The sequence below is a fragment of the Xyrauchen texanus genome, chromosome 39, assembly GCF_025860055.1.
Source record: "Xyrauchen texanus isolate HMW12.3.18 chromosome 39, RBS_HiC_50CHRs, whole genome shotgun sequence".
NCBI lineage: Eukaryota > Metazoa > Chordata > Actinopteri > Cypriniformes > Catostomidae > Xyrauchen > Xyrauchen texanus.
The window spans coordinates 8,664,049-8,785,944 of NC_068314.1; the positions used below are offsets into that span (position 1 = coordinate 8,664,049).

The 121,896-nt window shown below is 41.8% G+C and overlaps 1 protein-coding gene and 1 pseudogene across 1 annotated transcript; one reads left to right on the forward strand and one right to left on the reverse strand.

Annotated features, from left to right (window-relative positions):
* The window catches only part of LOC127632458 (parapinopsin-like), a 74,370-nt pseudogene extending 65,617 nt beyond the window's left edge, over positions 1-8,753 (reverse strand).
* Positions 8,754-28,355: 19,602 nt separating this feature from the next.
* Positions 28,356-120,665, forward strand: LOC127632459 (voltage-dependent calcium channel subunit alpha-2/delta-3-like). The gene is made up of 38 exons (XM_052111037.1): positions 28,356-28,483; positions 29,270-29,351; positions 35,971-36,087; positions 37,812-37,871; positions 40,720-40,882; positions 44,318-44,449; positions 44,879-44,939; positions 45,348-45,498; positions 46,296-46,370; positions 46,491-46,580; positions 54,553-54,666; positions 65,615-65,693; positions 69,167-69,300; positions 77,528-77,545; positions 81,198-81,272; positions 81,701-81,781; positions 81,915-81,989; positions 94,915-94,998; positions 95,396-95,467; positions 95,659-95,720; positions 96,010-96,077; positions 102,508-102,553; positions 102,674-102,771; positions 103,097-103,190; positions 107,825-107,920; positions 108,066-108,187; positions 109,308-109,385; positions 109,933-109,994; positions 111,589-111,633; positions 112,201-112,263; positions 112,399-112,469; positions 112,560-112,635; positions 112,720-112,760; positions 112,849-112,904; positions 113,205-113,319; positions 117,431-117,543; positions 117,676-117,758; positions 120,207-120,665. Exons 1-38 carry the CDS (start codon positions 28,356-28,358, stop codon positions 120,297-120,299), a joined length of 3,273 nt encoding a protein of 1,090 aa, XP_051966997.1. The 3' UTR covers positions 120,300-120,665.
* The last annotated feature ends 1,231 nt before the right edge of the window (positions 120,666-121,896 follow it).

The window sequence follows — 121,896 nt, forward strand, 5'->3', positions numbered from 1 at the left end:
TGATATACTGGACAAGTGTTTGAATCCCATTCCAGGGGCGCTGTCGAGCCCCCTGCCACGCCCGGGTACCATCTTCGGCCCGGCCCTGATGGCCGCGGGTTCCGACCCGTGTGCAAAGTTTCAAGAGTTTTCGAGCATGTTAAGGGCCCCAAAACCTTGAAAAACCAAAATAAAAGCATTCTCATTCAACAGCCAAATCACCCCCCTCCCCCCAGACACAGAGAGACGTAGGGTCAGTGAGAGAGGCAGAGAAAATTCTCCAAAACATCCACATTCAAACCAAAATATCTGACTTTCTGTTGGTCTGAGCTAATGACTGTAAATTAGAAAGTTGTCCGGCTCGATGAGAACAATATAATTGCTGAGTTTTGTGACTGTGGGTCAAAGTGTAAAGCAACCCCCCCACTTTTGTCAAAAGGTGGCGCTACTGAGCCCCTGCACCACGCCCGTTTCTGAAACTTTGCACATGTCTACTGGCTAATAAATGTGATGTGTCTGTCGAGTTTCATGCAATTTCAAGTATGCTAAGAGTCTCAAAAGCATCAAAAAGAATATTCGAGTTTGAAGCGTTGCCGCGGCAACAGTATCAAAGATATCAATAATCCTTTCACATGTCTACATCTGCCGTGTGTTTACATTATACACCTAAAGTTTTAAGTAAATCGGGTAAAAATAAGAGGGTGATTTCAAAGCATTGTGAACGTGACACACTTCCTTCTGCCAGTTGGTGGCGCTATAACTTTGACTCACAATAGTCACATCCATGCGATCGGCCTCTTACAGCGAACACACTGCTGAAGTTTCATCGACATCAATTAATGTATGCAGAAGTTATAACACACTTCCTGTTTCTCTTTTCGCGCCATCATTTCGTTTCCTCGCCACGGCGAAACCGTTCGACATATCAAAAATCCGCCGGCAATTTTTCATCCTCAATGTCTTGACTTCATGCTGACCGAGTTTTGTGGTGATAGGTGGAATTCTCTAGGAGGAGTATTTCAAATTCCATTGCATGCGTTTTCCAAAAAACCCTAAATAGACGATTTCCTGTTGGGCTGAGGTAAAAAGTAAAAGTATGAAGGATATATGAAACGATGAGATCTATATGTGTACCGAGTTTCATATTATTACATGCAAGCGTGTTTGATTTATGGACCAAGTTTTCGCACCCCGTTCCAGGGGGCGCCGTCGAGCCCCCCTGCCACGCCCGGGTACCAGCTTCAGCCCGGCCCTAATGGCCGCGGGTTCTGACCCGCGTGCAAAGTTTCAAGAGTTTTCGAGCACGTTAAGAGCCCCAAAAGTGCCCCAATATTCGTAAAAAAAATAATAATATTAATCCTAACGAAAACAATAGGGCCTTGCCTTTTCAAGGCTTGGGCCCTAATAATAATAATAATCCTAACGAAAACAATAGGGTCCTACGCACTTTGTGCTTGGGCCCTAATAATAATAATCCTAACGAAAACAATAGGGTCCTACGCACTTTGTGCTTGGGCCCTAATAATCCTAACGAAAACAATAGGGTCCTACGCACTTTGTGCTTGGGCCCTAATAATAATAATAATAATAATAATAATCCTAACGAAAACAATAGGGTCCTACGCACTTTGTGCTTGGGCCCTAATAAGTATGTGAGATTACAATAGTGATGCTTTGCAAGCACCACTAATAATAAGTATGTGAGATTACAATAGTGATGCTTTGCAAGCACCACTAATAATAAGTATGTGAGATTACAATAGTGATGCTTTGCAAGCACCACTAATAAGTATGTGAGATTACAATAGTGATGCTTTGCAAGCACCACTAATAATAATAAGTATGTGAGATTACAATAGTGATGCTTTGCAAGCACCACTAATAATAAGTATGTGAGATTACAATAGTGATGCTTTGCAAGCACCACTAATAAGTATGTGAGATTACAATAGTGATGCTTTGCAAGCACCACTAATAAAAAGAAGAATAATAAGTATGTGAGATTACAATAGTGATGCTTTGCAAGCACCACTAACTACTAGTTTGCCGTTTTACTCGTGATTTGTGTAAAAGGGAATAAAAAATTTGTTTTTGCGGCACCAGGAATGTGTATATTTCAACAGGATATACAACAATATATCCATACAACAAGCCACATAGCCACACATTTAGCAAAAATGTAGGTAAAGTAACGTGATTCCATAAGACCCAGGTTGACATTGTGTGGCTTCAGAAGACTCTCTCTATATAGAACACAAGTCACATAGACTACTTTTATGGTGGTTTATATTGATTTTGTTATGTTCTTTGACATGGTTACTATGAACTGGCTTTGTATGGAAAAGAACTGCATTGATTCTTCAGAAATTCTCCTTTTTTTCCCTCAGACAAATTAACAGCATACACTGTAGGTTTGGAATGACATAAGAATACGTAAATAGTGCCAAAATAGATTTTTTTTGGGTCAAACTATTCCTTTAAACAAAATGAATAAGCATAAAATTGTCAAACATAAGTCAACAGCAAACTAGACTTTACACCTTATCTAAATAACATAAATATTTCAAAAAGGACAATGTCATACTTGTCTCAGTGTATAGAGCAGCCATGAATATGAGACCACAATGATGGCAAACGGCACAGTGAAACACAGTGAGAAGTAACAGATTATGTAAGATGTGTTTTTGAGGTCTCTGCTTTGCCAGTCAGGTCCGCAGGATGTGCCAACCCCTTCCAGCTAGTAAATGCCCCAGCCAAAAAGAGATGGCATATTCCAGATTAGAAACCACAGCCAACACAATGCCACACCGCCTGCAGCATGCTTGGTCTGGAATTTGATAGTGCCCAGAGGCTTGCACACTACAAACAGCAATTCCACAGCAATCATGGCCACTGTGCATAATGCTGTTATACCTGTAGGGGTCAAGAGAGAATCAGAGTCACTTGAGGCAACAGAGTAAATTGGATAACGAAAATTGTATATATGTTAATGTGTATATATGTCCGCTTTTTTCAGGGAACAAGGGTTACACATGTAACCCGAGACGTGAGGTGACTCGGGGAGAAGTAGAGGAGACATTGCACTATCAACAGAGGTGAAGAGGTCCTCTTCTGCCCTGTAAAATCTACCCAGATCAGTTCCAAGTGGAGGGAGCCCTAGCACTTGCAATGGTCTCGATAACTTAATGAGAAAGCCCTGTGAACCTCAGTTGGTACCCTACAGGGGCCAAGCATGAAAGGTTTCACAATTCGGGCCGGGGATGAATATGTCCCCTGAGCCTGAGAAAGAAGGTCCTCCCTGTTCGGAATCGCCCAAGGCGAGCCATCGAGGAGAGATATTAACTCCAAGAACCATATCCTGTTCGGCCAGCGCAGCGCCATTAGTAGGAGGCAAGACCCTTGCTGGTGAACATTAGCCAAGACTCCTGGGAGCAGAGAAACCGGGGAAAGAACCGCATACAGATGCATTCTGGGTCATGTGTGTGTCTTAACGTCCAGACCCAAGGGGGACAAAGTGGTCCTCTTCTTGGTAAGCCTGTAATATAGCCATTGTATGCAGAGCAGCACCAGCCTGACACGCTGCTTGATAAGCCCTCCCCACTAGCATGGAGGTAGTCCTGCATGGCTTTGTGGGGAGAGTGGGTCTCTTAGTGATGATGTCGAGCCAGGCGAGAGATAACCCACAAGTGTCTCTTCTAACGGCGGCATCAAAGAATAGCCCCGTATCTCAGCACCTACGATAGTTGAACATCGAAGGCATGAAGACACAGGAAGTAAAAAGATTCCTCCATGAACGAAAAAGACTAGTCATGGAGGTCATCAAAGAAAGGAAGGGACTAAAATAGCTTTCCTTTCCCCTTTTTTTTTGTTTTTTTTGGCCACCAGACAGAAATCTGTCCTTATAATTTGGGCGTTTTTGGGGTGGGTGCGGGTCTCTTATTCGCGTGGCCAGTCTAGCTGTAGTCTGGCCACAGCCTGAGTAACCACCTCGTAATTTCTCAACTTTATTATTGTGGAATGTAGAGAGGTTGAGCGCCCCCCCCTCACGAAATGAAGAGACGCCGAGGTGCGCTTCAGGCTCACGAGAAGGATCAGCTGGATCTGGGGAGAGAGCGAACGAAAGGGGCGGACCCGTCTCTCGCTCCTCAGCCAGATACATGCGAGAGAAACACGATGAAAGTGTGGGCACTGACTCCCGGAAGTAAGCGAGGCGAGCGCGAAGCATTTCGCCCGAAAGCAGATCGAAATGCCCGCACCCACCCCAGCGCGAGAGCAGCATGCTCGTCCCCCAAACAAACAAAACAAAACTGATGCTTGTCCGTCTCAGTCATAGAGCGGAGACAGGTAAACACGCATCGTTTGCCTTGATTTTCAGTCATTTTTCTTTTCAGAGGAAACAGAAAGGAGAAAAGGTTCACTGCACACTGCCTAACAGAATCTAACTCCTAACAGAGGAAAGAAAGTTTGACAGTTTGTGATAGCACACAGCACAGAATGGCTCTTCAGACGAAATGTGTGATGATACACTGATGACGCATCTATTTATAGCCACTGCGCCAGGTGTGTCCAATGATTACATCGGCAGAGGCTATAAATTCCAGTCAATGTTCATTGACGTGTTGCATACATATTCACAGCTGGTCACACTGAGTCGTGTTCCCAAAAGCGCTTAGCAAAAGCGCAGCATCATAGTGAAGCTTTTTGTAAAGGGAACTTGAAATTGTTTAGCCATGACTTCCTGTTTCACAGGGGTATAAATATGAGGAAACACACAGGCTTAGACAAAAAAATCTAGTGCTGATGTGCGGCAAAAATTTGTTGAGCTTCACAAAATGGGAAGTGACTATAAGAAAATAGCCAAAGCATTGAAAATACCCATTTCCACCATCAGGGCAATAATTAACAAGTTCCAATTAACTGGAGATCTTTTAGAATTCCACACACAGTGATGAGGAGGGTTCAAGTGGATAAAGAATCTCCTAGGATCACAGCTAGAGAATTGCACAGATTAGTTGGGTCCTGGGATTAGAAAGTCATCACCACAAGTTGTTTGGGAGGGTTTCAAGAAAAAAAAGCCTCTGCTCTCATTCAACAACAAACTCGAGTGTATTCAGTTTGCCAGATACTACTGCAACTTCAAATGCAACCGGGTTCTATGGTCAAATAAAACAAAACAGAGCATTTTAGCTGCAAACACCAGAGATGGTTTTGGCACACACAGAGATGAAGAAGTACCTAATGCCCATGGTTAACCCTCTGGTGTCTGAGGATGTTTTGGGCCCTGGAGAAGGTTTGACATGCCTTGACATTTGTGCTTTTTTGAGTTGCTTAAAAACACATTAATGGCAAACAGTACTCCCACTTCTTCTCCTACGTGGCCGGCCACACCGGTTGGGATGACAACCTCCTGAAGGATGTCTATAGGATCGGTGTACCTAAACACCGATGTTACGATTTGCCGGAGATCGGAGATTACACCTGGCAGAAGTATGTGGAGCTCATTATGGAGACATTTGCGACAGAGGAACCACCTCTCTCAATCCCGGGTGCAGCTTCAGAACTTGCCATGCCCTTCACGGTCAGCGAGCCAGCACCTGTAGCCTCGCTCGTCCAAGAATCAGCGTAATCAGCCTCGTCTGCCCGGAGGAGGAGGAGAAGAAAGGCTTCTGCTCCCCAGTCTCCGCCTGCCACGGTCAGCGAGCCAGAGCCCACGCCTGCCACGGTCAGTGAGCCAGTGCCTGCAGCCTCGACCGTCCCAGATCCAGTGCCTGTAGCCTCAACCGTCCCAGATCCAGCGCCTGTAGCCTCGACCGTCCCAGAGCCAGCGCCTGTAGCCTCGACCGTCCCAGAGCCAGCGCCTGTAGCCTCGACCGTCCCAGAGCCAGCGCCTGTAGCCTCGACCGTCCCAGAGCCAGCGCCTGTAGCCTCGACCTGTACCCCACCGGGTACCACTCATCTCCACTACAAATAGGAAAAAGAGGCTACAATGTTGAAAAATGTTGCCTGGTCTGATGAGTCTCAATTTCTGTTGAGACATTCAGATGGTAGAGTCAGAATTTGGTGTAAACAGAATGAGAACATGGATCCATCATGCCTTGTTACCACTGTGCAGGCTGGTGGTGGTGGTGTAATGGTGTGGGGGATGTTTTCTTGGCACACTTTAGGCCCCTTAGTGCCAATTGGGCATCGTTTAAATGCCACGGCCTACCTGAGCATTGTTTCTGACCATGTCCATCCCTTTATGGCCACCATGTACCCATCCTCTGATGGCTACTTCCAGCAGGATAATGCACCATGTCACAAAGCTTGAATCATTTCAAATTAGTTTCTTGAACATGACAATGAGTTCACTGTACTAAAATGGCCCCCACAGTCACCAGATCTCAACCCAATAGAGCATCTTTGGGATGTGGTGGAACAGGAGCTTCGTGCCCTGGATGTGCATCCCACAAATCTCCATCAACTGCAAGGTGCTATCCTATCAATATGGGCCAACATTTCTATAGAATGCTTTCAGCACCTTGTTGAATCAATGCCACGTAGAATTAAGGCAGTTCTGAAGGCGAAAGGGGGTCAAACACAGTATTAGTATGGTGTTCCTAATAATCCTTTAGGTGAGTGTAGAGGGTATTTACATACGACTGTGTTCCTACACTTTCCAATAACATTATTGTTAAGTTTATGGATGATACAACAGTGATTGGGCTGATTTCTAACAATTATGAATCAGCCTACAGAGTGGAGGTACAGAACTTGGTAAGCTGGTGCTCAGAGAACAATCTGACCCTCAACACAGGAAAGACCAAGGAGTTAATTATCAACTTTGGAAGATCACAGAAGCCTGAATATGCGCCAGTCGTTATCAATGGAAATAGTGTGGAAAGAGTGTCCAGTTTCAAGTTTCTGTGCACATATCTCTCAGAGGACCTTACATGGTCGATAAATACTACTGCACTGTTTAAGAAAGCACAGAAATGACTGTTTTTCCTAAGGATGTTGAGGAAAGCTAGTCTGCCCAAACAGATGCTGACGACTTTCTATCGGTGCACCATAGAGGGCATTCTAACATGCTGCATTTCTGTGTGATTGTTCAGCTGTACAGCCAATGATAGGATAGCGCTCCAGAGTGTTGTCCTGCGAGCACAGAAAATAATCGGAGTTGAACTGCCATCACTGGAAGACATCTACAGAACACATTGTCTGAAGAAAGCTATCAGCATCTACAAGGACAACACACAAACCCATGCCATCACATGTTTGAACTACTTCCGTCTGGCAGGTGTTATAAGACATTTTATGCCTGTACTTCAAGACTAAGGAATAGCTTTATTCCCAGAGCTATAAATGCTCTGAACCAAGCCACCAAGAACTCTCTGCCTTTTTAACTGTTTGTAGTCTTTTAAAACTTTTGGCATAATCAATGGAATTCACAGAGACTGTTACCCTGTCCAGAATGGTGTGGAATTGCCAAAACAGTTTCAGGGGTACTGTCTGAAAAATTAGCATTGACATCGTTATATATTGTACGATTGTGTATACTGGGTATATTACTGTTACTTTTGTCATTATCATTTTCCATATTGGATTGATTGCACATGTTTAAATATTTATATACAATCTTACTATTTCTTATTTTTATTTTTATTGTGCTACAGCGTCTAGTAAGGAAGCTAGAAGTGTAATTTCGTTGTACATGTGCAATGAGAGTTGTACATATACAATGACAATAAAGATTCACTTAAATTCTAAGAGCTGGGGTGACAATGGCGAGACGGAGGGGTGGATCATTCTGCCACATTTAATATTGAGATTTCCCCATTTCAATTGAAGGTTCGATTTATGTGAATTTTTTAATTGGAAGATCAAAAGGACAAACAATGCAGATTTGTTTTCACAGCCATCTTTGCACATATTTACCAAGGGTGCCAATATTTTTGGCAACAACTGCAAAAAATTGGTCTGTAAGCAGACAGTATGCACATCCTTTGCTGATGGCAAAATCTGTGTAATGTGCAAGGTGTGCTAGATATAGTGGCATGCAGAAAACCAAAATATACTTTGGCATTTATTTTGACTAATGTATACTTACCTGCTAATTTAAAATGTGTCCATGTTACAATCATCATAGTGTATTTACATTTACATTTATTAATGTAATATTCAATAATAAATATTCAATATTTATTATTGATAATATTCAAGTTAAACAAACAGTGTGAGATAGGTTTGCAAAGTTTTAATAATTGCAGTTACATAAATATATAATATATACAGTTGTGTAAAATTATTCTATTTAGGGTTATAGTTTCTTTCAGTCAGATTAAAGTAAAATTAATTCATAAATCTGAAAAAGCCATATTGTTTTAAGTCTTGTTTGTGAGAGTTCTAGAAGCCCAGCAGGGGTGCACATTCTATAATACAGTCTAAAATTAATATTTAGTGTTAGAATGAACCCAACACAGACTTACCAAATAAAGCAACACAGAATACCTCCAGAACACATCCGACCCATCCCATGATGTAATAGCCTACAGCATTGGTCACCACAGACGTAGACTTCCTGTAAAAGTAGTGCCCATATCGGCAACGGCAAGGTTTACCAGGGCAAAATTCAGAGGCTGCCGCAGCTGTTTATGCTGGAGAGTGACAACGATAACTGTAGCATTGAGCATAACAGCTGTCATGGAGAACACAGCCATGAGGACAGATAGTGTGATAAATCCTGCCCGTGGCAGGGGCATTTTTGCATCATGGTTGTGGAGGGACGAGCCATTTGGAAATTCAGGGAAAGAGTTTTAAAATCAGTTAGACAAAAAAAATAATCTGGATGAAAATAAAAGAAGTTCCTTTACAATTTAGCTTTGTCTTATTATTAAAGACCTCAAGAATTTAAAATTTGAATTTTGTGGCTTTTAGTGCAAGCACTGAGGCCATCATTATGCTAGTGTACTCCTAAAGGTTGACCTAAACTTCAAGCAGTAAGACAAATGTAATTTTTAAAAATTGGATTAAAAATATAGATGATTCATCCACACTTACATTACCCACTGCTGATGTGAAGACCCACAACGTATTTTAACTGCTTGATTAGAACATCTTAGTGGAAAGATTGGTTGTCAGCAAGGTTCTGTGGTCTATCTGGTCTGGACTGCATTTTGTTAGTGTAACTACTATGGGCTACATCTGTATGTAAGTATTTTATGTTTTTTTTTTTTTTTTCTTCTTTTAAAAAGCCTTAATTATTCACTACCCTCATTACAATTATCATGATTTGCAGCAATATTTATAGCAAGAAATGTAATAAAAAATTGCATAAGGGAAATCACAAATTGCATACTTCTGAACTATTTCACGTAATATTGTAGTGTAAGCAGTGTGCGTATTGTGAAAATGCAACAAACAAAAGAGTACTAGGATATACTTATTCATCCGAAATAACGGTGTGTGGAATGTTGGACAGTTCATGCACTCAGCGGTCGCAGCTTGCACTACGTAGCGAAAGGGGTGGCAGCCATCTGTATCTAAATACAGACACTTGAGCCAGATGTCATCAATATGATGCACAGATATTTGCCTTAAAAAAATCTGAGCTCTTCTTCATTTCTAGTGGTCACTGTCTAAAATTGAATATAATGTCCATTCACATAGATTAGATGTGTTTGTGTTCCGGCAAATGTGTACTGTAACAGATTTTATAAGGGATTCGTTGATTAGCAGTTAAGTGTGGCCTCTTAACACCTTGAGTGCCAGATGTCATATCGCCTATATTTGACCTCCTAAGAGTTTTACCATCCATTAAGGTGAGACTGAAATTACTGTGTTTGGTGCCCTGATTAAAATAGACATGTGAGAATTCCAGCAGACTAAACAGCTTTGCTTCAGGAGCTGTTAAAACTATTTTTCTGTCCCTGAAAGACCTTTAATTTCTTAATCTTGTTGTTGACTTTATAATTCTTATTAAAGGAGCACCCTGTAGCACCATGCATTTACTGTAACAAAGGCATCTATTTCTGGTTGTGTATCTCCATTACATACTGTCTACAGTTCAGTGGCCTCAAACAGGATTTGGGCACTTAAGCCACACTTTTAAAAAAAATTATCAAACCACACAAATTTTATATAACAATACATATACTGTTCAAATTAATATGAAAATATTTTTGTTGTCAAGTAGTAGTGGAACATACTCATAGTTAATGTGCAGAACTACACCTGTAGTTATTCTGGACATCTGTATAAACATAAGGGGAACTGACTTCAAACACCACTAAAAATCACTTTTGGAGCAGTTGGTGAAAAGTCATTACACAAATGGCTAAGTGAAATTAGGTCTAGCATAATTTGTTTGCAGTTGCAACGTGGTTTGAGATGATGTTATATAATGAATGATATTCTGACATTTTTAAGTGTGACTTGAGTGTCCGAATACTTATGGAGCCAATTGATTTTTGTTATGTTAACATTTTGTTTATATTTAGTTACATATATTTTCTTTTCACTGTAAAACTTTGATTGTCACAAGTGACTTTACCTTTTCATTTAATGAAAGTCACTATTTTGCCCCTATTTTGTGGAACGCAAAATGAGAAATCCTCCATGGTTTGGGTTTTGATCCCATGAAAACCAAGAAGTAATCATGTTTACATACAGCAATGGTAAGCGTGATTCAGAGGTCACATTTTTGCTCTAAAATAACATTTTTACTCCACTGACAGTTAAGTTTAGGGTTTAGCTTTTGGTTAAGTGTATGGTTAATAAAATATGCATTCCTTTTTCGACTGCATAATTTACCCCAAAAAAACAATATCACTTTTTGTGCCATACTGTGGACATTTCACCCTGAAACTGGAGCTCCTTACATATATTCCATACATGACCATACATTCAACAACACTTGGCTTAGACCTCCGGGGGTAGCGATTTAAATTTTGGTCAGTGCAGAACTTTCGACTTACGGTCCCCAAATTCTGAGGAACCCCAAATTGTGTATCAAATATCAGTGTATTCTATTCTTCTATAGGAATTCCTTCTAAATTATAAAATAGAAAAAAAGAGATGAACAGAGAGAGTGCTGTTCTCTATGCAGCAGTGTTAAGACAGATCCATCACACTCTATGCCACACACACACACACTCACCTCATAATTTATGTGCTCATTGAGTAATTAGAGGAACACAAAAAGGGAAAGAATGGTAAACTCCTGGATGCTATTGTTAAGCGCCAGCGATCAAGAGGTCAACACTACATTAGTGACGATCTCTTATTCACTTACTCTGAATATTTTCCACTCTTTTATGGCATCTATTGAAGAACAGTTGTGAGAGTGTCAATAATACATCTGGGGGCTGTTCCATAAAAGCCGCTTAGAAAAGCGGGGATTAAAAAGTCCAAAACCTGACTTGAATGAGTGTAACGGTGATATATTTTCACCAAGGGACTTTTATTTTGGTGGGTGGCGCTGTCTACGGCGTGTGTGCGAAAGAGAAGAGGAAGAAGTGAGTCGCACCTTTGGCTTTGAAGAAGACATACGCGCTGTGCTCGTGAAGAAGAGTAACGCTGTAATAGCTGTGCGAGAGATCGACATTTTCTCAGCTGAAGATGTAAAGGACGATGGAGGCACACAGTCAGTTTAAGTTACATGAGTTAAATGTACTTTGACGTGAACGTGTGAAGCTGAAGACGTAGATAAAGCGGAAATTCAGTTTATTACGCTTTTGACGGAGAACGGTGTTAAGAGACTGGCCGAGAGCATGAAAGAGAGTTGCTGAAGCCGTGAGTTTCATTCAGAACATTGTTGTTTCTGGCGTAATACGGAATTTTAGTTTTTTATCAAACTGCATTTTTGTAGTCTTCTGTGAACCGCGTCATAGTGATACGCTGTTTTCCGCGCATACGCTTAGTGCACTTGTAAGTGCGCTAGACGGAGTGTTAGTTTTGCACGAGTGATTTTTCCCCAGAGTATTTTTTGGCACTTAGAAGAGTCTGACAATAGTCAACGATCAAGTATCGCTTTCAATAAGCCTTTATCATATTTTTGTGGATCGACCCTATTTAAGTGGGCCTCGCGTGCTGTGACTGAGGCGCGCCATTTTTTCCAGAAAGTTCCAGAGTTTTCCTCGAACTGCGCTGAGCTTCTCTGGTGTTTTTGTGTTTGTTACCCTGCCAACCAGACGACATCTCTTCACTGTCCTGTCTCAGATGTTTTGTTTTGTTATGTTTCATTGTTACAAGTCATTACAAGTTCTCACATAACATAATCAGTCATCGCAAGTCAACGCATCGAGAGTCTTCGTGGAATCAGTCTGGTACAAATGTTCTTTACACACATCTATACGAACATTTTACTGAGTTAGATGGAACTGAACAGAGTGATTATTTGAACTGCACTTGAACTGTGATTTGAACTATTTGATGTGAAGCTGAAAGAGTCATCCGAGTTAATTGAAGTGCTTAGTGTGAATTGTACTTTAAGTGTCTTCAACTTTATTCAGTATTTTGTTAAGTACCATCCAGTGTTATTGGTGAATTAATTTATGTCTATACATTGGAAATCATTTAGAAAATATACCTCTGAAGAGTGTTATATAGAGTGTTTGAAATTGATGTCTTGAAGTTTCATAAAGTCTATAAGACTAATTCAGAGAATCTTTTATTCTCAGTTTTATTATTTTATTTCAGTAAACTGTGAAAATTATTTTCAGAAGAATTAATAGTTTCTTAAAAAAGAGGAAATAAATGATTAATTGTTAAAAGTAATACAGCTGAAGATTATTTCTGGAACTTACCTTGGAGTAGAGGCGTCTCACTTTCACTATTAGGTTTAGGTGGGTGGGAACGTGAGCTGGAGTTATCACTTTGCATCACCTTTTATTCTTCAGGAAGCCACCGTGTTGACATTTAATTAAACAATTCTTAAAACGTATCATCATTGTAAAAAAAACCTGAAGCCCACACTTCTTATTCCTGCAGTATATCAGACAATAGGAAAGCTAAAAAATATACACACTAACTGTGTATCCTGAGACTCAAAGCACCGGGGTGGGGACTAAGATCCTGTCATTTCTAGGTCTTCCAAGGTAACATTGTAATATTCCCCTACGAGGCGAGACTTACAGTCCCGTTACATTTGGCGTCCACGAACAGGATGGAATAAGACTGTATTTACTTTTTTTGTGTGTCACAAGTCCCAGGCCTACAAGCTTAAGAATGGCAGAGTTTGAAGAACTGAAGAGGGAGATGGCGGAGATGCAGAGGCGGTTTGCCGAGCAGGCGGGAGCACTCGACCAAGCAAGAACCGAGCAAAGAGAAGCCCTGTCACTAGCAAGAGCTGTTGTCGAGCATCAAGCCACTGTTCAAGCACCCCCAGCTACCATTTATATTCCCAGGGACAGGAAGCTTCCAGAGTTCAGTGGCCGTTCGACCAACACTGGAGAGTTAAGCGTCGAAGAATGGGTTGCGTCAATGAAATCTGCCTTCCAAGTGATGAGAGTACCTGCAGAAGATCGTGTAGAGTTGGCGAAACAGCATCTCAAAGATGAAGCCAAAGCGACTGTGAGGTTCATGTTGGGTGATGGCGAAAAATCTACCGATGATATCTTTCAAGTCCTGCTAGACACCTATGGAGACAAAGTGCCAACTGGAACCAGACTGAAAGATTTCTATGAACGCAAGCAAATGCAAGGAGAGACGATCCGCTCATACGCATATGACCTTCAAGAGAGACTCAGCCGAGTTCAGCGCAGAGAGCCAAACAGGGTTCCAGAGGCCGAAAGTGTGTTAAAAGAACAACTTGTCCTGGGCTTTCGAGATGATTTTCTGAGGCGTGAAATGAAAAGGCGAAGTTAAAGAGGATGCAAGTTTGACTTTTGTTCAGGTAATGCAAGCTGCAATCACCTGGTCTGAAGAAGAGGAGACACAAATGCAAAACTATCCAAAACCCAGTACCCGTGTTAGAGTAGTTAATGCTGATGCAGAGCAAACTTCCTCTACATTAACACTGGAAAAACTGCATGAAGCTATACAGAAGATCGCCACCGTCAAGATGAGCTTTACCAAGCAGTACACAGTAATAGCAGGGTACAACTTCAGCAGAGCCGTCCAAAAGACAACCCCTGAAGGACAGTGATGGCCGATACATCTGCTATTCATGTGGTGAACCTGGGCACACTAGCAGGCGCTGTTCACTAGGTGTTGAAGCAGCTAAAGTGACTGATCAGTCTCGACGTTCCACAGGGATGGCTGGAACTAACATAGGAAATGTTCCATCAAGTACTGCACAAACCAGCCCTGGGCCATCTATGATAAGAAGTCATACAGCTGCATGGACTGACGAAGTGACAGAGAAGTTGAAAAGGGGTGCATTTGGAGATTGCCTGACTGTTGAAGTTAGAATAGCTGGTGTCAAGACCAACTGCTTGCTGGATACAGGCTCAGAAGTGTCCACTATTACCGAGTCACACTTTAGGAAGCACTTTGATGAGCAAGATCTGAAATTGTCATCTGCTCACTGGGTTAGACTCACTGCAGCTAACGGACTAGACATTCCTGTGCTAGGATGTTTGTACGCTGATGTAGAGTGCTTGGGAAAGGTCCTCCCAGGGAAGTGTATCTTTGTGCTGACCGATATCAGCCCTGAAGCAAAGGAAATAAAAGGACTCTCTGGAATCATTGGAATGAATATTATCAGTGAGTTTAAGTCGCTGTTTGTGACAGGAAAGGGCTGAAAAGACAGCCAACAAATGTGGACAACCCACAGAAGCAAAGATAAGAAGGGTGCTAGCAAGTGTCGAAAATACTGAATCTCTGAGCCCTGATGGTAAAATTGGATTCGTTAAAGTTGGGGAAAGCAGACTATCATCATCCCTCCACTAAGTGAAAAGGTGTTTGAAGGCCGTTGCAGAGTGTCACCTAAGGTGAAATGCCAGGTATTAATTGAGCCCACCACCGGTGTGAGTCTACCAAAGGGACTCCTGGTAGCCAACATGCTAACAAAAACTGAAGGAGGTAAAGTTCCTGTACGTGTAATGAATTCAAGTGAGCGAACCATTAGACTTAGCCCAAGATGCAGAGTAGCAGTAGTGTCCAAGCCACGGGAAGTGTTAACTGAGAATACACTGGAGTTTGAGGAAAAGGAAGGGGCGCTTCATGTTAGACAAGTGGCACATGTTCAAGCAGTCAAGATTCCTGACAATCTTCCAGTACCAGTTCAAGTGAATTATGAAAAGCTCACACCCACACAGAGAGAGGAACTAAACCAGTTGTTGGTAAAGTACAGGGACATATTCTCTAAAAGTGACAGTGATTACGGGTACACACAGGCGGTGACGCATGATATTCACACTGGTGATGCTCTGCCAATAAAACAAAGGCACCGTCGAGTACCGCCACATGTTTTCCAAGAATTTAAAAAGCATGTGCAAGATCTAGTGTCGCAAGGCATCCTTAGGGAGAGTGCGAGTCCCTGGGCGTCCCCAGCAGTTATAGTGGTAAAAAAGAAGGCAGTGTGCGCTTCTGTTGTGATTACAGAAGGTTAAACCAAGTCACCTGCAAAGATGCATTTCCGCTTCCTAGGGTGGAAGAATCTCTGGGCCAGCTGGGAAATGCTCAGTTGTTCTCTACTCTAGATCTGACGGCCGGCTATTTCCAGGTAGCTGTGAGCGAGTGTGATCGTGAAAAGACAGCCGCCACTACCCCGCTCGGTCTATTTGAGTGGACGCGGATGCCGCTCGGACTGTGCAATGCGCCAGCCACCTTCCAGCGCCTTATGGGCGTAGTGCTTGGGGACTTGACCTTCGATGTTCTATTGATCTATCTGGATGATATTATTGTATTTTCCAAAGACTTTAAAAGTCACTGTAAAAGATTAGAGCTTGTCTTTGATCGATTGAAGAGCCATGGCCTTAAGTTGAAACCAAGCAAATGCTTTCTCTTCAGAGCTGAAGTGAAATTCTTGGGTCATGTGATTTCCTCTGAAGGAATCAAGGTTGACAGTGAAAAGTTGAGAGCCTTGGATACTTGGCCTATCCCAAAGAGTGTGAAGGAAGTTAGACAATTGATCGGATTTATGAGCTATTACCGGCGGTTCGTGCCAAAGTTTGCTCAAACAGCAAAACCGTTGCATGCGCTAATGGGCAGCAAAGACAAAAGGAAAGTCTCTGAACAGTTCAGGTGGAGTAGCGAATGCCAGACTGCATTTGACAAATTGAAGCAATGCTTGATGTCGCCACCTATTCTCGCTACCCTGATTTTAGCCTTCCCTTTATCCTCACTACGGATGGGAGCCAACAGGGTCTTGGAGCTGTATTAAGTCAAAAGCAAGGGGAGCTGAGCGAGTCATTGCATTTATGCAGCAGAGGCCTGAGAGGGTCAGAGAGAAATGACAAATATTACAGTGCGTTCAAATTGGAACTGTTGGCACTTAAGTGGGCTGCAACAGAAAAATTTAAAGAGTACCTGATGTTTTCCAAATTCACTGTACTCACCGACCATAATCCACTGCGTTATTTAGAGACCGCTAATCTTGGAGCAGTTGAGCAACGCTGGGTGGCGCAGTTAGCGGAGCTTAATTTCGAGGTTCTGTATAAGCCTGGACGATTGAACACTAATGCTGATGCATTGTCGAGGATTCCCTCCAAGGAAGATCCTGAACAAGAGGACACAGAGAAGGATTTCATCCGACTGGACACTGAGGAAGTGCGTGCATGCCTGTGGCCTGCGCAAGGGTCCAAACGGGAAGAAACTGATGTTCAAGTGGCTGTACAAGCATCTATTAAGAAAGTAGTGAACGGGTACAGCTGGGATGAAATTAAAGAGTTGCAAAGAAGTGATCCTTTGATAGTTCCCCTATACAATGCTGTGTTTAAAAATAAAAGACCAAGCCGAGCGGAACAACAGAGTATGTCACCAGTGTTGAAAAAGATTTTCAGAGAGTTTGACCGTTTCCAGTTGCATCATGGAGTGATGTTTAGATGTATTCTCGACCCAAGGGATGGGGAGAAAATTAAGCAGCTAGTTGTACCGACTCCCTTACAGCGTTCAGTGTACGACAGTCAACATGAGCATGGAGGTCATTTTGGAGAAAGGAGTACTCTGACATTGATGAGACGGAGCTACTATTGGCCTAACATGTCTAAAGACATTCAAGAGTGGATAGAACAGTGTAAAAGATGCACCCTTGCAAAGGATGTCTTTCCAAGAATCCGTGCTCCAATGACTTGCAGCAATGTCACTGCTCCTTTAGAAGTCCTGGCAATGGACTATACTCAGCTGGAAATGTCCTCAGGAGGGTATGAAAATGTACTAGTTCTAACGGACATGTTTACTCGGTTTACAGTTGCCATCCCAACTAAGAACCAAACAGCGAGTACTACTGCAAAGGCCCTCATAAGGCATTGGTTTGTGTACTATGGATGTCCAGCACGTCTACACTCAGACCAGGGAAGATGTTTCGAAGCGCAAGTGATCAAAGAACTCTGTAAATTGTATGGTATCGGGAAGAGTCGCACAAGTCCCTACCATCCCCAAGGAAACTCTCAATGCGAAAGATTCAACCGCACAATGCATGATATGCTGAGAACGTTGACATCAGAAAAAAGAAAGACTGGAAGACTCACTTGCCCGAGCTGGTGTTAGCATACAACAATCATGTTCACTCATCCACTGGCTATGCTCCTTTCTACTTGATGTTTGGAAGGGATGGCCGCCTTCCATTAGATGTCCTGGGTGGAAAGGATTTGGAGGAGAGTGATGCAGAAAACTTGGATGACTGGGTGAAGAATCATCACAGCCGACTAAAGACTGCCGTAGAAGTTGCTGAATACGGTCGCACAGGAAGCCTCCAAAAGACGGAAGAGAGTGTATGACCGCAAGTCCTCTGGAGCGCTTGTAAGGCCTGGTGACCGTGTGTTGCTACGTAATCACAAACATAGGGGCAGAAATAAGATTCAAGACAAGTGGGAACATACACCCTACATTGTAGTAAAGCAGAATCATTCAGACATACCTGTATTTACTGTCAAACCTGAAAAGGGGGTTCGGTCCAGAGTAGTACACAGAGACCAACTTCGTCACTGCACATTTCCTTTGTCGTCACCTACTACGCCACGTATAACCAGACCTAGATCCGTAAATCGATCAGATTCTGAAACAGAATTCCAAGGTCTTATGTGTTTTCCAGCCGTCGCACATGGACAGAGTAGAGAAGAAAGGGTGGTACAGATGGAAGCAAATGGTGTAGAACAAAGAGAGAGTGTAATACAAGAACAGGGGAATGTAGCACAAGATAAGATTCCAGAAATTGACTTAGTAGTACAAGAAGTTTCAGATGATGCTGATATTTCAGACTCTGAATGTGAAAGTGTTCCAGAGCTCAGACGCTCTCAAAGACAAAACCGTGGTAAATTACCTTTGAAGTATAGGGATGATTATCTGATGAAATAAGGTGAAAATGTAACTAAGATTGTAATGAGAAATATGTATGAACCTGTGAGTTTGAAAATGATGTGTATTTTGTATAATGTTGCATTTAAATGTGTTTTGTTTATGTTTCAGGAGCAGACTGTCTGGAGATGTCGATGGTATGGCAGGGTTTAGCAGGGGAAATGTAACGGTGATATATTTTCACCAAGGGACTTTTATTTTGGTGGGTGGCGCTGTCTCACGGCGTGTGTGCGAAAGAGAAGAGGAAGAAGTGAGTCGCACCTTTGGCTTTGAAGAAGACATACGCGCTGTGCTCGTGAAGAAGAGTAACGCTGTAATAGCTGTGCGAGAGATCGACATTTTCTCAGCTGAAGATGTAAAGGGCGATGGAGGCACACAGTCAGTTTAAGTTACATGAGTTAAATGTACTTTGACGTGAACGTGTGAAGCTGAAGACGTAGATAAAGCGGAAATTCAGTTTATTACGCTTTTGACGGAGAACGGTGTTAAGAGACTGGCCGAGAGCATGAAAGAGAGTTGCTGAAGCCGTGAGTTTCATTCAGAACATTGTTGTTTCTGGCGTAATACGGAATTTTAGTTTTTTTATCAAACTGCGTTTTTGTAGTCTTCTGTGAACCGCGTCATAGTGATACGCTGTTTTCCGCGCAAGACGCTTAGTGCACTTGTAAGTGCGCTAGACGGAGTGTTAGTTTTGCACGCAGTGATTTTTCCCCAGAGTATTTTTTGGCACTTAGAAGAGTCTGACAATAGTCAACGATCAAGTATCGCTTTCAATAAGCCTTTATCATATTTTTGTGGATCGACCCTATTTAAGTGGGCCTCGGCGTGCTGTGACTGAGGCGCCATTTTTTCCAGAAAGTTCCAGAGTTTTCCTCGAACTGCGCTGAGCTTCTCTGGTGTTTTTGTGTTTGTTACCCTGCCAACCAGACGACATCTCTTCACTGTCCTGTCTCAGATGTTTTGTTTTGTTATGTTTCATTGTTACAAGTCATTACAAGTTCTCACATAACATAATCAGTCATCGCAAGTCAACGCATCGAGAGTCTTCGTGGAATCAGTCTGGTACAAATGTTCTTTACACACATCTATACGAACATTTTACTGAGTTAGATGGAACTGAACAGAGTGATTATTTGAACTGCACTTGAACTGTGATTTGAACTATTTGATGTGAAGCTGAAAGAGTCATCCGAGTTAATTGAAGTGCTTAGTGTGAATTGTACTTTAAGTGTCTTCAACTTTATTCAGTATTTTGTTAAGTACCATCCAGTGTTATTGGTGAATTAATTTATGTCTATACATTGGAAATCATTTAGAAAATATACCTCTGAAGAGTGTTATATAGAGTGTTTGAAATTGATGTCTTGAAGTTTCATAAAGTCTATAAGACTAATTCAGAGAATCTTTTATTCTCAGTTTTATTATTTTATTTCAGTAAACTGTGAAAATTATTTTCAGAAGAATTAATAGTTTCTTAAAAAAGAGGAAATAAATGATTAATTGTTAAAAGTAATACAGCTGAAGATTATTTCTGGAACTTACCTTGGAGTAGGGGCGTCTCACTTTCACTATTAGGTTTAGGTGGGTGGGAACGTGAGCTGGAGTTATCACTTTGCATCACCTTTTATTCTTCAGGAAGCCACCGTGTTGACATTTAATTAAACAATTCTTAAAACGTATCATCATTGTAAAAAAAAACCTGAAGCCCACACTTCTTATTCCTGCAGTATATCAGACAATAGGAAAGCTAAAAAATATACACACTAACTGTGTATCCTGAGACTCAAAGCACCGGGGGTGGGGACTAAGATCCTGTCATTTCTAGGTCTTCCAAGGTAACATTGTAATATTCCCCTACGAGGCGAGACTTACAGTCCCGTTACATGAGCAGAGCTAAACATCCGCGCTTAAATTGGTTCCATAACAGTAAGTTGAGGATCATGTGATCTTACTAATTTGAGTCAGGTTTAAATAGTCTAGATAATTGCGCGTGCACGCCATTGTTTAAAAGTCCTGAAAAGTCGAGCATGTGTCAATCGATTTACTGTGGGCTACCATGGCAACAAAAGGAAAAGATAGAGCAGCGATGTTCACGGCAACAGAACAGCGTTTGCTATTGGAAACATATGAAGAATTTAAAGATGTCATCACCAAAAAAGGCAATACAGCGGCAATAAATAAAGCAAGAGAGAAAGGTTGGCAGGAAGTTGCTGATCGTCTCAATGCGTAAGTAGCGGTGTAAACTATCTAAAATACTTTATCAACATTGAACGTGTGTCACAATACATTGCAAGTATGTGTGTGAATAACAGTAACGTTAATTGCTTTCACGCAGCAGCAACTTAAGTGAAGGAAAAAGAACCTGGCAACAGGTGAAAATAAAATATAAAAATATAGTTCAGAATGGTAAGTAAATCTAATGGTATGTACATATGTAATCAATGCCAGCTTTAAGTTACAACTATTCAGGTTTTTTTTTTTTTTTTTTTTAATTGCAGCGACCAAAAAGAAGACTGAGGTTGCTGGCACTAGGGGAGGGCCACCACCAGCCAGCTTCACTCTTGCAGAGGAGCTGGCTTTGGAAATTAATAAAGGGAGGCCCGTCCTTGAGGGAATAGAGGGGGGGACATCATCTAAAATGATATCACGTAGTATAAGGAGTGAGTATATAAAAGGTGTGTGTGTGTGTGTGTGTGTGTGTGTGTGTGTGTGTGTGTGTGTGTGTTTTATTATCATTATTCCTTCTTATCATTATTCCTTATTATAGCAGTAGTGTCACGTAGAGGTACTTGTGCTACTGTAATGGTGCATTTTGGTAAAAAAAAAATATTTTTTCTATCAAGATTCTGTATGCATTATGGATCCACCAGACATCATGTTGCCTGTGAGTATGAGACCTTTTAAATCAGTCATGTAAGCTAATGAGTTTAACTGAGTTTAATCAGTGGTCACAGGGAGAAGGCCCATCAGTTGAGGAGGATGAGGAGACTGTGTCTGTATGTTCAAGGAGGCCTGAGGTACTCACAGGTTCCATGCTATACTGTATTGAATATTAAAAAGTGTACTTGTGTGATAAAATGATCATAATGTGTTTTCAGGATGCTGACACTGTTCTAGAGCCCTCTCAGTCTGGGACCACATGTGACAAAGTGAGTATTAAGAAATGAAAACAATGTGAGAAGAGTATTCAATGAAATAACTTAAATCTATGTTGCTACAGAACCCAGAAAACATAAAAGGAGTGTATAAACGCTACCTCCTTAAACAAATGGAAGCGATTGATATCGACATCCAGTATAAAAAACTGAAGATGAGGAAGTTGGAGCTGGAAATTCAACAGCTACAGAAAAATGCAAGTAGAACTACCATTTTTAAAAAAGGAAAAGGAAAAAAAAAATTACCTTTTTGATCACTTTCCACAACATTTATTTGTGTGTTTTCACCCCTAACAGGCAGATTCACTCTGAATAAAGACAAATCACATTAAATACTTTGACATCTGTGTGTTTGTTCAACTAAGGAGAAAGTTGAGGGGCCAGTGGAAAATTTTAAAGGCTACACATGGTTTAGACCATATTAAGCAAAATAATTATTTGCATATGTGTCTCAGTATAAGTCTGCCTGTTTCGTTTTCTTCCAATACTGCTTCATTGCCCCAGTCTTCCTCTTCAACAATCCTTGGTTGCCTCTCTCTCCTCAGACAAGCAATGTTATGGAGCACTACACAAGCAACTACAATGTCACATGCCCTAGGTGGAGTCACTCTGAGGTGCTTCAGGCACTGAAACCTTGACTTTATCAGCCCAAATGCCATCTCTATACAACCTCTTGTGCGTGCATGGGCAATGTTGTAGCGGTGCTGTGCCTCTGTCTGGGGCTCCTGATGGGGAGTCAAGAGGTAAGGCAGGCATGGGTATCCCTTGTCTCCCAGCAAAACTCCTGAGAATTCTCCTGCATAGACAGAATGAATATAGATATAGAATGTAGTTTTTTTTTTTTTTTTTTTTAAGACTTTTTGCGATTTAAGTGATTACTAGGATACCTCTTGCTAGTTGCTGGTAGAGAGATGAGGCTCTAAAGATTCTGGAGTCGTGCACAGAGCCTGGCCATTTGGCCTCTACATTTGTGATGATGCAATCTGCATCACTAATCATCTAAAATAAATTAAACCTGTAGGTCACTACATTTTAATTGCAATGAACTAAACACTGGTGCCCAGCTTAGTACAGAACACTCAGTGCTAGAGCATAGCCTTCGATATCATCTCAGTGGGACCGTACCTGTACATTGATGCTGTGTACTGATTTCCTATTCACAAAGTCCGCTTCATGTGGACCAGACGGACACTTAATACGCACATGGGTGCAGTCCAATGCACCGATAACATTTGGGAAACCTAGGAATATTATTTGTTTGTTTTAAATATGTCCCATGTAAAATCAACAGTCAAGAAATATTTCCATGTTTTATAGTTATTTGAACTTACCAGCTATTCCATAAAAGGCATGTTTAATGGTACGAATAGCTTTGTGGCCAGGGAATGTGATGAACACATTGAGTAGTCTTTTTAAAGAAAGGTACACAGTTCGTACAGAGCGGCAAACTGATGCTTTGCTGATATTCTCTGCATCTCCAACTGTGTTCAAAAATGTTCCACTGGCAAAAAAGCGAAGTGCAATGCACACCGTCTGTGGGACTGTGAGCGCTCTGTTGCAGCGTGTATTAATTGCAATGTGTGGGCTTAGTAATCTACAAATATATGCAATGCCATCTCTTGAGAACCTATATCGCTCATACAGGTAGCTGTCATTAAAAGCCAACGGGTCTGACCTGTCTCTGAAAGTTCTCTCTCTTTGAAATGCCCTCCGCAAGACTATAGCTCCCTCATCCACCACCTCATCTATGAAAGGACACGCCATGGTTAAGTTTGGAAACGAGTTCAGCTCCCTATTTATATACTTTTAATTAATTACCAAACTCATTAACCAAACTCACCAATTAAACACACAAGTTTTGAACATTTCTTAGTGTATTTATACCTTATAATTTCTTACATTTATTAGTAAAGTACATTTCCTGATTTATTCCCAGCAAACATGCCAGTGCGGGCCCACTGTGGGTAAGTGTGGGTTTTCTGTGGGACAGTGTGGGCAAGGGCAAACCCTTTGGGGCCCCATGTGGGCATTCTGTGGGCAAGCCCACAGTGGGCTTGCCCACAGAAAACCCACACAGGCCCCCAGTGGGTTAGTCCATGCGGGGCCCATAGTCGTTTTGCCCATTTGGGCCCACATGAGGATTTACTGTGGGCAACCCACAGTGGGCTTGCCTACAGAAAACCCACACAGGCCCCCAGTGGGTTAGCCCATTAGGGGCCCATAGCAGTTTTGCCCATTTGGACCCACATGAGGATTTACTGTGGGCAACCCACATTTAGCATATAGTTAAAAATAGTTACATTTTTTGTTAAAAAATTGTTAAAAAGTTAAATATTTTATGTGGGTCTTTTTTAATTGGTTGCCAGATTTTGTCACAAACCCAACTAATCTCATATGGTATAGCCTACAATTTTTTGGGTGGGAGATATAGTCCCATCCAATGATCATTAAGCTGTAAAATAGATAAAATCAATTCATGATATTTTTTTTATTATTATTATTTTACTAAAATAAATGTTATTGTATCTGTTGTTATTAAAATATACAATTATAAACTCAATTATGCTCAAGAAACATTTCAGTTGTGCTGCTTAACATTTTTGTGGAACAATGATGTGGTAAGATTAAAAAAGACAGATATTAATATTTTTATTCATCAAGGATGCATTCAATTGAACAAAAGTGACAGAAGACATTTATGAAGTTACAAAAGATTTCTATTCAATAAATGCTTTAATAAAATTAATAAATGCTGTTTATTAAACTGAAAAAGTATACATTTCTACAAAAATGTTAAGCAGCAAAAACAGTTTTCAACATTGATCAATTGTAATAATATTTTACAATTTTTACTTTACTGTTTGATGAAATAAATGCAGCCTTGGTGAGCACAAGACTTCTTATAAAATCTTAACTTCATACATGTTTAGTAAAACTTATGTTAGGTAATTGACTTCTTTGTCACAGGACAAAAATAGCCTTGACTGCTGTCATGAATGGGCCTACATATGTAGTATGAGAACTTAATATTAAAAGCCTAGTTTATGGGAGACAAAGAAGCAAATACAATTTACAAATACAAGTGTGGGGTGGGGGTGGGGCACCACCACCACCACCACCACCACCACCACGAGTTTACCATTTAAAGAATTAACATGGATTATGGCAGTTAAAAAACACTAGACACTTGCAGGCTGGATAATTTAAATACATTCATTTAATTTTTTTTATTATTTTTCCTTGCATGCCAGGTAGACATAAAAGGTAGGTATATATATATATATATATATATATATATATATATATATATATAAAATACATTAATATTGTAATATTATAATAAATTAATTTTTTAAAAATGATAAAAATATACTTTACAACTTTACACCTCGCGTGCAAGGCCCGCGAAAGAACCTGGAAGCCGGTATAAAAGCTCTGATCAACGGCAATCAAGTGCACAGCACGTCGACGACTCCATCTGTGGACATCCTGACTGTACTGAAGACATCCTGAAGAAAGAGGTTTCCTGAGGTAAAATACTTTTTAAACTATTGTATTCAAATAACTTAAAACTTATAACTCCAATACAAATATCAATGACAATTTTAAGAAAACGTATATCAATGAAAAAAGGACACAGGCGGTCTGAGGGAATTTGTTTTTCTTAGGCTATTGCAGTTTCAAACACATTAATAATAATAATATAACCCGTCTTCATATTTTATATAAAACCCAATTAATTATCAATTGACGGACTACCTTTTACCAACTCTAATGTTCACGTAAACGGGTTTTGCTACCGTCTACACCGTCAATAACCGTTAATGTCGTTATATCTGTGTGACGTCATTTGGGCATTTGCGCTAATGGAGAATATCTGGTCAAATTGAAAATATCATATTTCCAAATTTCACTAAATTAAATGTCAGTCATTTTTAAATACCAAGGAGTTGTTTTCATGGTGAAACCTCCAAACATTTATTGCGGTCAAGCCAGCCGCCACTTCGAAATGAGCGGCCGCACCTATATTTCGTGGTGCGCGTATACACTGGTTATTGCGGTATGACCGTCAGAACTAAAACAGGTTAAATTCCTGCTAAGGCAATTTCACATGCATTCATTTATTCTGTCTGTCTGTCTGTCAGAAAGACAGAACGAAAGAAAAGAAAGATTTTAGCACACCTCACAACCTGTCACTGCATGATATATTGAATTCCAAAATAAGAGCCCCCCCAAAACTCATATATTACCTTTTTTGTCCATACATTCAGAAAATCATAAAAATAAAAGTCCTAGCTTCCACAGACCAATTTCACCTCAGGTGGGGAGGACACCTTCTCAAGGTGTGAACTACAATGTTTCAGGACATTCTGATGTTGTATTCCAAAATAAGAGCCCCCAAAACTCGAATATTAGATGTTTTGTTTAATAGTTCCAAAATAACGCCACAGCCAAACGGTTATGCGCCTGCGTCTCCAGACAATAGAGTGGTGCTGAAGAGTTTGAATTTGAACGATTCAGTGAGTCACTCCTTAACACACATATTTGGTATTTAACACCTCTTTAAAAGCCTGCTAAATTAATAAATGCATTTAAATAAATAAAGTTTTGTACTTTTTCACTACAGTTTCAGTATAGCTGTACTGTGAATATACTAATGTGTTACTGCTTTAATTTAGGCAAGTATCTGGCAACAGTTGGGGGTACAAGCCCAACCTCCAACACCAGACGTATTCTGGTCTGCATGCTGACCACCTCACTTGCCCAGCAACTGTGCTGGAAGGGCTCTGGCCAGAAGATGGCCTTTGGGCAGATGTTGGTCTGCAAAGCAGTTATAGGTACAGTATATAATGTTTATATGTGATAAGCCCGTATAACAGGAATAAAAATATAATAAATGGGAAGGAAAAATCAGTAGTCAGGTGTAAATGTACAGTAAATGAACAATGTTTGATCTGTCTCCATGTTTCCTGTAGCCAGTAATCCTCGTCAAAGTGCAAAGGAGGTTGAAATGGCGTAACAGTACTTGAACAACCCTTATTTTGTTTTTAACATTTGTATTTCAATTGATCCTTTCTCACTTAGATGCTGTGACAAAAAGCAGCCAAGCCACTGCATGCGAGGTGGAAGCGTCCATAAAAGCGTGGCTCCGTAATGCAAGGGACAGAGATGGGGGAAGGCAAGGAAGGGCCAGAACTGCAGTGAGGGAAATACCTACTGAGGGGATTGGTTTTTAATTTACTTTCATATGTGTTTTAAATATTCTGTGGTTCTGTTTTTGTGTGTTTATTGCTGTTTTAAACTGCTCTATTGCTTTTTTATTGCTGGTTAAAAATAAATCTCAATGTATTATTATTAATTATAATTATTATTAATGTCTGTAAATAAATTATTTAAAAAAAAACATGACCCTCGATTTATTGCTGCTACCTTTAACAAGTGCAATTGTTCTGTATATAGTAAAGTACCCACACTCCGTGTGCTCAAACTTTGCACCTACACCCACAGTGTGCCCACATCCAGCCCACATGAGGGCCCACTCTAATTTGGGCTGTCCCACTAGGGCCCCACCTGGACCCCATAGTGTGGGGCCCACGCGTGCCCCACATTTCACACCGGTATTGGGCCCACATGGGCCCCTAAGGGGTTTGCTGTGGGCCCACAACTGGCCCCAATGGGGGCCCACTCTACTTACTGTGGGCCTGCCCACAGTCAGCCCACACTTTGGGGTGTACCACTGGGGCCCCACCTGGGTCCCATAGTGTGGTGCCCACACGTGCCCCGCATTTCGCGCCGGTATCTGGGCCCACAGTGGGCTGCCCGCAATGGCCCCAAACGGGCCCCAATGGAGCATGTTTGCTGGGTTTGTTTATTTAAAAAACAAATTTTATTAATAGTGGTTAAGTAAAATAAAATGACATCGAAATACCAGCAGGTGAGTATAAATGGTATGCACATTAAGCCTGAACTCAGACTTAGCCTGATAGTTAGCCTGCCCCGGACCAGGTTAATTTGCCAGCATAAGTTGCCGGGGTAACTGAGTTTGAACTTTTTTAAGTTTGATTTATGAAACCGAATCTACCAAAAATAAGCCTGACTAACCGAAATAAGCCTGGCTTATACTCTAATCTTGGTTTATGGAACAGCCCCCTGGTTGAGTTAATATTCCTGTATATCTACGGAAACAGCAATATTCCTTATTCACGCTAGCGCCATCTTTGATTTTTAATGGGAACGACAAGGAGGCTGTGAAGGACAGACTTATCATCTCTTCAATGGCACGAACGGTATAAAGCTGTAAAAATCTCCTTGACCACATCTTATTTTCCTCCACTCATGTTGTCAGTAGTTCTTTGTATGCTGAATGTTATTGGAAATATATTTTATCTATGTTTTGTCTGCGGAACGATCCAAAAACTCTTTAAACTGCAGTACAGCCCAGTGAAGAGACTACAAGTCTATCCCTTACAGCCTTGTTGTTATTGATGGTGCTAGCGTGAATAAGGTCTATGCAGAATTATGTAACGTAAGACAGGAAAAATACTTGAAATGGAAAGTCTGGTTAAGAAGTCTTGGTTGTGTTTATTTGGGGGGAGGGGACACGAGGTCGCGGCTTGTGTGACAGCTAGGCGGAGAGACTGAAACTCCGGAGGCAGCACACGCATTGGGGTGGGCAGATCTGATGATGAATCGGCGCTCGGTGCTGTTTTTTTTAACCGACTGGAAAGAGAGAGGGAGAGACAGCCGGTTCCGTTGCAGCGGGAGAAATTTTGGGGGGCAAACATGCAGCGGAACCGGAGGATTCCACTGATGCACGCGCGCTCCGCGAGCTGCCTGCTCTTCTGTGTGCTGAACGCGTGCTGGACGGCGGCGGAGGTGCGGGGGTCCCAATCAGAGATACCCTTATCAGCGTGAGTAGCATGCAATATACGTAGAACATATAAAAGAGGCCCTAACAGTTGCATTTAATAATAATAATAATTATATATGTATATATATATATATATATATAATTCAGACATTTATGTGTAGAGAGGATAAAACTATCCTTGTTGATGGCTTTGGTAGTTTTTTGTTTGTTTGATCTACAGTGCAAATATATAGTAATAGTTTTTTATAATAGTTATTTATATAATATATATGGCATAATGTATGACATGTAGGCCTAGTCTAAATAAGCAGAATATAGAGCAAAAGCCTTGATTATTGTATTCAATATACACTTCTAAATAATGATTTGGTGGTCTTTTTAGGATCTAGTTATTTCTAGAGTGCAAATATGAAAGGCTTCTGCAGTTCACATTTCATTATATAAATATCTGCAAATAGAGAAGAAGCCTTATGCATAGTGTAAAATAATTGCATTTAATGTCTATTTATAAAAAGAGAGTAAAACGATCATTTATGGTGGCTTCAGTGGTATGTTAAAGATCTAGTTATTACTATAAGAACTAATTTTTTTCTTAAGTTGGCATAAATGAGAAACATTTATGAAAAAAAACCTGTATCATATGGATAATTTAACATAAACACCCTAATTCTTGTCTATATAAAGGAAACAATTCTCATTTATTACATTAGCTTTTGCCAACTGTTTTATTCCTAATTTGTCATTATAATATTGCTCAAACTTTCTGGCATATGGTGGCATAATTTGTTGTGATTTTGTGTGATTAAAAGAGTTCTTCCCCCAACAGGGTTAAACTATGGGCTTCAGCGTTTGGTGGTGAAATAAAATCAATAGCGTCAAAATACTCAGGATCTCAACTCTTACAAAAGGTATTTCCCCTCACACACACACATACGCTGACACACATCTCTCCTTGGCTTACATGAATACAGCGGGTTTGCTGTACAACATTCAGGTGTATAATCAGAGACTCGAGTGAGTAAGTGTGTATGAGGGGGGTGTTTTGGATAAGGCTCATTTCATTCAGTTTCTCTCCCCCAATCTGTCTCTTGTGCCTTCCAACACCTGGAGAGCTGGAAGAGATAAATAGAATAATTGAATGTGTGAATAAATGACAAAGGAGCATCTAATGATGCAGAACACACTTTGGCCACACCGTGTCAGCAGAGAGACTTAAATTATGAACTGAGCGTTTCAAATCTTTGTAAGTTTTAGAGGCTTCTGATTTTGAGGCTTACGTTTTGATTTTAGGCATTTACAGGCATAAAATGTTGTACTTTTCTTAAGATTGAATACATTATTATGCTCTTTCATTTTGGACTGTAAAAGCTGTAAAAAGGGGAAATTACAAGCTGACATATGGTATAAATCAGGTTTCCATTAGCATAAAACAACTCTTGTGTTTATTAAATTGTATGCATTTTTCCAGCTCTTTATTTTGAAGTGTAGACTAAAAATAATATGGTCACTATAGTTTTGTTTACATTGTGGTGTCTTTTTGGTATAATCAATCATTTTTATTTTCGATATGGCAACGATTCCCTACTGATTACACAATACCAGATAAGCCTACAACAGAAAAATTGGACAAAAAATACTAATATTAATATTTTCATAGTAAAATTCACATATATTGACTGCTGTTGTGTGACATACAGTAGTGCTGATGTTTGCAGATAAAGGTACACCTAGACAGTGTTGTAGATATTAGTGTTATTTGAATGCACAATGCACTGCCATTATATACTACAGAACATATTTCATTTCCTGTCAGTTTCTGTTGTAGGAAAAACAGTGATGTATGTTTGGAGATCTCTCTAAAGTATTAATAAGTCTCTCAGTGTTGTTGTGAGATAAGAGCAGAGCTCTCACCATCAACACACATATTATCATTGTAATTACCTTCTCACAGAATGTGCATACGTGACTCCTCAACTGAACTACCTTGGGTTTGTTTATAAAACAGCAAAAATTAATGAAACTGAGGTTTGTAGAATAACAGCTTAGAATTATGGCAGTGTTCATGTGTGATTTCGTTGTGAGTGCGAGGTATATAAAGATTCTCTAAATTACTGTATCTGTCTCTCTCTCTCTCCCTTTGTGTATGTGAGTTTGTGTACAGTAGAAATAGTACATATAATAGTCAGTTACCTAAAACAAATGAATTTTTATTTAATGACTGATCTGAGACCAGTGTTGTCTTAAATTCTCTCGTAATAAAGAAAAAGTTCACCCAGAAAATTTTATTCTGTCATTATTATATATATTTACCATTATGTCATTCCAAACCTGTATGCATTTATTTGTTCTGTGGAGAATTTGTAATTTTTTTTTTGAAGAATCTTAACAGCTCTTTTGCAAACAACAAAAACCCGTAGTGACCACATCCATGAAGCATCTAAATGGACAAAAAAATAGAAGTACCTTAAAAGTAGTCCAAATCAATTGTGCGCTATATTCTTTAGTCTTCTAAAACTATATGATAGCTTTGTGTAAGGAACAGACCATGTTTGACCAAGTTCAGAATATCGCAAATCGGAATCGCAAAAACAATTCTAGAATAAAGCAGCATTTGCATCCATGTTTTTAAGAAAGAAAAAAATCGGCACTTCTCTGCGCGCAGGTATTTGTGTGTGTAGGCGCTTTGTATTTTCCCCCTCTGGGCTTGTCGTAGGTAAGATGCGTCAGCTTCGCTTATTGTCAGTGTTTAGTTTCAGTTTCTTCAGTGATCTGCATAAAAAAAAGTTGTGTCTCCAAACGTGCATCCTTTTCTTCCTTTGTTTTTATTTATTGCACGGCGCGAGCTCTGTCCAAATACCCTTGACTGAGTTTTGTCTGAAATGCTTCTGAAATCACGTCCAGAGGTGGTTTGAGGGATCAGATTTATATCTGTTTGCAATTTGTCTTGAAGGGCATTTACACTTGGTCTTTTCTAGTGTGTAAAATACCCCCATATAGGAATATATTGTTTAAATGTATTTTCATCGTGCACATGTCTTCTTATTGAATAAAAAGTTTATCCACTTTAAATGAGTGTATACGATTTTAATGGAATTTGGGAGATTTTATTTACATCTTGGTGTTTCCATTCAGCATTGCTATTGCAATATCCCATAAAATTTGCATAAAAATATGTGGACGGAAACCCAGCTAATGACATTAAATCTGGTAGTGCAACACACTATTTTTGATTTGCGGACATTAATGAGATTTCAGAGCTTCGGCACAGGAATAGATTGAATTATGACTTTAGAACAATTTCGGTCTGTTTCTAATATAATACTATTGTATAACTTCAGAAGACATGTAATATAGAGCAAATGTCCTGTGGACAATATTTTAGCATGCTTTTGTGGTTTATCATGCTTTTTTTTTGTCCAATTTGTTACAAATTTAATTTTTATTTGGAATCTGTTGTTCAGTTCTTAGGTAGCCTAAATCTTCAACCTTAAGGTCATGTCCACACTAATCCGTTAAAGTTTTAAAACTCTGTTTTCAGTTTTCTAAAGGCATCGATTTCCAAAGTACACAGTTATGGAGAGCGTTTTCTAAAGTCTCACTTTTTTCAGAGCTGTTCCAGTGTGAATGAGAGCCATATACATCATGAAATTAATGCGTTTTCTAAGTGTGGACGTGGCCTAAGTGTTAATAATGAACTTGTTCCATCATCCAACCAAGAATTCCTCTTACATTTACACATTGTAAAATGTCCCAACCAGTTGTGTTCTCTCATCATTGCTGTTTCTGCCTATGTTTGCACTTTTCCCCCATCATCTTGCTCAGTGGGCGTGACCGATGGGTGGGGCACATGGCCAATAAACTGTCTTTCCGAGGAGGTGGAAGCAGAATGGGAGGGATGAGGCAGCAGGCCGGTTCATTAAGGAGGATCGTTAAGGGTGATCATTAAGCTTGTTATGCAAAATTACCTGATTTTTACACAGACGAAAAACAGCCATACAAATGTCACCCTTTGTTGCTTCTAATTGTGTTTTATTGCTGAAGTTTCAACATCGTAGCAACAAAATAACAGATTGTTCAAATACATTACCATTAAGCACCATTACAGTGAACAATTTTGCAGCATCTTGAGAATATTATTGCAAAAACCTTGTTAATGTTTGCAATGTCTTGTCCAAATGCTGTGTAGGAACATACGGAAGAGTCGGGTACACTCCCCGGGACTGGTGTTTATGAATCAGTGGGACGATCATCACTATTGATGAGTGCAGTATTAATGGCTTTGATTATGGCTTTTTGGACTGGGGAGGGTGCCGGGAAAGAGGGTGAGGGGTGGGGAGGCAGGACAAGCGTGAAATGAACTGTTCTGCCTCAATAACTCTCCATGGTCTCTCTCTCTTAAAGGGGTAATTTGCTGTATGGTGTCGAGATGTGTGTGTGCGAAGGGGGTGGTGGTGTAGGAAACATGTTTGGAGCGCGATGTGTGAAAGTGTTTTCATGGAATTTGATGTCCTATATTGTCTAAAAAAGTGTATTTGTAAGGTCCTGTAACTGGTCACCTTTAATTTTTAAGCAGTTTCCCCCATTTTTAATTAGATATTTTCTATTTATTTGAATATTGTTTTTTCAATAACGGGTCTACTGATCATTTATTTTTATAACATTATATTATTATTGATTATTAATTATTGTAATGTTATTATTGTAAATATTTGTATATTCATAATGGAAATTATATTTTTTATTTTTTGTAAAATTATATCTTATTGTATTAAAAACAGAAATACATCACCAATTCAAAATTAGTTCTAGAGATAGAAACTTAAACTTAAAAATAATCTGTACTATCAGTCGTGAAAAATAGTATTTATTTTTTATAATCTATCAATATTTTAAATCAAATTTTTACTTTACTAGCTCCTTTTAAATGGTCTTGATGTGACAATGCATTTTAAATGCATTTTAAAAAGTGAACATACAGGTATTCCATGTAGTCTCAATTAATATAATCATAAAAGCTACATGCACAATTATTATAAAAAAATAAATAAATAAAAAAAAATAGCAAAATGCTGTTTAAAATAGTTTTAGATGAGATAGTTGCAGATCGAGTATAGCATGTTACATAGGACATGTCAAGTTTCCAAAAGTAGTTCATAACAACAAGACATATGGCTACCTTCCTAAAATAATAGGATCCTAAGTCATTTTTTTAAGAAAACACAAAAAACTTTTTTTTATTATTATTATTATTATTTTTATTTATTTTTATCAGAAAGGCTTTTTTGTAAGTAGGTGTTTCCATTGAATTCCATGTAGTCTTGAAATAAAGAAAAAAAGATAGAGAGACATGTACGTTTGAATATCTGTTTTGCTTACTTAGTCCTTTTTTTAACGGCTGTGTTGTAAAGCCTGTGTTGTTTGACGCTGTACCTGTGTGTGTTAAAATCACAATGCCCGTTGAGTGGTTTTGCTTCAGGTGTCGCTTGTACTGCAGACTCAGCGTTGTCAGTGGTGTAGTTCATTATCCTGACTCGCCCAAGCTTGATACCTTACTATCTTCCTCCTCAATTCTGACTCCATTTCAATAACCTTCCAACAATGAGAGGCCCTTTCGACAAGCCACGCCCAGCTTCCCCAAAGCAGCCCACCCACAACACCTGCCACCGACCAATAACAGACACTGCAGCAGCAGCTCCAACAATGACGGACACGAGATTGAGCGGGAGAGAATTTGTCTTATCAGCCAATCAGACCGCGGCTGTGGTACTGAACTCGAGGAGAACGATCGCTGTAAACAAAGACTATGCTGCTGACTGCAGGTCATAGAGACTCGTGGAGCCCTGCGCTTCCAGCCCCCGTCTGTCCATCACTGTCTTGCGTAATTTTTCGATTTGTCTTGTCACTCCCTCCATCTTTCACTACAACACGCGACTGCCTCCGGCAGATTTACATACGTCTACATGTCCACCATCCCAGTTTACTATTTTCTGATCATTGACAAATTGTCATGCAGGTTATTGATTTCTGAAACACATGTCTGTTTGCAGCGTATGGTTTTTGTCTATAATATGGCAAAAAGAAAAGATCATATTGGGTCATCCACCTCTATCTAAATTGCCATCTATGGGGATTTTACATTGAGTATTGTAGAAATAAAAAATATTACAATATTTTTAGAAACAGTAGATTTTTTTATTGATGGATTTATTGGTGGAGCTTCCTAAATTATCTATGTGAGATATTATGTGAGAAATTCTAAACCTCAACGCGAAATACACAGCATAAATAGAAATGTCTGTTTCGAGAAGCGATCGCTTTATTCACCATCAGAATAAATGAGCAGTATTTAAAAAGGAGCTCAAAAATATAGCTCACGGTTAATATTAGTGCAAATAATTTAGTTTTCATTTATTTTAATATGTGGAATATCGTTGTTCTCTTAATATTATAATGTTTCCAATGTGTTTATTTAGATTTTAAAATACAATACACTGTAAAAAACACGATTAACAAATATTAACTGTAAAATATAGGCCTACAGTAAAATGTTTTAATATATTTTAAAAGACAATACAGTAGTTTTTACCAAAAAAAAATGATGTAAATTTAAATGTAAAAAGTAAGATTTTCCTGTATAATTAATGGTAAAAAGAACAAGAGACTACATGTACCTTTTTACAGTAAATTATTGTTAAAATTACAGTAAAAAAAACGGTAATCGGGCATTGCCACAGTTCCCTGCATGACCCATTACATTTCATTATATTTTATGGGAATAGTTATGTTTCATCATATTTTTAATATCAGTTACACTGGGGTGTTCTGTGTTATATTTGATGTAATTTAGTTCATGTTTACTGCATTATTTAACTCTCATATGTGTTACCATGATGGTGTTTAGTGTTTGTGTGATTGACATTGAGCACTGTCTCTATATGTTTATTAATTCTTAATTGAGGAAGAGCCAATATTGATGAACTTCATGTCATCATGTGCCCTTCTGCACTCACTACGGTGATTAACGAAATACCTTATAAAGTAAACAACAGATTTGTACAGTTTCAGAATATGTTTATGATTTTTTTTTACTGTAAAAGTAACAGTATTTTTATTTTGTTATTTGTTTTTACAGTGCCATGTAAATTACAACCATTTTAATCTGTAAAATGTACAGGTTGTTCTGTAAAGTGGTTTACATTTTAACTGTATTTTTAACATAATTATTCTGGCAACCACAGCTGAGATTTGTTTTGTAAAAACAACAGAATATTTTTTTTGACAGTGTATTAATTTAATTGCCAGATAAGCTGCATTAAAACACGTCATGAGTTTTTACAAGTGTTAATGGACTTATAGAGAACTTTGTGTGCATTTGTGATTTTAAAGGTAGGCCTATTTGTGTTTTTTAGATCGTTTTTTTATTCTTTTATCGTTCACTGGATCTAATCCAGCCTTGAGCACACGTATCGCGCACAAATAACATTTCCCACTGTTCTTCTTCTTTTTAATTCATTTGTTTATCTTTAGAAATACAAGGAATATGAGAAGTCGGTGCGAATAGAGGACATTAACGGTGCAAAACTTGTGAAGAACCTTGCGCAGAATATGGAGGAAATGTTTCGAAGGAAAGCGGAGGCCACAAGAGTAAGTCTAAACTTTGATTGTAGACTGATTTTTTATTCATTAAAAGTAAGAGGAAAATAAGTTCTTAAATCTATTTCGGGTTTTCAGCAATTTTCCAACAAATATTAGAGCCTTAATAAAAAAAAAATATATCTATCCTTTAATAAATAGGCTACAATGTAATAAGTAGGCCTAAAATAGTATACCTAAAATAATAGGCAAAAATAAGTAGGCCTAATGATTATTATTAGCCTTTTAGGGTATAGACTTATTGTTGTTGCCGCTGATGTTTTGTAGCTATATAGCCTATTGTGTAAGAATTCTGCACGAATTGTGTAAAGGTTTCATTCAGAATTTTTCATCTCTCATTTATTGTCTTTGATGCAGCACTTTACGACTAAGATGTTTATTACCAACGTATAAACGCATCTCGATTAAAGCGTGTCCCTTCTATGGTATACCGTAGAAGACCATATTTCCCACCCAGTCTATAATTGCCTGTGTGTGCGTGTGTGGAGGAGATAGTCTTATCTAACTCCTGCAGATACACATTGTCATTCTCCCTCTAAGTTTATGGTGCAATGGAGTCGGTTTACCATGAAAGGTTAAAATAATCCTAAAATACACCTCATCCATGTGTACTGATTTGATAAAACGAATGCACGTGTATTTGTGGAAAACACACAAATCTGCACTTTTGCCGGATTTGAAAGAAAGCTGATGCATTTAAACCACAGAAACGTTGACCCGGAGTATTTTACCTAATTTTTTTAATTTTCTTTTTATTAATTTTTTGCATTTTTTGGTTTTCTATTTAGGCTACTCTTCTGTCATTTTCGGGGAACATTCGTCTCGCGCAAGACTCCGAAAATGTAAATAAATAAATGAATAAAAGGGCTCCCTTCTCTAAACAGTTGCTAACCTCATTTTCATTTTACTACCGAGCAACTTTGTGTAGGCCTATTTTCAGAGGGCGTTTATAAAGTTGCAAGCCTTGTTTTTGTTTATGTTGCTATGATTTCCTCGAAACACGACAGATATACATTTTTTCTAAAGCGCTTTGCGGATTGGAAGCAATTATAGCACTAGTAACTAAACATACACGCCAGCACTTTTCAATGACGACAAAGCATACGCTGTCCTAGCGTGTCAGCGTCTCTCTCTCTCTCTCTCTCTCTCTCTCTCTCTCTCTCTCTCTCTCTCTCTCTCTCTCTCTCTCTCTCTCTCTCTCTCTCTCTCTCTCTCTCTCTCTCATATACGTAGCTTGTGTGAGTTCAGATTGAGCGCAAGGAAACAACACAAGAAAGAATAAAATAATCTTTTTTTTTTTTTGCCCTGTTTTTCTCTACATTTAAACATTTAAAATAACTTTAATGAATGAATCATTTACTAAATAAAAATAAAAAAACAGTCCTTGTCCATTCTATAGGCCTACTACAATAGCCCATGAATCAAAGTATCATTACTTTTCTAACTAGCTGTTTTGAATGTCTAATACTTAAAGATAGCTATATAAATAGTGACTATAAATATAGATACTGTACATGGATGTAACAAAAGTTATTATAAAGTTTTTAAAGAGAGTCTTTGAGATATTTAAAGAGTAAAAACATATATGCATGTTTAAAATCTGCTGCATAAACCCATGTGATTTGTCAGGAACAAATCTGGATATGCTGCCAATTATGTTAAAACCTGCTACATGGGCCTTTTATTGTTCTCTGTGTCACGTCACTCATGTATAGAGGCTTGTAGAAGCAGCAGAAGAGGCTCATCTTCAGCATGAGGAAAACCCTGACCTACAGGTGAGAGAGTGTCAGTTATGTATTTGCTGCATTATAAGAGGAAATTTCAGGACCATGGACAGATCTCATTCACATGGAACATAAATACAGTATAAAAAGTATACACATAATATGGTATATTTATATGAATGTTCCATGTTTTGATTAAAATTTAACAGAATGTAATCGAATCGAATATAACAGAATAGAATCTTATGTGATTTTTTTCTTCTCTTTCTTTAATAAAGCCCCTGCACGTTTTGCTATAACATTGTGGCCTTGCTCTATATGCAAATATCCTGTACATGACCTCCAGCTTAGATATATATATATATATTCATGTGTTGGAAAGCCCTCCCCTCTCCGGACTCCACACTCTGATTAAGATAAATGACTCCATGTTGGCTGTGCTATTCAGGGACAAATGGAAAATTCACTGAATTCACTGAAGCAAAATACGTGTATATAAATATATAATATATAAAATAATGGTTTCCCCCCTCAAATAATGAATGAATGAATGAATTATGCACTCACATGTAGGAAACATTTCCAGCATTCCATATAAACGTAAAAGTTTTTACAAGCTGTGTCCGGATGGTTTTAAAATACCAACAAATCCTTGGCAATATTTAAGGTTTAAGTCTGTCTAGGTGACTAAACGGAACATTACACCCAAGGATGTTTATTTTAGAACTTCAAACTCTCTATTCTTACACACTCGTTTTTACAAACTTATAGCCTACTTTTGCTCATGCTCATGTGACACACAGATCAGTCCTGTTGATTAATAATAATAGTGTATTTATGAGTAATCTGATAGATAGATAGACAGACAGACAGAGAAAGATGATAGATAGATAGATAGATAGATAGATAGATAGATAGATAGATAGATAGATAGATAGATAGATAGATAGATAGATAGATAGATAGATAGATAGATAGATAACAAAATGTAAAACAGTTAAAGAATGGGCAAGGAGGAGGCGAGAACCGGCTTGTCAACATAAATAAATATTTAATGAAAACTCAAAAACACATAAACAAACACACAAGCGGACATGCCCGTAATTCTCTCTCTCTCTCGAACAATCGTCACCGGCCGCCTTTATCCCTCGCGCGCCTCATCAGGCCGATTGGGGACCGGGCGCGCGATATTCCGACCCGGCCCCGCCCTCCTCCGCTCCACACAAAACTTAATTACACCAAATATAAAATAAAATAAAAAAGTGAGAAAAGTATTCTTTTATTGTTATATTATTTAAAAAAAAATCCTCACATGTGTTTATATAAAAACACACCTTTCAGTGAATGCTCTGAGATCGGGTTGAAATAGTTCTGACCATGATGAGAACCAACTGACTCCTGCTCTCGGTCGGGTGTACAGCACCTGCTCCTGGTGTTTGTTGATAACCCTCAAAAGCTTGTCGCAGTACTGTCAGAAATGCTGAGTGTGGAGCGTTTTTCCTCTGCCTCGCTCTGCTCCCCCCCGCCCTCCCCCCAGGGGTGTATCACCAGAGCACCCAGCCATGGTATGAGCTGTCATTGCTGGGCTTTGTAGTAATACCCCCCAAACATGAACGTTTAGCCAAGTGGTGCAATGTGCACACACACACACACACATTGGTGAGGATATCCTTATGAGGACTCTCCACAGACATGATTTTAAACTGTACGAACTATAGGTTCTATCCCCTAACCCTAAACCTAACCCTCACAAAAATCTTTCTGTATTTTTACATTTAAATTTTTTTTTTTTAAATTACGTTTTTTAAGCGATTTCAACACTAGAAATATCATTATAGCCACTTTTATAGCATAATACCCTTGTAATTACCAGATTGTAACCTAAAATACAGGTGAACCACCCAAACCCGCACACACACACACACACACACACACACACACACACACACACATCACTTAATGGTAAACACAAAGGTTTAACCAAGTACACTCACCCTACCGATAGATAGCCTCTTTTCTCAAAATGACTTCTGGTTCAGTAAAGTGAGAGGTAGTGTAATCATGCCGTGCCTCTGGACATGAACTAAATGTTCTTTGTGAGTTATCCTTTATAGTTCGGCCATAGAGTGAGGTGCCAGCATACAAGTTTGTAGCTGTAGAGTTCATACACTGCAATTTTGTTTTAATGGTTTAATTCAAACTGTTTATATTATAAAAAAAAACCCACAGGTAACACTATACAATTAGGTTGTATTCATATATAAGTTATCTTGGTTAATGTTAATTTCAAAATTTTTATAATTAAAATTTGTATGCATTAGCATTGTTTAATGGATTCTGAATTAATATGAACTAACAACGAACAATTGCGTTTTCATAAATTAATATAACCAAGTTAAATACATTCTATAAAATAATAGTGTTCATCGTTAAGGCATTAGATATTATGAACTTATGTTAACAAATAGAACCTTATTGTAAAGATTTACCAAAACAGAAATGAGATCCCTTATGTTTTCTCAGTTGTTTCTCTTAGACAGCAATTGTATTAAATGGAGAGAAAATAGAGTGCTCCTGATTCACATATTTTTATCCTGAGAAAAAGCTTAGTAATTTAAATTATTCCGAGACTAATCTTTTTGAGCTTAAACATAAACATTCATTTTACATCTCTATACCATTAATGGTTTATTAAGTTTAGTAATTCTAAGTAGGTTACATTTTTTTTTTTTTGATAAAAATGAGGTATGATTGTGCATACCACAACCCCAATGAATGAATGTTTGTAATATACACTACTAATATAAAACACTACTAATATAAAACATTCCTTTTTCATTCACTCTTTTTGTGACATGTTCCATAGTTAGTTTATTTGAACTATATTTGTTTCGTACAGTATGAGTATTTCAACGCGGTTCTGATAAACGAAGTGGATGAAGATGGGAACAGTGTGGAGTTGGGAGGAGAGTTCATCCTGGAACCTAACGATCATTTCAATAACCTGTCTGTCAACCTCAGCCTCAGTGTGGTGCAGGTGCCAACCAACATGTACAATAAAGGTATGCATCCTGTTTTTAACTGAGCACACAGAACTTGAAGTTCAATGCTGCCTGCTAAAATCAGAATATGTTTTTTTTTTGTTATTTGGGGCAAATTGTGGAATAATTGTGGTCATTTATATGCAGATTACTGTAGCAGAGAGAGAGAGTGATAAAACAATATGTACCTTCCCTAACAATTTTAAGGTGTTATGTTTTCGATGTTAGAAGTGTGTGACTTTTTGGGATGTTAAAATACCCTCTCTTAATCCACCTTAATATGCAGAAAAAACATAAAGCCATTTATTGACTGATTTTTCAAAAAAGTGTAAACATTGTGGTTGTGTAGTGCTTTCAAACCTTTGGCCTCCAATGGCGTTAGTTTGGGGTAGGACTATGTGTTTGGCTGACCAAATGCAGATTGAAAATATACAATATACATTCTGATATATGTCTTTTACGTATATGCACATAAATATACATAATACACAGGCAGCCAAAAGTTTGGAATTATGTACAGACTTTGATTTTATGGAAAGAAATGTATACTTTTATTCACCAAAGTGGCATTCAACAGATCACAATGTATAGTCAGGACATTATAACGTGAAAAATTACTATAACAATTTGAAAAAAAAAAATTCAGAACTTCTTAAACTACTTCAAAGAGTTCTGATAAAAAAAATCATCCACATTCAGCAATGACAGCTTTGCTGATCCTTGGCATTCTAGCTGTCAGTTTGTTCATAGACTCAGGTAACATTTCACCCCACATTTCCTGTAGCACTTTCCATGGATGGGGCTGTCTTGTCGGGCACTTCTCACTCACCTCAATGTCTAGCTGATCCCACAAAAGCTCAATGGGTTAAGATCCATAACACTCTTTTCCAATTATCTCATCCAATGTCTGTTTCTTTGCCCACTCTAACCTTTTCTTTTTGTTTTTCCGTTTCAAAAGTGGCTTTTTCTTTTCAATTCTTCCCATAAGGCCTGCAACCCTGAGTCTTCTCTTTACTGTTGTACATGAAACTGGTGTTGAGCTGGTAGAATTCAATTAAGCTGTCAGATGAGGACATGTGAGGTGTGTATTTCTCAAACTAGAGACTCTGATGTACTTATCCTCTTGTTTAGTTGTACATCTGGCCTTCCACATCTCTTTCTGTCCTTGTTAGAGCCAGTTGTCCTTTGTCTTTGAAGACTGTAGTGTACGCATTTGTATGAAATCTTCATACAAGCATTGTATAGCTTTCATTCTTCAGAACAATGATTGACTGACAAGTTTCTTGAGAAAGCTGTTTCTTTTTTGCAATTTTTTGACATATCAGTCTATTTTATACTGTGGCATTTCAACAAACAAACACAAAGACAATGTTAAGCTTCATTTAATGAACCAGCTTGTTCAACTGTGATATAATGGCAAGTGATTTTCTAGTACCAAATTAGCAATTTAGCACGATTACTGAAGGATAAGGTGTTGGAGTGATGGCTTCTGGAAATGGAGCCTGTCTAGATTTGATCAAAAATGACTTCTTTCAAATAGTGATGGTGCTGTTTTTAACATCAGTAATATCCTGACTATACTTTGTGATCAGTTGTATGCCACTTTAGTGAATTAAAATTCCAAAACAGCAAAATCTGTACATTATTCCAAACATTTGGCTCACAGTGTATATCATAATAAGATGTGTAACAAATGTGCAATGTACTGTATATAAATGATAAAATAAATTATTTTGCAATTCCATTTGGGAATGACAATGAAATTACCCACTTCACCTTTAAAATGCTTTGTCCTACGCCAGTTTAATATGCTAAATAATAATGCATTCGTAGGTTGATTACCCTAAAAAGTGTAAAAACTGTGGCTCTGTGGCGCTTTTAAATGTTGCTTTGTATGTTTGAGCATCCCGACCTGGGGTACATTTCCTGTACAATGATGTTACTCACATAACCTCCATAGTATGATGCATCGTTGGAAAAATCAACCAGCTCAAGTTACTGTCGCACATCCATTGTTCGAACTACGTTCAAAAACATAGAGCTGTCATTAATGACTTTTGTTAATGATGGAGTAATAACTTCCGCAAATATTAATTTATTATGACTCATTTATACGTACACCAGAAAGCCGTTTAATGCGAGAAAGCTGCTGAATACACTAAAGCAGTGTGCACTTTGTAATGCGACAGATTGATACGCTGCAATAGTGGAGTTTCCCTCTACACCAGACCTAGGTGTTTCCCTTTTTTACTTGAGCATACACGTACATGTGCACTCTTCAGAAATATATTAACGGCACTTATGTGTGAACAAAAACACATAAAATCTGTGTTCTCTTATTGCAACCATGTGTGATAAAGTGCTTTCTCTTAACATTTCATGATGATTATTGATCTATATCAGCATTTTTTTCATTGCACAATAGTCTTTGTCTCTTAATACATATTTCTTCTAATCAATGTATCAAGATTTTATGACGTTCTAGTCTAAGATAGCTCCTCTGTTTCCCAATGGAAAGTGACCCTTAATGCAGAGACAAATATATAGAGAGAGAAAGGTAAGTGTCATAGAACAGCGAGAATAGCCAAGCACTTCAGGTAATTCCGAAGTTATTGATCTGAGAACGAACTTCTCAGTGTCACGGAAGCACTATGAGTCAATAACTACCTGGGGACGATGCAATGAACAAAGCCAAGGGCTCAATTCCCCAGTGAAGTGTGTACTGAGAACAGAGTAATCACTCTTAAAGTAGCTGCTCTTTTGTTATCTGTGGTGGCTGCAGTGGGTGTTCAAACATGCTGTGTGCACCTTGTCCCTTTGTGTTCACCCGTAATAGCCTTTCATTGGCATCGCTTTGTATGCTGGAGGACAAAGGAGAGAGTTTTTTTTATAGACTCAGTTTGGACTGCAAGCAAAAGGAGGGGTGGAACTATGGTGTGATTTAACTGCTCTGCTTGTGTCTTGTAATAACACGAATGGAATTAGGGTTAAAGGTCAAATTAGATCTGTGTTTTAGCAGTTATTGCAAATGATTTTTCAAATAAATGTTGTATTCTTTAGCTCTATCTATCTGTAAACCACACTTAGATAAGGACACTTTAGAGCAAAACATATGAGAAAAAGCTTTTTTTTATGTTTTAAATACTAAAACAATAGATATAATTTTCAAAATGAAGACAAAAAGTACTTTGGCACTTATAGTTAATGTTCTAAAATATATCTGTATTTACTTTGCTAGGGCACCTGTGTGAACTTGGTAGGAACTCCATACATCCACTAAAAATCCCTTTGACACCAGATGATTAAAAGTCATTACAAAAATGATTTGTCAAAGGTTGACTTGGTTTGACATTCATATATTTTTGTGGCTTAAGATGTGTGGCTTCTAAATACTATTTAGGGTGAATGTACTGTATATCCTATCCTGTCTTTTTCACACTCTCTTCATCCTTTTAGACACTGATATAGTTAATGGAGTCTATTGGTCGGAAGCCTTGAACAAAGTTTTTGTGGATAACTACAAAAGAGACCCATCCCTTATTTGGCAATACTTTGGAAGTGCTAAAGGTTTCTTCCGACAATACCCAGGTACGTAATGTGTGTGGAATGTCAGCGCTAGAAATTGATGAAGATCAAACTGGCTGATTTCGCTAATGTTTTAATTTTACAGACCATCAGAGAGGACATAAAGAAAATTAATTCCATTAATCAAAGCCTTTGCCGGAGTTATATAAATAAATCACATCTTATGTCTTGTAGCATTATTGTAGAAAGTTTACATCTATAAGCTATTTGTGCTAAATGGATGACAGTGTGGTTGTTGAACTCGTCTGTGGAGATGTACTTCCACAAACTATAAATATGTAAACTATAGAACTGTAAACGGTAAAACATTAAATGACAAGACTTAAACAGAATGATATACACACTGTAAATATGAGAAAAATAAAACATTTGAGTTAAAGATTTAAACAGCTTAAACATGATAAAAAGATCTTCATGCATGTTTGTTTTAAGGTGTAAAGTGGCATCCAGATGAATATGGAGTCATCGCATTTGACTGCAGAAACAGAAAATGGTATGATTTAGAATTACAGCTTGTCTGATTTTAGATTTTGGGTTGTTGATTTTAGTTTTACATATGTTTTGTTCTAAAGAATAGTTCATACAAACAATTTACTTACCTCCATGTTGTTCTAAACCTGTAAGAATTTTTGTTTCTCTTTGGAACACAAAAGGAGATGTCAGGGAGGATGTAACTTTCATGTTTATTTGCAAAAGTTTTTATTTTTCATGAAACACATTATTGTAATTATTCATCATAAGGTAACAGTAATAATCTGGGCATATTACCTGAATTATTATATTATATTATATTATATTATATTGTATTGTATTGTATTGTATTGTATTGTATTATATTATAATGTTATATTCTAGATTTCATTTTACAGATGAACACCTTTTCCAATGTTTGTTTTCTCAGGTATATCCAGGCAGCCACGTCTCCTAAAGATGTGGTGATTCTGGTGGACGTCAGTGGCAGTATGAAGGGTTTAAGGTTGACTATAGCTAGACAGACAGTCGCTTCCATACTGGACACGCTGGGAGATGACGATTTCTTTAACATTATCGCAGTGAGTTTAACTAATAAATGTGCTTATATGACTTTAAATTTGTTTGATGCTTGAGATTTATGTGTTAAAATTGTAGTGACACACTCAGTACATGTACATGCATTTAATTTTTTTTTATTCCAGTCAGACTAAAGCAATAATTTGTCTTTTTTATGTAGTCATGTAAATGTATTAGTCCGATTGAAATTGAACCAGTCCGAATTCTGAGAAGTCGGACTAACAGACCGAGATAATGCGAATGTAGCTCCAGCATGCATACACATTAATCGTATCATAATTGTCCTATGCGTTGTGCACATACATTCTCCAAAAGACAGAAGTGACATGCAACATGAATTAAATACTTCCTCAGATGACCTGTAACTCGATTTTGACTTAGCATGTAAACATACTGACTGTGTGTGTGTGTCTTTTGTTTTATCTAAAGTGTTTTAAATATGTCATAGGATATTTTAGATTGATTTTATTTTATTCCTTGGGTTTTTATGTCCATTTTCCACCCTCTCTGAGCCTTTAATGTAAACAAGCCATTTTTTGTTGCTGTTGACTTGTAAATGTAAATGCCCTCTTTGCATTCGAAATTAGTAGCATATTTTACTCATTTATTCATTTATACAGAACATATATCATATAACATGACAATTAATAATTTTTTTGTGTGTGTGCAAAATATCAAGATGAATTTTCCATTTCATCACATGTCTCCTTGTAATACCTATGAGTGGAGAATTTGTTAACTTTTTTCAACATATTTTCACTTGAAAAGCTTTAGTAGTGTTCACTGTGTGTGTTCCCAGTACAACCAAGAGATCCATTATGTGGAACCCTGTCTAAACGGCACGCTCGTTCAAGCTGACAGTACTAATAAGGATGTATGTCTTTCTTTTATTAAACAATAGTGCAAACATTCTGTCTGTAATTACCTCATTTTCATTGAAATTATGGCTATAAAAACATATCTGAAAGCAATTCTTCATGTTCTTTTTCTTCAGCACTTTAAAGAGCATCTAGACAAGTTATTCGCCAAAGGAATCGGGCTCCTGGGCAATGCCCTGAGTGAAGCTTTCACAATCTTAAATGAGGTGAGTGAAGATTACCATAGTAGTGAGATTACAGGGGTCTCCTTTCATTAGTAGTTTTGGCCTTTGTAGTTTTGGTGCATGCCGTTCGCGTGTCTGTATGTTTGTGTGTGTTGTGAGCATGTATTTTATCTGCTGGTTTTACCATGCTGCAACGATCTTTCTTTTCCACTCCCTCTGCATGACACCTCTATCTCTCCCTTTGATTAATTGCGGTAATTCGCAGAGCTGATTAATAAGCTGATGAAAGAAGGCAATTGCGGACGAGATAGTGCTCAAAGTCAGTCTGGTTGCACCCTTTATCTCTCTTTTCTCAGGCTGCTACTCTTGCATAGAGAGGGAGGAGGGGAGATGCAAAGAGACAGAAAGGAGGATGGGGTTATATCTGTATTTGTCACATTCATTAGAGTCAGGCCATTAATATGGTCATAGTAAAACCCAGTGTCCTGGCCCCTTTAAATGATTGCATGCATTGCTAGTGTCTTGCTTGGTTGAAAGTGAAAAACAAATCAGATGCAGCAGTCTTAAAAGTTTTAGAATGATGTCATGCACTGTATCACAGTAAAGATTGCTTGGTGTAACAGATAGTAATGGAAAATACTCAAGCCTGATTATAATTGTAATGCAGGTTGGTCTGAGAGTGAAACAGCGTCTTCGAAGAAATATTTTCATCCTATTTTAATTAGCCCCTAATTTTATACACAATAATAACCGTTAAAGTGATTTTGTATGCTATGCATGTCAAAAAGATTTCATTGCTAATCAAATATGTGATTGAGCAACTTACTGCTAGCACATGTAGAACATATTGTGCATAAACAACATAATCAGAAGGCATAAAACCAGATTTGCATTTCATGAAAGAAATTTGCTTGTAAGGCATCAATAGAATAATGTCAGTTAGTATTTTTGCAAAATGACTGTAAAGGAAAACCAAATAGTGGGAGAAAGGGGAAAAGGGAGACAGATATAAAACAGATGTATATAAATGTAGCCCATTTAAAAGAGTAATATACAAAATAGATGGATAAATAGATGTTAGAAAGAAATAACCAATCACTAAGAGGACAAAACACAGGGTGCGTTCCATTCCGAAGGGCTCATCCCTATACCCTAATCCCTTCGGAGGATTTGCCCTTCTGAGTGAGAGCTTCATAGGGTTGAACACACTACAATATCATTTATCCAAGCCAAAGGAGCTGCTGCTAGCACAAATGTTGATGCTAATGACCATCATCTGCACCTATTCAGAAGTATTTATACATTACTTTGCCTCACTATTAACTATTTTTAGAATGCAAACCGAAAATAAATGCTTCAAAACTTTTAGACTTTATGAAGAAATGTAAGCATTATGTTTAAATATTTGTTTTATTTATATAAAAATTATAAACCAAAAAATGAACCGCTATACAAATGTACAGTAATGTTAAATTATTAAACAACTTAAATGCCACTGTGTATATTTATTTTATTTCAACGACTTTATTAGTGAACAAGTGAAGGGAATTTACAGGAAAATTACACAACAGAAAGCCTGGGGGTGAAATGTTTAAAAAAATTCTTCATAATAATTAAAAGCCTTTATAAATCAAATACTTTTTGTTCCCCTTCTGTCACTCACTCGACGTTGGGTCGATTGTAGTGACACAAGGGGTCTCTTCTGAGAGCCTCGCATTTCTCTGAACTTGAAAAAAGGCCAATGTCAAGTTGACAGACAGAATTTGCATGCCCCGCCCCGGGACATACGGGTATAAAGTGGAGCGGGCGAGCGAATGTCAGACATGTTTTTTCTTCGGAGTCAAGTGGTTGTGCAACAGCAAAGCTGAGTTCACCACTGTTCCACTCACTTCTACTGGCGATGAGCACTGCTGTTGGATCTACGGCGCATTCCAGCGGCTTTCTCCTCTCTGCATGCTGTGCAGTCGACAACCTTGGGCACTTCGACAGTGCTTTCATTGCCTGAAAGAGTGTTTCTCCTCGTAAAAGAGTTTATTTCCTCTTAAAGAGTTTGAGTTTCCACTCATAAAAGAGCAATACACTGCAGGCGTTGAACGTCCTTTTCAGAATGCATCTTTTTCAAGATGCCCTTCCGCCTCTGTGTAGTTCCTGGATGCGGTCAATTTCTCTCCACTTCTGACGGTCATAATAGCTGCCTCGTGGGCCTGGGCTGCGAACACACGCAGGCAATGTTTTATGAATGATTTATGTTCTCAGTGCCATGGCAACATTGCTGTCACGGCTTTCTTTTCTCACGAGAGAAAGCCACTTCAGCCGCACCCCGCGTTGTTCCTTCTTCCTACTGGATTGAGGACGACCCGGCTGGCATTGAAGGCGATTCAAGGATGACAACGGGCTCGGTTTCGCCGGGTAAAACCCCACTAACCACCCACCCCTGGCACGCTTGCTTGCTTCCGTCCGAGCTCGGGATGAGTGCGGCTCGCCGGCATTCTCCTTCGAGCCCCCGGATGATGATGTCTGATGCTGATGACTCGTCTGGGCTGCCACCTTCAGGTCTGCTCGCCCAGTTTGAGCCTGATGCACTGATGTCCGCAATGCTTTCCTGGGCCACCGTTAGTGCAAGGTGGACTGGAAAATTCCGCCCCCCCACGGCTACTCGATCGGTTCCCCCGGTACCTTTCTTCCCTGAAGTGCATGATGAGCCGACGAGTTTGTGGAGGGAACCTTTTACTGCATGGAACTGATATCCTCGCTCGTCCGCTCTCACTACCCTGGATGGATACACGGAGGTCCCTCAGGTGGACAAGGTGGTTGTTATCCACTTGTGTCCTGAGAACAATGCCACCTGGTGGGACTGCCCGGTATACCCTCCAAGGCCTGTAGGACAATGTCGTCACTGACTGCAAAAGCCTACAGCGCCACTGGACAGGCCGCCTCCGCCCTGCATGCCATGGCTCTCTCTGCAAGAACAGTGCCCTGTTTCCAACTTCACTCTCAGAGCTACGAGGGTCACAGCGCAAGCACTCGGGTGGGCGATGGCCACCCTCGTGGTGCAGGAACGCCATTTGTGGCTGAATTGGTCGAGATGTGCGACATTGACAAGGTATGCTTTCTCAACGCCCCTGTCTCCCAGTTCGGCCTTTTCGGCGACACCGTCTACGACTTCGCCCAGCAGTTTTTGGCGGTGAATAGGCAGACGGAAGCTATATCTCACATCATGCCACGCCGCCCCCTGCGACTAAACCAGGCAGCTCACTTTAAACTGGCCCAGCTCTCAGCCCCAGCGTCGAGCACCCCGCAGGCGGTGTATGCTCCCCGTCTTCAGGACCCCCTCTAGAACTCATGAAGCTCCTAGGCACCCCTGAGACAGAAGACCCGGGCAGTCAGATGTTCGCTTCGGAGCTGGTACCAAGACCACTCAGTCCGCCGGGAGGAAACCCCTTGTTTTCCTTATTCTTCGTTGCCACAGCCCGACCCACATTGTTAATAAAAGAGCGATTTCCTCACTTCCTGAGGTCATCTAGCTGACGCGCGCCATTCCACGGCACCCCGGCAGTCTTACAGTCCCGGCTCCCCGGACGCAGTCATCTCGCCTCCGGACCCGCGACTGTCCAGCCCCGGCAGGCCAGCACTGACGAGTTCTGAAGAGGACCCTATAGGACCTCCTCCCACGTCTCTAACCAGCCCCCTGCCGGGTATGCGGAGGTCGCGGTAAGTGCTTTGAGTTTTCTCAGAGCGGAGGTCTCTCCCGCTGATTAGGGGCAAGCACGTCTTGATCCATTCAGACAGCACCGCCACGGTAGCGTACATAAATCGCCAAGGCGGCGTACTCTCCCGTCACATATCACAACTCGCCCAGCATCTCTTCCTTTGGAGTCAGCCATGACTCAGGTCGCTGCTCGCCACTCACATCCCGGGCGACCACAACAGGACAGCGGACACGCTGTCGTGACAGGTCTTGCTCAGCGGAGAGTAGAGGCTCCACCCCTGGTCCAGCTGATTTAGGGCCGCTTCGGCAGGGCACAGATAGATCTCTTTGCCTCCCAAGGCAACTCCCTCTGCCCGCTCTGGTACTACCTAATGGAGGCCCCTCTCGGTACAGATGTGCTGGCTCACAGCTGGCCCTGGGGGCAGCGCAAGTACGCTTTCCCCCAGTGAGACTTCTTGCACTGGTGCTGTGTGAGGTCAGGGAGGATGAGGAATGGGTCACCTTAGTGGCTCCTTACTGGCCCACTCGGACCTGGCTCTCGGATCTCACTCTCCTCGAGACAGTATCTCCCTGGCAAATTCCCCTGAGGAAGGACCTCCATTCCATCCTCAAGTGGCGTCTGTTCGCAAATTGGTGCTGTTCCATATCTGAAGACCCGCAGAGATACACAGTCCGGTCAGTGCTTTCATTCCTGCAGGAGAGGTTGGAGGGGAGGCTCTCCCCCTCCATATTGAAGGTGTATGTTGCTGCTATCACAGCCCACCATGACGCATTGGACGGCAAGTCCCTTGGTAAGCACAACTTGATTATCAGTTTCCTTAAGAGGTGCCCAGAGGTTGAACCCTTCCTAGCTAAGCCTGTTCCCCTCTCAGTGGTCCTCACTGAGCCGCTTGATTCAGTCAAGCTCTAGACCGCTGGGATCTAGATGCTCTGAGCAGCTCTTTGTCTGCTTTGACGGACAGCGGAAAGGGAATGCCGTTTCCTAACAGAGGTTAGCTCATTGGGTTGTTGATGCTATCCCCTAGCCTATCACACCCAGGCCGTGCGCCCCCCCCCCCCCTTGCGGGTTCAAGCACACTCTATGAGAAGTGTGACATCCTTGTGGGCACTGGGCCATGACTCCTCCCTAGCAGACAGCGGGCTGGGCAACACCCAACACCTTTGCTAGATTCTACAACCTCAGGGTTGGTCAGTCTCGTCCCATGTTTTGTCAGGTCCGAGCAGGTAGAACTCGGTTATACGGAAAAGCCGACCGGGTGTTCCGCTTGCACCTTGCGCCCTTCACCAAGTTGATCCAGTGCGCCTTCTTTCCCAGGTTAGCCACTAAGCTCTCGCTTCCTGGATGCTCTTCCTCCCTAGCCCATTCCTCTGATGAATTCACCACCAGACCCACCACGAGTCGAGTGCATGCATGTTGGGCTTGGGCTCCACAGGCATAGTTCCTGCTTCAAGTAACTCCCTGTGATGTATTTTCCGTGATATGGTCCCCCTGCTGGTAGGATCCTCATCTCCCTTGGGCAGTTCTCTCTGCCCCCAGTCGCTGTGTCTGTAGCAACTCCTCCCTTGTCAGGCAGGATCTACCACCACACCATGTCCATGGGTGGCTTGACAACCCCCGTGTATATTAGCCACAAGTTACCTCCCCCCAATCTTGGCAGGTTATGGTCTCCGCAGGGCCTTTTCCCCCTGAAAGAATAGGAATGGAAAAGGAAGCCTTCCCCGACACGTCTATATTGTTAAGATAGCCCCAGCCACTTTTAACTCTATGACAAGAAACATAGAGAGAGAAAAGGCATGGCTGGCCGGCTGGCTCTTATAAAAGTCATGTTGCCTGTTCCCGTACGGATGCTGGTAACCTAAGAGCGGTATATGACCCCTTTTATTGGGGGCGTTGGGGAAGGTTATATGCAGCTGACCAAGCTGCTTCTAGCACGCAGCAGCCTGCTTGCACCTGGCTCGTAACACGGGTAGTGCATGACGTTTTGAAGTGGAACCCCTTCTGTCACTACAATCGACACAAGGTCGAGTGAGTGACAGAAGAGGAACGTCATGGTTACTGTTGTAACCTCCGTTCCCCAATGGAAGGAACGAGACGTTGTGTTCACCTTGCCACGTCACTATTCCTACCACTGTAATGCGCTGTAACCTTATTCTCAGCTCCTCAGTGAAAACCTGTCTGACATTCCCTCGCCAGCTCCCCTTTATACCCGTATGTCCGGGGGTGGGGCATGCAAATTCTTTCTGCCAACTAGACATTGTCCTTTTCTCAAGTTTAGAGGTATGCAAGGCTCTCAGAACAGACCCCTTATGTCATTACAATCGACACAACGTCTCGTTCCTTCCATCGGGGAACGGAGGTTACAACAGTAATCATGACGTTTATGGAACCAGTGTAACCTACAGATTTATGACGTTTGGTCTTATTCTGGTTCGCTTGGCAACGAAGTGTCCATCAGTTGAACCCTACAGAAACACCCATTTTGAAGGACCTCTCTCAACATGGCAGCCAAAATAATTTCCCCTTCGAAGTGCCTTTTGGAGGTGTATTTATCCCCTTTGGAACGTAGAGTGCCCGCCCACTTTTTCAGCCTTCTTGGATCTGGAAGTATTTTTCCCAGTAGGGATTTCATGAAATCCTTCATAAATGAATTATAAAACATGAACCAAAACCAGCCTTATAACATTAAAACATTGAATTGGACAAAAATACAAAGCTACAAGACATGAACTACAATTCAATGAAGCGTTGCAAATGACGTAATTGAACTAAAAAACATGGGGGAAAAATATTGATTAAAAGTTGTTGATTATAGTATAGAGACACACAACAATTATTTATTTACTGCAATATATGCAGGTATTTTTGCGTTTTTGATAAATATAAGTAGTTTGAGAGTGTAGGGAGACCGATTTGATTGCTTCATTCACAGACATGCTTTGTTTGCTGCGATTCTCTGATTGGTGGATCCTTTCCATTTAGGATCATGGGTAGTGTAGTTCTTCACCAGAAATTTGCTATTAAGCTCTTTTATTTTATGAAGATGAAATAACGCAGACTGATGGCTTCGTCAGAAGTATATACCAGCAGTTCTGTTTTTAAAGGTATATAAGTTATTGTTAAAAATAAATTCCCCTATTGAAAAAATTTATGGGATTTATTACTTCTGGAACCCATCTATTGTGCCCTATTCAGTATGCAAATATTACAATGACTCCACTACTGCTTTCAAATGTAGTCTATTTAAGGTTCAAGGTTTTGGACAAACCCTAACCAGAATTTTTGAGGAATATTAATACAGTGCTGGTGCCTTGAAAATACTGTAATCAAACCATAATCAAATGCAATATAAATACACAGTTATTTTCACAAGTATTAAAGGAATAGTTCACCTGAAAATTTGAATTCTCTCATCATTTAACTTACTCTTAGGCTGTCTCAAACTCATATGATTTTCTTTCTTCTATGAAACGCAAAAAAATATTTGTTTTGAAGGAGATATAATGTGTGTTTGTCCATACAACTCAAGTCAATGGAGCCTAAAACTTTCAAGCTCTTAAAGGAACATAACTGCAGCCTAAAGTTTCTCCATACATACTGAGTGGTTTAATCCATGTCTTCCAAAGCGATAAAGTAGGTTTTAGGTGAAAAACAGACTAAAATATCACTCCTTTTTCATTATAAATCTAGAAATCTGCAGTTTCCTTGACACGTTCATGAGAGAAGCTCATTCACACACTTCCTCATGCTTGATGCATATGCAGAACACTGTACACGAGCTATGCTGATGCATCGAGCTTCAAATCATGATCACACCAAGGAGACTGCAGATGTCAAGATTTTTTGTGAAAAAGTAGTTACATTTTTGTCTCTCATCCAAAACTGATCATATTGCTTCCGATGATATGGATTAAACTCCTGGCACAAATGGATAACTTTTATGCTGTCTTTATGTCCTTTTGGAAGTTTGAAAGTTTTGAACATTTCAAATGAACTCTTACAGGCTGATAATATACTGCACACATCACTCTAAAGATAATTTCCTTTTTGCTTTCATGTTTTAGTCTTTTGTCCTTATAAAAACGGATCATATTGTTAGATGCTAGGTTTATGTGTTATTGAATATCACTAAGGTTAAGTAATATTTTTAGTTTTTCAATGTGTGTCTCTCTATTCTGAATGTGCACTAAATTCTGGCAATAACTTTGTGTTCCTGTATCGCTCATGTACCTTTATCTCCATATCTCTCTCTCTCTCTCTCTCTCTCTCTCTCTCTCTCTATCCCTCCCTTCTCATTCTCTCTGTAGATTAATCAGACAGGCCGTGGTAGTTCGTGTAGTCAGGCGATTATGCTGGTGACAGACGGAGCCACTGAAATGTATGATGATGTTTTTGCCAAATATAACTGGCCTGAGCGAAAGGTAAGCTCAAAACTGTAAAAAAAAAAAAATAATTCTGCAAAGCATCCAACATGCAAACCTAAATGATAATCATTAAAACCTAAATAACAAGCATTATCAAATAAAAAAAGCATTATTACTATTATTATATTATTATTATAAAGTAATAAAAAGTATTATTAAAATGAATGTACAAAACTACCTATTTTCATATGACTAGTCAGTGGGTTGCCTGAACGACTAGTTGATTAAAAGGGAATTCTTCATTTTTACATGTACCGTTATGTCTCGTGAACAGTCGAATGCTCAGCCTTTCAAATTATATTCTAATGACCACATGCCCATACGGATGCATTCAATGCATGCCCACAACAACTTTGGTATATGTTTTGGTATATGTACAGTCAACAGCAGGTGGACACATAGACGACAAGCACAAACGCAAACTGTTCACAGGTCAAGAAAAGCTTCACATGACTTAGTGGCACACAGAAAACCAAAGTATACTTTGGCCTTACATACTTTAACGCACCTGTGTGTCATCTGCACAAGCGCCTGGGGTTGAGAGTACTACAGAGATTCATAAACATTAGTAGTCGTAGACTGCTTTGTAGTTAATAAGAGTATACTTTGAAAGGCTGGAACGGCACAACGAGACATAACGCGTGCATAAATAAGGATACCCTAGTCTTAATGGGTCTTAAGGATGCCCTGTATAATTAGGCCGGTTTTCGGTTCACCTGACCCAAAGTAGGAAGGGTATTATCATTCAAATTGTCTAACAGCTAAAGCACAGCAAGCTGTCAGCACATTAATTAAACTGCTTTACAAAAATATCAAAACTTAAAACAAATGTTATAAACTAGGTGACCTCATTAATGGACTGGTAGGTTGTCAACGACGAGTTAACTTGTTGACAATAATGATACATCTCTAATGTACTGTAGTATTTCTTCCTAGAATGTCTTGCATATCTACTAATTTTCAAATTTTCCTGACTAAGGAAAATATGTTTTCCATGACTTCATATATTCTGTTATCATTGCATTTTTCCACCCCTACGCGAATGCATAATTCCCTTTTGAGAACATGTTGAAATTTTGAGGAATTGTGCTCAGTTCTTCAGGCAATTTCCCCATTGGTGGTTGTTTCAAAATGTGTGTTAATGTGTATTGAATTGCTGACAGCACCAGCGTATTTGACACGCTCTTCAAACATGGGGAAAAATAGTGTTAAATAAACTGATTTGGAGAGCTTGAACATGTATCTGCCTTTGGCAGTGCTGAATCACTCACCTGATTGACCTCTGAAACCAGTGTTGGCCAACAGCGCTGCAGTTTGAACCACCAGATGTGTTCATAAAGGACTCTGCATTCACGTGAGCATGTTAAGCAAACATTCCTGGCCTGTATTTGCTGCGCGTATAAGTGTGCTTCTCATGTCCTAATCAGTGGGGGGTGAAATGCATTTTTACAATGTGCAGAAGTTGTGTGTGTGTGAATGTATTGTCGCTGGACACTGCGGTGTAACCGCTCAGTATTGGTTGGAATCAAAAAACATTTATACATGGGAGACAGGAAGAATGTACTGAGAAATAGAGGTATGGAGAGAAAAAGGATGGAGGGATTGACGGTGATTAAATGAGTGAGAAGGATAACGGACAAATGAAAACACAAGGCTGAGAATATGACGTAAATATACGATTTTTAAAAATACATGTCCGTCTGCACATTATCAAAAGCACGAATTTAAACAATAATAACATTTTTTTTTTTTTATTGTTTTATTATCCTTTATTAGTGGGTGCATATGCAAATGCAAAATTGGTGTTTGGCATGAGTAGTTGCACCCTGACTTTCATGTCAACAACTGAATGAATGAATGAATGCATAATGCATAAAATAATTAATGTATAAAAGTGTAAAAGTAAATTTATAGTAAAAGTGAATTTTAAAACATATGGTGAACAAATTTACTGGCTAATTATGTTTTTACACCAATTGTGTAATTAAATAAATGCGCTAAGGCAGTTGTTTTCCAACGAGTAGTCAAGTAATCAGGTTTTATACTGACGTTTGTAAATTGTATGCTGGAAAATGAACATATTTTGTTGTTTAAATGCAGAAAAACTGCTTTGTGAGTGTTTTCACTCTGTTAGATACCACAAACAGTCTGGAGAGACAAAGGCACTGTTCCCAAATCAATTGATCTGCATTGCTGTCTTCAGCCTATATAGGCAGCTGCCTTATAAAGCAGCATCCTCACTGAAATGGAAATGTATACAGTATATCACTGGTTTTGGATACTCTACATGGGCAGCTGTGTTGGGGAAGCTACTTTGAAACTGTAGCTTCCCAAGCTACAAGTTATTTAAAACTTAAATAGTTAAACTACAGTTAAGCTACTCTTTTAAAACGTAGTTAGCTATATTACAAGTTACCTGGCAATTGGATGATAATATTAAATTCTGCAGTCTTCTGATTGACAAATAAATCAACAAGCATTAAATTGAACATACATTCACATTCATACTTAATATAAACTATACATTTTATATTTTATGTAACTGAATCAAAATATAGTGTTAAACAGCAACAATTAACTAAATATTTCACTTTAAAAAAAGGCAAAGTCCCTTTAAGTTTGCGTGAGGCTGCTCGTAGAAGAACGTACTCACTAAAGTTCTATTGACTCATTTACGTGAACTGTCTGAAAGAACAGCACTGAGCAATGTATAAGAGTAAGCACTGTTTAGATGAGCGCGTTTGATTACTGCCTCGGCCTCATTGCGAAGATCACAATACAATGTAATAAACACTGATGGTCAGTGTCATAATGTGTCAGTATATGGGTCAAATTATATTTATATTATATTTGAGCAGCTTTCTCTATTCAAAATGCATAGAAGACTTACAATTTATTTCAAACTTTGGTGTTAGTATCCTGCTTAGCAATTGATGTAAACTAACAAGCATAAACATACAGTACATGGCACACATAAATATTGGGTGAAATTGTCTTTATTTAAACAAATTCAACTCTTTTATTAATATTTGTGGGTATTAATGTAAGGAGAGAGAGAGAGAGAGAGAGAGAGAGAGAGAGAGAGAGAGAGAGATGAAATTGGCAATAAAAGAACAGAATTTTTCACTCAAGGGCGAGGAGTGTGACAGGGCTGCAGTTTGAGTCCAACTCTGTTTAACATTTACATTAACGAGTTAGCAGTGCTACTGGAACAATCTGCAACACCCGGTCTTACTCTAAATCATTCTGAAGTTAAATTTCTTCTCTATGCAGATGATGTGGTGCTGCTGTCAGCTACTTCACAAGGGCTACAGCAGCACCTGGACCTGCTGGAGAACTACTGTCAGAACTGGGCCCTGACAGTCAATCTGAAAAAAACTAAAATTGTGATTTTCCAGAAAAAAGCCAGATTACAGGACACCAGATACACATTCACTCTGGGGAACACTGCAATAGAACACACACAGCACTACGACTACCTTGGTCTAAAAATTAGTGCTTCAGGGGGTTTTGGTCTGGCAGTGAATGCACTAAAAGAGAAAGCTAGAAGAGCATTCTATGCTATTAAGGGCAAATTTACCTGTAATGTTGGAGTAACGAGGCAGACGAGGAGTTACGGATCCAAACGCAGCTGAGGCTTTATTTGAATAAACAGAAGAGAAACACAAACAAACAACCCACGATGGGGAAATAAAGCATAAAACAGTTAACTAAAACACGAAGGATCAAACGGAGAACTTGGGCAGGGAACACATACCGGGTTTACACCAAACAACGATCGACAAAGACAGAACAAAGACACGGGGTATAAATACACAAACATAGGATAGGTGGCCAATGAAAGAACAGAACTCAAACAGGATAACAAGGTGATTAACAGAAACCAAAGGCAAATTAACAAGTGCAGGTGTAAACAATGAACAGTGAGCACGAACGCTAACAGAGGGTTATGGAATCAAATACGGGACTAAAGTGACAACTAAAAGAGATAAGGAAAACAAGAGGGCAACAGTGAAACAAGACAGGGTGGACTATGGAGTTAAATAAGGGAACAAAGTGAAAACTAAGTGAAAAAGTGACAAGATGGAAAACAAGAGGGTAACAGAGAGACAAGACAGGGTAATCATTACATAGCCCCCTTAAGGATAGGATTCCAGGCGATCAAAACAACAAAAGACGAAAAAGACCCACAAAGAAAAACCCAAATGAGGGCACCAGGGGCAAACAGACAGAGACAAGTGGGCACATGGGCGGACCAGGGGGGTACACTGGGCAGGCAGGAAGTCCATGGGGCCATTAGGCAGTCCAGGGAGGTGGAGAGGGTAGATAGATAGACCATGGAGGCCGAGAGGGAAGGCAAGCAGTCTATGGGGGTGTGTCAAGGGACCAGGGTCAGGTGGCCGCAGAACAGAGGCCGGTTTAGATGGCCCGGGAGCTGGCCACTTGGCAAGGACAGGGACCGGGTCGGGGGCCTGGGAGGAGGCCACTGGGCAGGGACTGGGTCAGGAGGCCAGGGAAGAGGACTCAGGACAGGAACAGGGGCAGGAAGCCTGGGTGGAGGCCACAGGACGGGAACAGGGTCAGAAGCCCTGGGAGGAGGCCACAAGACAGGGACCGGGTCAGGAGGCCTGGGAGGAGGCCACAGGACAGAGGCCAGCTTCGGTGGCCTGGGAGGTGGTCGTGGGCCAATGGCCGGTTCAGGGGACCTGGGAGGTGTGGCCACTGGGGAGCTGGCGGAGCAGCGTGGCGGAGCCAAGGAGGACCTCTGAGGCGGGGCAGTCGAAGACTTGGGTGGCGGCGCCGCAGGAGGCATAGGCAGGGCCGCAGGAGACCCTGGGGGCGGAGCAGAGGCAGGCAGAGCCATGGTGTACCCTGTGGGCAGAGCCGTAGAAGGCTTGGGAGGCGGCCGTGGAAGGCTGGAGGCGGAGCCGAGGGAGGCTCGGGAGGTGGAGCCGGGGAGGCGATGGCGTAGAAGGCTCAGAAGGCGGAGCTGAGGGAGGCTCAGGAGGCGGAGCCGAAGGAGGTTCTAGAGGCGGAGCCCTAGAAGGCTCTGGAGGCTCTGGAGGCTCTGGAGGCGGAGCCGTAGGAGGCTCAGGGGGGCGTAGCCCAGGAAAGCTCAGGAGGCGGAGCAGAGGGAGGCTCTGGAGGCTCAGGAGGCGGAGCTGAGGGCGGTGGCGCCGTAGACAGTTCTTGAGGCGGAGGTCTGGAAGGCTCGGGGGCCGGAGCTGAGGAAGGCACAGGAGACGGAGCCAAGGAAGGCTCAGGAGGCGGAGCAGCTGGAGGCTCTGGAGGCGGAGCCGTAGGGAGGCTCTGGAGGAGGCTCGGAAGGCAGAGCCGTGGATGGCTCGAGAGGCTTGAAGGGTAGAGCCCTGGGAAGCTCGAGGGGCTTGAGAGGCGGAGCCCTGGAAGGCTCGAGAGGCTTGAGGGGCGGAGCCCTGGAAGGCTCGAGAGGCTTGAGGGCGGAGCCCTGGGAGGCTCGAGAGGCTTGAGGGGCGGAGCCCTGGGAGGCTCGAGAGGCTTGAGAGGCGGAGCCCTGGGAGGCTCGAGAGGCTTGAGGCGGAACCCTGGGAGGCTCGAGAGGCGGAGCTCCGGAAGGCCCGAGAGGCTTGAGAGGCGGAGCTCCGGAAGGCCCGAGAGGCTTGAGAGGCGGAGCCCTGGAAGGCTCGAGAGGCTTGAGGGGTGGAGCCCTGGAAGGCTCGAGAGGCGGAGCCGTAGGAGGCTCAAGAGGCTCTGGGGGCGGAACCGTCAGAGGCTTGAGTGGATCGAGAGGCGGAGCAATTGGAGGCTCTGGAGGCGGAGCCGTAGGAGGCCCCGTAGGCGGAGTTGCAGGAGGCTCGAGAGGCTCTGGGGGTGGAGCCGTAGGAGGCTTAGGGGGCGGAGCCCTGGTAGGCTCGAGAGGTTCAGGAGGTGGAGCCCTGGGAGGCTCGAGAGGCTTGAGGGGCGGACCCCTGGTAGGTTCGAGAGGCGGAGTCCTGGAAGACTCAAGAGGCTCGAGAGGCGGAGCTCTGGAAGGCTCAGGAGGCGGAGCTCAGGAAACTCGGATGGCTGAGCTCTGGAAAGCTCGGGAAACTCGGATGGCAGAGCTCTGGAAAGCTCGGGAAACTCGGATGGCTGAGCTCTGGAAAGCTCGGGAAACTTCGGATGGCTGAGCTCTGGAAAGCTCGGGAAACTTCGGATGGCTGAGCTCTGGAAAGCTCGGGAGGAGGAGCCCTGGAAGGCTCGAGAGGCGCTGGCTCTTGGACGGTCCACGGCCATTGGCACTGGCACTGGCTCTTGGGCGGTCATGGCTACTGGCACTGGCTCTTGGACGGTCAAGGCTTCTGGCACTGGCTCTTGGACGGTCGTGGCTACTGGCACCTGCTCAGGGACGGTCGTGGCTTTGGGCACTGGCTCTTGGACGATCGGGCCACAGGCTGGCTCAGGGACGGTCGAGGCTACAGGCGCTGGCTCAGGGACGGTCGAGGCTACAGGCGCTGGCTCAGGGACGGTCGAGGCTACAGGCGCTGGCTCAGGGACGGTCGAGGCTACAGGCTGGCTCAGGGACGGTCGAGGCTACAGGCTGGCTCAGGGACGGTCGAGGCTACAGGCGCTGGCTCAGGGGCGGTCGAGGCTACAGGCGCTGGCTCAGGGTTACCGTGGGTTGGCGAGGATCTGGGCTCAGCTCACAGTGACATGCGTGGTGCTCTAGCTCAGCTCACCGTGACATGCGTGGGCTCTAGCTCGCTCACCGTGACATCGCGGGGCTCTAGCTCGCTCACCGTGACATCGCGGGGCTCTAGCTCAGCTCACCGTGACATCGCGGGGGCTCTAGCTCAGCTCACCGTGACATCGCGGGGGCTCAGACTGCAGACCGGGGCTGGCGCGGGCGGAGGCGGAAGCCCGTCTTCTTTCCCTCCTCGGGCAGGCGCAGTGGGCGCGCTGGCTCATGGAAGGCGACTGGCGTGGGGGCAGGCTCGCTGACAGGTGGGGCTGGTGTGACAGGGTGCGGTGAGCTGCACGCTAGTAGGGTCATCTCCAGGTAGTCGTGGAGAGTGCTGCCGGGCGTTGCCTGTGGCACCTGCTCCCTCAGCGAGGGATTTAAGCTATCCCTGAAGAAGACCATCAGCGCAGAGTCCGGGAAGTCAGTAGCGTTGGCCAGGAGGAGGAAGTAGCAGCGTGGTCTCGGCGGGTAGTGCTCTTGCTGCAAATTGAGCAGCCGACATTTGGCTCGGATAGCTGCTGGATCCATGTGCGGTCGATCATTCTGTAATGTTGGAGTAACGAGGAGTTACGGATCCAAACGCAGCTGAGGCTTTATTTGAATAAACAGAAGAGAAACACAAACAAACAACCCACGATGGGGAAATAAAGCATAAAACAGTTAACTAAAACACGAAGGATCAAACGGAGAACTTGGGCAGGGAACACATACCGGGTTTACACCAAACAACGATCGACAAAGACAGAACAAAGACACGGGGTATAAATACACAAACATAGGATAGGTGGCCAATGAAAGAACAGAACTCAAACAGGATAACAAGGTGATTAACAGAAACCAAAGGCAAATTAACAAGTGCAGGTGTAAACAATGAACAGTGAGCACGAACGCTAACAGAGGGTTATGGAATCAAATACGGGACTAAAGTGACAACTAAAAGAGATAAGGAAAACAACAGGGCAACAGTGAAACAAGACAGGGTGGACTATGGAGTTAAATAAGGGAACAAAGTGAAAACTAAGTGAAAAAGTGACAAGATGGAAAACAAGAGGGTAACAGAGAGACAAGACAGGGTAATCATTACATTACCCAAGTTGACATTCCTGTAACAATCTGGTATAAGATCTTTGATAGTATTATATTGCCTATTGCTCTGTACGGACGTGAGGTTTGGGGTCCACTCTGTCTGGCAGATTACTCGAGATGGGACAAAAACCCCACAGAATCCCTGCATGCAGAATTCTGTAGAAACATTCTAAGAGTTCAGAGAAGAACACCTACTAATGCATGGCGGGCCGAACTAGGCAGATACCCACTTATTATAGATATTGAAAAATGATCCCTCAAATTTTGGACACACCGAAATTCAAGTTCCCCTAACACACTGCAACATGAAGCCCTTAGAACCCAAGAGCTGAAGCCTAAAACCAGTCCCCTTTGTCAACTGGCTCTGGAACTCACAAACCCACTAACAACCAACAAACACCAGTTTCAGACCAGCACTGCTGAACAAAACCAAATCAGAATAAACCAAATCATAAAAGAAAGCAAAAATTCATATTTGGATCATTGGGAAAATTAAAGTAAAAACCAAAGCAAATTGGAATCTTATCAGGACCTAAAAAGGACATATAATCTGACTGAATATCTGCACACTGTAAGAGATCCAATACAGAGACGGATCCTCACCAAATACAGACTCAGTGATCATAGTCTGGCCATGGAAAATGGCCGACACAGACAAACATGGCTTCCAAAGGAAGAACGAGTCTGTGCTCACTGTGACACGGGTGAGGTCGAGACAGAGACACACTTTCTCCTTCAGTGTGAGAAATTTACAGAGTTGAGAGAGAGATACATCCACAAACTCTCAAACCTCATGCCAGTTTTCCAGTTTGGCAGAAACCGATCAGATGCTGGTGTTACTGGGGGAGGACCATCATGCATCAGTTGCAGCTAAATTCATTTTTGAGCTGCACACCCTTAGAAACCAATTACTGCCTTAATGTACTTCATTCACAGTACTTTTATTCTCTTATGTTCATAATGTCCTGTTAAATGCATATTTTATTTTATATTGTATAGTGTATATTGTTATTATAGTTTTATATTTTATTTGATTCATTACCTGGCACCTTACTTTAATTCTATCTTATCATTATTATTTGTCTTGTCATTATCTGTTTTGTGTATTAATGCTTTGGCAATATTGTATGTAAACACAATCATGCCAATAAAGTACTTTTAAATTGAAAAATTGAGAGAGAGAGAGAGAGAGAGAGTACTGTGCAAAAGTCTTAGGTGCATAAGATGCTTTACAAAAACTTTAGTTTTAAGATGATGTAAAGTAGTTCAAGGGAAAGGAGGAGGCGAGAACCGGCTTGACAATATAAATAATAGTTTTAATGACAAACTTAAAAGACAAACACACACATGACGGACATGTCCATAAACTATCGCTCTCTGGTCGCACCACCGTCTGTCATCGGCCTTTATCCCTCTCGGAGGCTCAATTTGCCTGATAAGGGACCGGGTGTGTATGATCACGACCTGGCCCTGCCCTCCACCCAGCCACATTCCTCCCTCGTTCTCTCAGGCTGGGGAGCCCCCGGCCTGACGTACCCCCCTCCCCCCTCTTTCCTTGGGGGATGGCGTGCTTTAAGCCTAGTCTGCCGGCAGGTCATCCCCATCTTCCTGGACGAGGGAGGGGACAAGGGGAGGGAAACAGAAATAATTTAAATGGGGGGGTACTTCCTGTAACAGTGTAGTCCAAAAACACTACAATTTAAACGAGAGGGAAAAGGCCAAAGCAGAGCAGCAGTGAGAGAGAGAGAGAGAGAGGAGAGAGAGATGAAAAAAAAAAAAAAAAACTACTCGCCAGTTCTCCGATACACCGTCGCATGGTCCTCGAGCACTCCTCCACCCTCTCAGGTGGATGACAGCCGCTTCTCCCAGGGCAGACCGGAGTCAGACTCGCGATCCCCGGCGGTCAGAATGCCCCTCCGCGTTCTCGGCGACTCGTGGGGACACTCCTCCGCCCCTGGCAGCGGCCCTACCACTCCAGGCGGTCGGGGAACACTTCCCTCCTCCCCTCGCGGACGGCGGTCTTGCTCTGGTCGGTCTACTCGCTCCCCCGGTGGATGGCAGCGGCGCTCGCCTGGGTGGACGGCAGTGTCGAGGACTCCGCGACAGGCATCCCTCCTCCTTCCCGGGCTTCGGCACCAGTGTAAAGTAGTTCAAGGTAAAGGAGGAGGCGAGAACCGGCTTGACAATATAAATAATAGTTTTAATGACAAACTTAAAAGACAAACACACACATGATGGACATGTCCGTAAACTATTTCTCTCTCATCGCACCACTGTCTGTCATCGGCCTTAATCCCTCTCGGAGGCTCAGTTTGCTTGATAAGGGACCGGGTGTGTATGATCACGAACCGGCCCCGCCCTCCACCCTGCCACAGATGGTTATTTATATTTTTAGCTATAGTGTTTCATTAGGAAATATAAAGTTTAGACTCCCAAACATTTCTTTTGCAAATAGAATAGAATAGAAGAACAGGGAACCCTTCAACAGATGACATGGTCCCCACAAAGCCCCCCACTGAATATTGAGTCAGTCTGGGATTACAAAAAGAGACAGAAGCAATTGAGAAGCCAAAATAGATAGGAGTACTGTGGCAAATTCTCCACAAAGCTTGGAACATCCTATCTGCCAACAACAAAGAAAAACTGTTTCCAGGTGTACCTAAAATTTTTGCTGTTTTAAATGCAATTCTCAGTTGCCTCCGCTTCTGAGACAGTCAATCCGCACATCTTATCACATGGCTTGCTGTGCATGACACCGCAGACTCACAGCATATGGAGGCTCATGCTACTCTCCGTGATCCTCACACAACTTACCACATGCCTCATTGAGAGCGAGAACACATATTCGCAACCATAAGGAGGTTACCCCAACCGGACCAATTTGGTTGCTTAGGACCTGGCTGGAGTCACTCAACATGCCCTGGATTCGAACTCACGACTCCAGGGTTGGTAGTCAGTGTCAATACTCGCTGAGCTACCAGGCCCCCTTCATTTAAGTATATTTATTGTAAGCGTCCTTCTTTGTTGGATTTTTTTCACAAAATTTCACATAATGCATCATGGATTTGCTCTCTCCACAAAGATGATGGGTGAGAAAATCCAAAATAGCAAAGATGGAGTGGGAACGACATAAATAAATATTTTTCTTTCTCTGCACAGGTTCGAATATTCCCCTACCTGATTGGCCGAGAATCTGCATTCGCTGATAACCTAAAATGGATGGCGTGTGCCAATAAAGGTTTGTTATTTACTTTCAGAGAGTTTTTAAATGATGAGTTGAATTTGATTTACATTAAATGTAAATTTTTGCTTATTAGTTAATTAATTAGCATGCAGAGTATAGAAGCTTCAGTTCAAAATCCGAACAAGATGGCGAGTTAGCGTGCCAGCCCAGCACTGTGGGTTTATTGGTTTGATGGCCAGAGGAAATCATGCGGGTGTTGAGCACTTGATGGGAGTGTAACGGGAACTGGCTCAGCTCACAGACATGCAGAGGTCAAGGGTCAACTCAGCCTAAATCACTCTTCCTGTCACCTTGACTCCTGTGGCTGCGCAGCGTTGATCACTTCTATGTGCCCGTGCCACGGATGAGTTGACGCGGGATGAGGAACACTCTCTCACACGCACACAAAAACTCACGAACATATGCTGAGAATTCCTAGCTGTACACCTGGAGCCACTGCGGTAGTAATTGCACATTTTCAACACAGCCAAATGTATGAAAATATAAAACTTTGGTAACACAAGCCTGTCTATATAAGGGTTTTCAGAATGCATTACAATTTTACAAAACATACGTAATGCCTCATAATACACAATAAGATATATCTTTTCATACATCATTTTAACCATATTCATAGTACATTATCATGCTTTAACTATTCATGATCAACTCTTCAGAACTATATATATATATATATATATATATATATATATATATATATATATATATATATATATATATATATATATATATATATATATATATTGATAGAAGTCAGAATGTACTGTGTTTATGTGTCATTAGCATTATTTATGAAAAAATATAATTGATTAAAAAATCTATTATATCAGTGGTTCTCAACCTTTTTTACTCTGAGGCTCCCCCATTGTCCAAGACAATTTTAAAGCCCCAGAATCTGAAAGCCAATAGATTAAAATACTTACCATGATTAATTCCAGATATTTCAGGAACTAACAGTATACATGTTGTAGACCTACATCAAGATTTTATCTAATTTCAGCATTTAAATGAAGTTATCATATTTCAATGTAGCTGATTTTAAATAATTTTAAGATATCTTGAGGCCCCCTTGGACGTTTGCTGAGACACTAGTGGGTCACATTCCCCTGGTTGAGAAACAATTTAGAGGAAACAATTATATCGGTTGACTACTAATCAGAATATAAGTGGTTATGGCACCAACAATAATAATTTACCATATGGTACATCATAAAGAGTTGAGTTACACTGTGTCCGAACCAGGCGCGACGCCGCAACACGCTATAAAAAGCATATTTCCATGTTAATCAGAGTTTTTGTCCTAAAAAGCCGCGACACACGACGAGCAACAGTAACAGGGTGATCTATTTTTGAAATGGTTTCAATTTTTGCGACGTCGCGCCGACTAGCTCAGTCACCAAATGGGTCTAAAATTATTCTTATTGCAGTATATTAAAGCCGGCGGCGCACTAGCCGCTTCACTAGTACTTGATTTCGGCGGGGGTGTCACCAGGGACGGACTGGGGCTAAAAAACAGCCCTGGACTTTCTCCCAAATAGGCCCATCATCCGGCCATTCGCCACTAGCCGCGCAACAGACACTAGCCAGGATGTCCTGATAATATGCCACAATACTGTATCAGGCAAGGTATTCACAGCAAGTAACATCTCAAAACCAATGATGATAATAATTGGGGTTGTTTATTAATGAAGCCTCAGCCTTCAAATAAAAACAAAAAATGTACAATACCATCACATCTGCATTGAAAATAAAATACAAGTAATTAAATGTCACTGGCTACAGAAACCTCAAATTACACAAACTTGTAATTATAAAACATATAGTTACTATATACTATAACTTATAACTATTCAAATATAATGTAAGCAAATTTAAAAGTGTAAAAATCTGTCTCCTCTGGTACTACCTGCAGCCTAGTGTGATTTGCAGAAATACACAGCTCCCTGTTCAGATGCACCCATCAGGGCCATAAGGGGTGTCTAACTGCGTGTCAATCACTGCTCATGCACATGCATTCATTCTCCCTGTGGGGGAGGGCCTTAGGAGACCGTTTTGGGCTTTAGTGGAAAGGGGTGAGGGACTGAGAATTTGTCGGTGTTCAAGTTTTTTGGCTAAGTCTTGGATCTTCACAATACAGCACCTTTAATGTTGGGGAAGTAAAAGTTCACAATTTCACAATGTGTATCTGATTGATATGAATAAAACGTGTCTAATTATTATGGAAAGGAATATTATTGCCGTTTCCATAGACATCAGTGTGTATTTTACAAACTCTATGTCTCTCTAAATGTATTGTATTGTTTGTTTAGTACCTACGTATGTGAAATGAAATTATATGTCTGAAACCTAAAACCTAAAAGAAACATTATGTGGTTGAAAACACTGAAAACTAAGTTGTGATATGACAGCGCTGAGCGCGTCCGTCTCTGGCTCAGCGCCAGCCAACGCGCGAAAGCACATTTAATATTAGCAGCTAATCACGGTGCACTGACCGTTCTAATCACACTGGTGTGTGTGTGTGTGTGTGTGTGTGTGTGTGTGTGTGTGTGTGTGTGTGTGCGTGTGTGTGTGTGTGTGTGTGTGTGTGATCGTACGTGCGAAAGGGTTAATTTAGTCCTGGCTGCAGCTCATGTACAAAACTGTACATTTTTCTAAACTGACCTGCTTCCATTACAAATCTGACTGCGGCCGGGGACGAATCACAAACTGGCTAGTAGGCCGACTCTTCTTCCTCAGTTTTTTTTTTACACGTTGCATATAAGTGATCGTATTAGTGTCCCTACTGTTGGCTGTTCATATTGCTTTATTATACTTTTTTTTGTGCCGACGGACGGCCCTCGGTTGGACGGCCGTTCTGGACTTTTCCCGAACGCACAGATTGTCAGTCCGTCCCTGGGTGTCACACACCAACCAAATGTTATGAGGTCTCGCTCGCCTCAGCCGGAGATCTGTCACACACACATGCGCACGCACGCGCACACACTCACACACCGGCTCAGAATGGCAGAGGGGAGACATGCCGGCTCATTCGGACTTTCTCTCCGCTTCCCTGTTACGTGGAGATCTGTGAAAACAGGAGTACCGTGTTAAACATAAACAACCGTTACAGACTGAATTGGGATGCGATTCATTATGTAACGTTGCCTTGTATGTGTGATTGTGTATTATACCCTCGGGGTTTGCCATAGAAAGAGAATGCCCATACAAAGCTTCAGTGAGAAAATGAGTTGCATTCAATAAACAGACTGTTTTGTAGCTGTAATTTTAATCTGTTTTCTACATTTTATTGTCAATTATCCTCATTTTAGTGTATTAATATCACGGTGTGGCGTCGCGCCTGGACAGACTGACTGCGTGTCGTTGGAATCTTATTGCGTCGCGTCTGGTTAGGACAAAGTGTTATGTGTGTTTGTCTGTTACATCTTTGGTTCATTTGCAGTGATGCTGTAATCGTGTATTTTATGCAGGTTATTTTAGTCAGATTTCTACGTTGGCTGACGTACAAGAGAATGTGATGCAATATTTGCATGTGATGAGCAGACCAAAAGTTATCGACCACGAACATGACACAGTGTGGACTGAAGCCTATGTGGACAGCGCAGTAAGTATATAATATAAAGATAATCCCGTAATGTGTATATGAATTTGTTTTTGTATAGCAACACTTTAAAAATTCCCTTACAAAAAGCAAAACAAAAAACTACCTTGCTAACCATACTCTACCACAAAATACTGTATTTAACTCAGTTATTGTACAGTCAACTGTGGTTTTTATTAACCATCACTATAAATTTCATACACTGTTTGAAGGAGATCCCATATTAAGTTATTATGATTTTACTGTAACACTAACTGTACAATGTACAAATAGCTTTGTTAAACCTAAAACCCTATAAATGTACTTCATGTGGATACATTTATATCAACCTGACTACATTAGGTTGCACCAACTAAATACATTTTTTGAGAGTCAGTTTAGGTAGAAATAGCTGTGTGAAGAGATAGCTCACCCAACAACAACAACAAAAGTAAGAATTTACTCACCCTCATGTGTTCCACATATTTTAACTTTCTTCTGTGGAGCACAAAAGGATACGTGAGGCAAAATGTCAGAGACTGACAGCATCAAACACCTTTCACTAGTATGGAAAAAAAGAACTGCATCAGCATGAACAGCTTCTCTCTTTGTGTTCCACGGTAGAAAGTAAGTTATACAGTACAGGTATGAAACAATATGACAGTGAGAACATGATTACAGAATTATTATTTTTTTGGGTGAAGTAACCCTAAAGTTAAATATTTTTTTTAAACTTTTAACAGTATAGTAACGTAAGTTATGTCTATAATTACGGATCTATGAGACCGAACGATGTTTGTCACCACGGTCTTACACTGTATGATGCCATTCTACTACCTATCCTCGAGACACAAATGACAACAAAGTCAGGTGACTGACCTTAAAGGGTTGCCTTAATAAAAACATCAGGGTCAGCTGACCTCATCCTCCTGCCTGGAATGTCACAGTCCATCCCAAGAGGCAAGAGATGGTGATGGTCATCGTTCGGTCTCATATATCCATAGTTACAGACATAACAATCAATTTTATTTCAACCTCACTCAGATCGTCACCACGGTCTTACACTGGATGACTAATACCTTCAGGGTCACATGTAACTCGCTCACTGTCTTTGCTGAGGTTTGAAACTGGAGGTCTGCCTTCACCAGAGGTTCAAAAGGAACTTTGGTCAGTGACTGTAAGACTACAGTGAGGTCCCAGGATAGCGATTTCAAGGTCTTCCTTGGGCTGAGATGGATAGCACCTATGAGGCACTAAGACAACAAGGATTGTTTTCCAACTTTTATACCATCTACCACCTAATGAAATTTGTGGAATATATACAATGTAGACCTTAATTGTGTTAGCTTTCCTTCTTAAGTTTAAGAGTGTAAATTGATGGAAGATTACAATAAATTGACCAAACATATGGCAGGGACAAACCGCCTGTCTTGGCACCAGGTTGAAAACACTTTCCACTTATGTAGGTAGTTTTCCAATGTAGAAGATACTTTGGCATTAATAATGGTTCTTAACACTGCCTCATCTAATCCTTGAGTGAGGGACCCCCTGCTTCATTACATCTGTTTGGCACCCCGTGGTTAGCAAATACATGATATGGCCCAAGATGGGTTGGCAATACAGTTTCACACACTGCTGTTGTCCCCATACCAGTCTCCAGTTCATACTCTACCTTTACGTGTTTTCTACTCCCAGCATTGAACTTGGGTGCATCTTTGGGATAATTCCATGCTTTTCATATCATTTGAGTGTAATCTTCAGCCATAGGGATGGAAAAGGAGGGCTGAATATGGGGACTACCAGATCATACTCCCTGTGTTGATGCTGATATTGTAGCTTCTGAGTCTCAAGGCCAGGGTTAGGGTTAGGGTTAGGGTTAGGGTTTAGGGTTAGGGTTAGGGTTAGGGTTAGGGTTAGGGGTTAGGGTTAGGTAAGGGTTAGGTTAGGGTTAGGGTTAGGGTAGGGTTAGGGTTAGGTTAGGGTTAGGGTTAGGGTTAGTTTGATATTCCTAGAAAGAATATCAAACTGTGAACTCACATCCTCAGAGGTGCAAGACCTGGATTCATCCTCTCGATCATCCTCTGACTCTGCCTGGTCATCACTTCCATATAGCAAGTTATTTGCATGAAGCAAAATAACACCCACAGCTTCACCATCCTGCCCCTTATATGAGGGTAACTCACTAGAAGAGACTGCAAATGGAGATAAGCTCTGCTGTGATCCAACAGTACCACTTCGGTGATCAAGCTGGTTCACTCTGTCAGCTAGATCATGTAGTGCTGTTAGAATCTGTAACCAAGTCTCATCCTGTGTATCTTGGACAACTGAGGCAGTTGCCTGCTTATTCTGAGTCTCATCGTAATGCTGCAGGTCTCTAAGGGACATATGTGATCCGTCCTTCATTTTCGGAAATGCCCCTCAAGCAATGGTCTACTGACATGGCTTTATTACTAAGCGTGGTTCTTTGTAATAACAGTTGACAAAAGCAACACAGGGGTGAACTCATACTAAAGATCAAAGCAGACCAGTTACAGAAATAAGATGTCTGTAGATAATTTTTTTTTTAAAGATAATAATATACACTGGCTGCCAAACGTTTGGAATAATGATACAGATTTTGCTCTTCTGGAAATAAATTGGTACCTTTATTCACCAAAGTGGCATTCAACTGCTCACAATATAAATTCAGGACATTATGTCTGTGTTTCTTAGCCCACTCTAACCTTTTCTTTATGTTTTTCTGTTTCAAAAGTGGTTTTTTCTTTGCAATTCTTCCCATAAGTCCTGCACCCCTGAGTCTTCTCTTTATTGTTGTACATGAAACTGGTGTTGAGCTGGAAGAATTCAATGAAGCTGTCAGCTGAGAACATTTGCGGTGTCTATTACACAAACGTAATAGACATGAAGCAAGCCGCTCTCAGGCATTGAGGGGCGTGGCAGGACGACGCAGTGTCTCGTTCCCTTCTCAGGGAACAAGGGTTATAGTCATAACCCGAGACGTTCCCTTCCGAGGGAACTCGCACTGCGTCGTTGAAAACGACTCTTTGGGGAACGAATGCCCACTAGGCCACGCGCCGAAGAAGGCCTGCCCTAGAGTGAAACTGAACTCAGGCACTCAGCTAGGACGAGAGCACACGTGCAGGCGTACTAGGGAGGTGCAGAAAACCTGATAAAGTGTGCGGGGTAGCCCAACCGGCTGCCTCACAGATCTCCTGGAGGGGCACTCCCGATAAGAGAGCCCTAGAGGACGCCATGCCTCTAGTTGAATGAGCCCTTATGGCCAAAGGTGAAGGCAAATTGCGCACCTTATAGGCCGAGATAATAGCCTGAACAATCCAATTACTAATGGTTTGTTTCGAAGCAGGGAGCCCCTTCTTAGGTGACCCAAAACACACTAACAGTTGGTCCGACCTCCTCCAAGAAGAGGACCTCTCGAGGTAACGCTCAAAGCTCTGACAGGGCAGAGCAAATGGAGCCTCTCTTCTTCTGCCGACACATGAGGTGGAGGATGAATGCCTGCAGGACCGTGAGACCGTGCCGTGTTAGAAGGCACCTTAGGCACAAAGCCAGGTCTCGGGTGCAGAATGGCTTTAACTCCGCCAGGGGCAAACTCCAAGCAAGCTGGTGTTACTACCAGGGCTTGAAGATCTCCCACCTTCTTTAGAGAGGTAATAGCTAAGAGAAGAGCCATCTTGAACGCCAGGTCCTTGGGCGAGGCCGACTGAAGGGGTTCAAGGGGGCCAGGGATAACCCTTCGAGAACCACCGCCAGGTCCCAGGCAGGAACCCTGGACCTGGTTGTCGGTCTCATCCTCTATGTACCACAGAGAAAACGAATGACCAGCTGGTGCCTCCCCAGAGGCCCAGCACTCAATGGTGCATGGAAAGCCGCAATGGCAGCCACGCACACCTTAAGTGTGGAAGGGAGAGACCACGAGAGAAACGATCTTGAAGAAACTCCAGAACTGAAGCCACCGGGCAGTTAACTGGATCTACTTCATGTTCTCTACACCAAGTGGAGAACACATTCCACTTGAGGCCATATAATCTCCTAGTAGACGGAGCCCTAGAGTTAAGTATGGTTTCAACCACCCCGCTGATAGACCAGCATTTAGGTACTGAACCCCCTCAGGGGCCAGACCCACAGTTTCCACAGCTCTGGACGAGGGTGGAAAACTGTGCCCCCTGCCTGAGACAACAGATCCCTCCTCAGAGGAATCTGCCATGGCGGAGCTATCAGGAGTGAGATTATGTCTGAGAACCCTACTCGGGCCGGCCACATCGGGGCAACCAGAAGTAGACTGATGCCCTCTTGGCGGACCCTTTCCAGGACTCCCGGAGCAGAGCGATCGGGGAAATGCGTACAGGCGAAGCCTCGGCCAGGCCTGTACCATGGCATCCAACCCCAGTGGGGCTGGATGTGAGAGGGAGAACCAAAATGGACAGTGGGACGCTCTCGAGACGCGAATAGATCCACTTTCGATGGTCCAAATTTGTCCCATATCAACTTCACCACCTCTGGATGAAGTCTCCATTCCCCGGCCTCAGCCCCTGCCTCGACAGGATGTCTGCTCCCTGATTCTGAACCCCGGAACATACATGCTCTGATAGACAGTATTTTCCCTTGGGACCAAAGAAATTATCTGATGCTCCGGTCTGCACAGAGGGCGCGATCTGAGTCCCCTTGTCGGTTCAGATAAGCTACCACTGATGTATTGTCCGAACGTACTAGGACATGGTAACCTTAGATGTCTGGAAGGAAGCTCCTCAGAGCCCTGAACACAGCCAACATCTCTAGACAGTTTATGTGCCAAGAATGATGATGGTCCTGCCACAGACCCCTGGCAAAGCGGCCGTCCATGACCGCGCCCCAGCCAGTGAGGGAGGCGTCTGTCGAAACGGTTTCCCGGCGACATGACGCTCCCAACACTGGCCCTTGGGACAGGAACCAAGGTTTCTTCCATATTAGCAGAGAACGAAATGCGCGTTAATCAGCGCGTTACTCTGATTTTACGAAATGGATTCCCCTTGGGGGAAAAAAACCCTTGGCTTTCAGCCACCACTGGAGGGGCCTCATGTGTAGAAGGCCCAAAGGTATAAAGTTGGATGCCACTGCCATGAGGCCCAGCAGTCTTAGAAACTGCTTTACAGTGATGGCCTGGCCTAGCTTTAACCCGGACACCATCGCCAGAACGGACTCGATACGTGCAGGAGACATGCGTGCCTGCATCGTAACCGAGTTCCACACAACACCCAGAAACGTTGTGCACTGGGATGGTTGTAACACACTCTTTTTGTGTTGAGTCTCAACCCCAAACTTCGAATGTGGCCAAGGATCTACATCTCGATGCCTAACCGCCATTTCTCGAGACTGGGTCAGAATGAGCCAATCGTCGATATAATTCAGTATGCGGATGCCCTGAAGTCTCAGAGGAGCAGGAGCTGCATCCATACATTTGGTGAATGTGCGGGAGAGAGTGCTAGGCCGAACGGAAGAACCCGATATTGGTAAGCTTCACCCGAAGCTGAACCTCAGGAACCTCCTGTGACATGGAAGGATGGATACATGAAAATAGGCGTCTTTTAGATCTATCGTGACAAACCAGTCCTCGGATCTGATCTGGCTCACGATGGCAGGAATAGTAAGCATTTTGAACCTGAACCTCCTCAAAGGCCGGTTCAAAACTCTGAGATCTAAAATCGGCCTCAACCCCCATCCTTTTTGGAACTATAAAGTACCGGCTGTAAAATCCGGACTCCCTGTCTGCATGAGGAACACGTTCTATGGCCTCCTTTAGCAGCAGAGATTGCACTTCTTGTTCCATCACCTGAGTCTGCTCCGGAACCACTGTAGTCTGCACCACCCCAGAGAATTTTGGGGGAGCGGTGCCCGAACTGCAGTCTGTACCCTGATTTTATTATATGCAGGACCCATGCAGATATGTTGGGAAGATGATTCCATGCCTCTACAAAATCTACTAAGGGAACCAGCCTCTCGAGGCTGGTCTCGGGTGTTTTTCGAGCACCGTTCTCGACTTCCTGAAGTGAGAGACCGGCAGGATTTAGTCGATACATTTCTTGTGACCACAATTGATGCTTGTTTTTTTTTTTTATATATTTTTGACACGAACGGCACGGTGTGCATCCGCTGGAAATTGATGTGGCCCGAGGCGTCAGAGACGGCGGGAACCGACACCGATTTCCTGAGGACGCCGCTGCGAGAACAACCTCGGTTGCTCTGCAGCGGGGGGGAACTCTGTGGTGCGAGGAGCTGACTGATGGCTGGGGCTGATCTGCTTGCCCTACTCGATTTAGACTTACCTTACGGGGGAAGCATCAAGCAGAAAAGATCTAACCTTTTCCTTTATCCCCGATAAATTCAGCCACAGATGCCTCTCTGTGGCCACCATAGCTGCCATTGAGTGCAGGCAAGAACCAGCCCGACCTGCCGCCATGTAAGCCCTACTTATTAAAGCAGATGTATCCCTGCAGGGCTTACTAGGCAGCGCCGGGGTTTTAGCCCATATCCCGTGCCCCCAAAACATCGTCTGTAATCACCACACTGGGGCTGGAGACACGGGACGAATGCGGTTTACCCCATGATCTCGAGATATATATTTATATATTTTTTTGTGGAGATCAGGGAAAAACAGCAAACCCCGGCGCTGAGGTTGTGATCTGTGCCGCAGGAAACGCTCGTCTAATTTGTCTTTCAACTTGCGTTTCCTGCTCATTTTGTGGCCAGCTGATATCAAGTCTGGCCACGGCATGTGTCACAACCTCAATCAGCTCCTCATAAGCTTGGCCGAAAACTGGCGTGCTTGACTCACGGTCGTCCGCATCAATGCTGAGCATATCCACTTCCTCGGAAGCAGAGAGCTCAGCATCAATGCTGAGCATATCCACTTCCTCGGAAGCAGAGAGCTCAAGCATTGGGACCTGATCGTGGGCAGAAGAAGCCGCGACGCGGGCTTCTGCACCACTCACAGTAGGCTCGGGATCCTCAAACGAAGAATGAGAAAGTGCCGCAGCAGTCTCATTCTCATCTGCAAGATCCCGCTGCGAACCCCACGATCTCAACCGCCGCGCTGCCTCAACAGACGCGGGACCAGATCCATGGGGAACGCGAGCCTGACCGTGATCATCAAAGCACGCCAACCGGGAGCGCAGCACTCTCATGGGTAGTGCTTCACAACTTTCACAGGCAGATCCCTCAAAAGCTGCCTGTGCGTGCTGCGCTTCCAAACAATTCACACATAAAGCGTGCGTGTCCCTACCCGTAATGAAACGAGGGCAGAGGTGCACGCACTTCATGAACTGTTGGGTGGCCATAATATTTTTAAATCAGACAAACAACACCAAATAAGACAAACAATACACATAGAGCGCTTGCTGAAGAGCGAAAGCTAATGTGTTTGTGTGCCGGCGTCACTTTTATGCATCCGGTTATGCCGTCACATGTTACGTCATGACGCAACACCAATCAAGATTGGAATAGTTTCATTCATAATTCAGAGGCGCACGCTAAGGAGCGTTCCCCAAAGAGTCGTTTTCAACGACGCAGTGCGAGTTCCCTCGGAAGGGAACAGTTAGAAATTACAATTAAAATCCACTTGTTTAACTTATTAATACGCATCAGAAATAATCAATATAGTTACTATAAATACTAATAGTGAAAAATGACAAGGGTACTCACCAATCTCATTGCAATCAGATTAAATAAATATATGGAGAAATCCACCGCAATCCTCAGGGACACAAGGCCACAATGGTGAAATTTCTGCCAGAACAGTGTACAAATGCAAGCTACCAAACTGGTCTCAGATGAGGTGAGAAAGGCAAGAGGTAGAGGTCGTCTTACCCAGATGTTTTTATAATGAAGCCAACCCCTTAATGTCAGTCACCTGACTTTGTTATCATTTGGGTCTCAATGATATGTTGGCGTCATTCAGTGTATGACTATGGCATCAGTGCTGAGTGAAGTCGAAATAGATCTGGTATTTTGGTGGAAACCATGATTGTCATTGTACATTTTGGGGGCATGTCTGAAAAAAAATCTAAAATGTTTTCTTTAGTAAATGTGTGTGTTCTACAACAACCCTTCAACAACAACCCCCATTTCACATTTCACCATTCATGAAACACTATGAACAATAACGGGCCACACACTGTAGGTCAAGTGTCTCTTGTAAGTGTGTTGACATAAGCACATGTCAATGACGTATTATTTTTTTCCCCCTGTGACCCTATAGCTTGCACAGGCACACAAGGTAACAGTCCTAACCGGTATCTCTTGAGGCTGTATTCTGAAATCTAGTGAGCTGCCTACGGAAACAGCATTTTAAAATTATCATAGGTGTGCTCCCAACACTAAGGCAGTTCTAAAATGCTTAGATTAAGGCTAAGGCCTTCTAAGATACCTTGTTTTGGACAAATTCTAAAGCAGCATCACATATATAATTTGGAGAATGAATTGCGATGTAAAAAAAAGAAGAAAAAAAAGAAGAGTTTTTTAATATTGATGAAGCAACAAAGTTTGTGTGAAATTAAATATATAAAAATAAATATTATATAATTATAAATATTAAAGTTATATAGTGTATTATAAGGGCAATAGTTTATGATCAAATTTGTCAACTTATACAAACAATTTTAAAACATCAAGATGGTTTTTGGAATAACAAAGTAAGATAATGCCTGTTCAGAATAACCACTTTAGAAAAGGGGGAACAATTTCCTGTTAATTTTAATCACATTTGGTAATTCATACAATTTCAAGCATTCTATAAACAAATGAACTTCCATTGTGATTGGATTGGTCAATGTGAGTCCACTTTGAAAGTTCTTCTTTACAAATCAATTTATTTTGTCTTAAAATGTGATCATTTCAGGAATTCTCTTTAGCTACATAAATTTAATTTATTAATTTTCATAAATAAATGCTAGCCCTTTTTAGGTATTACTATGTTAGCTTAGCAACATGCTAACATGAAATTGTGAGTCGAGATTTCCATGTGCTTCACATGAGCAGCGCTATTTTTATAACACATAGAGTTGCTGCCCATTTAGAATGTTCCAAATCAGTTACTTTTAGAGGTTCCATTGCCATTAAGATACCTATGTAGACAGTAGACAGCAAGGCAGCTCACTAGGTTTTGGAAATGGTGCCTGTGTCCATTCTTTCACTCAAAACCTGGTGTCTTGCTGCATTTCTTCATCGTGATTTGCTTTCAGTATTCCTTTTCTGGAATCTGAAATGTTTTATTAGTTGCTGAACATTAATGTGGTGCAAAGTGCCACGGTGACACACCGAAAGGAGAGAGAGAGAGAGAGAGAGAGAGAGAGAGAGAGAGCGAGAGAGAGAGAGTTTGAGTGAGATATGGTCAGAGATAGGACTTGGCTTCACTACTGCTGGGTATGTTGAGAATTGCAATACCGACTGCTAGGCTAATTTCATTGCCGATAAGTCCAACCCATACACACACAAATGCATGTGTTCTCACCCATCCAATGCCTTTGACACACTCTCTCTCTCTCATATACACACAGACGGTGTTGGGAATTGTTCTCTTGAGTGTGTGTTGCTGTATTTTGGCCACTGAGACATCCCATTCATCATTTTGAAGATCATTGCCTTTTATCTCCTAAAGCTGTAATAAAACTGACATTGAAGCATAGGGGGTGAGAGAGAGAGACACACAGAGAGAAAGAAAGAAGGGCAGAAAGAAAGGAAAAGGGAATCACAAGGTTAATTCACAGATTTAATTGTGGCTCCTGCAGGATACACCTCCAGTGTTCTGCACAAAGCCAACCAGACTGAACAACTCAAACTGAGCTAGAGGAATTTTTGTAGCTATTGAATGGAAGACAGAACAAGAACAGCCTCGTAACCATCTTCAGTGGGACTGAGGGAGAGTTTTTCACATGTTCTGGAAATAAAACTTAGTACATTTTGTGAAGCAAGACAAAACATGCCATAAGTCTTCTAAAGTCATACAATAGCTTTGTGTGAGGAATAGAACAAAATGTCAGAAAAGGGCAATATCATGAAAATGTTAACCATACCATGGTCATTAACTTTTTTAATGGTTCAGTTACGCCTATATTTACTGTATTATAGTGCTATATTGTTTTTTTGTTTTTTTGTTTTCAAATGAGCCCAATTTCCAAAACAAAATGTTCATCTCTATTGTATGGTCGCAAAAGAGGGCTCAAAGGACACTTTACATTTACTTCATATTAGCGAGAATCATGTTCAAGAAAGTCAAGCACTTGTCTAAGAAATGTATACACTGACTTTGTCATAACAGTGCGGCTTTTTGTACTTAGAAGATCCAAATGTATGAGGTTGCTGCATTTCAGTGCTGTGTAATGTCCATAACATTTTAGACGTTTATATTAGAAGTTAAGATCACTCAAACAACTTTCAATGCAAAAAAGTTGATAATTTCTGTGCAAATTAACTTACATTAATATTAAGGATGATGAAAAAATTGTCTTTCTTCTTTATATACTCATAATAAATCAATACGGACTTGACAGTTATGAACGCTTCATATCAAATCATGTGGATATCAATGGGAAAACCAAAAACCTCCACTACTCGTACTTTTACCATGGTGATTGCGATAGATTGCTGACTATCAATTTGATTTGTGATATTTGTGGTATATTGAAATTTGTTTTAAACTTACTCTATTTATAGCCAACATTTGGAAAGCGATCATTTTGACATAAATGTCCCAAGCTTTGCAATTTAAAATGTAATATGATAGCTAAACATTTATCATGTGAGATTGCAGCTGCTTAGTCTGTGCCACACACACCCGCTAGAGAGCGCCGCTTCTTCACTCCGTCTCAAGTGGTGAATGCAGACTATATTTTAAAAGTAGACTTTGCCGTTTAGTAATCAATCCATCATGCAGCTTTCTGGATATCATGCCAATGTGTCGGAGGTCAAAGTCTACAGGTTTCAAAGCATTTTGTATGGTGTTCCCTTATTATGTAAGTGCTGCTTTCACAACTGTCATGTCCGTAATGGAGAGATGTCATGTCCATAACGCCCCCATTAAAGTGAAAATGACAAAAACTAAGAAATAATGTTCTTCGGAGTGCCAGCCCTTCTGCATTCTGTGACTATTGTTATTTCTGGATTTATAACAAAGTGTGCTGTCTCCCAAAAACTCATGTCAATTTTTTAATGTCCATTAATTTACCAATCTAAACTGGAAAAAAATAAAACTTGTCTAGACTGAAAATTGACTGATGTCAGGATTCTATTTGCAGTGGTTTATGATTATACATACAAGTGGTTTTATACCATTAGTTTTCGGGTAAACAATACCTTTAATATCTGATGCATTTCTGCTTCTCTGGCACATATATTTTGTTTTAAGAGTGTTTTAGTGTCTGTACTGAAAAGAAGTGGACAAAAATACCATTTAAAGATAGGAAACACCATTATTTTCTTTCATTTTTTCTTTTCAGAAACACAAACAACCGCATAAACAAATCATAAACAAAGGGCCACTGTAAAACACATGTGTTGTGGACATAAGCACACAAACACACACACATAAGGGTTAGGTAGGGGAATAGCAGACCTACTTTCAGCGAGCCCATGCGTTAAATCATGTCAGCTCTCATCGTGTTCACAGCTGAGCTTACAGTTCAGCTACAGGAATGAACCATCCTCACCAGATCACCCTTCACTTGTCTACACCACGCACGGCCATTAATCAAAATGTCGGTCTGAATATTTCATATTCGCAGTAACTTCTTTGATATAAAGAAGGCCTGTAGGTCAAAAAAATAAAGATTGTTTGAAATGGCCATGGTGTTTAATGTATATCCAAATTATGTATTTTGTGTATTTTACTATTTTACTCTTTAAATCGGAAAGTCTTTTTTTCGATCTGTCAGCAGCTTGGTGAAAACAAAAGTCCAAATCCGATGACTACTGTGGCCATGCCTGTGTTTAGCACCAAGAATGAAACGGTGAGGAGAGTTTCTCTGTGTTTGTGTGTGCAAAAGCAAATGTGATCTTATTAGCATTCCTGGGCAAGTGTAGTTAATGGTTTCACCTACTGTCTATTTCATACATATTGAGCTTTGATGATAATAAATATTCAGGATTGAAAAAATGCAAATGAATTTACTTTTGTTAAATGTCCCATCTAGGTTTGATTCATATTTAAAAATTATTTTTATAATTTAAAGGTGAAGTGTGAAATTTCTGTGCCACTAGCATCACCAAACAGAAATGCAAATTGAGTGTTTTTCTGAATACTCTTTTCTGTCTGCAGATGGTCAGTGTTGCTACATCTGGCTGTATTTCTGTCCAAATAAATAAAAAAAAGTCCAATCTCTGTACAAAAGCATACATGAGAAAGTAAAATGGTTTCACAGTATGTGTCTATCCGCAGAAAAACCAAGGCATTCTGCTAGGTGTCGCAGGCACTGACATCCCCATTCAAGAGTTAATGAAAACCATTCCAAAACACAAGGTAGGAAATTAATAGGACTAAATAACTGGCAGGAATTAAAAATCAATGTTAATCTCTTCAAGTTTACACGTTCTGTACCTTAAAAGGTGTTGAAGAGTAGTAATTCTTTTTAATCTTATCTTTTTTTCTCCAGCTTGGAATACATGGATATGTGTTTGCCATTACCAATAACGGATATATCCTGACACATCCTGACCTGAGGCCCCTGGTAAGGAGTGAAATCTTGTTTTGTGTCAACAAACGCACACATCCAACCTCATTCCAGGACTATATATTGCTGCATTCCATTCATAGTCGGAAATGGTATATTCCTATTTGATATCGATTTCCGACCATAAAGGCGTTCTATTGCCCAACACTCGAAGATGATGTATAAAGAAACAAAACGGTATTGGTACCATAAGCTTTAGAGTTAAAGTGTCCTAGCAACCAAGGAGTGGAGGATAGATAATGCTTCGCAAAGTGTCCCAGGTGTATGTTCAACAGAGAGAATCATTTACCTCCAAGAGCAAATCAAATTTAAGAAACTATTAACTTAAATATAATTTTTTTTTTACAATAAATTGTGAACAGCTGATCATTCTGAAATTTGCCATATACATACAGGAAGTCTAGATAAGGCTGTGTACCGCATGTTATGAGAATAGGCCACAAGGTGGCACTTTATATAAAATGCTAATTATAATTTGTTTTGCTAAACACTCCTGAATGGTACAACATTTTTAAAAAAAACTAAACAACAACAATAATAACTCTAAAACCATTTTATCAAGGAAGTTGAAATTTCACATGCATCTTCTTTGGATAATTTGCTAACATTTGATTGGCTACCAAAAGCTTATCAAATCTCAGCAGCTAATAAATTGCGCTGTGAATGGTTCATTAGGAAATTTGGCATCCACCTACAGATTAAGATGAGAATCGTTCACTATAGGTGGCACTATAATAAGCTAATTATGTTCCCTTTCAAGAAGGTAACTTTGATGCTGCATCAGTAGCCAGGGGAGGTGGCCATGAAACCCTATGCCATTATGCCAACTCGATTGCTGGTGATGCTTGGTGTTCCACCACATGCCCACTTCTTTGCAGGTATAGGGCATTTTTGCAAATATTTCCATAAACAAAAAAGCAATATATCCCTGATGTCCCAAGTGCTGTTCCTGACAGAGCTCATTGAAACTCATGACACTTCACTCTAGTGGCTCGCTTTTGTTCTGAAAGCAGAGGCCACTCCCCTCTCCTCCAGCTTGCTCCTCTGTGGCTCCTGAGGGATCAGATGAGAGAGAGGATGAGATATAGAGCCTGGAGATTTTTGGAGGGTTTGTCACAGACTCAAGCCTTGCATGCCACCTTTTCACTGTATTAGGCAGCTCACCCGTTGAGGATGAGCGCTGTATGTAGCCTGGGCTGAGCCCTCGCTGAGACAGCCCTTGCTGTGATGCTCGCTAAGATTGTGTTCATGAGGAAACATGAAATTCAACACATTTCACTCTCAGCTCGCTTTCATTCTGAAGGATGAAGCTGATCCCCTCTCCTCCTACTTGCTCTTGCTTGTGCCTGGGATGCTATATTGCTGGTTCTCTGAGTTGGTTAAATTTCTCATTTGAGCCTTAAAAAAGGGGGAAGGTGTTCACCACATCGGCGCACCTTCAAGCATCAGAGCCGGTCTTGATTTTCTCCCTGTTCAGTGAGAATTCAGGTCTCTGGTTGAGCCACCTTTGTGGTGCTTGTTAAAAGCACCTTGCCACAAATTGGCATTCCAGCCACTAAGATCTCTGACCAGGAAATTGGGAGGTCAATGACATGCCTGGCTAAAAATTTTCAGGGATTTACTTTTCATTTTCTCCACTGTATGGTGAACAAGCAGATTTTACGCTCAGAGGTATGATACCTCTTTACCAGAGATAGAGATAGAAGAAGTACAGCATGTGAGGCATAGCATGGAATCTACAGATGCTAATTTTCTTCTCAAGCAGGATGGTGGGCTGTGGCCTATACTGGACTTAAGCTACTTTCATTGGACACTTAAGTCTCTGTAACATGGGTTAAAATGGGCAAGGAGGAAGCTGGAATCGGATGAAGCATCAAAGCCTTATCCCTCTTCTCGGCTGATTAGCCCAATTTGGGGCCAGTGTTGCACACTCCTGGCCCCACCCTCCTCCTCAATACACGTCTCCCTCCTTTGCCTCAGGCTGGGGAACCCCCGGCATGACATACATCCACCCCTCCTTTCCGAGGGGGCATTGCCTTTCTGGCTCCGCCTGCCGGTAGGCTTTCCCTGCCTTTTGAGACCTGGGAGGGAGACAAGATGAGGGAAAGAGGAGAGGGAAAGGGCAAGGTGGTGCAACAGTGAGAGAAAAAAAATAACACACCGTCACCTGGTCCTTGACCACTCCTCCACCCTCAACAGCCGCTCCTCCGACCCATAAATAAGTGGCATATATAATTGCAAGAAACCTGAACAGCTTAAGTGTAAACCACATATTGTTGACCTCGTGTCCTCCATGACAACGAGCTTCACTAATGGCTCAACAGCCACTGGTTCCCAAAGGTGGTAGAGCTGTTGGATACTGCCCCTGGAAACTTTGAGTATGGATCTGCTCTCGCAAGCTCGAGACACTATTTGAATCCTCACCCAGAGCTGTGGAGACTACATGTCTGCCCTCTCAGCTGGTGCTAGACACCATACTACAGGCCACGGCCCCCTCAACGAGGTATCTGTATGCTTTGAAATGTAATTTTTTTGCTGATTAGTGTTCATCCTCAATTGAGAACCCAACACATTCATGAAGTCTGCCTGTTGTAGCAGGCTACATGGCCCTGCTGCCATGGAAACAGGCAATGAGGCTAGGTTACTGCTAGCTAGCTATCTGACTCATTTTATCTCATTGTGTACCGAAAAAGACAGCACTGACAATGAAATGTACAGCTATCGACTGAGCAGAACAGTAACTCCAACATCAACACCGTTTCTGTTTATTTATGTAATATTTAGGTAAACATTTTTTCATGATCCATAGCGCTGTCACAGACAAGAAAGTGTCTGTTACGATCCCTGGTTGTCTGCCCCATGTTTTCCGTGTCACCGTCACCATGTTTCCCGGTCTTCATCACTATGTCATTGTTCATTTACATTTACATTTACACATTTATGCATTTGGCAGAGGCTTTTATCCAAAGCGACTTACAGAGCCCTTATTACAGGGACAATCCCCCCGGAGCAACCTGGAGTTAAGTGCCTTGCTCAAGGACACAATGGTGGTGGCTGTGGGGTTTGAACCAATGACCTTCTGATTACCAGTTTACCATTTATGTGGTTTAGACCACTACACCACCACCACTCCCACCTGTCTGTCATTTGTATCATCATGTGTCTGTGTATTTAAACCCTGTTGTTCCTCCCTTACCTTGTCATTCGTTGTCTCAACTGTTGTGATGTCGCTGTTGTTCCCACTGTTTTGATGTTTTTGGAAGGTCTATTCTGTCTCCTGTCTCAGCCGTGTTCATCCTGCCGTGTTTTCCCAGTTCGTGTGCCCTTGAATGTTTTCGTTTCTGTTTGCCCATCGTGGTAGTTTAATTTGTTCCTGTCTGTTTATTTTCACTCTGTTCAATAAACCCGCACATAGATCCAAACTCCCCGTCTGCCTCCGCCTTCTTTCCATAACAGAATGAACAACCCACCATGGATCTAGCGGTTCTAGAAGCCAACTGTCAGCTGCTCAGTTTAATGCAGGAAAACCGTCCGGTAGAGGACCACGTTCGCGATTTCCTGGAACTAGCGAGTGCCATGGACTTTCTGGACTCCTGCTTGGTGGGTTTCTTCCGGGCCAATCTGAACAGTACGCTCAAGGAGCGGTTGCCACCGGCGACGCGCGGCTGGACGCTCCGTGAATTTGTGGAGGAGACTCTGCTGGCCTGTGGTTCGTCGTTCACTGTGGGCGTCGTCGAGGAGGACCCCGTTGCTCCTCCCACAGTGGTAACCCTCCATTCGCCCATGGTTCGTCCCTTCACGCCTGCCTTGGTCAAAGAGCCAGTGCTGCCAGCTTCGTCTGCCCAGAGGAGGAGAAGAAAGGCTTCCGTTCCCCAGTTCACGCCTGCCACAGTCAGCGAGCCAGCGCCTACACCAGCCACGGTCAGCGAGCCAGCGCCTACGCCTGCCACGGTCAGCGAGCCAGCGCCTGCAGCCCCTACCGTCAGCGAGCCAGCGCCTGCAGCCCCGACCATCAGCGAGCCAGCGCCTGTAGCCTCGACCGTCCCAGAGCCAGCGCCAGCAGCCATGACCGTCCAAGAGCCAGCGTGTCCCGAGGCTCCCAGGGCTCCACCTCTCGAGCCTCCCAGGGCTCCGCCCCTCGAGCCTCCCATGGCTTCAATTCCTGAGCCTTCCATGGCTCAGCCTCCCAGGGCTCTGCCTCCCGAGCCTCCTACGGCTCCGCCTCTTGAGCCTCCCAGGGCTCCGCCAATCGAGCCTCCCAGGGCTCTGCCTCTCGTGCCTCCCAGGGCTCCGCCACTCGAGCCTCCCAGGGCTCCGCCTCTCGCGCCTCCCAGGGCTCCGCTTCTAGAGCCTCCTACGGCGCCACCTCCCTCGGCTCCGCCTCCAGAGCCTTCCAGGCCTCCGCCTCCTGTGCCTTCCTCGGCTCCACCTCCTGAGCCTCCAGAGCCTCCCTCAGCTCCGTCTCCAGAGCCTCCCTCAGCTCTGCCTCCTGAGCCTCCCATGGCTGTCCTGTGGCTGCCTCCCAGGCCTCCTGAACCTGTCCCTGCCCCTTGGACTGCCTTCTTGCCCTCTGTGCCCCCTTGGACTGTCTCTGTGCCCCCTTGGACTGTTTGGTTTCCCCGTGTGTTCTCTGTGGTCTGCCAGTCCCCCCCTCATTCCTTGGACGATTTTGTTTTTTGTTTTTTTTACAAAAAGGGGGGGGTATGTTACGATCCCTGGTTGTCTGCCCCATGTTTTCCGTGTCACCGTCACCATGTTTCCCGGTCTTCATCACTATGTCATTGTTCACACCTGTCTGTCATTTGTATCATCATGTGTCTGTGCATTTAAACCCTGCTGTTCCTCCCTTACCTTGTCGTTCGTGTCTCAACTGTTGTGATGTCGCTGTTGTTCCCACTGTTTTGATGTTTCTGGAAGGTCTACTTTGTCTCCTGTCTCAGCCGTGTTCATCCTGCCGTGTTTTCCCAGTTCGTATGCCCTTGAATGTTTTCGTGTTTTAGTTTCTGTTTGCCCATCGTGGTAGTTTCATTTGTTCCTGTCTGTTTATTTTCACTCTGTTCAATAAACCCGCACATAGATCCAATCTCCCCGTCTGCCTCCGCCTTCTTTCCGTAACAGTGTCTCTTCCTCTTGTGATGTTTATTGGTGGTTGGCAATTTGCCACCTACTGAGCTGGAGAGTGACACGTCACAATAAAGTCTTTCAGTGGAGTCAAACGTCTGTTGAAATTTATGAAAGGTCTCACACCTTAAGTAGGATCAAATCCTAAACTGAGTATACTTGAAAGGTAGTTTACCCTCTGGAGTTTACTTGTAAACAAATATGTTATGTTTACATTCATCCTTGAGGTCTAACAAACATGTGGAATGCATTTCCTCCCTCATTAATGGTATGAAATGTATATTGTGTGTGGCTTGGTGAGCAAGAGACAGATACAGTGGGTGTAGCATCAAGCCTTAGAGAGGCATTTATTGAAAATAATAATAAACATAATATGTTCATAAAATGGCAAAAATACTGTCCAGGGGTATGGAGATCAAAATAAAAGGGGATTTGGCGTCATTGCGGTGCAACGGGGCTCTGTGAAGATTTGGATAAGTGTCCATGGAATGGCCCCGGCGTGAGCGGGATCCGACAGCTGCACGCGCTCTCCTCCTGGGTCTGAGGCACTTGGGGAGGTGGCATCCTTGGCGGCCTATCTTCCCAGGCCCGTGGAAGGTGAGAGTTGAAGGCGGCCCGGCCTCTTCACCTGAACACCTAAACATGTGCTGTCCTCCCTGTTGATGCATCTAATTTGCACCGGGAGTCCAAGGAGTGGTTCTGGCAAGGCATCTAACTTGGCCAAAACCTCCTTCTCTCTGCTCCTGGGCCAACGAGGATGTCAGTGTGTGCACATATGGAGAATAGAAGGCGGCTCCTCGAGAAGAGGTGCACTCTGCGTTTATTTGGCAGCTGTTATGAGGCTAAATACACATTCACGTGTGCTTCATTCCCACACTGCCCAAACAAGGCTTATTAATTATGTGCCTTTTCTCTCTCCTGCCCACTGCCATCGTGAGCCTTGCTAAAGAATGGCCCTCAGAGGCGGGGCAATGATGTCGAGAGGGAGGAGCGGGTCTTTCTGCCACATGTGATAAATATCAATATCGAATGATATGAAAGATATATCATGATAAAAGTTTTTGTCATATTGCTCAGCCCTACTAAGAACACCCCATTCTGGTCTGTGATATAGAGCTGGTGTTAAATATGCATTTTGGTTCTCTGTTTAAGCCAATAGAGCATAATCTTTGAAGACTGTTCTGCTACCTGCTTTGGCATCAGTCAGACATTTTGGAGTCCTTCAGGCCTTTCGGTCAGCAACATTTATTAGAGTTTGAATCGGGCATGTCAAAGGCCAATCTCAAGCCCAGAGGGGGTTTTGTGCCCATAGTGCTGGCAACCCCTTTTAGGGCTCAGGTTGTTACACTGGAAGCATTCATTTCTTGACCCCCCTTAGTTACAAGGCTAAGAGACTGCACATGCTCTGCCCTGTGAGGGCATTACCCTTGTACATTGACCTAACGAGTCAATTCAGGGGGTCTGAACAACTCTGTGTTTGCTTTGGAGGCAGCTCACAGTGGCCATCTCCAAGCAAATTTCCTGCTAGGTCGTGGATACCATTTTGCTCAATTATGATTTGCAAGGCATACAATGCCCCATGGGTATTAAAGCTCATTCCACCAGGAATATTGCCTCCTGGGAATGGGAAAGGGCGTGTCACAAAATACATACTTTATGTCTGGGTGCAGGTTGGGCTTACCAAACAACTTTGCCAGGTTTTATAACCTGTATGTATCTTACCTGTCTTCACAGATTTTCATAGAAAAATAGGGTTGATTTTCCAGTGACCACTGGCCAGTTAGTTAGTGTCATTGTATTTAGTGTTAAAACTGTGTAAAGTCTCTATTTCCATTAATGTGGATGAGAACATGCAAACAATGTTTCCCTACACTGTTGGCTAGTGTCATTGTACCAGAGCCCTTGGCCAGGCAACAGCCCTGCTGTTTTGCAATATGAAGGGATGGTTATAGTAATGTATTTTACTAACCTGTTGGCTAGTGGGCATTTCCCTATCACTAGCATGACGTTATGTAATATGGCTCCCACATGGTCAGCCACTGGTATTTCCTCTGAATCATTCAGTGCCCCCAAATCATTGATTATGTGGATTTCCATTTCCACAAGAAATTCTTTCTATCAATTTATTTTTTTTACTCATCCTAGGCCCTTTGTCTGATTCATTCTCAATTTGGTATGTATGATCTAAAGATTTAAAAAAAAAGTTATCAAAAGAAATTATATTAATTTTAGCGTTAAAAAATATGAGCCAACACATTTTTGGTGTGGTCTATAATGACCAATTGGCCTGTATCTTTAGAGCACAGTTTCCAAAACTAAAACTTGGTACACATGGACAATAAGACATTCTGGGGGGACATGCCAAATTTAAATTTCAGATGCTAGGGGGTACTATGCTTTAAGAAAATTATTGTGTAACTGAGATCCAAGAAATTTTAATTTTACACCAAAACAACTATAACCACAAGATCTATTCTTTCAAATTTGGCTATTTTAGTCATGTCCTCTTCACATGTGCTTGGGCCTCAATAATATTTATTTGTATTTTGCTTACAAACATTTTTAATATAGGTTTGTCACACCAATCTCACCTGAATCTCTGCAGAATCTGAGTTTTTCTGAGTTTCCAAGTTGGAAGTGTGTTGCATTTTCCAAGTAGAAAGTTGGAATCTCCAAGTTGAATGGAATGCAGCGCACGTTTTTTAACATTGCCTAAAATAGATATAAAATGATGATAGTTCAACAACACTAGCTACTAAAGAAACTAAGAACTCAATACATCCATACCCAAACAAGCTGGCTCAGGTAAAATGTATCCACACATGCAGTGTGTGCTTGTGAGAGCACTGGTGGGATGCTGAGGTCATTGTAATCCCAATCCTTTTCCTCTGATATATTGCATGCAGGAGTAAAAGCCCATTCATGTGCTTGCCAGGGCTGATCAGAGCACCGAGGTAACTCACCCTTCACAGGGACACCCCTCACCCTGCTCTCAGTCACCACCCTTGACTATGTGTGTGTGTGTGCGCGTGTGTGTGTGCGCGTCTCTGTGTATTTGTGTTGGTGTTTTCGTCGTAATGTGACTCAGTGCTGCTGTGTATTAGCTTGTGATTCCGTAGAGGTTGGTGTGCATCAGTCAAGGCTTCAATAAACCATTCTGAATGTATGTAAAGTGTGTTTGTTCAACAATCTAGAGTGTATTTACAGAGCACACAGACTATCTGTTGTTGTACACTGCTACACACAGACAGTGTTTACTATTATTAAATGTAATTAATGCCAAGATGAGTATTATTAGCATTGTTCACAACCGTTTAAAATGAACTGGACTGAACTCAAGGATAATATCTTCTAAATTTATTCAACTTCATATTCTTATTAAATTTTACATGCATAATTAGACTCTGTTCCAAACCCTAATGAGCTGTCTACTCTAATTGCATTTTTAGGCATTGGTTGTGCACTTCTGACACAAAGAACATATGCGTTTCATGTGTCCTTCATAGATAATCTGTCAAGAATTCAGAAGAACATCATTCAAGAAGCTGTAATATACAGGTGAAACTCGAAAAATTAGAATATCGTGCAAAAGTTCATTAATTTCAGTAAATCAACTTAAAAGGTGAAACTAATATATTATATAGACTCATTACAAGCAAAGTAAGATATTTCAAGCCTTTATTTGATATAATTTTGATGATTATGGCTTACAGCTTATGAAAACCCCAAATTCAGAATCTCAGAAAATTAGAATATTACATGAAATCAATAAAAAAAAGGATTTTAAATACAGAAATGTCAGCCCTCTGAAAAGTATAATCATGCATATGTACTCAGTACTTGTTTTGGGCCCCTTTTGCATTAATTACTGCCTCAATGCGGCGTGGCATGGATGCTATCAGCCTGTGGCACTGCTGAGGTGTTATGGAAGACCAAGATGCTTCAATAGCGGCCTTCAGCTCTTCTGCATTGTTTGGTCTCATGTCTCTCATCTTTCTCTTGGCAATGCCCCATGGATTCTCTATGGGGTTCAGGTCAGGCAAGTTTGCTGGCCAATCAAGCACAGTAATACCATGGTCATTGAACCAGGTTTTGGTACTTTTGGCAGTGTGGGCAGGTGCCAAGTCCTGCTGGAAAATGAAGTCAGCATCTCCATAAAGCTTGTCTGCTGAAGGAAGCATGAAGTGCTCTAAAATGTCCCGGTAGACGGCTGCGTTGACTCTGGACTTAATAAAGCACAGTGGACCAACACCAGCCAATGACATGGCTCCCCAAACCAACACAGACTGTGGAAACTTCACACTAGACTTCAAGCATCTTGGATTGTGTGCCTCTCCATTCTTCCTCCAGACTCTGGGACCTTGGTTTCCAAATGAGATGCAAAATTTGCTCTCATCAGAAAAGAGGACTTTGGACCACTGAGCAACAGACCAGTTATTTTTTTCTTTAGCCCAGGTAAGACATTTGACATTTGAAGTCCATGTCTAGGACCCGTCTGTGTGTGGTGTCTCTTGATGCAGTAACTCCAGCCTCAGTCCACTCCTTGTGAAGCTCCCCCACACATTTGAATGGCCTTTTCCTGACAATCCTCTCCAGGCTACGGTCATCCCTGCTGCTTGTGCACCTTTTTCTTCCACACTTTTCCCTTCCACTTAACTTTCTATTAATGTGCTTTGATACAGCACTTTGAGAACATCCAACTTCTTTTGCAATTACCTTTTGAGGCTTTCCCTCCTTGTGGAGGGTGTCAATGATGGTTTTCTGCACAACTGTCAGGTCAGCAGTCTTCCCCATGATTGTGAATTCAACTGAACCAGACTGAGAGACCATTTAAAGGCTCAGGAACCCTTTGCAGGTGTTTAGCTGATTAGAGTGTGACACTTTGAGCCTACAATACTGAACCTTTTCACAATATTCTAATTTTCTGAGATTCTGAATTTGGGGTTTTCATAAGAATCAAATAAAGGCTTGAAATATCTTACTTTGCTTGTAATGAGTCTATATAACATATTAGTTTCACCTTTTAAGTTGAATTACTGAAATTAATGAACTTTTGCACGATATTCTAATTTTTCGAGTTTCACCTGTAAGCATATTTAGTTCTGTACTAATTAAATATTCCATCCAATATTTGTAGTTGCTATGTATACTTTGTGTTTATTTGAGTATTGAGCTTAGTAACATGCTAACATAGAATCTATAGACTCTCAAGTCTCTCGCCTCCCGAGCCTCCCAGGGCTCCGCTTCTCAAGTCTCTCTAGTCTTCCAGGGCTCCTCCTCCCGAGCCTCCCAGGGCTCCGCCTCTCAAGTCTCTCGAGCCTCCCAGGGCTCCGCCTCTCAAGTCTCTCGAGCCACCCAGGGCTCCGCCTCCCGAGCCTCCTGCGGCTCCGCCTCCCGAGCCTCCTACAGCTCCGCCTCCCGAGCATCCTGAGCCTTCCACTGCTCCGCCCTTCGAGCCATCCAGGGCTCCGCCCCTCGAGCCTTCCTCGGCTCCGCCTCCCGAGCTTCCTACGGCTCTGCCCCCAGAGACTCCAGAGCCTTCTAGGGCTCCGCCTCTAGAGCATCCCACGGCGCCTCCTCCCTCGGCTCTGCCTTCAGAGCCTTCCAGGTCTCTGCCTCTGAAACCTCCTACGGCGTCACCTCCAGAGCCTTCCAGGCCTCCGCCTCTAGAGCCGCCTATGGCGCCACCTCCTATGGCTCCACCTCCCGAGCCTACAGAGCCTTCCAGGGCTTCGCCTCTAGAGCCTCCTACGGCGCCACCTTCCTTGGCTCCATCTCCTGAGCCTTCCTCAGCTCCACCTCCCGAGCCTTCCTCGGCTCTACCTCCTGAGCCTCCCATGGCTCTGCCTCCTGAGCCTCCCACGGCTCTGCCTCCTGAGCCTCCCACAGCTCCGCCTCCTGAGCCCCCCGAACCTTCCTCGGCTCCGCCTCCTGAGCCTCCCTCTGCTCTGCCTCTTGAGCCTCCCACGGCTCCGCCCCCTGATCCTCCAGAGCTTTCCATGGTTCCGCCTCCCTCGGCTCCGCCTCCTGAGCCTCACAAGCCTTCCTCGGCTCCGCCTCCTGAGCCTCCCACAGCTCCGCCTCCTGAGCCTCCTGAGCCTCCCACAGCTCCGCCTCTTGAGCCTCCAGAGCCTCCCACGACTCCGAATCCAGAGCCTTCTACGGTTCAACCTCCTGAGCCACCCATGTCTCTGCCACCTGGGTCTTCCATGGCTCCACACTCGGAGTTCCACATGGCTGTCCTGTGTCCTCCCCCCAGGCCTCCTGAACCTGTCCCTGTCCTATGGCCACCTCCCAGGCCTCCTGAACCTGTCCCTGCCCCTTGGACTTCCCGCCTGCCCCCTGTGCCCCCCTGGACTTCCTGCCTGCCCCCTGTGCCCCCTTGGACTGCCTTCTTGCCCCTTGTGCCCCCTTGGTCTGCCTGTCTGCCCCTTGTACCCCCTTGGACTGTCTGTTTGCCCCTGGTGCCCTCATTTTGTTTTTTGTCATTTATTTTTTTGCTAAAGGATCGTCTGGAATCCGATCCTTTGGGGGGGGATTCTGTCATGTTCACTGTTGTCTTTTATTTTTGTGCTTTTATGTTGAAGTTTAGTTTAGTTCCTGTATCCTGTTTGGGTTTTGTAGTCCTTTGTAGTTTCTTTTTATGATTGGTTCTCCATCCCTGATTGTTGCCCAAGGTGTCCCTCATACCCTTGTTTGTTCCTTTGTGTATTTAAACCCTACTGTTTCTCCATTCCCCTGTCGGTCGTTGAATGTTGATGTTTGTGCATATTTTTATAGTCTGTGTGTTTAAATCCTGTCGGTATTCCATTCCCCTGTCCCGTACTCTCCGTTGATGGTTTTTTCATGTTTATGTTGTTTTTTCCCATCGTGGATGTTTTATTTGTTCCAGTCTTGTTTGTCCTATTATTTTCAATTAAAGAACTGCACGTAGATCCGCACTCCTCGTCTGCCTTCACCTGCCTTCGTCTCTACGTTCATAACAGTAGGTGCCCTAAGTCAAGTCTCTTGTGTGCTTCATGCTAGGAACTTTATTAACATCTCTAAGTTACTGTTAACAGAGTTGCAGAATATGTTTTGCATTTCAATTCAGTCACTTTGGTTACAATTCAGCCTCAGAAGGGAGCTGCCATTTTCATTTATGTTCATGATAGGATATTTTTGCACTTCCTGAACAAATTTGTCATCTGTCACCTTGTTAGGGAAGGACAAACTGGAATATTTTTCCTGAGTTCAGCCATATAGTTTGAAATATTAAGTCGGTTTTATATTTTTTTTGTAGATAGCAAGACACCTCAGATTTGGAACAGAGCAATCAAATAACTGACCTTACTAAACCAATCTGGGCAATTACAAGAAAAAAAAGATGAATCTGACTAAAACGGTTACGGTAGTCAGATTAATTGAAACTACTCTCTATTTGTCTAAAATTGGCTGCTTAGAGACATTGTAAACTGTAACTAACATTAAACCATTGTTTGCAATCCTGCAACCCTGAAGTCCCCCAGCACTGCATATTTTTGATGTTCTCCTTATTTAACACACCTATAGTTTATATAATCAGCTCAAAAGTAGATGTTCCAATACCTTGTATGTATTTGATTATTGAGACACCTAAAATAAATGCAGTACAAGACAGGGGCCCCAAGTAGCAGGATTAAGAGACATTCTCTTCTACAAAACTCAGCCTAATGGCCTATATCACCATGTTTGTTTCTGTCTACATCATGTAACTCGTATCATCCCAGTTCCTAACTGACCTATTAAACACTTCTTTTCTTCTTTTTGTCTCTTCCTGCAGTACCAGGAGGGCCAGAAGAGGAAGAAGCCCAGTTACAGCAGTGTTGACCTCTCTGAGGTTGAATGGGAAGACACAGAGGATGTTGTATGGACCAGTTTATGCGTTTATTTGTACTGCACACAGCACAAGGGGCTGTTCACACTGAAGCGATTTTTGTGTTTGATATGTTTTTTTAATAGATTTTCTATGTAAAGATGCACTAGATATACTGTACGTCTTTGACTATTGATTCGAGTTTCATTGTTTTTTGTTGTTGTTTTTTTTCAGTGCAGGAGTGTTGATGTTTCAGACACTCTGTCAAGCTAAAAATAAAATTTAAAAACCTTTTGAGACACCTGCCCTTTTTTCTATTTCTAATCTGTTTAATCCTTTTCTAAGCACAAGGACATGATCAATGCGAACAGCCCCTTAGAGGTGTTTACTTACATCCTTTAAGTGAATGCATACTGCTTACCCTTTTCATCAATGTGTTTATTTGTAGTTGCGCACAGCAATGGTGAACAGACGAACTGGCACTTTTTCAATGGAAGTGAAAAGAACTGTGGACAAAGGGGTAAATCTAAAAAGATGAAATAAAGAATAAATGTTATCATTGTTTGCAAGAACAATCACAGTAGTAAATAAAATAACATAATAAAAACAGATTGACTAAGCAATGCATGATGTTTAGGTTTATAGCAACATTTTGAAAATACACCTCATACAGTACGAAGGCTAAATTTTACTTGATCTGTCCCCCACCAGAAACGTGTCCTGACAATGCACAATGATTATTACTACACTGATATTAAAGGAACTCCATTTAGGTAGGAGATGTCTGTTAATGACTTGTTTTTTTAATGGCAGTTTTTCATAACCATGGTAAGCTTTGGCTTGCTTATTTTAATTTAATTTAATTTAATTTAATTTAATTTAATTTAATTTAATTTAATACAATTCAAGTAAGCAAGCCAAAGGTGACTGGTAAAGAAAAACTTTTCATTTCATTGATCTCTGGACCCTAAATGTGATATTCTACATACAATGTATTTGTTTTTTAAGATTTAGGATATAAAATTGAGTAATTTGTTAACTTATTTTTTTTACGTTTTTCAGTGTAGGTGTGGCCCTCTCTCGAGGACATGGCAAATACTTCTTCAAGGGAAATGTTTCACTAGAAGCAGGTGAGAATTTTATTAGTTAACTTTATTAGTAGAAATAAATGAAGTATGGTCATTGCAAATAAAGTATTGTCATAGTAAAGTAAGTTATGAACATATCTTCAGAAGAACATAAATACAAATATAATAGAAAAATGTTTTATAATTTATTTGACATCTTACTTATTTTTGAAATTCAGTATAGGCAGATTAACAGGTCTGTAATAGTAAATCAGAGTTATATGTTCACCTAAAAGGAATTTGGGTAATTACAATTTATTTATTTGATCTTTCTGTTTTTCTGCTTCAACCTACCGGGACAGGGTCCTGGCCATTTCAACGGGTAGTACAGCGTTGTGGCAAGAGGGACACAACGTCTCGTTCCCTCCATCAGGGAATGGAGGTTACAACAGTAACCAAGATGTTCCCTATCTGTCACTCACTCAACGTTGTGTCGATGTAGTGACACTAGGGATCGCTATATGAAACGCCACAACTAGCTGAACTGTGTTACATGGACTGCCGGTGCAGGTGCAAGCAAGCCGCTGTGTGCCTAAGAGCAGGTGCATCAGGTCTGCACATTGCCTACCCCAACGCTCGAATAATGTCGCACGGTCGCCCTGGGCCAGCAGCAGCCTTTTTTCAGATTTTTTCTCCCCACAGAGTGAAACCTTTTTCGGCTGGGGACAGATGTCTTCACATCAGGCAAGGTGTTCTTTCCCAGGAGGGAAAGACACTGCAGAGACCATATCCTGCCTGAAGGGGAGGTTAATATTTGGCAAATACTCACATGGGCTTGCCAGCCGCACGTGGAAGAGGAGGAGCTCTACAAACACGGCGACCAGTGACATGGGAGCTCTGCCCCAAGGGAGATGCGGATTTATGAACAGGGAAACCGTACCGTGGAAAATATATCACAAGGGGTTACCACAGGTAACCAGCACCTACCCCAGTACAGGGCATCCTAGCACGTGTACTGGGCCCGGCTGCGAATTCCTCTGCCGAAATTGCCAGCCACAGGGATAGGTCATGAACTTGTGAATTCGCATGGGGGATAAAACGCACATCTTCCCCTCCAGGAGGTGAAAGGCGCTGTACGCAAGCGGTACACCTGGCCAGCAGCCCTGCATACTTACCTGTTTGTACATGACAACACACAGGACGAAACCAGCTAACTCTGAGATTATAAAATCTTGCGAAGGTTTTGGGTGTTGCCCAGCCTACTACTCTGCAGATATCTGCTAGAGAGGCGCCATTGGCTAGTGCTCAGGAGGACGCCACACTCCTCATGAAGTGTGCTCGTAATCACAAAGGGGAGGGCACGCCCTGGGCCTGGTATGCCAAAGTGATGGCATCCATGATCCAGTGGACAGCCTCTGTTTGGAGACAGCGTTCCCTTTCCGCTGTCCGCCAAAGCAGACAAAGAGCTGCTCAAAGCATCTAAAGCTCTGCGTGTGATCCAAGTAGATGCGCAAAGCATGCACTGGACACAGCAACGACACGGCTGGGTCTGCCTCCTCCCGGGGCAGAGCTTGCAGGCTCACCACCTGATCCCTAAAAGGGGTAGTGGGAACCTTGGGCACATAGCCCCGGTCAGGTCTCAAGACCACTTGAGAGCATTGTTGACAGAGAATGCCTGCAGTTCCCGAACCCTCTTGATGGACGTGAGCATAGTCAGGAGGGCAGTCTTCAATCAGAATCAGAATCAGAATCAGAATCTGAATCAGCTTTATTGCCAAATATGCTTACACATACAAGGAATTTGTCTAGGTGACAGGAGCTTCCAGTCAACAACAATACAAACAATACCAAAAACAGCAGCAAGACATAGGTAATTAAAACAAAAAAGAACACAAAATAAATAATTATACATATACGTACATACACTCACCTTCATACATACCCACATACACACGTAGTGCAAATCTAATACAATCAGTTATATAAAGAACAAAAACCTGTATATTATGTACAGAGCAATGTAAGTAATGGCAGAAGTGGATAAGTAAATTTAAATTAAAAATAAACTGTGTATTGCACATAATTATTGCTCAATGGGGCAATTTAATTGTTCATTAGATGGATGGCCTGAGGGAAAAAACTGTTCCTGTGTCTGACGGTTCTGGTGCTCAGTGCTCTGAAGCGCCGGCCAGAAGGCAACAGTTCAAAAAGTTAGTGGGCAGGGTGAGTGGGGTCCAGAGTGATTTTACCAGCCTTTTTCCTCATTCTGGAAGTGTATAGTTCTTGAAGGGGGGGCAGGGGGCAACCAATAATCCTCTCAGCAGACCGAACTGTCCTTTGTAGTCTTCTGATGTCTGATTTTGTAGCTGCACCAAACCAGACAGTTATTGAAGTGCAGAGGACAGACTCAATGACTGCTGAGTAGAACTGTTTCAGCAGCACTGGTGGCAGGTTGAACTTCCTCAGCTGGCGAAGGAAGTACAACCTCTGCTGGGCCTTTTTCACAATGGAGTCGATGTGTATCTCCCACTTCAGGTCCTGTGAGATGGTAGTGCCCAGGAACCTGAATGACTCCACTGCTGCCACAGTGCTGTTTAGAATGGTGAGGGGGGACAATGTTGGGGTGTTCCTCCTAAAGTCCACAAACTGTTTTGAGCGTGTTCAGCTCCAGGTTGTTTTGACTGCACCAGACAGCCAGCCGTTCAACCTCCTTTCTATATGCAGACTCATCATCATCTCGGATGAGGCCGATTACAGTGGTGTCGTCTGCAAACTTCAGGAGCTTGACAGAGGGGTCCTTGGTGGTGCAGTCATTGGTGTACAGGGAGAGGAGTAGTGGGGAGAGCACACATCCCTGGGGGGCACCAGTGCTGATGGTACAGGTGGTGGAAGTGAATTTTCCCTGCCTCACAAGCTGCTGCCTGTCCGTCAGAAAGCTGGTAATCCACTGACAGGTAGAGGTGGGAACAGGGAGTTGGTTTAACTTATTCCGGAGTATATCTGGTATAATTGTGTTGAAAGCCGAGCTGAAGTCCACAAAAAGCATCCTTACGTATGTCCCCGGTCTGTCCAGATGTTGCAGGATATGATGCAAACCCATGTTGACTGCATCATCCACAGACCTGTTTGCTCGATAAGCAAATTGAAGGGGGTCCAGAAAGGGTCCAGTGATGTCCTTCAGGTGGGCCAACACCAGTCTCTCAAATGACTTCATGACCACAGATGTCAGGGCGACAGGTCTGTAGTCATTAAGTCCTGTGATTTTAGGTTTCTTAGGGACGGGGATAATGACTGAGCTTTTGAAGCAGCATGGGACTTCACACTGCTCCAGTGATCTATTGAAGATCTGAGTGAAGATGGGGGCCAGTTGGTTAGCACAGGAACGAAGGCAAGCTGGTGAGATGCCATCTGGTCCTGGAGCCTTCCTTGTCCTTTGCTTCCGAAAGACACGGCACACATCGTCCTCACAGATCTTGAGTGCAGGTAGTGTAGCAGGAGGGGGAGGAGGGGGGTTGCAGAAGGTGTTAATGGTTGTGTGAAATGAAGGTCCGAGTGCATGTGGGGTGTGAAATCGGGCCTTTCAAATCTGCAGTAAAACACATTCAGGTCGTCAGCCAGTCGTTGGTCCGCCACAGGGTCGGGGGTAGGAGTCCTGTAATTAGTAAATTGTTTCAGGCCACTCCACACTGATGCAGGGTCGTTAAGTGAAAACTTGCTTTTCAGCTTCTCAGAGTAGCTTCTTTTAGCCACTCTGATTTCCTTATTCAGTGTGTTCCTGGCCTGATTATACAAGACGCTATCCCCACCCCTGTAAGCCGCCTCTTTGGCATGACGAAGCTGTCTGAGTTTTCCTGTGAACCATGGTTTATCATTGTTGAATGACAAAAATGTCCTAGTAGGGATGCACATATCCTCACAGAAACTGATGTATGATGTAACAGTATCTGTGAGCTCGTCCAGGTCTGTAGCTGCAGCTTCAAAAACACTCCAATCAGTGCAGTCAAAGCAGGCTTGTAGTTCCAGCTCTGCTTCAATAGTCCATCTCCTTATAGTCCTTACAACTGGCTTTGTTGATTTTAATTTCTGCCTGTAGGTCGGGAGAAGATGAACCAGACAGTGATCAGAGAGTCCCAAAGCTGCACGTGGGACAGAGCGATATGCATCCTTTATAGCAGTGATCCAATATATTCCTGTCTCTGGTGGGGCATGTAATGTGCTGTCTGTATTTGGGCAGTTCGCGTGTGAGATTTGTTTTGTTAAAGTCCCAATAATAATGACTGAGTCCGGGTATTGTTGTTCTGTGTCTGAGATTTGATCAGCCAGCTGTTGCAGCGCTAAGTTACCAGACGCGTTAGGAGGAATGTAAACACTCACCAGAATAAACGAAGAAAACTCCCGCGGCAAGTAGAACGGCTTACAGTTAATAAAGAGCGCTTTCAGATTAGGACAGCACATCCTCTTTAGTGTTGTTACATCTGTACACCAACTTTCGTTGATGTAAAAGCATGTTCCACCGCCTCTCGTTTTCCCCGTTAACTCCGCGATGCGATCCGCTCTGAACAGCTGGAAGCCCGGCAGATGTAATGCGCTGTCCGGAATGGCTTCTCTCAGCCAGGTTTCAGTGAAGCACAGTGCAGCAGAGTTTGAGGTCCTCCCTCATGGGAACTCGCGAGGGAGGGGATGCCCGCTGTACAGTTGAGGTTGCACAGGATGTAAGTGGCCCGCATCGACTTCAGACGCTACTGACTCCAGAGGAGGAGACGTCGGGTGAGTTGCGACGTGCGATGTGAGTGTAAGCCGCCTTGGCGGTTTATATACGCTACCATCGCCATCATGGAGACTGAATCTAACTCCACCCCAAGAAAAGAGATGCTCTGAACCAGTAAGAGCTTGCTCTTTTCCCAGTTGACCCAAAGCCCCATCCGGCTGAGGTGCCTGAGCACCAGATGGGAGCATCGAGGAAGCGGACCTTGTCAGCGTTCTTCATTTCGACCAGATTCAGACATAGGTGGTGCTCCTGGACCACCAAGGTGGACATCGCCTACCCGAGTGCCCGTGCCATGACCTTCATTGCCCAGAGGGTGAGATCAGTCGCCAAGCAAAGCTCCTGCATCACTTTGGGGTCAGGACTACCCATGTGCAGCTCTTTCAATGCCTTGGCCTGGTGTACTTGCAGGAGGGTCTTGGCATGCTGTGTGGAGGCGGCCTGTCCAGCGGCACTGTAAGCTTTGGCCACCAAAGACTTAAAGGCCCTGGACAGGAGCTTCGGGCGATTCTGTCAGGTGGCTGTGTTTTGTGGGCACAAGTGCACCGCAACTGCCTTATCCACCTGAGGAATCTCTGTATACCCCCTGACCTCCCCACTATCGAGTGTAGTGACAGCGGATGAACCCAGAAGTCGGGTCCGGACAGTAAAAGGTGCCAGCCACAACTTTGAGTTCTTTGTGCACATCCGTGAAGAATGGGAACGGGGCATGGCCGTGAGTGCCACACCGAACCCAGGAACCAATCATCAATCTGTGAGGGCTCAGTGCCTGACACTCATGACAGCCCGGGCAAGCATGTCGGTCAGCTCTGCATCAGCCTCAGACAGCGTACTGGGGAATGGGAGGTCCGTGGGTGATTACCCGATGGAAGCACTGCCAGTGGGGTCCCCGTATGTAGAAGGAAGAAGGAAAGCCGTGAACGCAATGTTGCCATGGTCATGTTCTCACAGTGAGAACATGAACCATCCATGAATGCTGCCTCAACGTGACCTCAACAGCGCTCGTGGCCATCAGAGGTAGAGAGATAGTGACCAAATCCAGGAACTACACACAGACGGAAAGGCATCTTTAAAGAGACGCTCTTCATCAGTGCGCACTCTTTTAGATGAATATATACTATTTTCTGCAAGAATATATACTCTTTCAGCTGTCGAAGCGCCCAGGGACTCTGCATCAATCACGCAGTGGGGGAGAAAGCTGCTGAAATGCTCCATATATCCAACAGCATACTCTTCCGGTTGTGAGGTGAATGGAACGGCAGTGGAACTCACTGCTCAACACCTCTCAGCTTTGAAGAAGAAATCTGAATGAGTGGTTGGGGGGTGGCATGCAAATTCCACTTGCCACGTCCCATTGGCCTTTTCTCAAATATCAGAGGTGTTTGGGGCTCCCAAGAGCGACCCTTAGTGTCACTACATAGACAAAACGTCAAGTGAGTGACAGATAGGGAACCAGATTACAACTCCTAGATGAAATTTGCCAGTGAATATGTGGTGCTAAATTTTAAGATGTCTCCTCTGTAGGTGAACTGACATCTATTTACTTGAGATCTACTTCTCCTCTGAAATGTAATTCCATTTTCATCCTGAATACCTGTTAGTGCCCTTTCTTGACAACACTCCTATTTGAGAGACAGAATCTGCTCTCTCTCTCTTTCTCTCTGTCTTTCTTTCTCTCACTCATCTATTCACTCTGCAAACACCTAATTTGTAATCCCCACCGTTTAGGTCTACATAACTTGGAGCAGCCAGACGTTGCCCTTGCTGATGAATGGTAAGATCTATCACACTTTTACTAATAGTCAAGATATAGTAAAGACAGCAAGTGATAAGTTACAACCTTCACACAAGTGAATATATTGTATCCTTTTTGTTTTGTATATTTCTATCTCAGGACGTACTGTAACACAGATGAGCACCATGAACATCGTCACCTGACTCAAGTTCAGGCCATCAAAATGTACATGACCAACCGTAAACCACACCTCAAGTGTAAGCACTACTTTTGCGCATTTTTTATATGAATAAATCTCAACATCAAATTCAGATCAGTTTTAACCTATAACCTGAAAATATCAAACCAGCTAGGTGTTAAAACCAGATTATTAAAAAATACTGTAAAGACTTTTAGATTGTCAATAAAATTAGCAGTACACAAACTTTACTGCAGTGTAGCAGTTTTTCCTGCAACACATTGTCATAATGTCCTTCCTCTCGATTTTTGTATTTGATTACAAATTGCATCAGTTTTCTCCATTAAATTTAGTGTCCAGAGAGTATTGGGGAGATTGTTAATGTCCTCTATTGCTTGTTGTAGGTGACAGAGAGCTGATTCAGCAAGTTTTGTTTGATGCCGTGGTAACTGCGCCTTTAGAAGCGTACTGGACAGGACTGGCTCTCAATAAGTCTGAGTGAGTTTAGACTTGTTCTCCTTATTAGTTTGATAAGTAATATTAAGTCTTGTTTAGTGACTATAAGTCAACTTGAAATCAAATTTGACACTATTTTCTTTCTTAATACATGTTCATATTGTGCGTTCAAGTTCGTTCTTACAAGGTCGTAAAACATCAAATTTATGTTAAGTGCGTTGTTATGCGAGTAGGCAGGAAGATTTTTTCTTACCAATGCAACAAATTGAAGAGCAAAGCCATGCATTAGATGTGTAATTAATGCTTTATCTATCTATTTTATCAAACTAGCACAGCTACATATGATGGGAAATGTGGTTTTGTTGCAATATACGCTGCATATACCAGCTAAAGTCTTATTTTCATTGATATTTTAAAGTTTCATTGTTATTCTTCATTAACAGTACAAAAAATGCATACAAACTAAACGGCAGTGAAAATCCTCAAGTAAAATTAAATGATTACCAATAACAATTTGCTTCCACAATGATTCTATAATCGACACGCACCCAACTCAGAGTTGGGACTGAAAGAAAATCCTGCTTGTAATTACAATTTTGTTGTGGCATTCATGTGCACTCAACTTGTATATATGATTACTATGACATGACTTGAAGGCACCATTCATCTTATTTTCAACATTTCATTGGTGTACGTTATTCCAAAGAAATAAAGGTGTGACTTTGTAATCTTTCAACAATATATCAATTCCTTTGTCTCTGAAACAACTTACAATTTCAGCTGACATTATCAAGCCCTCTTATTTTTCAATCCCTCCCCTCTAACTACCTGTCATATAGTGACCAATTTTCATGATTTAATAAATTCTTGATTTATAAAATCAATTCATCAAATAAATGTTTTTTCTCTCTGAATATCCCGGAAAGAGGTCTGCTACCCGGACAAACTGTCAGGCATCAGGCCAGGTTCGGGTCAGTTTTTCAAGTATAACTTCGGGTTAGGGGCATCTTGCACAGAACCGCCTTAGTTTTTAGACAATGTGTCAAGTTAAAAAGAACTTACATTTTTAAAACCGTATCTCGAAGCATCAACATACGGTTTCATTCGTAAAACTGTGTTTAGCTTTTTTAGCGCAGGTTCCACAAAGATTCGATGTTCTGAATAAGATTGCAAAGAGGACATCATGTGGTTTTTACACTATAACGTATGATTCAAGTTTGTTTTTCACAAAGCAAAGTTTCAGCACTTGATAAACAGAAAGCCAATTTATTTCCCCTTCCTGCCCTGATGTGCTAAGGGGCCTCCATGCCTTGTTATAACTGTGCATGTTTACCGCTACCATACTGTTACAAATGTTGCCTATGATGCTTAAATAAAATACAGCCTATTGCTACAAATGTATTTTTATAAAGAGAATGAGCACTTTCTGGTTCGGATCGAAAATATGACATACTGGTCAGATCGGGTCACACTGTCTTGGGTTCTGTCACGAATGACGGTGAAGGTAGGCACGGGACAAGAGATCTACTTGCAGCGGAATCTTTTATTAAATCACAAAACAAAACACGAGCAAAGAAAACATCCACGAGGGGAAAAAGGGTAAAACAAAACACGGAGGGCATACAAAGGGTTAACCAAACACGGAGAGCATACCAAGGGTTCCACGGGCGAAAACAAAGACCAAGAGCACGGATAACAGACGTCCACATACATCAAAGACCGACAAGGGAAAGGAGAAACAGACACGGTTAAATACACGAACACAATGAAGACTCAACGAGACACAGGTGAGAACAATGAAGAGTGCAGGCAGTGAGAGGGGCCGGGAATTGTGGGAATTGCAGTTTTACACTCGGACAGTGAGACTACAGGCGGACAACAGGGAAAACGTGACATGGAATGGGAGCGGTGACAGGTGAGAAGGAAAACACGGAGCAGACCAGGAAACATGACATAAACGTGATGGGTGAAAACAGAGAACATAGGACAGACAACACCAGAACGTTACATAATCCCCCCTCAAAAGGACCGGATTCCAGACAGTCCTAAGAGACAGGAGGGAAGAACCAACAGGAATAAACAGATGTACAGGGCGAGAGGGGCTAGAAGGGAGGAAAAACAAACAGACCAAAGGGGACACAAGGCACACAAAGACAGAGTAAGGAGGTACACAGAACAATTAGGCAATCCATGGGGGCACAGGGGGAAAGGCAGTCCACGGGGGCAAGAAGGGAAATGAGACAGTCCACGGGGGCACAAGGGGCAGACTGGAAGACCAGGGAGGCCGAGAGGGCAGGTAAGCAGTTTCTGGGGGTGTGTGAAGGGAACCGGGTCAGGTGGTCTGGGGGGCGTCCACCGGGTAGGGACAGGTTTAGGAGGCCAGGGAGGTTTCGACCGGGCAAGGACAGGTTTGGGTGGCCCGGGAGCTGGCCGAAAGGCAAGGGCCGGTTCAGGGGGCCTGGGAGGTGGCCACAGGACAGGGACAGGTCGAGGAGGTCTGGGAGGTGGCCGCCGAACAGGGGCCAGTTCAGGGGACCTGGGATGTGGCTCCAGGACAGGGACAGGCTTAGGTGATCTAGGAGGTGGCCATAGGGCTCGGGCTGGTTCAAGGGGCCTGGGAGGAAGAGTGGCCACTAGGGGAGCTGGCGGAGCCAAGGAGGACTTCTGAGACGGAGCAGTCGAAGACTTGGGTGGTGGCGCCGAAGGAGGCGCAGGCAAGGCCGCAGGAGACCCTGGGGGCGGAGCTGCAAGGGGCTCTGGAGATAAAGCTGAGGGAGGCTCAGGAGGCGGAGCTGAGGGAGGCTCTGGGGCCTCAGGAGGCGGAGCTGAGGGAGGCTCTGGAGGCTCAGGAGGCGGAGCTGAGGGAGGCTCTGGGGCCTCAAGGGGCAGAGCAGAGGGAGGCTCAGGAGGCGGAGTCGAGGCAGGCAGAGCCGAGGAAGGTTCGAGGGGCTCAGGAGGCGGAGCCGTGAGAGGCTCAGGAGGCAGAGCCATGGGAGGCTCAGGAGGCAGAGCCGTGGGAGGCTCAGGAGGCAGAGCCGAGGGAGGTGGCGCTGTAGGAGGCTTGGAAGGCGGAGGCCTGGAAGGCTCTGGAGGTGGAGCCGAGGGAGGCTCAGGAGGTGGAGCCGAGGAAGGCTCAGGAGGTGGCGCCGAGGAAGGTGGCGCCGTAGGGGCCCTTAGGGGCGGAGCCGTAGGAGGCTCAGGAGGCGGAGGCTACAGGCGCTGGCTCAGGGACGGTCGAGGCTACAGGCGCTGGCTCAGGGACGGTCGAGGCTACAGGCGCTGGCTCACTGACTTCAGGGGCGACAGGCTCGCTCACAGTGATGTGCGTAGGCGTGGCAGGCGTGGGCGCTGGCTCGCTGACCGTGGCAGGCGTAGGCTGGAGAGCGGAGGCTTTCATTCTCCTCCTTCTCCGGGCGGAAGAAGTTGGCTGCACTGGCTCATCGATCCGGGAAGGCAGGGGCTCAGGCTCGACAGCCGGAAACACGAGGAGTGGTTCCTCGGGTGCGAGTTTTCTGAGGGTGAGACTCACGTACTCCCTCCACGTGTGCTCTCCGAATTCCGGCGCTTCCCGCCACTGGGCTGATGATAACCCGCCCCGGTAGATGAGCTTCAGGGAAGCGTCGTCGAACCCGGTGTGGATGGCGACCATGGAGAAGAGCCGTGAGTACTCGCGAACGGGAAAACCTGCATGGGCCAGTGTGGTGAAAACCGCTGCTAGATCCATTTGCGGTCGGTCTTTCTGTCTGTTTCTCCTTTCCCTTGTCGGTCTTTGATGTATGTGGATGTCTGTTATCCGTGCTCTTGGTCTTTGTTTTCGCCCGTGGAACCGTTGGTATTCTGTCACGAATGATGGTGAAGGTAGGCACGGGACAAGGGATCTACTTGCAGCAGAATCTTTTATTAAATCACAAAACAAAACACGAGCAAAGAAAACATCCACAAGGGGAAAAAGGGTAAAACAAAACACGAAGGGCATACAAAGGGTTAACCAAACACGGAGAGCATACCAAGGGTTCCATGGGCGAAAACAAAGACCAAGAGCACGGATAACAGACGTCCACATACATCAAAGACCAACAAGAGAAAGGAGAAACAGACACGGTTAAATACACGAACACAATGAAGACTCAACGAGACACAGGTGAGAACAATGAAGAGTGCAGGCAGTGAGAGGGGCCGGGAATTGTGGGAATTGCAGTTTTACGCTCGGACAGTGAGACTACAGGCGGACAACAGGGAAAACGTGACATGGAATGGGAGCGGTGACAGGTGAGACGGAAAACACGGAGCAGACCAGGAAACATGACATAAACGTGATGGGTGAAAACAGAGAACATAGGACAGACAACACCGGAACGTTACAGGTTCCCAGGCTGTGCAGACCTCTAATCCTCTTTCATACATGTTATGGAAGTAAAATGGGTCGTAAATGGCGTTCATGTTGAAAAGCTGTAAATATCTTTCCAATACTTCATAACGTCCTTTTATAAGCAGTCACATGACACATTTGCTCCTGTAGAGTCTGTTAGATTTATGATAATGCTTATAATGTGAACTATTTTTTTTTTTTTTCAAATTTATTCAGATCCTCCTGTTTTTGTGGATTTGACCATTCATAAACCATCTTACAATATAAACGTCTCGTCCAAAACTGATTTATTTGTGATTTTTACCAGGAACTCTGATAAAGGGATTGAGATCGCCTTTCTTGGCACCCGCACTGGTCTGTCCAGAACCAACCTATTTGTGGTGCCAGAACAACTGTCCAATCAGTGAGTCTTAATGCAAGTGATTGACCTATGACAGATTCTGATCTCATTCTGCTAGCCATTTAAAAATCCTCCTGGCATAACCAATGAAAAATTAAGAAATCTAATAAACAAGTGAGTGCAATGTCTTCCTTGCATGTATTTGCAGAGATTTCCTGACTGCTAAAGATAGAGAGGGTGTTTTCAATGCTGATCACTTTCCTTTGTGGTACAAAAGAGCTGCAGAGCAGGTTCCAGGCACCTTTGTTTACTCAATTCCCTTTAGTTCAGGTAAGATGTTCAAGTACAGAAATGCACACCCAAAGCTCTGTTTTCTGTTATCTAATGATCATTTCATGCAGTGGGGTAAAAAAGGCATTTCTCTGAAATTGGTGGCTTGTAATGAGTGGAAAAAGGATTTTAATAGAGTCCTCATTTCATGTGATATGCACATATTTCATATGATATGCACATGCAGAAAAACACTGCCTTTTATCTCCCACCTGGTGAAAATCATAAGCAATTTTTGATAAGAAAATTAATAGCACACCTCTCCTCAACAAGCTGCATGATTTGAGGTATCATTCATGCCTGTAGCACAACCTTGTGGAATTAATTTGACGCATAATAACTACGTTTAGAGGTTTCTTCGAAATTTTAATCCTTAACCCTGTGTACAAGCAATAGTAATAAGGATGCCCCCCTTAGCCAACACCTCTAATTATAACAATTATCAGCAATAATCTTACCAGCACAGCTCCACCACACATCTTTGCTTGGTTTTTGCATTGATCATTGTTTAACGTGAACATGTTTCAGCTGGATCTTAAGAATTGCAGTTTTATGACACACCAGTAAATAGGCTGTATATAATGATTTAATAGCGTGCCTGTGTATATCGAACGCCTGTGGTTTGTTACTATAGCTACACTGTACTGCTTTCCTCTTACAGGCTGTCTGCTTATCCCTCTTTTCTTCGCCTGTAATTAATGTGCCCTACTTTTACATCCACACACTATGTGTGTGTGTGTGTGTGTGTGAGAGACAGATCAGGATCATTACATCCCACTCAACAGATCTCGTTGAGTCCTTATCACAAAGACAGTGTGATCTTTCGTCTTCTCTCAGATCAAACGCTCTCTCGTCTGCATGTACCGCTGTAAATTAACTCTATTTTTTTTCATGTAACTGAGTGTTTGTTTCAATCCATGCTGCTTTTGATCTCAATATGCAAACTAAGAAGCATGCCTTGATGCAATTAGGCTTATAAATATTTATGCAAATTAATGACGCCATCTTGTGGTGGAAATAAATAATAGAACACACTCTTTGAAGGATTGTTGACTTGACCAGTTTGCATGTTCTGTGATTTTGGAGAGTATTTATGTTAAATTGTGTTATTTCTTTCAAGGAGGAGAAAATAAAAGTGTAGTTTTGGCGAGCACTGCTATCCAGTTACTAGATGACAGGAAGTCTCCTATAGTGGCAGGTGGGCATGTTTACATGAGGTCTTCTTATGGCAAAGCAAGAAGAATATGTTAATGTACACTACTAAATGTTTATGTTTATCATAATCTTAAAAATACTTTTCAATCTAAAGGCATATATTTAAATGATTGAAATTATTTTTATAGACAAATATAAATTGTGCCTGCGAGCAAATTTGTTTAAAACAACTTTTTAAATGATTTCTTTTAAGCTTTTTCTGTGTTGGTTTGTGTGTGTGCGCAAAGAGTAGTTACTTTGAAGAAGCTAAAATATAAGTTTAAAATTTGTTTTGTTATTTTACATTATACAATTACCATTGTATAGTTGAATTGTATGTTTGAAATACATACAAGTTATTTCATAGTTTGGGTGACTTCACTATTATTGTAAAATTTAGTAAAGACAGAGTAAGAATACAAAAATTAGCAGTTATGTCTGAACTTTTGACTGGTAGTGGATATATGTTATATATTGTTAAATTACACTGAACACAGTTTAACGTCATTATACCAAATGTGTTTTTGTGTATTTTTTTTTAACACCCAAAGCTGTGGGAATTCAAATGAAGCTGGAATTCTTTCAGAGAAAATTTTGGACTGCCAGTAGACAGGTAAGAACTCAAATATGCTCATATATATTTGGGCTGTCAATCTATAAAAATGTAATTGAATTAACTACATGACTTGCTAAGTGATATATATATATATATATATATATGAAAGTGGCTGTGTTTTTAGGACTCTATGTCAAGTTAAATGTAGTTGAAACTTTGAAAATGGCATCCCGAGACCCCTATTGTTGTGCTTTATCCAGCTGTCTGTCCGTTGTAAAAAAGAATCTGCAGAGAATCTGTGACCATGGTCTCATTCAGTCTCTGTCTGTAAGGGTTTGTTGATGCACACTGACTGCCCCCTGCTGACGATGCTTGTAAGAGCAAAGAGCACTAAGGAGGTGCACTATTTGTGGCTAAAACTTAAAATTGCAAGCAATTGGCAGAAGAACACTTTACATAAGGTGTGTTTCGACACTGCTCTTCTGGCCGATGAATCTCATGATTTGAGCTTACCTGAACATCGCCTGTGATCGTGACTATAGAGATATTCAGAGTCATAACATGCTATTTTCATGTTGATATTATGTTATTGGATTAAACATTTAAAACCAAAATATTGGTTTGATGAAGATATACAACACTCGTATTTAAATATTTTATGACACTACACTCAAAGCAGAACAGGGGACTCAATCGTCACCAGTTACTAGTATATATCAAAATTATTATCTGTTTTATCTACTATTAATGTTTGTATTGTACTACACTTATCAATTTAAGGGCTGATACAAGCTCAATGGAATACTTTATTATTTTATTTTATATTGTACAGCCTCAGTTGATGCATTACTGCTATGAAATTGGTTCATTATAAACATTATAACATAATAAACAACTTGAGATGAGATGAGAATACATTTCATATGAAACTACCTTATAGTAACTTGGACATAGTGGCTTTTAAACAGACAGAAAAGGACAAGAGCTAGCTTGTGCATTTCTGTGACTGGGACAAGAGAAATGAGAAAACAGTGGCACACGGGTCAGGGGGCACGATTAATAACATTTTGATGCGTTATTTTTTTATATAATTAATCGCACTATATTAATAAATTAAATAGACAGCCCTGATATCTATATATATATATATATTTTTTTTTGTTAACATACATAAAATATATGTACATAATTAACAATACTGAGATACAGTAAGTTATACTTTGTTATTCTAAACTTATTTTAACTCCATATCAGAATCAGCTTTACTGCCAAGTATGCTTACACATACAAGGAATTTGTCTTGGTGACAGGAGATTCCAGTGCACAACAATACAAAAACAGCAACAAGACATAGATAATAAAAAATTTAAAAAGAAGAAGAAGAAAAATAAATAATTATACATATACTTACATACACTCAGACACACACCTTCATACATACCCACATACACACACGTAGTGCAAATCTAATACAAATCCGTTTTAATAACAAAAATACAGTATATTATGTACAGTACAATGTATGTAATGGCAGAAGCAGATATGTTGGATAATATAAATGGCCACATGGGTTAAAATGGATTTAAGAAACTATATGCAAATGGAATGCATTTTATGCAGTTGCTTCAACCTTTTGTATCTGCCCATACAGTGTAATGCTTTGGATGGCAAATGCATCATCAGTTGTGATAATGAGGTAAATGTGTTTCTCTTTTTCTCTCCCTTTGGCCATTTTTCCAATGATGGAACTCACCAAATGGCCTGTATTCAAAACGCACTCATTATAAATGGGGAAGTTTGAACGTGACAGAGCTACTAAATGAGCTGGCTCTTCCTGTATGATGTGTGACATGCTCTATGCCCTGAAGGTCTAGATTAGAGTGCCTTTAAATATTCATTGTAGTATTAAGCCACTCTTAATAAAACAGGAATGCTTTTACTGTTTTAATGCACTTATGTGTAGAAGCATTTGGCCTGAATGTGCAAGCTCAGTGGATGTATTTTATGTTTAAAAAAAAGAACACGGCTAGATTTGATTATTTCCTTTCATTCCAATCTGCAACACATTAGATTCCACAAAAAAAGAGTAATGTTTACAATCTGAATTGGTGATGTTTGCTTATACTGTACTTTAATAAATGGAGCAACACACATATGAGTCTGAGCTTTAACATTAGGAATTAAAGCTAAAGTGTCTTGCTTGCCATGTCCTTTCTATCGTGTTTTACTATATACGATAATCCTCCTTTCTTACCCCTATCAGGACATTAAATGTTATCTCATAGACAACAATGGCTTCATCCTGGTGTCTGAAGACACTTCTCAAGTAAGATATACTCAGTAATTTACTAAGGTATTAAAAGAACTTCCAAGAGTTAGACAGAGTAAAGTAAAACCATTAAGCACCAGCATTATATATAAAATGTGACTAGTGTAATGGTGCATAATGTGATCCTTACAGACAAATCTCTTCTTTGGAGAGGTGGAGGGAGCTGTCATCAATAAACTGCTTCTGATGGGATCGTTTAAAAAGTGAGACTTTCGATGCCTTGTGAGTCATTTTGGATAAACATGTCTTCCAAATGCATAAATGTAATATTCCTCTCTTTTTGCCTCTGCTAGGATTAATTTATATGACTATCAGGCTCTATGTAAAGAGTATGCAGGCAGCAGTGACAGCGCATGCTATTTACTGGACGTGAGTACATCAATATCATCAGGAGTGTTTGACTATAGGTGCCTTTGGATTCTTTCTCTGACACCTGATGCTCTTTCTTTGCAGCCCTTCATCGCAATGAAATGGCTCTTGACTGAACTTGTCATGTAAGAAGGAGTTTTGCCATAGAATTATTCATGACAATTTGGAATTTTCACTCTGTGTTTCTGAGCAGAAAATGTCTCTTTATTTCAGATTTCTGCTGGAGTTTAACCTGTACAGTTGGTGGAACTATGACTCCACAGTAAAAGGTATCTTTTAGAAACATGTTCACCCATGTTTAAACAGTTAATGGTGTTATATTCTGACCCTTGTTGTTTTTCATTGCACGACTTTGAATGTTCAGCACAAAATCTAATAAAGGACTAATAAGCCTATAAATCCCAATTATGAATGCTGGTTCACAGCTGTATTCAGAATGCATGTACTGTAATGGCCCATCACATAATATGTGGTTTATGTATAATATTAAATACATTTATATCTTAAATACACAGATTTTGATTATATGGGAAAGTTAAGTTTGTTGAGTGTGTCCATGTGTCCATCAGCCCAGAGAGCTCAGAGGATGATGATGGTGCCATGTGACACTGAATATCCAGCCTTTGTGTCTGAGCGCACCATCAAAGAGACCACAGGCAACGTTGCCTGTGATGGCTGTATATGGTAAGAACACTTATGTCTAGAAAGTGCATGTTTATACCACTGATCAGCCACAACATTAAAACCACCTGCCAAATATTGTGTCAACCAGGGGCGTGTCTAGGGGGAGGCTGGGGGAGGCAGTGCCTCCCCTAGGATAAGCTCTGCCTCCCCTGAGAATTTGAGAAATAATCTGTCCATCTGTTGTTTTGAGTGTAGCCCCGAATGTATTTTGAATAGTTGACTGACAAATATGAAACCGGACAAAAGCCTATGTAAACCCCCGAAATCATAAGTTGCCTTATTTCATTGTGCTTTGGCTTTGCACATACTGCATACAGCCTGTAAAAATAGACATAGGCATAATCTAGCCTACAGAATAAGTTCCTTTGCTGTCGGTAGCCTATGGGCGACTCCGTTTCTTCCTCTCTTTTGAATATGCAGCAGGTAGAGGAGGAGCTTGCACAGTCGTTGACATCAACTAACGTTACTTAGTGGCGAGTTAACGCAATTAGCAGGAAAGACAGCAAAAATTAAGCAAATGAGGCTTTGGGGATTTTTCCGAAAGAAGTCAGTGGGTAAGAATTCACATTTGTTTTTGTCCTTAAAGTCTTAAGATCATCATCTAGCTGGCTTTCACCCACAGTAGGCTAAACCTCAAGAATTGTAGCCTCTAACCTCCTTGTTTAGATTGACGCAGCTTGGTAGCTCCGAGTTAACGCAGTCGCCTCTCACGCCGCGGTTCGAGCCCCGTTCGGAGTGTACTTTTCTTGTTTATCAGGTGTTGTTTTCGCTAAGGATAACCAATAAGCATTAACATAAAATGTATGTGTGACTTGTTTTGTGATATTAGTTTGTAGGAAATATACACTTTGATTTGATTAAATGGTTTTGTAGAGTGTAGCAAAGATGAGCAACAGACTGAGGAGCAGCAGCAGTGCCAGAATCAGGCATGGAAACTGGTAACAATTAATAAGTCACTTTACTTTAGAGAAAGTTAAAAGTGAAACATTGTTTATCTCAATGATCCTAATGAAAGGATTTTGACAGATGAATTATTCTCATAGAGATAATGAGAATTATATACAGTTCGATGCCATAGTGTGTCAATGAACTTAGACTAAAGTTATTCATATATTGCTTTAACTTAGGATCTTGTACCGTAATTTCCGGACTATTGAGCGCACCTGAATATAAGCCGCACCCACTGATTTTTAAATACAATATTATTTTAAACATAAATAAGCCGCACCTGTCTATAAGCCGCAGGTGCCTACCAGTACATTGAAACAAATGAACTTTACTCAGGCTTTAACGAAACATGGCTTGTAACAAAAATAAATAGGCTTTAACAAAACACGGTGTGGCAGCGGGGACGTGGTCAAGCGCCCGTCCGGGAGAGAAAAGCGGTAAGGGCGCTTACACCTGAGCTAAATTATGTCTAACACCGGTGTCTAATTTCAGTAAGCATGGGGAGAGCGGCATAAAAAGGCAGCAGCCACAGAGCTGAGAGAGTGACACACGTCAGTCTAGTGTTGGCGCATAGAAGAACTGAGAAACTTCATAAAATTGATTGTAAACATTGCTGTGGCCATTAAAAGCCTACCTGGAACGTCAAGTGCCCTGCTGAAAACGTGTGACAGTTTTCCCAAGAAGGACACGTGAAGCAGGGCACTTGAAATTAGACACCGGTGTTAGACATAATTTAGCGCAGGTGTAAGCGCCCTTACCGCTTTTCTCTCCCGGACGGGCGCTTGACCACGCCCCCGCTGCCACACACGGCTTGTAATAAAACAGTTGCAGTAAACAGTAGCCTACCAAGAAAGTTATTGGTCACTATCTTCCTCGTCCTGTGCACTGAAACCACTGAAGTCATCTCCTTCGGTGTCGGAGTTGAATAGCCTCAGATTAGTTGTCTTTTTGCACTTGAGTCAATTCCTCACGCTGCTGTTTCCAACGTCTTATCATCGACTCATTAAGACCAAGCTCCCGTGCAGCAGCTCTATTTCCTTTTCCAACAGCCAGATCAACTTGAAAGCTGCATCATATGCGTTTCTCCATGTCTTTGCCATGGTGAGGGTGACAAAATTACTACCGTAATCAGAATGATGGGAAGTTTGAGCGCGCTCGATTTAATCTAAACAGTAAACAAAAAAAGTTGTTTTGACCTTAACCCGTTCGGCAATTTCATTGGTCTAATGAAAGCTTCACGCCGCCAAAAAACTGAGCACGTCACAGAATGTTTTTTTTTTATAAAATTTGAAAGCGGGAAAAATCCATATATTAGCCGCGTCATTGTATAAGCCGCGAGGTTCAAAGCGTGGGAAAAAAGTTGCGGCTTATAGTCCGGAAATTACGGTACATCATTTTGACTATTTAAGTCAAAAAATATAAATTATTTATATTCAATAATTTTTTTACCTCACTTTACTCTTTTGTGATGACTTTATGTTAATGTACACGAAAATTCAAGAATCATGATAGATATTAGGGCAATCCCACTGATCTGCTCTTCCCAATACATTTTCTTCAATGGTATTGGTCTACAATTTGACATATGTAGCACTTGATGAATTAGTTGTTTGATGCTGATTTGCAATAAGTTATGTGCTGTATCTGTTCTTTTGCATCACAGATGATTCAGGGAGGAGAGAGGATGTTGAGGATAGTACTAGAGTGGAAGATTTAGGAACTGTAGAAACAGGCCCAGCCAGAGCAAAACTCAAAGAATACCCTCTCACCAGCTTTGGACTACAGGGAAGTGGTTGCTAGTGTGAAAATAAAATTGTCTGGGCTAAGCCCCGGATGTCCTTCAATGCTGGAAACGCCTCTGCATCTGATGATAAATTACAATTTAAAAGTGGATTGTTTTGTGCATATTTTTCCATCGCTAGCAGATGCGTGAGGTCTGACACATCAAAAATCCAGTTTAAGCCCTATAGTCTAATAGGGGCCCTGTGCCTATCTCTGGGTTCCTGGCTTAGAAAAAGATATGCACTAAAACAGATTGTGTGAAGTATAGCTTAATTTTGCGCCAGTTTTTTCAATTGTTTATGTTGCCCCCCCAAACAAGTCAAATGCCCCCCCCAAACATGATATCCTGGTAACCCCTCTGGTGTCAACCCACATCTCAGAATAGCATTATGAGATGCTATCCTTCTCACCACAATTGTACAGAGCGGTTATCTGAGTTACCATTTACTTTGCCAGTTCGAACCAGTCTGGCTATTCTCTGTTGCACAATTCTGAGTAAATTCTAGAGACTGTTGAGTGTGAAAATCCCAGGAGGTCAGCAGTTACAGAAATACACAAACCAGCCCATCTGACACCAACAGGTTTAGGTATAGGTTGTGGGTAAGGGGTTAAATATTCAAAACTTGGAGGTTTCTCTTTCTTCAGTGATGCAAAACAGTGCTTTTTGAAATGCAATCAAAGTTATGTGTGGGTAAGGTGCCACACTTTGTTAGGGAAGTGTGTGTGATTGCATTGTTTGTCTAAAAGTCGCATGTTATGACAAAACTCATACAAAAGCAATTAGCATAACTTACTGTGAGATCTTGTTGCCAAATTCTTAATATTCTTTGGTACACAATCAGAGGATATCAAGACCACCACGACTCAATTTTAAGGTCAACATGAAGGGCAATTGTGACCCATTTAACTTCCATAATGTTAAATATTTGCAAGTGAAAGAATTTGCGATGTCAACTGAAAAGGAATGTTGATTCAGAGGCAAGTTGTCACATTTTTATTAAAAATTACAAGTGACAGATTAAAGTTTCAGAAGGATCATGTCAGAAAAAGAGACAATGCAAAGTGCAGTAAACATTCTCACAGTCACCCTCTCCTCATACTTCTAAATAAAAAGCATGAAAACCCATCTTGAACATCGCTGACACCTTTCTGTGGAAAGCTATTTTAGTCTGTCTGTGGTCAGTTTGTAATAGGTAATTGTGTGTTCTCTGTAGTTCAGACTGTATCAGAATCAACCCCTTTATATATAAATACTGCAATGTCACCCTTAATATCGAATTGCCAAAGCAAACAAGAAGTAAGCTTGTTTTTAGAGATGTTACTTTTCAACATTTCTTCTATACAAGACTCTCACATTTTGATTTCTGTTTTCCCCTCTCAGTACATTTGTTATTCAGCAAATTCCCAGCAGTAACCTTTTCATGGTGGTAGTTGAGAATAAATGTGACTTTAGCATGACCCCTTCAGTTACCATGGAACCCATTGAGATAATTCATATCCTTTCATATGCTGACAAACACAGATACAGTATACTTTTTTGTCATGTTAAAGAATTGTAAGTTTCCACTGTGGTCAAATTGTTGTTGTATTGTACTTATCAAACTATGACCCTTGACCGCTAAGCACATAATGAGTCTCTGAAGTGTGACAGACTAAAGTTTCAGAAGGATCGCAGACGACCGCAATCCTGTCACCCATTCCATCCAGAGGTATATATGTGTGTGTGTGTGTGTGTGTGTGTGTGTGTGTGTGTGTGTGTGTGTGTGTGTGTGTGTGTGTGTGTGTGTGTGTGTGTGTGTGTTTTATGGTAAGGTACATTCTCAGAAATCGGGGAAAAAAACATTTATATTTTATATATAAAAATATATACTGTGTGTATATATATATATATATATATATATATATATATATATATATATATATATATATATATATATATGGTACATATAAATATATACAACATTTATTTTATGTACTACATTTAATTATTTATTTATATGTTTATTTATTTATTATTTACTTAATATTATTTACTCAAATGTAAAAAAATATATATATAAAATTGTTTATAGCTAGGGCTGCAACTAACGATTATTTTGATAAGTGATTAATCTAACAATTATTAGAACATCTCGGGTTACTTAACTGTAACCCCTGTTCCCTGATAAAAGCGGAACGAGATGCTGTGCTGATTTAGCGCTTTGGAAACAACTTTAGGTGTGACCAGCTGTGAATATTTGTGCAACACGTCAATGAAATTGACTAGAATTTATAGCCTCTGCTGGTGACTTCATTGGATACACCTGTAGCAGGGCTATAAATAGATGCGTCACAGGTGCATCATCAGGTATTTTGTCTGAAGAGCAGTCCTGGGGCATCCCAGTGCGGCAATGAAGTGCAGCATCTCGTTCTGCTTTTATCAGGGAACAGGGGTTACAGTTAAGTAACCCGAGACGTTCCCTATCAAAAAGCTACACTTTAATGCTGCGCTGAATTAGCGCTTTGGGAACGAGAATACCCACGCCGCCGCACTGTGGATGTCCGGACCCTTTACGGTTGTGTAGTTGTGCTCACAAGAGCGCAAGAGGTCTCAGACATGAGCTTGTGATGTAGACTCAAGGACATAAGAGCCCGGAGTGGCATGAATATCCAAACTATAGAATCTTATGAATGTATGCAGTGAGGACCAGCCCGCCGCATTACAAACATATTGCAGAGGGACACCTCTAGCCAAGGCTTTAGAGGAGGCGAGCCCTCTGGTAGAGTGATCCCTGATCCCTACTGACGAAGCTTGACCGTGCACCTCGTAGGCCAGGGCAATAGCATCCCTCACCCAATGCGACATTGTCTGCTTGGTGGCGGCCGCCCCTTGTTGCAGCCCCCATGGCAAACGGATAGCCACTGGCTAGTGCGGTGGACATAAGTCTGAAGGGCACGGACTGGATACAGTCTGTGAAGTCTTTCCTGCTCTGGCGTTGTAAACGGTGGGGAGCAGAAGGCTTCGAGAGTGACCAGATGTACGGTCGAGAAGGAACCTTAGGCAGGTAGTCAGGATGAGTGTGCAATATTGCTTTTAGCCATTGGGCAAAATCGTAATAAAAAAAAAGTAATTGCCATAAGAAAAACCATCTTGAGAGTCAGAAGTTTATCAGATGCTGACTCTAGAGGTTCAAATGGGGTCTCAACCAGACCCTCAAGGACTATTGCTAAATCCCATGAAGGGATCATGGTCCTAGCAAGAGGTCTCAATCGCATGGCTCCACGGCCGAAGCGAGCGAGCAGAGCAAGAGCAGCATGCTCGTCCCCCAAACACACAAAACAAAACTGGTGTGTGTCCGCTTCAGCTATAGAGCGTAAACATGGGAACACACACCGCTTGCTTTATTTATCAGTCATTCTTTTTTTTTTTTTAAGAAAAGAGAAAGGTTTCTGCGCACTGCCTAACAATTCTAACTCCTAACAGAGGAAAATATAAAGTTCTGACAGTCAAGAAGCACAACACACACAGAATGATCTGAAGACAAAAGATCTGACGATGCACCTGTGACGCATCTATTTATAGCCCTGCTACAGGTGCATCCAATGATATCACAATCAGAGGATATAAATTCTAGTCAATTTCATTGACGTGTTGCAAACATATTCACAGCTGGTCACACCTAAAGTTGTTCCAAAAGCGCTAATATATTCATATCGCTGCCCCCTTCGGTGGCTCATTTCATCTTAGCGCAGTCCATTCAGTCCGTTTGTTGTGTCACTCAATTTTTATATGTACCTTGTAATCACATGTTATTGAAAAGAAAAACCAAAAGAAAAACCATTAAACCATGACATTTCTTTATCAAACCCTGTTTTTCTGCAGTGAACATTCAACTCAGATACATTCCAAAATGTTTTAGGGTTGAATGTTCATAGGTTTAAAATTAATTCAGAAATCACAACAGACCACATTATTTACATAATTTTTTTTGTGCCCAATTTTTTTTTGTAAAATCTAATCGCTGCGATTTTTCCCCTATTATAGAGTTAAAATATTAAGCTTGATGAAGTTACTTGCAAATGTCTTTCTTACTTTCTGTCTATTCATATAAGACTTTCATATAAGACTTTCTGCATTTGTAGGGTTTACTAGCTAACACTGTTTTTGTTTTCTACAGGAGAATGCTGTGGAATGTGGATCAGCAAATGCTTTGAATTTTCCAATGGTGGCTATTCTATTCCCAGTATTATCCTTCCTCATCAGCAGGTGACCTCTGACACCAGCCTTGACCATTGGACTTTATTACACTCAAATAAGAGAGTCTTGCTTCTACCAAACATTAAATCTCAGTCCACTGAGACAAAATCATCTATGTGATTTTTGAATTTCAAAGGATAGATGATATTTATTACCATCAAAGACAGTTTTAGAATCTGCAGAGTGTTTTATTCTTACATATGGACAAGCAAATATAACTGGATATTAGTGGCCACTATCAGCCACCACAGCTAACTGCCGTGTTCAGCACAGAGGAAAAATTAGCAGAAATGTCATTCATTTCAGAATTATTTGCCTGCCTCCCAATTAAAATGTAAACTTTATTTAAAAGATGCATGACGTGGAAAAAATAGGAATATTTCACATTGCTTTGTAAGAATAGCATACATTGTCATCATAAGATGAGATGTGGGTTCTTAACAAACTTTATAAGTTTTGCTTGCTTAAAAGAATTACTTGAAAAATGATTTTAATTGCTTAATCCCTTTACATCAAAGGAAAGCCATGTTATATTAATAAAAACATATTTTCCATCAGTTTTCTATGAATTATTATATATATATATATATATCTTGGAATGCACCATTTGCATTTTTGGGAGATAAATAACAGCAACCTGATTATTGAAAATATTCCAATTTAGAAAGGAAGATGTGAAAATTTTAATTATTCTGGTCGCACTAAGAGTAATCCAGAGAATTTAATTTAGGACATTCTTTAATCAATCAATCAATCAATCAATCAATCAATCATATTTATTTGTATAGCACATTTAAAAACAACATATGTTGACCAAAATGCTTTACAATAACAAAATTTAAAATACAGTCACAATTAATACATGCATAATATAAGCCAAAACAACAGTAAATCTAAGAAAAGTTATAAGCAATAGAGTAAAGATGAGTCTTCTACTGAGACTTAAAATACTCAATGCTTTCTAATATGAATCGGCAGTCTATATAAAGGCGAGCAAGGCACGATCCTCTTTGGTTTTCAAACGGGATAAAGGGACACTTAAAAGCAGGCTCTGTGAAGATCTTAAAGGTCTAGTGGTTTGATGTTGATGTAAGAGGTCTGAAATATAATCTAGTGCAAGTCCATGCAAACCCTTAAAAACTGTTAAAAGTACCTTAAATTGAGCTCTGTATTTTACTGGAAGCCAATGCAAAGAAGCTAAAACTGGAGAGGTACTAGTATACTTCCTGGTGCCAATCAGGAGTCTAGCTACTGTATTTTGCATTAACTGTAAACGTGATAGTGAATCATTTGATATCCCCAAATATAAAGGACAATAATAACAATAGTCCAGTCTAGATGAAATTAGCATATGAAAAACATAGCAATAGTCACATTCTATAGACTTATTTCAATAGGCAAAAGATTAGCCAAGATATGCCTTGAATCATGTTGGCCACCCTCACTGTTAAAAAAATAAAATACAACTAAAATAATAATTAAGTAAAAAAATGTTTGAAAGTCTTATGGTGGACCTTGAAAATTTGTATTGTTAAATAGTACTCCATAATACTCAAGGAAAAAAGGATGACTATTCATGGGTGTTGTGAACTTCAAAAATCCATTTGGTG

Coding starts and splice junctions, on each gene's coding strand:
- LOC127632459 (XM_052111037.1), top strand. CDS start 28,356: ATGCAGCGGAACCGGAGGATTCCACTGATGCACGCGCGCTCCGCGAGC. Junction 109,386..109,932: donor GAAGTCTCCTATAGTGGCAG/GTGGGCATGTTT, acceptor TAACACCCAAAG/CTGTGGGAATTCAAATGAAG. Junction 112,761..112,848: donor CTCTTGACTGAACTTGTCAT/GTAAGAAGGAGT, acceptor TCTTTATTTCAG/ATTTCTGCTGGAGTTTAACC.